At 35.3% G+C, this 140497-nt stretch overlaps 1 protein-coding gene across 1 annotated transcript; it reads left to right on the forward strand.

Annotated features, from left to right (window-relative positions):
* The first annotated feature begins 11847 nt into the window (after positions 1 to 11847).
* On the forward strand, positions 11848 to 113325 carry LOC129236197 (octopamine receptor beta-1R). The gene is made up of 7 exons (XM_054870440.1): positions 11848 to 12587; positions 35460 to 35657; positions 35820 to 35991; positions 86595 to 86731; positions 95610 to 95792; positions 96158 to 96311; positions 112571 to 113325. Exons 1-7 carry the CDS (start codon positions 11848 to 11850, stop codon positions 112733 to 112735), a joined length of 1749 nt encoding a protein of 582 aa, XP_054726415.1. The 3' UTR covers positions 112736 to 113325.
* Positions 113326 to 140497: the final 27172 nt, after the last annotated feature.

The following is a 140497-nucleotide window of genomic DNA, read 5'->3' on the forward strand; positions in this document are numbered from 1 at the left end:
AAATTGGATTATTTGTAGGTATGAGTATAAGAAGAAGTGAATTTAAAAAATTTAAAAAGTAATTTAATTAGTTTGATTTCTATTTAATGTTAAAAATTTTAGTATGAAGTTTAGGTGAAAAATCTTCAGTCCTTTTTAACATTTTTATAATTTCGTTTTTAATTTCTTAGTACAAAATATAGAACTCTCGATTGTATACACATTTTCAAACATCCCGAGGAAATGAGCAAAGATGCTTATTACTTGAAAGTGTTCGAGTACGTGCTCGGGTATATCGAGCTTTTGGGCATAATTTTCAATTATTTTAGCTTTAGTGCTGGTCTTTTTTAAGTCTTTTTAAGTTTTACAAATTATTTATACATTTGGCTAACGTCGTTAGGAATCTAAAAATATGCTGATAAATAAAATTTTAGTTTAGCTGCTCAAATTATACAAAAGTTTAGAAATTTCTAAAAAACATTTAAGTAATTGAACAATGAACGCGTTTCGATCGAGTATCGCGCTAATCGTATTGCTCAATACCCGGGTATCTGGAGCTTTAAGAAAATATTTTTTTTAAAAAGATTTTTTGGGGGAATTTTTTTTTGGTGAACATTTTCCTTTAATTTTAGAAAAACATCCTTTCTGATTTGTTTCTTATTTGTTTTCTAAATAGTTGAGACCACGCTCAGTAACCCCTGCAAGTTTCTTATCGGTATCTCCATAATTTGAGTTATGTTCAAATAAGCTGCTGCAATAAATGCTTATTTAAGATTCTACGAATTGCAGTGATGAAAATTGTAGGTTCTATAGTCTAACTTCGGGTCAAATTTGTACTCAAGAAGGTTTCTATCTGGGCTACCCGAGGGCTAGTTTTCAGCAAAAGGGGGAAAAAGCTGGAGTGTTCTGCAGTCACTCTTGGGCTGTTTTAGCTTTAAAATCCGGCGAAAAGTCTTGTGGAAAGATCGTTCATCCTCTTATAAAGAGAGTTCCTGTTAAACTCTTCACCCTTCTATTTGTGCAGCTTTTATGCCCTTTTCGCAAAGCCAAACGAGTGACGCCTTTATAGAACACTTCCTATCAAACAAATACGTATGCCGGCTGATGATCTCTCTGAGGCCGCATAAAAACTTTTGTTCATCCGTAAAATTTGTATTTTCATGGGTGTTGCCTGCGTACCAGGGCAAACATTTCTTACATCTTTCCTATTCATCTTATTTGATTTAAAGATGACCAGTACGCCTGCGAAATGCTTTTATGTGGAGGTCATCGTAGATTAATTGTGAGATAGATTTTGAAGACACGTCCTGTTTTCTAGTGCGGATTTTATGCTTCCTCAAGGAATTTCGAATTTGAGTCCCACTCGTCCGTACAGTGCAAACACGTTCGGTGCTGGTCTTGTTCTCCACTTGAGAATATTCTAGGAATCGATTAATGTTACCATATACAAATATTCAGGATAAACCCAGCAAAGCGAATATCTGAATAGTGCTTTTTCCGCACTTTTGCCATACAGACAGCGCGATGCGATTTTTTTCTCATCCCACTCCACGTGATTTACGTAAAAGTTTAAAACGAACTTGTTTGAATTTATTTAGGAATAATACATTTAAAAAAACAAATAAAATTTAAAATGGCAAATTTGTAACAAAGCTTATGGCAGCATACCCCACTGCAATAACAAAAATTATATTCTCATTTCCAGTTTCAATTTATATAGACTTAAAAAAACACCAGCTACTTAACTGAGCGCACATTGTTGAAGTGTTTACAAAGACCTTTTGTAGATTTGCAGACTCCCAGAGTCATGCCTATGGAGCTTCATTCCACACACTCTACATATGCTCGCCACAAAGTCCCCTTCGTACCAGCTGCTTTTTGCTATAAATCAACACGAATTACTTGTTTAGGTGGTTGCCAAAATCATGCTGGCCATTGCCACTGCCATTGCGATTAGCAGTAACCGTTGTCAAGGGCAATGACAAGAGCGTCCGTTTATTGATTTAAGGCATATTCTTTTTAGGCAACCATTGGCCGCAAGTATGCACCTAGGGTACGTTGGGATGCTGCCAACGGTCGGATTGAAAGCAAGGTGATTTAGCTGCATAGGTGCGTTTAGAAGCACAGGACGTGGATATGTACATATTACCTGTTCGTAGACTTGAATTTACTACACCACAACAGAAGAAATGTAGATACGTGAAGAAGGGTGGCACTAAGGAGGTTTTTTTCAATAAAAACGCTTCAGGTGCACTTTGCAAGTCTAAGGTGAAGGGCAGTTTAGTTTCAGTTAGTGCTTGCCAGTTTTATTTCTTACTTATACTTATACATTGGGGTTTTCATATATTAAAGTGGCGGATTCTGGCAATTTCTATTACGGGCGGAGTTTCTTCGTTTACTTAGCGCATGCCCGTTTGTAGGCATCGCTAAATATTTACCAATATACGTGTATTCCATTGCCTAATGAAATTTATGCTAAAATCAATATAGAAAGGTTTCACTTTCCGCCGCCATATTTTCAAACTTTAAAGGCCAATTCCCCCATAACCTTTAACTTAAGTCTTAATAAATATTAAATATTTCCAGTGAAACGTTTGTGTTGGCGTTGGCAACAGAGGAACTTATCGGTAAGCCAATAAACCAAATGGAATAAAATTACAAAATAAATATTATGTGAGAATTGTGGACTGTAAAATGATGTGTGGGAGTTTCGTAGCAGTGGGTGTTTTTAAACGATATACTTTAACATGAAGGTTGGCCTCCACATAAGCATTGGCGTTACAGGATTAATAAATAATGATGTGCTCTATCGGAAAAGGTAGTGAATAAATAATATGAATTTTGCGTTGGCGGGTCTTGGTGTGCATTTGCATTAATATGCCACTCGTTTTACCTGCAGCCGCTAGAGTGAATTTTTAAATTTGGTATTTTGTATAATTATTTCTAAGTTGAAAGCCCCCAACGGAAATCAATTAGCTCCATTATAGAAGCAGCAGACCTTAGGAGACGCTTAATATCCTCTCACGCATTAGCTGAGTGTGCTTCTGTGTGAGATGTTGGCAGTGCCTCTTGTTCTACAGCTTAAACCCCTTAACAGGCAGAAGAAACATTCAAGTGTATTTTTGCACTTAAAAAACATAAAAATCACTTGAAACTTTGAGATGGCATGGACAAAGAGCCTAAATGCTAATTAAATACGAAATAGTTAGGTATGACTTTAGATACTAAGCTTAAGTGAAACGAACACATTAGAAAAAAGAGAACTTGAAATCAAATAAGAAACCTGTATTGACTCATGGAAAAATGGTCCAAGTTATTAATATTCAACAAAGTCCTGCTGTCCAAGCAAATTCTGAAACCTGTATGGACATATGGAATACTACTTTGGGGTTGCTCAAGTTCCAGCAATGTAATATAGATTCAAAGATTTCAGAATAAAGTATTAAGATACGCCACAAATGCTCCCAGGAGGATTGTTTTTTAACCACTGCTGGGTGGTAAAATAAAAAAAAAAAACGTTGATTTGATTTCGACTCGTCCAATTTTTTCTAAAACTCTTTCTGCCATGGGAATTTAAGTCTCGATAGATATAAAGATGTGCTGCCCCATTCAAGCACTCTTGCGATGCACTTCAAACACTTCTTAAATACACTCCCTTTCACTTGTTTAAGACCAAATATTTAAATTTGGTTTTATAAGAAATTTTTCTTCAGAACCGTCAAAAAAAAAAAAATTATTTTGCCAATAACGTAATTAAGTTCTAAGAAAAGTGATTGCTAAAAATTTCTTTTCCCTCGATGGTAAATGTAAGCCCACTTTGCCTTAAGATAAAAATACGTTTTGGTTGCAAAATGTTTTGTTGTTTTTATATTGATATATAGTACCTATATCTATACTAATATTATAAAGAGGAAAACTTTGTTTGTTTGTTTGTTTGTTTGTTTGTTTGTTTGTAACGAATAGGCTCAAAAACTACTGGTCCGATTTTAAAAATTCTTTCACCATTCGAAAACTACATTATCCACGAGTAACATGGATTACATTTTATTTTGGAAAAAAATAGGGTTCCGTAAGATATTTGGATTTTTCGGACACAACCTGAAAAAAATCTTATATATAAAATAAAGTCAACTTTTTGTGTGTGTTCGCTAACCGGCCGTGTCTGCACCGAATTAAACCAAACTTACACACATTGTTAAGAAGGTATTGAAGATGGTTTCCGTATAGTTTGGATACCTATTGGTGGATAGGGCTCGAGATATAGGTCAAAACGTGGACCCGGGTAACCTTCGGATGTGTATGTACAATATGGGTATCAAATTTAAGCTGTTGGTGAATGCTTTAGTACAGAGTATTTTTCATGCCGCTCCGTTACTGCGGTCTCGAGATATAGGTCAAAACGTGGACCCGGGTAACCTTTGGTTGTGTATGTACAATATGGGTATCAAATGAAAGCTGTTGATAAGTGCTTTAATGCGGGATAATTTTCATACCTATTGATGACTAGGGTCTGGAAATATATGCCAAAACGTGGACCCGCCGTGTCTTTGCACCGAATTAAACCAAACTTACACACATTGTTAAGTAGGTATTGAAGATGGTTTCCGTATAGTTTGAATACCTATTGGTAGATAGGGTCTCGAGATATAGGTCAAAACGTGGACCCGGGTAACCTTCGGATGTGTATGTACAATATGGGTATCAAATGGAAGCTGTTGGTGAATGCTTTAGTTCAGAGTATTTCCATCTGCTCCGTGACTAGGGTCTCGAGATATAGGTCAAAACGTGGACCCTAGAATGTGTTTGTACAATATGGATATCAAATGAAAGCTGTTGATAAGTGCTTTAATACGGGGTAATTTTCATACCTATTGATGACTAGGGTCTCTAAATATATGCCAAAACGTGGACCCGCCATGTCTTTGCACCGAATTAAACCAAACTTATGCACATTGTTAAGTAAGTATTGAAAATGGGTTTCGTAAAATTTGGTTGTAATTCGGAGCAGTGGCAACGGGTACAGCGTTCTTTTGAGCCAGCCATAATGTCGCTTACTTTTTGAACGCTTGGGGCGGAACTGAACTGTCAAATTGACAGTGTGAGTTACAATGTGTCAATATTTCTTTCTGATTTGGATGCCATAAGGAAAAAACGTAAGTGCAACATGTAAAAATTGTTTGTGAATTTTTTTGGAGTGGATTTTGGAACAGACGATTGTTTATTCATATGCGTTGATTTGAAATTTAAAAACAATCTTCTTTTTTCCTGATTTTCAATTTATATTTTATATTTACTCAAAAACAAATAGAAAAACAAAAAATATTGTTTATGCCAAAGCGCTTGAATAAAGAATAAAGAAATAAATAATATGAAAACCATATATTTTCTGTTCTAAACCATATCTATTCTATTTTAGCGTGCCCAGCGAAGGGGGCCGGGTTTGCTAGTATTTTATATAAAGGGTGGTTAAATTTCAAGGGCCGATGTTGAATGTAAACCACACCTAAACGTCAAATTTTTCTCTGCATTTCATTTGACAGCTTCAGACTAACTTAATTTGAACATAATCGAGCAACGCGTTAAAGTTATTCAGGTTTATTATGAAAACGGGCGTTCAAATCAAAATGCATTTCGCGTACTTCGTGAAGAAAATCATCTTCAGTGATGAGGCACATTTTCACCTCAGTGGATTCGTCAATAAGCAGAATTTCCGCATTTGGGCGAATGATAATCCAAGAGTGGTTGCCGAAAAACCAATGCACCCACAAAGAGTGACTGTTTGGTGCGGTTTATGGGCCGGCGGCATCATTGGGCCGTATTTTTTCCAAAATGAGGCCGGTCAGGCAGTTACTGTGAATAGTGTTCGCTATCGCGAGATGATAACGAACTTTTTATGGCCCGAATTGGAAGAAATGGATGTGGACGATATGTGATTTCAAAAGGACGGTGCCACTTGGCACACAGATAACAAAAAAATGGCTCTTTTGCGCGAAAAATTTGACGGCCGAATAATCTCACGTCGCGGCCATGTCAATTGTGATTTGACACCGTTGGACTTCTTTCTTTGGGGTTATTGGAAAGAAAAGGTGTACGCCGATAAGCCAGCAACAATTCAATAGCTAATGGATGAGATAATTCGGCACATTAACGGCATAGAATCTCAATTAGGCCTCAGCGTCATCGAAAATTTGGACCATCGGATGGAGGTGTGCCGCCGAGGCCGCGGCAGCCATTTGGCCGATATTTTGTTCCATGCGTAATTAAGCCATACCAATATTATCATAATAAAGAGAAATGATAATAATTTCCTAAAAAAATTGTATTTTATTCAAAATCAACACCGGCCATTAAAACTTAACCACCCTTTATAAAGATGAACAGCGAGATTACATTACTTAATAATGGTTGTTTGAAGACCAAAGTCGTATGAACTAATGAAATTTTATCTTCAATTGATTTCTATTATCATACACTTTTCCTTTTACTCTCGCAAGTTATTATTGGAAAAGTTCCTATTATAGTTAATAAATTATACACAAAATTAATCACCCTATCTGAAGACTTTTAATTTTTGCAAACGTCGTACGTTAATCATGTGTGACACTTCTGGACTAGTCAGCTGCAGTATACAAACAGACAAGCAATGTAGTGCGTAAAGGTCAAATACAGAGTTTCATCACTTAAAATAATTTTTTTTTATTTAGTAGAACATTTAATAAAAAATGAACTTTCTTAAAATATCCTTGCAAGTCATCCCGATAAAAAATAGTTTTTTTTTATATGTAATACATCGCCAAGTCTCTAGGTATCAACGGAAAAAAGTGTTTGCAAGCAAATGAGCTTTTCTTTATCAATGTTGAAACAATACAAGGAGTGGCCATCTGAAATAAAATTGGGAGAATCACTTATGCTGTTACGTCACTGGGATTTTGTCAGCAGAATTGTGCCCGCTAATTTCACAGGCATTCTTACGCTCTTCCAATCAGTTTCTGTTCAGAAGATATCTTTCGTTCACAGGGCAACGATCTCACATGAAAAGTGGTTGTGTTGCCAACATAATATCAGCTTTCGCCGATGTCTGCGGTAAACAAATCGCTGTCGCCCTTTGACAGGGGTTACTTTAGAAAGTCAACTGATTCCTTAAAATTCGCTGGGAGTCGAGTAACGGGTTGGGGTTGGCAACATTCTGTACATAATGTATCCTTATGTTTTAATAATATTCAGCTTAGATTGCAAATAAACGACTATATTTTGCACACTCTGAACAGTCACAAACAAGAAATATACTATTCTTCTCCTGGACTTACCTTCGACAAGCTCTTCAAGACAAGTATACCGTCAAGAAGGGAGTGGCAAACACCAAGGCCATGGAGAAGGGGGGAATTAAATTTTTATACAGATGGCTCCAAACTAGACGATAAAGTTGGCTATGGAGTATTTTCGAAAGAATTAGGACTGGAACTATCCGCTCGACTACCAGACTACTGCAGCGTCTATCAGGCAGAGGTTCTAGCTACTTATAAAAGAAATGGCTACATACCTAAATTTGCATGCCGTAACAAAAACGACTATAAACATATTCTCGGATAGCCAAGCGGCTATTAAATCAATGAATGCGGCTATACTAAGATCAAAGGTTGCATAGGAATGCCGAGCAGCCCTAAATGATATTAGCGTCGTATTCAAGGTCAGCCTTATTTGGGTTCCGGGACACAGAGATATTGAGGGAAACTGTAAAGCTGATGAGCTAGCCAGAAAAGGTACTGCTCTTCAACTGCTCAGTGATAAAAGTACCATTGGAATACCTTTGGCCACGAGTAAAGTAAAAACCAACATTATCCAAGAGGCCAATAAGTCATGGGAAGAAGAAGATACATGCGTAACAGCCAGGCTCCTATGGCCGCAAATAAACAAGAAAAGAACAAAGGAATTGCTTAGGCTCTCAAGAGAAGGTATCTCGAAGGTCGTGGCTTGTGTCACCGGCCACTGGCTATTTGGAAGGCATTCCTTGAGACTAGGAGTATTCTCCCATGAATATTGTAGAAGCTGCAGGGATGAGGAGGGGGAAGAAACAGTAGAGCACTTGTTTTGCAATTGTTCAGCCTTAGTTAAAATCAGAGCAGGTTGTCAAAGTAAACACTTTTTCAATTCTCTTACAGAACTATCTGGCGCGGGGATTAGACCAATCCTGCGCTTTATAAGAGCCTCAAAATGGTTTCACGAAAGTAAATAAACAAGGCTCTCGTGTCGCACAGTGGTATCACAACGGGCCTGTGAGGTCTAAGTGAGTTGGTCATACGGACCGACTGCCACCACTACCTAACCTAACTTACAGAAATCGTAAAATTGTATCTTTGAAAAAGAAAATGTATTGTTCGGTCCATGCCACATTTTGAAGTCGGTATGTGATGCACTAGTTTGCATATATAATGAAGATTATAGTATCAAAAAACTCTATGCAGGGGTTTTCAATAGCGCAGATCAATACAGAATAAAACAAATCATTAAATCCACTTACGCAATTTTGAATGGAATTTAAAACTATTTAAATGTTCGTCCGGCTTCTTATATTGGCCAAAATCGGGGAAGTCCAATTTTCAATGACTATGTTACTGCACTGTCGTCTGAACAACGACTGATTGGACGAGTGTGTGAATACATGTGAATTGAGAGGGCAGAATTCTGCCGCCAAATTCTTGGTGACGTGGCAGCCGATGTTACTCTCACAATTTTCCTTCCCTCAAATTGACAGATTGCTTAATAGGTTTTGCGGTTCGATAAGAGAGGACCTTGCCACTAGCCAACATTTTCTTTGTTATGTTATTACATTCTTCTTAGGAACGTATGTGAAGCTTGATTTCTATCTGTCAATTCATTCTTTGTTTACAAGCCACTTAGTATCGGCGTGTCATAATATTTTCAACAATGGGAAAAATCTAGTATCATGCGGTGATTGAATTTTTATTTTTGGAAGGAAGCAGCTACAACACCAGAAATGGTAGAAAAAATACAGGATCTCGTATTGGAAAATCGTCAAGTGATTGAAAGAGATTTATTAGAAACCCTAGGCATTTTACTGGCAATTGAGAAGTGTAAGCATTATTTAGACGGAAGTATTGGGTTTTGGAAAGCTGTGCGCATAATGGGTGTCGCATTGGCTAACAATGGAATAAAAACACTTCCGAACGCGACTTTCTCAGCAACATTTCGAGTGTTGTCGAGAGGATAAAGTAGATTTTGCGCTTCGTTTCCTCACTATGGATGTGACTTGGGTCTCTCATCATGATCCTGAATCAAAACAAGAGGCTAACGAGTGGTGTGAAATGGGTTCTTCGACCCCGGAACGAGTTCGTGTCCAGATGGAAGTCATATATAAATTGGAATCTCGTTAGAACAAATGTGTTGATGTTCAGGATGATGAATAATAAAGTGTATTGTACTTGCCATTGTGATTTGGCATCAGTAACAGAATAATAAAAAACCGATTTGACATACACCGCCAAAATAACGTGGCCGCCTGTCACAGCCTATCAACATCAATTCTTTCCTATTAGAAAACGCTTTACTTAAAAATTGTCCACGTAGTTTCCATTGGACTTGGTTTCAATATTATATGGGTCAAGGCCAGTGAATTTGATTAGATGTTCTCACAAGCTACTCTCTCAGAATGAAATGTATCATCAAATTTTTGTTTTTAAGGGGGGAAGCTGGTCTAGGGCGCAAAAAATGGGCATATTTTATGAATTTATTTTGACTCAACAAAGGAATCAATCGAAAATCTGTGAAATAGGTTTAATAATATAGCTTTCATGGTACAAATACAAAATTTTTCGTCTGAATTAATTTCAAAATGGCCGCTGTCCAGCAGTTCTCCTAAGGCGCCTTTTTTTCTAGTGGGTCCATTGCCGAAGACGTAAACTCCTTAATTTTTGTCCTGGATCAAAAAATAAAATTTTTTTAGTTTCTATATAACAATAGAAAGAGACGTACGTAGGATTTTTTCGATATTTTGTTTTTTCGCGAAATGGTGCACGTTTGAACAAAAAGTTACAATTTTCACTATAAAGAACGACATAAAATTGTTGATTAAAAAAAAACTATGTAATATAAATAAAAAATCCTACGTACGTCTCCGGAGAAAGGTATTTCGAATGTATTGTCAAAATTTCGTAAGAATCGGTAAAGATTTGTTCGAGTTATGTCTTCGGCCAGTTTAAAAAAAGTGATTTCGAGAAAAACGTGTTTAAAGTTGTAAGTAGCGTTCGGGGCATACCTGCGAGGCACTGCCGTCGAATGAAAAATTTGGGCATTTAGACATTTTTGCTGGCATCCCTCATTTGGTATATTATTTCTAAGACCCTAAAGCACCTTTTAAGACAAAAAAAAATTTTTCGATTTTTTCAAAATTCTAGACCAGCTTCCCCCCTTAAGTTTCTTGGAAAACTCATCTGGCTTTGGTCCAATTACTCAGTTCACTGCATAATGTTATGCCATTGGTATTACACACAATCAGAAATACTCTACTCGGCCATATTTGGTACAAAGTGTGCTGTGTTGAAAATTTACTATTTGCTGATGCACACCGCTATGTGGTGAGTTTCTGTTAGGCTTAGAGCCAAAAATAATTGCTTTAATTTCAGCCGGGTTGCGGATATATTTAGCTCATGTCTATTTTATCAATTTCGTACGTGACTGTGAATTCGAGTGGAGTCCATTGTTGCATGAATACGCATAGGGTGTTTTTTCAAAACAAAAATTTTGTTCGAATTAATTGTTTTCTTATAATCTAATACATAATTTCATAGCATTTATTTTTTGAATATTATATCTGGCATATGTTCGCCAGGCCTACGAGTTACGTGGCCCATTCGTTTAGTCCAATTTTTGACTACTTTTTTCAATAAATCTGGCCGTATGGCGGCAATGGCGGCATTGGTGGCTTGAATATTGCAATAAATTGATTGTTAAGCGCACAGTGTGGGAAATTGTGCCGTCTTGTTGCAACCAGATGTCGTCGAGAATTAGCTGACTAAATTTTGGGAACAACATAGCGCTTGCCGTTCATTGTAATGACAGCTGCTTCTATATTTCGAAAGAAACAAAGGACTGATGATGCCGCACGTGTTTTATGAACTTCGCGCACAGATTTTAATTTTTGTTTTCAAAGTAAATTTCCACAATTTCGAAACGTTGTTCTGACGTTAAATGATTTATGATAAGTTGCCAAACTTTACTGAAAAGAAAGGTAAACACAGTTTGCCATTTTCAGCCATTAAACCATAGTTATCTAAATCGGTAGTTCTCATGCAGCTAAAAAAAACACCCGATATCATTTAGTATTTATTCGAGTGATATGTAGTTTGACAAATACATTTGGTAGTTAAATATTGCTTACTTAAAAATTTATAAAATTTCGCGTACTTAAAAAAGATAACATGATTCTTAATTGTAATAATATTTCTTTTCGTTGTAGTTACGCTTCAAATTGGATTACAACCACCGCTAAGCTGACTTATGAATAGCTAGAGCAACCGAAACAATCACAAACCAGGCAACAATAATAATTTTAAGTTAAAGCATCTCGGCTTAAAATAGCAAAATAGATTGTTACGTAACAACTGCTGAAGTAATCGCGCCTTTATTTTGTCGCAACGATGCATTGGCGCACAGGCCGACCGCCTTTGCTGCCGCTAGCCAAACGTACTCGGTTTCAAAAGAAATGGAAGTAAGGTTTCCCATAGACTCCTTTTAAATATCGCACATAAACAGGTATGTGTGCCGTCAATGCCAACCAAAACAAAAACAGCAAATACAAATACTAAAAGAGGCGAGAACCGGCCATCAATGTAATCAACGCCAACAGTCGTAATGCCACCATCATTAGCCACAACAGGCCCCATCAAGAACGCACAAATAAAAGAGAGCATAATAACCATGGCGACAGCAGCACTTACCGCAGCAACAGCTTCTAGTGCGGTAGTAGTTAGAACAGCAACTACAACAATAGTAGTACTCATTGCCGCATTGTTTGTGGCCTTCTCAGGGACTCTGGCAGCGGCGGCGCCTAGCAATACTAGCGTCTCACACCTTAGAGCGGTTACTGTTGGGGACTCTATCGGGGAAGCAGCCACAATGGCTGCGACGATTATGGAAAAACATACAATCCCAACAACAAAAAGTGTCAACAGTTCCTTGGGTGTAGCTGCCGCTCATCCGACATCCACGTCAGTTGTGAAGGCAAATCAACCAAAATACTTAAGTTTCGTGGGGAATGTGCTGCTTAATGGCGAAGGGGGCAATGGTAGTGGTAAGGGCACTGATAGCAGTGGCATTGGCGGTGCCCTTGGAAGTAGCAGTAGTGGCAGCAATTTAGTTCCTATCAAATCGGCAGCAGCTATCGCAGCTTCTGTTACGGCAAAAACATTCAATGATTCGTTAGCGTCTGCGGTGGTATCGACATCTGCGTCAACGTCACCATCAACATCTGAAATGTCATTGCACTTGGCATTTGTCATAATCAAATGTTTCATTATTGTTCTCATTATACTCGCCGCCATACTTGGCAACGTGCTGGTGATTGTGTCCGTTATGCGGCATAGGAAATTGCGGTAAGTGTTGCTGCGCAATAATAGTCATCGCAAAATGTTGAAAGTGAAAAGGAGCAATGGGTGTGAGCATAGATGAATGTATAAATGAGCAAACAAATACAAATACTTAAATGTGCATATATAAGTAGTTATGAATCATTAGGTTGCGTATGCGCCACGCCGGTTGTGCTTGCGATTTTGGTTAAGATTATGATTATTAAGTGATATTCGTGTGCTGGCATCGGTTTTTATGTTGCTACTTACATGGGTTTTTGCATACGTTGTGCTAAAATGTAAACAATCATACGTGTGCGCAGCGGGCGTTGAGTGGATTTGCGGTCGTGCATAAGTGGCATTGGAAATGTTGAAATAGAATCTCTCATTCTCAGACCGCCGCTGAATGTTTGTTACTTTCTTAGGCATTTATTATTACCTATGGGGACCGGAATAGTGCAGTGAATTTGTGAGCATCTACTATTAAGTTATGTTCAGGTTCAGTGCCCAGTATTAACGTGACATGTGAAATGATAGGTAACATCTTTTCTAACAGCGGAAAATATTCATATGAAAAAAATTCGCTTCAAACCATTTGTTTTTTTGAATTGGCATAAAACAGTAGGCTATTCTATTCGTAAGATATTATCAAGACGCACATTTAGGTAAGAGAGTTCAAAAGTTATTAATAATAAGTTAGTATCTGTTGTGTGTTCAATGGCCGGCACTTCGAACTAAAAGATCTTTTGTGTCCTACTACATTTTTTTAGTTAGTTAGTTTTTTTTAGGAGTAGTTAATGCTAGTTCTCTTGACTGACATAACTACCTCAAAAATGTATTACATCAAACTCTACTTAACCTAGATGTTCACTGCCTCAGGTTGGGAATTGTTTGGCAGCCAGTTTGTCCCGCCTTGCGTACAGATTTCAAAATATCAGCAACAGGAGCATTTTCGAGTTCATTCGGATCCATTTGTTCTCATTGAAAGATGTACAGCCTTGTTTTTACCAAGGCAATACAGTTGCCCGAGATATGCTCTGTGATTTCATCATCTTCGTGGTAGAGCCCACATTCTGCCTTATCCCAATATGAATTTTTGACAGATGGTAAATTAAGTAATAGTGCCCTGATAAAAAACCAACTTTTTTCTTTATGTCTGCGTTACCCCATGTTATGCAGGTGCCTATCGTAGGTAAAAGGTCTTATAAGCTTCTTGGCTTGACAGAGTTCATGTGCGACATCACAAGGGCTAATTATTTGAGTATTCTCCCAAATATTTACTCTGCACTTCGCTTCTGCCCAGTTGATACACAGTATGGTTCTGGGTCGTGAAAATCTACTGCTGACTCCGTACTTATGAGTCCATCAGCAATTTCATTACCTTTTATTCCAGAGTGACCCGGAACCCAGCAAAGTACAATTTTGTTTATTGCACTGAGTTTGTTTAGGTGCCTTAACATTCGTACACTACTTATAATTTCGATGTAGCATAGCTGTCCGAGTATACACCTAGGTGTGCATCCTTGATTTACTTTCGCACAGATTGAAATTGATTGAATTTCAACCTAATACACGCTGGGCTATTTGTTTATTGGTTCGAAGATTTTCATATTTGGATCAAAGATTTCCGCACCGACTCCAGTATTTGCTTTCGAAGGGTCTATGAATCATTCGACACTTCTGGGATCGAACCAAGGCCCTTCCAGTTCCCATTCATCGCAGTCTGAGATTATGATTTCAAAACTATGGATCAAAACACATTTTGGAGTCGTATGAGTAGATTACATTCTGATCCCGTATCTCTGCTATGATACTTGTGTGAACAAAGTTCGGAAGATCTTTCCCAAGTAAGATTTGCATTTTGAATGCACTTCTGGCTGTACATTTTTAGGGGAAAATATGCTATGGGTATTAGGGTGGTCCAAAAAAAAATTTGTATGCTGCCGCCCCCTAAAATAGTAAAGAATGAAAAATAAAAAGACCCGTATTTTTTTTTTTTAATCAGACCATATTTAATGGTGCCGCCGGGGCTTTGAAATATCCCATGTATTTTGCATGGGAAAAAAATACTTTTTCGTAGATTTCATGTAAAAACATGGAAAATGAATATATTTTAACCGGATAACTCAGTTTCTCTTCATAATTGGTCAGGGAATAACAACCAATTATGAAATAATTAATTTTAATTTTTTTCATAAAAGTAATATAAAATATTGTTTTTCGATTTTTTCTTAGATTTTCGTTTTATGGGGGCTTTTTGGGGTTCTATAAAAAATAGTTAATACAAAAAAATTAATTATTTCATAATTGGTTGTTATTCCCTGCCCAATTATGAAGAGAAACTGAGGTATCCGGTTAAAATATATTCATTTTCCAGGTTTTTACATGAAATCTACGAAAAAGTATTTTTTTCCCATGCAAAATACATGGGATATTTCAAAGCCACGGCGGCACCATTAAATATGGTCTGATTAAAAAAAAAAAAAATACGGGTCTTTTTATTTTTCATTCTTTACCATTATGGGGGGCGGCAGCATAAAAATTTTAATATAAATTATTTCCCATGCATTTTTGGACCACCCTAATGGGTATAGCTATCACTTCTATTGCAACAGTGGGACATCTGTTCACCAATCAGGTTTGCCTTTGGAAACTACCAAGTACTCGTTTATTGGTTACTTGGCATTCGGCCATCAAAAAAATGGGAGGCATAGGTGATGATCGGTCTAGTCAACATGGTATATATCAAATGAATCACATTGGAGTCTAGTCTTCATGCCGACTTTGGCAGGCTCACATGGTTCTAATGGTGTTTTCTATCACCATTTTGAGATGAGAGTTCCAGTTTAGACGGTTGTCTAATTTATATATATATCACTTCGTTGGAATAGCTTATAGTAATTGCTTCTACGCTTCTTGTACGAAGGTCCAAATTTAATTTGTTTGTGAAAGGAACAATGATTATCTTGCTAGGATTAATGGATAATTCTTAAGCCCGTTACCGGTCTGATCAGTCTGAGGATCAGCGCTTGGTTCATGATGTTGAAAATTGTACCTCGAAAAAGCTTGACAGAATTTCCATAATGATGACCCTTCAATGCCTAACAATAACTTTCATTTTTTTTGGATTTCCTTTTGATGAAAAACCTGTCTTATTCGGTAGCGTCAAGAAAAAGAGAAATAAGAAGAGAGGTGTACGAGAATGATGGATCGGTTTTCGTGCGCCACTATCTGATGCTTTAATCGGTGAGAAAATATAAATAAGTCTGCGGGCGATGGTGCTACAAATGGCAATCTGATCTGTTTGCTTATTAAAGCGCCTCACGCACGCACACTCAAAATTGGGGTAGAAGCTCGGCCCAACACCTTTGCTATTCATACATGCTTACATATTTAATATATTATGTGATAGGCATATAAATATTATTTATTGTTACATTTACCTTGGTAATAGATTTTCTCCTTTCATTAACTTTCTAATCCATCGGCGCTTAGAAAATGATTTCTACTCCCCTTTTGTTACAAATATCCCCTTAATATGTTTACATACTTACATACAAATGAACAATTCATATTTAATTAAGAAACTCAAGCTTTGAATACGTGCGATACTTTTAGAACTTCCTTGCACCTGACAGTAATAAAAATACCCACACGGCGACTCTTTTATACAGACGCCAGTTTAAATGGTTATGAAGGCACATGAACTCATTAACTTTCAAGAAAAGGTGTTCTTAATGTCAACATTAGCGGTAACTGTTGGCCTCTGGATGGCCTAAGGGATGATTTTAATGTAATTCCGAGATCCCTTAACGTGACATAATTTCTTAAATTAGGGATGAGTTGAATAAGCCTAAATATTTTTTAAGGCCGAAACTACTTTATATGTAGATTAACCATCATGCGCTGCTCTACCGTTTATGCACATTGTACACATACAAAATAATAGTGAGCAACGCAACAACAAATCAACTTATCAGCGTTGCCGTAATTGATCGATTACTTTTCCCCACAAGCATTTTGGTTATTTGGCTATTATAATTTTTGAAATTGTTACTTTTTGGTGAAATTTCATAAAAATGCACAGGTAAAATTTTCATTTCACAATTTGGCAGCAGTTTTGCGCCGTGGATGATTACTTACGTTTTGACAGTATTAAAAATTTCTTTATGTAATGTTTGACAGAAGTGAATATAAGTTATTTGTTTATTTATTTATTTATTTATTTAGTAAACTAAACATGAATTATTTCTTAGAGACTATACAAAATTAAACTTATTATTTTTTTATTTTTTTTAATGACTAAAATGTAACATTTCTTACAGTTTACTCAGAAAGAAAACTTAGAATCTGGTTAAACAATTAATTTAGTAACATTTTGAGGCGGTACTTTATGAAAGAAAAATCTAGGCCAATATGGTTTGAAAGCGTATTAAATTATCTCAAAGTTCTAGAAATCGAAGCATTGGAAGCATTATGATTTTATAAGCTTCGTTGAGTAATATTGAAAATAATTTTCTCGAATAGCGTTGAGAAGTCAATCGCCCCACTTATCAAATCGAAAACGAGAGGAAGAGAATAGAAAATAAATAATATCTAGTATTTTAAGATTTACGAGCAAGCACCGACTTTTAGACGATCAAATTGTATCAGTGAAACGCACAGAACGCGAAGCATAGCCGACAAAAACTTTCTGGAATCGTTCAAGCCTGCCAATAAGTTCTCCATATAAAGAAGACCTATAGGTTTTAGAATATATGAATGAAGTACGGAATATGACTTTGAAACGGTGTAATTTAAATATCTTTGAAAAGAGAATCTAGAGCAAATACCACACCAAGAACCATCAGTATGATAGGAAGCAAGCATAAGAGAACGAGATTTTGAATAAAAGGCATAAGAACACTTGCTTATATTTGAATTTAATTTTGTTTCGTGTACACCAATCAACAACGTTGTCTAAATCAGGTTGAAGATTTAGAGAGCCTGCTGTACTCGAAATCTCCGAGTATATCTTTAAATCATCAGCATACAAAAGAAAATTTGCGTTATTAAAACAACTGGAAATGCCATTAGCAAATATTGTAAAAAGTAGATGCCCCAGTGTACTCATCTGGGGTACACCAGAGGATGTAATAAAAGAAATAGATGACGCTCCTTCAACATCAGCAACACATTTTCCAGAGAAGAAGGAGGCTTTAATCCATTTTAAAACAGTGGAGTGAAATCCAATACTTTACGCTTTGGAAATTAAAACCGTGTGATTAACCTTGTAAAATGTTTTTGAAAAGTGCACACAGTGTCAATTTGAATTTTACTTAGAAGAGCTGATATACAAAATTCAGAAAACACTGCAGGATTTGAAACAGTTGAAACGATATTGGTCTGCAGAGATTGGTGCGGATCTCTCAAAATAAGTACAAATAATTTTGAAACCGTGAATAATTTGGATATTTGATTAGTAGTTTTTACTTTCCAGGCATCTATGAACACGGCATCCTCCGTTCAAGGGATTGTTGAACATTAACAAAAGTGGATAGGTAATTCCAGAACAGTTTTTAAAAAGATACGTCAGATTTTGTTGATACCTTCAGTTCCCGAACTCCATCTTCAACATTAGAAAGCGTTAGGGTTATATGTATATATATATATATATATACCGACGCGCCAACAAATTTGGCTACGACGGCCGCATTAAGGCGGTTTCTAAAAAAATCGATTTTTCACCAAAATTAAATTAAATTGTATATAAAAAAAATATTTATCGGTGTTAAAATTTGAGACCAATCGGTTTAGGCATTTTCGAGTAATGTTTGTCACCAACTTTTAAAACATCATTTTGAGAAAAACGCGTTTAAAGTTTGAAAAGTACTTCACCAGCATTCTGAAACGCCCTTTCGAAAGTAATCACCGGAACAATATTAAATTATCTGTGTGTATTCTTAAATATATTTACATTAAGGAAAAAAACTCGAATTTTTGAAAATTGTAACTGTATATAATCCCTTAAGGTTAGCGAAACAATATTAACTGAGGAATTTATGTTCATGACACTCATGAATCAAAACTGAGTCTACTTTTAACGTAGATTAGTTGCATTTAGAGAAGAATATGTTTGAGTTTCGTTATAATAAATAACGGAAGGAATACATAAGCATGATTTCCTGAATTCAGCATATCACCAGAAGGAACTAGGATTAAATTTTATGTACGATTCGAAAATATTTTTGCTTTAAATTCCTATTTAATGATTTTAGTTGTCTAGAGAAATGCAAATATATATCTTTATGAGTGATGGAACAAAACATAAACATTTTGAAATATTTGTTTCTTAAATTTTAAAGTTTTCTCCGCTCCCTAGTACGCTAAGGTACAGTCGTATTTATCATAGGTATACTTTTTTACAGAAACCATTTATCTTAAGCTTAATCATATCATAATAATTGCCAACTTCAATCCCCGTAGAAAAAGAATCCCAATCTAGAAAGTCATCTGATTATTATATCAAAATCAAAATTTTTAAAAAATTTACTTTTGAAAATGCAAATAATTATATTCAATAAAATTTTTCACAACTAAATCACGTCCCTTATTGGCAAGTTTTATTTATTTTTTTAAATTAAAGTTTAATAATTTTTCTTTTTATGGAAATATAGTTTAGTCTACTACAAAAACCATATAAGAGTAAACTTTGTAAGAATTTAAGAGAAATATGACGATATTTGCATAAGAATGTCACACTTTTCAATCCGAATGTTTAGCAAATTTTCAAGTATGCAGGGTTGTTGATCATTATATTTTAGTACTGTAGAGTGCAAAATCGCATACATTTTTTTAAATGTTTTTGCTGGTGGTCATTTTATATAGAAATGTTTTCCCAACTGGCGTCCGCAAAAGTCGAATACACGCCAGTTATTAATATTATTTATTATTATTGTCTCAGCTTAATTTAGGTTTTGATTTTATTAACAAACAAATTAAAGAATTATTATTAATAACAACGTTTTGAGTGTTACAGAAAACGAAAATTGTATATTTCCTTCAAAATTTTCTTATTCTTTTCGAGTGCGATCCCAAAAATTAGCAAGCTGACGTAACCGGGTTTGTTTGCGTAAGCACTGAGATTGTGTTGATGATATACGAAAAAAATTAACGCAGTCTCCCCGCATGCTACTTCGGTGCCGTCTGAACCATAGGTAATAAGATGCGAAATTCTTTCATTTTGAATGAGAGCACGCTCAGCAACTCATTTCACTGCTTGACAGCATTGACAACCCCTAACCTGATGAACAGCTGATTGTCGAAATGGCGGGCTGCCAGAAGTAAGGCACGATAAAATAACTGACAAAACCAGTTCGTTTTTGCGTTAAAGGGAAAATGTCTCGATTTAAATAATTATAATAATTTGAATTAAAATAAATTCAATTGAAACGTAATAATTTAAATTAAAGTGTGTTTTTAGAATTTTCCAAAGCCACTTATATCTTTTTCGGCTTCTACTTTTAATTCGTCTTACGTAAATATATGAATATTTTTTACATAGAGAAAATTTTATGGAAAACTGGGTGTTGGTTTATGTATAGTACATATGTATATTTGTACATATATATGTAAATATTTATATTTACACTTTAGTGAGTGTCACTAAGAGTGTAGATAAGGGAAATGAATTTGAGTTTGAGATATTTTGCAACCATACTTTTGTTAACTATTTTTAATTTATAAGAAATTAAGGCTAACTGCTTTAACATATTCTGTTCGTTGTTTCACAATTTCTTTTGTTACCCTCACTTTTTATGTTACCCTCACTTATGTTTTTCGTGTTCATTACTTCATTACTTTTGCATTTCAATTTTCAATAATTTCTTTTAGCTTTAACATTTAGCAACAGCTTTTTGCTTATTTGCGTATTTTATAGTGATTGTGCTTATTTTTTATTAACCTACACTTATATACGGGGTATACAGGGTGGGCCATATAGCGTTTGCTTTTTGAACCACCTACTTTTTCGAGAATGGTAACATAAATGACATGCAAATGTGTTCATAATTTACTTAAAGGTTTGATATTTACGAAATGGGACGCTATACGTTTGAGCAAAATTGGGAAAAATTGAAAACCTATTTCCAAAGTGGTGAGTCTTCTTCTTCTTTCCTGATTTTCACATCGGTGGAGCCCAAACAATCGAAAATGTGCTTAAGGTACTTGACCACCTTATAAGTTTCAAAAAATTAAATTTTTTTTTTTTACATTTTTTCAATCCTTATACTTTTAAAAATCATCACCTGAAACTGTTTTTTTAAATTCGAATTCTAACAAAGTGAAATCAGTGAAAATGTGCAGGCGCATCCTGCACTCATTACTTGCTGACTCAGCGGAAAGAAAATAGCAAGTTTTAACTTTAAACGCGTTTTTCCAGAAATTACTTTTTTTCGAATGGCGGACACTTTATCTCCGAAACTGCTTAGCCGATTTTAATGATTTTGGTCTTGTTTTATTTGTCAAGATGTTTTGTATGCCAATTTACCACATTTTGCAAAAAAAAGTTAATAAAGTATTGCTTTTTAAGCATAACATTGTGAAAAACAGGGGTGTTTTCTTAACTTTTTTTCAAACATCCGCCATTTTTTTATTATTTTTTTTTTTGTCAGTTTGTGGTAAATTCTCACGCAAGGAACCTTCCTTTTGAAAATTTTGTTTCTCTCTTTTGTTTTAGAATTACCATTTCTAAGATTAACTGTCCGCCGCAAGACATGATTTTCTTCAGGCCTCGACTTTGGCGCCTCCTGGATATATGTTAAAAAAAGAAATTTTAATAAATCAATTTTTTTTGTATTATATAAGCTCTAAATAAAAATTTAAAAAAAAATTTATTTTAATATATTATACAGAACATGAAAAAAAAATTATTGAATATGTTGTACTTTTTAGCTTTCCAAGGTGGTCAAGTACCTTAAAAATTGGGTTGATCGAATGGCCTACTGTAAAGTCAGTCGTGTCAGTCATTTGAACGATATTATTTTTCATTCATAAATGACAATTTTCAATCTTCAAAACAAAAAAATTTTGAAAAAATATTGATTAGTTTGTTTTTATAGCCGATTCAAAAAACAAATTTTACATGGCCCACCCTATATAAGCCTTCTAGGCAACTGCGCACTAGATAACAACGTGAATGGTGACGCAGAAATTGAAAATTTTAAATTTTTGCTTGAAAAATTCCCATTAGATTTTTCTTCCGGTGTGGCATTACTAACGAATGTTATAAAAATGCATATTTTGACAGCGCTCTCACGAGAAAAAGAGTTTCACATCTAGTCACCTTTGGGGTGAACGACGACTGATTGGACTAGTATGAAATGAGCGGGCAGAATTCGGCTATCTAGTACCCGGTGACGTGGTAGTACAAGTTACTATCACAATTTTGTTTTTCGCCATACCAGGTAATCATCCTCGCTTACAATAACCTACAACCAAACTCTGTGCATTATGCTTTTCCGCATTACAGCAAAACTTTTTAAGACTGACACTACAAATTTGCTGCTGAATGATTGTGAGCAGCATTATATTGACGTCCACTAACAAACCACTAGAGGAGCTATTAAGTTTTAATATGCAATTTTGTAGCAAGAGTGTAGTACGTCCAACATCTTTCGGGGGTCATTAAATACATTTGCTCCAACCCAACGCCAATTTGATGAGCTCAAACCTTTACTTTTAAACTTTTTTTTTGTTTTCAAAATCTAAATATTGGTTTCTTTGACATTTTGCAGAGCACAAACAAAATAAAATGGAAATAGTAAATAGAATTGAACCTGATTTCCCTTGATTAGGGTCACCTTTTGTTGAACATAAATATTAATTGAGCTCAATTTGTTTCCAAGCCCAACTGTTACCCTCAGTTTCAACTCAGATAAGGCAAAACCCATAAAATACAAAAATGAAAAACGAGATTATTTAGTAATTTGTTGCAGCAAGTTTTCGTGAAAGTTAAGCCATATTAATTTAAATTATGCACCTGCCCAAGGCTAATAAAAAATTTGCTTTTGACAAATTTCCTACAATTAAGTGCAGATAACTATGAGAAATAATCCCTCCCACATAAAAAAATTATGGCTCTAATGTGAAAATTTGTGCACATTAGCCTTAGTTTACACTTGACATGCCATTCAAAAAGGTGAACGCCACTTTAGAGCTCTTCTGTGGTTGAAGGAAATAGGATAAATGCTAATTGCCTTGCTTCAGTGAAGTCGTAAATTATTTAATATTGTACCATTACTTTCCCATTCATTTACTTATTAATGACCTTTTCTCCTACGTGCATTAGCATGTAGACACAAAAGTACACATGTCCATTTTCATATATGTGCGCTTGTACGCTCATTTAGCTTAATTTCCCATTTCTGCGTGCTGGTGTTTTTCTTGCTACACGGACTCGTATCACATAAGCGCAGAATGCTAAAGCAAAGCCTAAGAATATTATAAAAACAACCACTTAAGTAGGTATGGTGAGCATTAACGTGTAGCACAGCAAAATTAATGTACTAAACACATTTTTTTAGCTAACGGGATAAGCCATAAAAGTCGACATTTTGCTTGTTTTTGCCTTGATTTGCATACTACTGACCGTGGTCGAATTGTCTGTTTCAATGCCATGCAAAGAGCAATAATATTTTGGCTGCTAGCTCTTACTTTTCTGTCTGCCTCTAGCATTTGACTTATTTGCTTGTTTGCTTACTGTCGTGTTCTTCTGCGCTCGACATGCCTGCTGCCCGCCAATTCCCAATGACACATTCAATGTGTATTCAAATGTCGCAATGTCAAATGTCGCTAAGCAAGTTTAACGACTCGGCTTCTTTAACTCAGCCGCAACTCCCTTTTGGGGCTGTAGTGACTATTGTACTTAACACTACGGTTCGCATGCCCACTGCGCTCCTGCTACGGCGGCATGTGGTGCACCTACCCGAGGGTGTAATTAGTGCCTCTAAAAGTATGCTATCTTTTCATTTTCCTGTCAGCTTTGGAATAACTTTTCAGGTGTGCTAAGATTTGTACGCCCTCAAGCTAGGTATGTATGAATTAAAAACTAAGAAAAAGAACAACAGTAAGCCAACATCAACTAGCTGCAAGGCAAAGAGTGCTTAGTCGTAGCAAATAAAAACCAATTTACTTCTTTGCTTTTCTGCTTCATGGCGTTTATTCGTCCTTTTTATTTGCGTATGCATCTGCCTAATCTTTTTTTGTTATTGTTTGGCTTGATTTTCATATTAATTCACAACATTGACAAATTGCTTATGTACCTTCAGCTAGAAAAGATAATAAAATAATATAAAAATAAAATTGCTGAAAATAACGTGACAAAGCGTAGTCCCATAGCTATCCGCCGGTGCGTATAAGTAACCTAGTAGTAGGCCAGCAATCTTTAGCAGCACAGAGTATGGCAAAAGCTATATATTTAAGCCTGTAATTACGTAAACTTGTTTGAGTACGTGCCGAAAGAAAAAAAATCTAACCAGGTGTTGGCAATAACGAATATATGTGTGTGTATACCCACAACCACATGTACACAAATTTAGTAAATACGCAAATATGCGAGTATATACCTGCATATACATATTTACATATGTGTATTAGGGTGGTCCAAAAAAAAATTTGTATGCTGCCGCCCCCCAAAATAGTAAAGAATGAAAAATAAAAATACCCGTATTTTTTTTTTTTTTAATCAGACCATATTTAATGGTGTCGCCGGGGCTTTGAAATATCCCATGTATTTTGCATGGGAAAAAATACTTTTTCGTAGATTTCATGTAAAAACCTGGAAAATGAATATATTTTAACCGGATAGCTCAATTTCTCTTCATAATTGGTCAGGGAATAACAACCAATTATGAAATAATTAATTTTTTTTGTATTAACTATTTTTTATAGAACCCCAAAAAGCCCCCATAAAACGAAAATCTAAGAAAAAATCGAAAAACAATATTTTATATTACTTTTATGATATTTATGATATTGTTTTTATTATGATATTGTTTTTCGATTTTTTCTTAGATTTTCGTTTTATGGGGGCTTTTTGGGGTTCTATAAAAAATAGTTAATACAAAAAAAATTAATTATTTCATAATTGGTTGTTATTCCCTGACCAATTATGAAGAGAAACTGAGTTATCCGGTTAAAATATATTCATTTTCCAGGTTTTTACATGAAATCTACGAAAAAGTATTTTTTCCCATGCAAAATACATGGGATATTTCAAAGCCCCGGCGGCACCATTAAATATGGTCTGATTAAAAAAAAAAAATACGGGTCTTTTTATTTTTCATTCTTTACCATTATGGGGGGCGGCAGCATAAAAATTTTAATATAAAATTTTTCCCATGCATTTTTGGACCACCCTAATGTGTATTCTGACTAATATTACATAATTTATTGCTAATCTAAAAAAATACGGTAACAAATTTGAGCGAAGTTAGGATGGTTTTGTGTATTTTCCTTTAACGTAAATGATTCATTCTGTCAGTGTAGGACTTCTGAATTTTCAGGGAGAAAAATTGGTTCAAGTGCATTTCTCTGACCTCGATCGTATTTAAGTAAAATTTATTTATAGTATCTAGAAGTGTTCATAACCTATGGGAAAACGCCAAGGTTTAGAGCATAAATGGAGTTGGAGCATGAATTTTAGACGCACTGTTAATAAAGCACAAAATCGACAAGCGTTGGAAATATCAGAGGAAGATTTACTTGCCAAGTGAGGTTCGTCCAACTAGCGCCTGTTAGCGTGAAGATGAAACGACTGGCATGCTTTGTGTTTTGGATATTGCAAAGTTTTACCTCTTTGTTTCTTTTTTATTGCATTTTATTTATTTTTTATGAAAATAAAGTATATTCTACAACAAAAACCATATAATTTGAAACTTCAAACTTAGTACAAACTTTTAAAAAAATTTAACAAATTCCCCTCAAAATTGATAACTTTTTAATTAGAATTTCTTAAAAAAATTCTAGTATGCACTTTTGTAGTCATTCAATTTTAGTTAAGAAAATGCAAGTTCAAAGTAACTCATTTCTTAACTAATTGCGTTGATTTTAGCCAATTTTTTTGCTGGCGGTTTGTGCATCTTCTCTATACAAAACAAAGTTTAGCATTCGTATATATACATAAGTACTTAAATATTTGTGTGTATTCTTTCACATTTATATTATATATTCTCATTGTACTAGTCGCCATTTGGCTTGAGTATACTCGGATATAACGCCTGCTAAGAAGTGCATTTAATAAGAAAGAGCTGAAAGGGAAAAGAAGAGTGAAATTAAGGGCTGCGTAATTCAAAAATTGCGTTACAAATAGCAGTTATTTAATAGCGCACAAAAGTGACTGCACGTGCTGGCAATGACAGTAGCTTTGACAACAATAACAAAAAATGAGAAACAGCAATCAATAAATGACAGCTTCAGCCGGCTTAATGACTTCTTCAAACAATGCCTCAATTTGGCGTCAAATGAACATTCAAAAGTCGGCGGGAAGTGAAATATTAGATAATGGATGATTTGGAATGATATTTTTTGTTTTCCCTGTTAAATTCTACACGCTCTACAAGCTCGGATGCCATTTGCATGTTACGAAAATTTTCAATTTTCAATTCCCTTGGTGTGTTCGTCATCATCAGAATTATTGACGCTTATGTAGGTCAACAACTTTTCCTTCATCTCCATGCTTTTGTGTTTCCTTGATCCACTCCGTCTATTCGTGCTCACAAATCTGGTAATTGATTGGGCATTTGCACATTAAATGGTGTTTTATCAGCTTTCTAGCAGAACGGCATGGCACAAAATAAAGTAAGTAAATATACACATAAATGCTTAAATAAAATACGCCTGGGTAAATAAAGAAGATAGCTGTTCTAATATTGATTCTTTTTCGATTATTCCCTGAAGTTTTATTGAATATTTTCAATAAAAAATGGTCTCTGGTTCTAATCTGTTGGATATTTGATGCAAACTAATAAGCTAAAGCTTGTAACACTGATTTCATTAAATAAGCTAAGGAAGTAAAGTTAATATACCTGATTTGATAATAAATGTAGATTAGGCTCTTTCTGTCATTAACCACAGAGTCAGTGTATTAGACTTAACGTAATGTTGGACGATTGCAATGTTAGAGCTAATATAATAGCCAATGGCCACATCAAATGAATGGGCATTTGAAATGTACAATAGCTCCACGAAATATACATACACACGAAAAGGATCATTTTAGGTTTGACAGCGAAAAATACAGCTTCTGATGAAATTATAAATATTTGAGCCCCTAACAAAAGAGGTATACTGTAGGTCTCTGCATTTCTAGAAAAACATCGAAAAACAGCTTGAGCTACGTTTAGAAAAATCTTGGACATATTACTTTCTTGAATTAAATTATTGTTCTTTGGACAGCAAAACTTGTCACATAGATGGCACTAACGTCTTTAGAGGAATTAAAAAAGCACTAGCCAATGATGTTAATAACAAGACTTGTTGATAAAATTTTTTTTTAAACAAAGTTCATTCTACCACAAAAACCATATAAATTTCAAACTTTTTAACCAAAATCATTAGAATAATTTCGTATATTTAGATTTCGGTATAATAAAGTGCAAATTTGAAGAGGCTCAAAAGTCGCGATATTTTTTTTTGCTTGTGGCTTTTCGTATTTTCTCCGCTTAACGAATACCTGCCATTTTTGTTTAAAGAGAAGAAAACACACAACATCGCCCACAGGGATAAAAATCGATACAATTTTTGAGACCCTTTCAACTTTCCGTTTGTTATACAAAAATTTAATTGGTTATAAAATTAGTTACCCGAAATATTTCTAGAAATTTGTATGAAAATTTCGAATTTGTTTTTTTAATTTGTCCAAGGTTTGAAACTTGGCACTGTATTAATGTAAATAAGCACCATACACATGAACGCCAGCCTCTCCGCTAGCTAAGTCTTTGTCAATGAGTTAGTGAAAACATATTTGGCTTCATTACATGATTCCATTAGTCTTCGTTACAACGAAAAACAATAAATATTTAATAATAAATATTTACTGCGCATTTCTGACTACATTCTAGGAATGTCAATCCCGCGATCCCGGGATTTTGGTGTTTTTCAATTCCCAAAAATCGCGGGATTGTAGCTGCATATCTATTCGAAACCTGGTCACAAAGGCATTATGGGGAACGAAATAGTAGATGGGATAGCAAAAAGCTCTGTTAGACAACCATTTGAACAAGAGAACGACATACCAAACCGCTAAATACAATATACAATGAAATGGACGACTACATGAAAAAGCGAGTGGAAGCTAGGGGGACTAATCTGACCTCATGCAAAGCAGCAAAAGTTATGTGTAGAACTAACTACCAAAAACTGACTCAATTCGTACTTACGCTCTTGCGAAAGGACTGCAGAACTATCATAGGTATGCTAACAGGCCATAATCTATTGGGTGCACGTGCGTACAAGATAGGGATTGCTAACACGGACAAATGCAGGAAATGCAGGGAGGATGTTGAGGAAACTTTAGAACACCTTCTGTGCGTTTGTCCGGCATTATTAAAAACGCGTTAAAAATGCCTGGGAGCTCCATTGTTTGAGGGTCTGGAGGACATCTCAAAAGCGGATCTTCCAGCTCTGCTTAGATTCGCCAAAAGCGCTGACATCCTACATGATGTCCACTTTCGGTATTCATAGAAGTCGGTCTCCATCTGGTATCGCTAGGGATCAAAAGGTCTATGCGTGGCTTATTGCCAACCAGGCTAACCTAACCTAACCTAACCTAATTTCTTACAAAGTATGAGAAATGGAGGTGGAAAAATCTGTTTTTATAGCAAAATATGCAACAAAAATGGAAACGATTTGTTTTCGCATGCGTGTGCCGAGAGACTAGAAAATAAAACAATTTTTTTCCAACCACAAAATATATGCATTTTTTACATTTTCAGTTTGTTTCATCGATATTTTTTGACATACCTTAAGTTATTTTAACAGGTACATACATATTTATATGCACTTAAAATAAAAAAAGGTAATTTTAAAACCTCTTTATTTATTTATTTATTTTTTATATATATTTTTTATTATAATATATTGATGTAATTTTTTCCTGTTGTTCTATAGCTCGAAAATTTAGGGTATTTTCAGGATTTGTTTTTTACAATAAAAAAATGAAAAACGATATTTAAATTTGTTGGGCTTTGTATTTAACTTCTTTTACATACAAAAATGAAAAAAAAATTTGTTTTTAATTTCAATAATTTAAAAAATGGCGCTGAAGTTGACCCTTCCGAAAAATTGGACCTGGACGGTGTTGTCCATTTTGGCTCTTCCATTTATCTGAAACACAAAACCCAAAAAATTGTTAATCAAGATGACTGTAGCTATGCCCTGGTTGAAAATAAAAAAATTTCGACAAAAAAATTAGAAAAATTGAAATAATAATATGATTCGAGTACGGGCGGTAGTCATTGGATTTGTGAACAACACATTAAAATTTCAGGCGATTCGGTTTTATAGATTTTTTTTTTGACAACACCATGCCGAAAAAGGTCGTTTCGAGATAAATGAGTTTAAAGTTTCAGGTACGGGAGCGCGCGGACTACTCTCTACCTAGTTAATGGGCTGTAGAAGCTATAATATTGGGAATTTCCGCATGAAAATTTCATAGTATATTCTTAAGATACTATACTTTCGAAATATCGAAAAAAACAAAAAATCGATTTTTTGAAATTTCTATGGGGTCCCCTTAAGTTGTTGTGAAATAATGAATATAAAGTCTTTTCTCATTTGATCTTTCCAACGCAAAAAAGATTTGTTTCCTTTGCTACAGACAGCAAGTAGACATCGAATACTTTTAGAGTTGGATGGGTTCGTACCATATGATCTGACAAGTGTAGCCGCTGGATTTCAAATCTTATATCTCTGTTGTTGTTAATGGTGGTTCCCAAATAAACAAAGTCACTTACTTTTATTAAGTGATACAAAATTACTGTCAATAGTGACGTTCGTGCCAAGACGCTTACTGTTTGTTGAATGACAGAATGTACTTCGCCTTGCTCTCTTTCATCATCAGATCTATTCTATAAGTATATACATACGTCTTTATATAGTGTAGAAAAAGAAGAATTGAAGGCGCCTGCTTAGCTAATCGCATTATTACGTAATCTGAAGGCAAACGAGCACATGGAGCGTGTGTGCTTTAGAGAAAAAATGTTACTCTTAAGCCCAAAATTATCGGTGACGTTCATGATTTTCTCTTTTCTCTACAACTGCCATCAATGCCCTTTCGATTTTCATAACTTTTTCTCACGCTCGTTTCAGTAATCAATTTATTTCGAAAAGATGGAAGATTGGCTCAGGTTACCTAGAGTAATGGTAGGAGTGCTACCTTTGATAGCATATCGCTACTACTTAGCTCTTGGACATACCACTGATGTACGCTTATGTATGTGTATAGCGATCCGCTGGATGCAAGAAAGACGCCTGCTGTCCCCGCCATTAACCTATGGGCAGACTTTACATTCTGCCTTTTAGTAAAATCGTGCTGTGTGGATTGTTCTTAGCTTCGATAGTCCTCCTCGACCTTACCGGCTTATCGCTCTCAGATTTATTTACTTAGATACTTAACTCAGATATTTTCTATGCCCCCTCTACATCCCTCGAGGTATTGGTCCCTCGCTCCAACCGGAGTTAAAGGAAATCTATATATATAAAAAGAAGTTACATTTCCTTGGTAATCTTATAACTCAAGAACCGCCGAACCGATTGACACAAAAATTTTAGAGTTCTTTTCTATCTTTAAGGAAGTGGTTTGATTGAAATCGGTGCAGCCGTTCCTGAGTTATGACATTTTATGTGAGTAATGGTTTCCTCTCATATGAAATGCCTGTATGGGGAAAGCATTCAAGAAACTGGAAAAAAATTTTTAACTTTATTTATTTTAGCATAATTTATTTAGCGTAAAAAGCTCTTTCACCTTGCCTGTATATAGGTGACCACCACAATTAAATTAAAAAAAAAAATTAAAAAAATCAACTAATTCAACTGTTTAAACATTTTACGAGTTCTATAAAGAAAACTTAATATGAAAAATTTCTTGCGATATAAAAAAAACATTTTATGTGTGGTGGTGCAAAGCCCACTGGGAAATGCTGGTTATATATATACATAGGTATGTTTATAATATTTTTCTCGCAGTTTTTATGCTTGTACACTTGGTATGAAAAATGGATAGTCATGCATGCCACAGTGAAGTATCAGCAGGATAATAGCTTTGATGTCGCAGTTGCTACCTCCAAAGGTCCTTTTATGGGATGCTTGCTGGTATGCAACTTATCAAAGCATTGGAACCATTTTCAGCTATTAAACTCTCGGATTCAATCTTGAGCTTGGCGAGGCATATTTGGCTCTCGCCTTTTCTGGCTCTACGACGTGCTTGATCTTTCGTTGCAGACTGCGCTTTTTATACTATGCAGTTCCTTTTGGATTCCAGGGTACTGCGCTCTACATGTGCTTAAGAGAGTTTTACCAATTGATTTCAATTGACGAAAACGCTAAGCTCCTCAAAAAAAAAAAAAAAAAAAACAGAAAAGAGACCTCCTATGATTCCGTTGCGAATTTCTCAACAGACCTTGAACCGACTACGACAGAGAATATCTCTTAAAGCTTTTACCAGATATCTGTGCAAACAACATCTTAACATCTTTGGACAATGTAGCGTAGTAAGTAAATATGATATGTAACTGTTGCAGAGATTCAAAATTAAGGCAAATGTTTGTAAAACATTAAATTTTTGTGCATTTACACATTAAATTTGCCACAAGTAGCTTTTTATTATCAATTTAAGTGATGAGTTGTCAAAGAAGAACAGTGTTAAAGGAGTTTGAACAAATGGCAAAAAATACTCGCCCATTCGAACAAAGCCATACATACGACTGCTCGTATATACTTATTATATATCTACGCACATAAAGGCAAAATATGAAAGAGGCAGATACTAAAACAGCAAACATGACACAAAAAAATGTATAAAATGTTAAAAAAGGACATGAGCAATAAAGACAAGAAGGAAGAGAAATTTCTTATCATTTTCTCTTCTTCATTGCTAGTACAAGCAGTTCTTCCTATAGGGAATGGAACAAAATTCGAATGCAGCAGCAAACGCTTTTTCATAACAATGTGAAGGGAAGTTCTAATTGCTATTTAAAGTATTCGTTTTTCATTTAGTAAGAAAATAATTATGGCTAGGGCAAGCTAAAATATACACTAAAAATCAAATTTGAAATGCTTTTAATAAAATAAATATTTTCGCCAGCATGAATGTTTTTACCAGCTTCAACTTTTTTAACGCTTTCTTTTTTGTGATTATTTTTGTATAAACGCATAGCCCATTTTTTAACAGAAGCCGGATAAATACAAATTTTAAATTTTATACAATAATTTGAAAAATTCTACAATTTCATCACACAAACAGTTGAAAAATACTCGTGAATTTCGTACGGATGCTTGCGAGAGAATTGAAAAAATATTTTTGCAGTGAACTTTTTCACTTTTTCTTAAAAGAAAAAAAATGTTACCTTTGGCCACCTTTCTGTTCTTTTTTTCTGGAACTACATCTTATATAGAGGGGTGCGAGAGTTGGCCTTTAGTGAAAATGTTATGATGCCGCTCAGAGCTTTGGTATTCTTGAATCCATTCGGACGACATTGCCCAGCAAAAGTAGCCGCTGGATCTTTATTCGCTGCGCAATGTCTATGTTGTCGTAAGGCTCATATAGCTTAATGTTCGCCTGCAATACTCGCTGCTGAAAACGTGCAAAAGTCCAAAAATCTATCCCAGAATGATATCAATATCATCGGCATACGTCAACAATTGTACGCTCTTATAAAATATTGTGTCACAGCGATTAAGTTCTGCTGCTCGTACGATCCTTTCCAACATCAGGTTCAAGAAGTCACACGACAGCGAGTCACCCTGTCTGAATCCTTCTTTGGTATCAAACGGCTCGGAGAGGTCCTTGCCAATTCTGACGGCACTGATGGTATTGAGCAATGGCATTCTGCATAGTCGTATTAGTTTTGCATGGGTACCAAATTCAGACATCGCGGCATACAGGGAACTGTTTTTCGTACTGTCGAATGCTGCTTTGAAGTCGACGAAAAGATGGTGTGTGTCGATTCTCCTTTCATGGGTGTTTTCCAAGATTTGTTCGGTGGTAGACTTTCCAAATCTAAAGCCACACTGATAAGGTCCCATCCGTTTCTTGATGGTGGGCTGCAGCCTTTCACACAATACGCTTGCTAGAACCTTATAGGCGATATTTAGAAGACTAATCCCGCGGTAATTGGCACAGATTGCGTGATTACCCTTTTATAGATTGGGCAGAGCACACTTAAATTCCAATCGGCAGGCATGCGTTCGTCCGACCATATTTTGTATATGCATGCACGTCGGCCGCCGTGGCCGAATGGGTTGGTGCGTGACTACCATTCGAAATTCAGAGAGAGAACGTCGGTTCGAATCTCGGTGAAAGATAAAAAAAATTAAGAAAGCGGTCGCCCCTCGGCAGCCAATGGCAAACCTCAGAGTGTATTTCTGCCATGAAAAAGCTCCTCATAAAAAATATCTGCCGTTCGGAGTCGGCTTGAAACTGTAGATCGCTCCATTTGTGGAACAACATCAAGACGCACACCACAAATAGGAGGAGGAGCTCGGTCAAACACCCAGAAAGTGTGTACGCGCCAATTATATATGTATATGAACCTTAACAGCTCCTCGCCGACGTGTTTGAATAGCTCAGCCGGCGGTCTGTCGGCTCCTGTGGCTTTGTTGTTCTTTAGCCGCGCTATTGCTATCCTCATATCGTCATGGTCGGGTAGCGAACGACAATTTCGTCGTTGACGATTGGGGTATCAGGATCTTCTTATTCTCTGTGGCATGTACAGCTGTTACTATTTAACAGATTCGAGAAGTGTTCCCTCCATAATAGAAGTATGCTCTGGATGTCAGTCACTAGAACGCCACCTTTGTTCGTACAGCAAATCGCCCCTGTCTTGAAACCTTCTGAAAGCCGCGGAATTTTTCGGTAGAATTTTCGGGCGTTGTTCCTGTTGGCCAGCTTCTCAAGCTCCTCGCACTCATGTATTTCGGCCGCTCGTTTCTGTGCGGGCTTCTTCTTCGGCTTGTTGTTTATATAATATGCAAGATAAAAAAGTCTAAATGAAATAAGACTGGTCAAAATTTATTGTGCCGTAATAACAATGTATACATCAACAAAGTTTAATATATGCACAAGTACATATACGAATATACAAGGGCGAAGGAATTTTCATGCCTTACATTTAAATGTATCACCCACACTAGTGAATGGGGGCGAGGGTGTTATAACTTTGTTTACTTATCAGTTGTTTGTAATAACGAATCGATTACGCTTTGTTTTTCTATCTTCCCGTCCGTTATCGTAAGAAAGTCATTCATTATTGTACGGATGTGTGATAAAGTAAAACTTCCCATTGAAGTGGACTTCCCAGTCAAGTCATTCTTCATTAACGCTCATTGAAATAACCACTTTTATAGCATTGAAACCATTCTCAGCACATCAGTTCATCAACAAAGGACTCACTCCAAATTATGATGAATTTGCATACAAAGTGTCTCAGATGCAGAGTTTTATTTGTGGAAAAAATCTGCACTTCCTGTGAATGACATTTATATGGCGCAAATGTTGGCGCACAAAAATAGTCATTTGACGCAGTTCTTTAACTTACAAGCGGGCATTTCGGATCTGATATTTTGACAAGCATTTACCGTTGGCAGCATCCATTGTATGTATTTTGTATTTGTACCTACAATGAATTTTTTAGTCTGCTGTAAATATTTTAAAGTAATTGCAAAATAATATTAAAAAAAAAATCACATGCAATAAATATGCAAATGATAGGTTTAAAGTAGTATTAGACGCAAAATTTGATATTTATTTTACCTAAAACCCGAGTTTACTTCTCCCAAGGGTTTCGAGCTCAATACTCAATCATTCATGCAGTTAGAGTTTTTTAAAATTGAATTGCTCGACAAAAAAAAAAAAAAAAATCAACTGGAGCAAATTCAATGCCATTCGAACTAAGAAGGTTAGTGCTTTAAAATACACGAGAAATTGCAATGCTACATAACCTCAAATACTGACAAACTCGTTTTTTTGTTTTGTGCATCCTTGTGCTAAAATATCTCAGAAACCTAAGCCACCATGGAAGTACGTCGAAAACCTTTATAATACTGTTTGTACTCTACTTCAATTTTCAAAATTTCTTGCTTGTCCGTGTTATTTAATATGAATAAAATTAAAGATTTATAAGTTTCAGTTATTATAAAAATACATTTCATTAAATTTTTAATGTCGCATGCGTATTTGATCATAAAAAAAGTAAAAAAATTATGATAAATAATTTACAAGCATTTTATGCGAAAATTTACTTAACGATCATATGAAAATTCCAAAGAAGTAGATTTCGTATTCACATGGAATTAAAGCAGATTTATTTTTCATTACTCAGCAATTCTGAATATTTTTCCGTTAAGTCGCAAGTTTTTATTACTTTTTTACTGCTCGTTGAGCGTATTCATATTCCTTTGCAATGCGTTCGCATTTCTGGCGCTGCTCAATCAGTCTCACCATGTCACTCATATGACCCGCTGCTATCAAACAAGCAAGAAAATATTTCCGCTTGTGCGTATTGTAAACTGTGGATGTTATTAATATTTTTTCATGACTGACAATTTTTACATTTTTTCGCAGTTTTCATATAAAATATTTTATTGATTTATTCGTGTTATTCTTTATTGTTGCTTTTGCTTTTTTTTATCTCCCCAAACCAAAAGCATCATCACGAATTACTTTGTGGTTTCATTGGCTGTGGCCGATATGTTGGTCGCCCTTTGCGCGATGACATTCAACGCTTCTGTGGAGATTACCGGCAAATGGATGTTCGGTACAGTGATGTGTGATATATGGAATAGTTTCGATGTCTACTTTTCAACGGCGAGCATCATGCACCTGTGCTGCATATCAGTTGATAGGTAAGTGATAAAACTGGAAAATTGAATAGAAATGCGCCATCGGAAAAATGTAAAGCAAGTAATTTATTTGCAAATTTATGTGCTGATAGCTTCATTTTGTGATAATTGGAAGCACTTATTAAAAAGTTTATTTTGTTGTTGTTTATTTTTTTTTTACTGCAGATACTATGCAATTGTGCAACCGCTCGATTATCCGCTGATTATGACACATCGACGTGTATTCTTTATGCTGATGATGGTTTGGCTATTGCCTGCGCTACTTTCATTTTTGCCCATCTGCTCTGGGTGGTATACGACGGCGGAAAATTGGAAATATTTGAAAACCAATCCACATGTAAGTAGACTCATATATTACACATACATATATATGCACATAAATATCGAAGCACGACAGTGGGTATGCAAATCGTTTGGCAGTACAAATATATGTCCATATGATGTAAGAAGTGGTAGGGTGTTATATTGAACACTGTTTGTGTAAAGTGCATTCATAAAATGTGGCAAAAGGCAATATCAGAAGAAATCAGGAAAAAAATGTGAATATGAAATGTGCCATTAAAATGAAAAATGCAACAAAAGCTTGTCGGTGGTATAATGTTCCAGCTGCTTGATGCCAACCGCTGAACGTATGGGTTATAGAAGAAGCATTAAAGCAGCTGCTCCGTATGCAACCAGAACGTGGCATTTTGATTTATGAGCTTGATTTTTTTTGCAAACACTCTCAGCTCATCAAGTGCACATATGCAAATACAGCCGCGCATATAAGGAAAAATATACAAAATGGAAGTAGCTACATAAGTAAATAGGTATGTATGTAATATTATATAATGTTTGTGTGAAGCACTTAAAAGCGAGTATTGCTAGTCGAGACACTAAAAGGGGATTTTCCGTATTATTTATAACTTAGAGTGCTACTTTAAAGTTAAAAATGAAGTAAAAGCAAGCCAAATGAAGTCGAGGAAGAAAAAAATAGAAGATTCTTAACCCTGGAAAATTGAGTTGGTATCTTGCGGTTACTGTTTGGAAGTTTGCCAAAATAACACCTATTATTTCTAATCTCAAACGAGCTCATACCGATACTTAAAGCTACATTCGAAAGTACGTTATAATCTACACGTGAGGTAATTATAAAAATTCTTCGATATTTATTTAAAAATTAATGAAAAAACACAAAAGTTGCCTTAGTGCTAATATAAACAATATTAATGGAAGCCCTATCTGTGTGCCACATTTTTCTGGCAGAAGGATCACGCAGATGGTTGAGGACTTCGCTGAATTTGGTGTGTCGGTGCTATTACCGCGATTGCCCCCTTTCTCTTTCTGCAAAGTGTAACTGTGTCTTGTTTCTTTTGTTTTTTATTTTATTTATTTATTTTTTGTTTCGAGGACCATGCTTTACGTGGGATTCGAACCCACAACCTCTCTGATGGCAGGCTAGTGCACTAACGCTGCCGAGGCCGCCTAACACCGTATAATAAATAAAGCGTCCTAAAACTAAAATATACATATATATTAGTTAAAAAGAATACGACTCTATTAGCGAAATGATGTAACAAAGAAGAGAATTGATTTTTAGTTATTGTAAAATCTAACGGTATGGAATTCGAGATATCATTAAATTCGCGCAGAGTCCGTAAAATAGGTGCATTGGGCTCAAAATCTTGAAATGAAAAGCGTAAGAGCTCGGTAAAGTTCTCGGAGGAATAGGAAAGAAACGTACAATCAATTTCCCCTTGAATTAAATTAAACACAAAAGAAATTGACAGAATCATCATTCTACACTCAAGCGACTTTAATTCAATTAATAACAAGCGGGAGCTATAAGAGGGATATGGGACAGAAAATTTTAGAGATCTTAGGGCATATTTCACAAACATCTTTTGTACCCTTTCTATTCTTGTAATAGCAAATTGGTGATAAGGTACCCAAATAAATCAAGCTTATTCCAATTTAGATCGAACAAACGCGGTAAACAGTAACTTTATTGTTTACGGTTTTGAGAAGTTTGAGCTTGGAACAACTTCCGAAATTGTTGTCTTCTGAAATAGAAAACGAACGCGGGGCCGATTGTGCTCTTTGTCGTTCATTCCGCGCTCTCGCTTGCACTTCAAGCAAGGTAACGACGCATGAGCAAGATAACGACGATTGAGCAAGATAACGACGAATGAGCAAGAGAACGACACATTTTTTCATGCGTGCAGCCGGCTAAATCGAATTATAAGACATTATTACGTTTAAAACTATATTAAACATATCATTCATGAATAGCAAAACAATTTAAAATCAATTATATTATGAATCTTTAAGTAGTACATCTCTACTTAACTGACCAAACTAAATAAAAACGACTTCGGAGCTCAAAAGGACATAAGAATGAAATAGAGAGCTCTAAAGAAGACTAGAATAATGACATATTGGTTTTTAAAATTTAAATTCCAATTTCGGCAGTTTTTAGAGACATCAAACAATTTTTTTTTTCTTGGTGCCGAATTCCCCTCAATGTACCATACGCTTTATATACAGGAATTGTAATTTTTTTCGACATAGTTTGCAGTATATCTACCTATCATCAACACTGTAATATACCTTTTTCTGTCTTCTAATAATTTATATGGGTCGAGGCACTTACCACGCGATCGAGATATTCTACACTTCTAACTTCACTTCCCTCCCACTGAATCCACCTTGTGATACTTATTTACTTATGATCTATATATATACTGTATAGGTATAAAGGACAATGTCATATAAAACCAAGCTATAATATTTTGGCAGATTTATTTCAATTATTTACAAAAAAGTGAACATTTTCGAAATTATAATGTGAAAGCTTTGAAGCAAAATGTTCACACTCATTCTGAAGAATAGCTGCGTTGTTCTAATTTTCATTCCAAATAGGCGAAACTTTAAATAGGAAACACAATTCCGCGCTATTAATAAATGAAAATGTGAACTCTAGCGACGGATGCTGAGTATGGCTAGTATTTATTGGAGTCCCATATTATTTGAATTGCTTTTTAGTTTATTTAGCGAAAACATATTCGCTCAACTTTGTTGATGTCTAATTTCCAAAGCAAATAAAAAAACAACATATTGAAGGAGCCTTAAGTGTATCATAAGGACGAAGTTTCGATGGAAGTTTTATAGCAAATAGAAAGAGCCAAAGTGAGTCTAGCAGAAAGCAAAGTTGTGCTGCATAACGGCTCAGGGCTATGCATTTATGTACATACTATACATATTCATAAGTCATAAGCAGGAAAATGTGCGTGTGACTGTGTATGGTGACCGAAATGCAATGATTTAAATTAATCTTGCTATGCATATTTCACGCTGCTATCTTCGCAAATGTTGCAGTAAAAGCGGAACTTAGTGACTCTAATACATAAGACTAATATATATTTGCTCCGAAAATGTGTACCTATATATTATATATATATACATATGTGTATATACATTAGGGAGGTAAATGTTCTTTCGACTTCGTTCCAAGCAGATTCGTATTCTACATGAAACTGTATGAAAAAGAGCCCATCTAAAGTCAATTTCGAGCCTTCCAAATTTTCAAAGAAACTGTCGTTAATCTATACGAACTTTATATAAAGATTAAAATGGACCAAAGTATTATGAATTATATTTTCTTTCTAATACAAATTTATAATTGGGTCTTTTTTACTAAGAACAATATATTTTTGTTATTTAATTTTAGTTTAAAGAACCCCATGATGGCGCGACAAAGCAACTTATATATATTTATTTTTTTCATATTGTAATAAAGTTTAAACAATTTCTATCGATAAAGCTTAATATAAAAACCATCTGCCGTTCGGCGGCGGTATAAACTGTAATTGTATTTTAATATAGAGACACATCGAGCCGTAGACTCACCCTTTTGGGTATACAATCCTTTAAGGGGGGAAGCTGGTCTAGAATTTTGAAAAAATCGAAACATTTTTTTTGTCTTAAAAGGTGCTTTAGGGTCTTAGAAATAATATACCAAATGAGGGATGCCAGCAAAAATGTCTAAATGCCCAAATTTTTCATTCGACGGCAGTGCCTCGCAGGTATGCCCCGAACGCTACTTACAACTTTAAACGCGTTTTTCTTGAAATCACTTTTTTTAAACTGGCCGAAGACATAACTCTAAACAAATCTTTACCGATTCTTACGAAATTTTGACAATACATTCGAAATACCTTTCTCCGGAGACGTACGTAGGATTTTTTATTTATATTACATAGTTTTTTTTTAATCAACAATTTTATGTCGTTCTTTATAGTGAAAATTGTAACTTTTTGTTCAAACGTGCACCATTTCGCGAAAAAACAAAATATCGAAAAAATCCTACGTACGTCTCTTTCTGTTGTTATATAGAAACTAAAAAAATTTTATTTTTTGATCCAGGACAAAAATTAAGGAGTTTACGTCTTCGGCAATGGACCCACTAGAAAAGAAGGCGCCTTAGGAGAACTGCTGGACAGCGGCCATTTTGAAATTAATTCAGACGAAAAATTTTGTATTTGTACCATGAAAGCTATATTATTAAACCTATTTCACAGATTTTCGATTGATTCCTTTGTTGAGTCAAAATAAATTCATAAAATATGCCCATTTTTTGCGCTCTAGACCAGCTTCCCCCCTTAATGAATTGGAAGATCTCCGCTCTGTCGGAATCAAGAATCTTATAAAATTTTTGACAGGTACACACTGGTTTTAGGAGAGATAAGGACAAGTTCCCCATGCGGCACCATGGACAATCGCTTCAACCTAACCTACATAGAGACGCATATCACAAATTGAAGGAGAAGCCTAGCCAAACACTTAACAAAGTTTTCTGCATCAATTACATATATAGAGTGACCGACAAAATTCTAAAAAAATTTAATTGCTGCTAAATACAAATAGAGGTATCCTTTTGGCAATACGAGTTGTGCAATTTGTTAGTTTTGTGAGAAATTTAGATGCGTACGTTGTTTTTAGAAAGTGAAGTCCAAAAATGTCATGTGTATCTGCATCAAAATATCTATTTGAAGAAGTCGAAAACGGGCATAAATAAATGAGGGCAATGGTGTACTATGCCTCTAAAGCCGAACTTATTGTTGGTTAAAGTTGAAACAGTTTTAAGGAAAAGAGGTGTTAATGTATCCAAAGGTATGATTCGAGGATGCTTACGTACAGATGACCTCGAATTCTGAAGCACATTGAAATATCGCTGCCCTCCTTATCACACATTGAAGATAGACATGGGCTGAGGCAACTTCGGAATGGAAATGAAAAAACGTAATATTCACAGGTGAATCTTTCTTTTGGGCGATTAGTTGCATGCGTTGGTCTATGTATTCTGCTGATAATCGACAACTTCAACACACTGTTGCACATCGGGTTAAGATTCACGTTTAAGGCTGCTTCTCCGGAAGGTCGTTTATTTGTGTTTACCGCCAATTTGAATGCAATTTTGATGAATAAAATTTACCGAAAACGAGCAATGCCATCAGCTGCAAAGATATTTGAAAGAACTAGCCAACCTTGTAAAGAGTTTTCCATAAAGAGGTGTTATTTTGATATTCAAAGAAAAATGTTATTTTTTAATATAAATGATCGGATGTTTATTTCATTATAAAGAGGAAGGTATGCCGTTCGTTAATAATGGAAAATAACATCAGGCAAATGACCACCGCGACCACGGTTACAGGACAATACCCTGATGTTAACCCTATTGAAAATGTTTAGGTAAAAGGTAAACAAAAACACAAAGACAAACAAATATGAACGCTCAAAGAGTTATCAAAGCAAACTCGGCCGGTGTGGAACCGATTACGTCCACAACGTGCGCAGAAATTAACACAAAGTATGACTTAAGGATGACTGGCCACTCATTTTATTGAATATATTGCGCATTATAAATATTATAAGTCAATACAATTCAGTTTGCTTGCATCGAATTGATCAAAAATGTTCTAAGTTGTCGCGGTCACGCTTTTGTTAGACAGACTGTACGTTTAATCATTAAAATAAATAAACAATAAGCGTCATGTAATTTTTTATACGTAAATCAAAAACTTACAAAAAAAAACAAAAACAATTAAATTTTGTAATACAGGGTGGCTGATGAAAGCCGCTACCAAAAAAAAATTGAATAACTTTTTTTCTTTTTAAGTTATCTGTTCCATTTTTGTTTTAATTTGCAGATTGATCTTTAAAATTTATTAAAATGGATAACTGGGACACGCAAACAAGAATTTGGATAGTCCGCCGCTATCACGCACTGGAGTCCGTAGTTTTGGTACAGAGAGAGTACAGGCGGATGTTTGGCGGCGATCCCCCGAGCAGATGGACCATAATGAGACTGGTGAATAATTTTGCTGAGCAAGGAACAGTCGCAAGAAGTCCTTATCATCGAAACCCACCAGTTCGGACGGAGGAAACGATCGCTGCTGTAGCTGCTGCTATACAAAGCAATCCAAGGCTTTCAACAAGAAGCTTATCTGCTCAACTTGGTGTCAGCCGACAGTCTTTGCAAACAATAATGCACAAAGATTTAGACTTATTTCCTTACAAAATTCAAATGGTTAACAAACTGAATGCAGCAGACTTGCCGATTCGCTTGGAATTTCGCCAGAAGATCCTGCAAATGGTGGAAGAAGACCAAAACAAGTTAAAATGCCTTTTCATGTCTGATGAGGCCCATTTCGATTTAAACGGCAATGTGAACAAACAAAATTGTCGAATATGGAGTACTTCTAACCCACAGATACTCCGCGAGACGGAATTGCATCCTCTTCGCGTGACAGTGTGGTGTGCGGTTTCTTCACGCTGTATTGTCGCGCCTTATTTTTTTGAAGAAAATGGTCACACCGTTACGGTTACTGCAGACCGTTATTTGAAAATGCTGAAAGAATTTTTCTATCCAGAACTACGCCGAAAGAGAATTCCTTTCAACTCTGTGTGGTTTCAACAAGATGGGGCAACGTCTCACATAGCCCAGACTGTTATGACAGCGTTGCGACGAAAATTTCCCAATAAACTGATTTCAAGAAACTCCGAATTTCGTTGGCCCCTCAGGTCGCCTGACCTTACTGCACCTGACTTTTTCTTGTGGGGTTTATGTAAACAAGAAGTTTATAAAACAAAGCCAACAAATTTGGATGAACTAAAACAATCCATTCGGGCAACAATTGCGGCTATTCCTGTTGCAACTCTCAAAGCAGCAATGAACAACTTTTTACTAAGATGCCGCACTTGTGTCAACGAGCATGGAGGGCATTTAAATTCAATTATTTTTAAAACTACAATAGTTAAGCTACATTTAATAAAATTTAATGACCTTCAACTTGAAAAAAAAATAAATGAATTCCATACACTAAAAAAAAAGTTATTTGAGTTTCTTAATGTAGCAAAATTCATCAGCCACCTGTATTTCAAAAACTTTACCACTTTAATATTTCAAAAACCCTACCATTTATTAACTTCTGTACAATTATTTTGGTTTTAGATCGCTTTCACTTTCAACAGGAGTTCTATATTTTACACTTTCTATAATATCTTTCGAATCGGTCTATGAGTGACTGCAAGTTAAGCAGTTCAACCTAACACATCTTCATTGCCATAATTCCCTCTCAATATTTGAATGAAGTAAAGATAGCTTTTTAAAATTTGGAAGGCTCGATATTGACTTTTTTTTAATAAACTAGGTATGATGTCGAGAAAAAGTCATTCCATAGAAATTGGTCCACCGCAATATGCACACATACAAATGTACAACAAACTTGCAACTCTAATAAATAATGGCGTATGAGTACAGAATTGTATGCACATTTACTCGCTACATGCTTTCAACTTCTTACAGTAAGTTACTTAGTGCCAATTTGCTATGTTACCCCCAAATGCGATTTGTTGTCAACTTGCCATGCCGCAGCAGTGCCATACTTTGCATATTGCGTTATGAATATTGATGGATGTTGGTGCGTGCATTTACTTACATTATTCGTGAACGATATTATGGCTTTTAGCATGAAAAGTATTTATACGCACATGCATTATAATCTTTGCTTTTAAAAACCTCCATTTTAACATCGACATTTTAATGCTGCTCAACCGAAATGGCAATCACTTGCCTGGTTGCACAGGTAAGCTGCATTTAGCTATAGTATACAGGGTGATATTTTGTGCCTCACAACTAGAAAAATGACGTTTAGAAATGCAGGGTGTTCTATATATACTTGATACAAGAGAATTTTGAATAGTTGTAGCAGTAAATGCGTTTCAGAAACATCTGTGCAGTACTGTTTTAACCAGGAGCGGGACACAGCCACCCAACGCGCTGAAACCTTAAAAATATATTTGAAAATAACTCTTTGAATATCTAAACTCAGTGTGCGTACCGGTGCGGCACATCTTACTCTCATCGGAGAGCTAAAAAATCTTGACAGTTCTAAGGCATAAAAATCCACGAATCGTCCATGATCAACCTCTGCATGATGTTCAAGTCAATGTATGCTGTGGTGTACGCTTTACGAATATTATCGGTAACCTATATTGCTCCATAACTATCGAATTTTTGCACACATTATTTGAGGAAAAACAGTTGGAGTATTATTAGTTCCAGATAGATGGCACATGTCATAAGGCCGGGCAGACAATTCATGTACTCAATACAATATTGCCCTCACTCGACGTTTTGACAGCGGGGGACTTTTGCTTGTGAGATTTCCTGAAGGCAAAAGATAATAAGTCTCAAAGTTTTAATATTCGTTGGGAAATCGACGCCATAATCCTTGAATTGATGACCATCTTCTCGATATTATTTACGGTTTTTGACCCATCAAAGTGTGTTATATGAAATAAAATATTAAGCGTAGGAAAGCGAAATTAATGCCATTTTCACTACATTTCTTATAGTTTTCGTATGTCGCATGTAAATGGAATATCCTGTATTTCAAGCTTATTTCCAAAGTGAGTGCAGAATTTTCCAAATTGTGCATTTACTAAAAATAAGCCTTTACCGATATTGAGCGTTCAGTTCATGAGACACAGTTCCCGTCGTCGCATGAAGTATATTGATAAAAATGTTGCTGGTGTGAGCGAGAGAAAATGCTGCTGGAAACACCATTTGGTCAACCGTGAACGCTGCAGATTCATTATCACCGCCTTTTTGTGAATTGCAATTAATGCTACTTCGTTTCAGCATAACTGCGCTCTATGACTTGCAATCTCTGTCGTTTGCGCCTATAGTTTTTGTGCTCAAATTTAGTATGAGGTATCGTTGAAGATCGGCATAAAGCGGATAATCCAGAAATAAGGTAGGCCATTAAGGGGAATATCGTCCATACCACTGATGAAATATATCTACATATAATGTAAACAGGGTCTTGGAAATTTGGGTTGATTGGTTGCGCATATGCGAATGAGAATAAAAAAAAATAAAATAAAGGGAATGCATTTAAATAATGAGAATGCTTTCCGTTTACAGTTTTCTTTTTTATTTTTATTTAATTGTTTTTTTTTTTAACAGATACAAAGGTTAGACGTATTTTGGAGTGCTGGGTACTTTTTGACAAAATGTTGACCAAAAAACTCTCGCTACTGAATGCGATAACCCAGAGCAGAAGAGTCAATACTTAAAAAAGAAAGCTAAATTCGGTTTAATATGAGGGTTTTGCTCACTATTTTATTCACAGCCAGCTCACAAACTATTTCTTCATGGTGCATTTTTGGTCCAAGACATCACGTTTATTTATGGCCAGTCACAATATTCAACGGACTTGACCTCTGTGAATTTTTCGTGTTCCCTACACTGAAAATACGAATTTGAATCAATGATGATGGTGATGAGTAATGCATAAATAAATATTTTTTGAAAAAAAATTTTACTTTTTAACAAATTCTGTGCGAGTGTTGCCTTTTATATTTTGCGCCTAATAATGGTAACACAGTAATTATTGTTCTTCAAATTTTTCTCTTTCGAAGTCAATACTCTTTGTATTAACTTGAATTAATTTTTAAAGAACTTTTGCCCCTCAAAAGTAGATGCGAGAGAGCGATAATATTTTTTTTGACGATAATCATGCAATACTGAATGTCGTCTGTGCCACAAATGCGCAAAAATATCTCTTTCTCGCGATATGTCACACGATGAGTTTGCGTTATCTATTCTGCTACAACAACCATTTTCGGACGACTTTCACGAAATTCATGCTGGATGTATCGACGGCAAAAAATATATCTCTACTGATAGTGTGATTAAATTTACGCCACCTTGTTCATTTATGTACTTATATCATATAAAAATATTAGATTGATGGCAGCTCGAATATTTTTGTGGAATGGGCAAGAATTACTTTTTTAAGTACTTTTTTTTTGCCTTTGAATAAGTTGAAAAGATTTTTATTAGTCAGAAGAATTTTCAAAAATGCTACCTTTTATTGCTTCAAACACAATTAAAACTCACTGAGCGTTGAAAAGATATACGGAAGAAATATTCCTAACTTGATTTTAAATGAAAATAAACAGTAACACTAGCAACCTAAAGTCGATAGTTTTAGAGTTACAGAACGACAATTAACTGGATCCTTTTCAGGTCATTTTCGAGCCATTAAATCAATCTAGTATGAAAGTTTTCCATCAGAGAGAATTACGTGTTCTTTACGGTTAAACAATTTAATTGGCCATTTGGCAGATCTAAGAGACTGCAGATATACAGAGATTCGACTCTAATTGTGTGAGTGTAAGTGCTTAAATTCATAATAATAGCAATAATCAATTAATTAATTAATAACTCTTTTGCATACAATAAAACCATGTATTAACTCAATTTGTGAACCAATCTCAAATTTACTCCCTACTTCCACTTTTCACAACCATCTTTTACTCAACTTAATACTCTTTCGATGCTACTACGTTTAGTTCCTGCGCGTACAAATTTATTCTACAAGAACTGAGTAGCAAATGCTTTCACACGCCTGTCCATGCATACTTGAGATAAAATCAGCTGTTATTAGGCGATATATAAACACAAAGTTCTAAGGCATTGTAGTCCAGTTGGTTCACCCTGTGCGCCCACATTTATCTATATTTATTTGCTAAGTTTTATAGTTTTGCAATGGAAGTGAACTGTGGCAACGTTATAGTTTGATTCAATGTATGCAAATCTGATTTCCTAAAAAGTGGTTCTCATTTTCTTTTGTAATAGAATTTATCAATGAAAATTAGTTTGTGTGATGTAGTTTGAAAATTAATTTATATTGCATTAGAGAAAATTCTATAAAACTAAAAGAGTGCAGAGCTGCAATCAGATTAATGCACTTACCTTGAATTCCACTTATCAGGTGTCCTGTCGGCGATAATGTAGGTCTGTAAGTGCCTCTAAACTCAATTGCGCGTTACACACAAACAAACAAACAGACACACATTTGTAGACACAATATAATATAGTCCTTTGTGGTATTTATTTGTTTATATATATGTGAGCATGTATTTAGTATTATAAAGCACATAGCACTGACACTTATGCCAAGCTGTACATAGCTGAAATTGAACTGTCGTGGTTGTTGTTGCTGCAGTGCAAATTTATTGCCTCACACTACCGCGACTTGCGCTTTGGTAGATACTCGTACATGCATACCTACTTATATATCTGTTGTGCATACAATGTGCACACATCGTAATTGCAAATGGCATTGTGAAATTATAATTAGCTTAACCGACTTCCGCCCCGCGTCAAACTCGATATCGCATCCTGTTTGTTTGTGTCTGCTGTGAAGTTGTTTCTGTGTATGCGCTTGAACTGCCACGTGAAAACTTAGCACTAAATCGAACTAATTTAAAACTAGTGCAGAACTAGTTCATAAAAGAATGAGAAGGGGTCTTGCTTTTTCTTTCCCCTCCTTTCTTTTCCTGCCTTCTCCTAATGCTTTCAACATCTCTGCAGAATTTTGTAATCCATTCTGAACTGACTATATTGTCCACAGTTCACTGGAACAAATATATTACTCATTGTACTACGTAGTTTGTGCTATCATGATAGAAATTGAAGTCACTTCAAGAGGGCTAAGACTTAATAATATTTCTGACCAAAGGTGTAGGAATTTCAAGGAAACTATTTTAGATCGGGCGCCATGGGAGACAGGTAGCACATACATTAAACTCGACTCGGAAATATGGTACACAGATGGGTCGAAACTTGCGGATGTATCCTTGGGAGAGTCCCGGGAAGAGGCAGGCTAAATAGTTTATTCTTCCATCCAGAAGGAGGAAATAGGAATAGTTTTTTAAGCCTAGATATGAAGGATACAAAGAAGTGCCTGCCTTATTTGCAACCAGGATGATGAATTTCCAGAGCACTTTCAATGCGTAGATTAGAGATATGGAACGGAAGGCCTGAGGAGGTACTCAAATGCATAAGAAGTCTTAAATTTCGAGCTTGCGGGTAAGCGCAATAGAAAACAACAGAGGTGGCAGTACATTATGACCCACTAAGCATAATAATATTTTATTTTATTTTGAAAATGGGTGAAATCGGCTATCAACTATAACTGTAGGTTAGGTTAGGTTATGGTGGTAGTCGGTCTGCACGACCAACTCACTTAGACCTTACAGGTCCGTTGTGATACCACTGTGCTACACGGGAACCTCGTTTATCTTCCTTCGTGGAACCATTTCGTGGCTCTTATGAAGCGTAGTATTGATGTCAACCCCACGCCAGACAGTTCTGTAAGAGAATTAAAAAAGTAATTACCTCGACAACCTGCTCTGATTTTAGCTAGGGCTGGACAATTGCAGAGGAAGTGCTCAACTGTTTCTTCCTCTTCCTCATCTCTGCAACTTCTGCAATATTCATGGGAGAAGACTCCTAGCCTCGAGGAATGCCTGCCAAATAGCCAGTGACCGGTTAAGCAAGCCACGACCTTCGAGATATTGTCTCTTGAGAGACTAAGCAATTCCTTTGTTCTTTTCTTGTTTATTTGCGGCCATAGTAGCCTAGCTGTTAGACACGTATCTTCATTTCTCCATGACCTATTGACCTCTTGGATAAAGTGGTTTTTTATTATTAGTTTACTCGTGGCCATGGGTATTCCAATGGTACTTTTATCACTCAGCAGTTGGAGAGCGGTACCTTTTCTGGCTAGCTCATCTGCTTTGCAGTTTCCCTCAATATCTCTATGTCCCGGAACCCAAATAAGGCTGACCTTGAATACGTCACTAATATCATTTAGAGCTGCCCGGCATTCCTGTGCAACCTTCGATCTTAGTGATGCCGCATTCATTGATTTGATGGCCGCCTGGCTATCCGAGAATATATTTATGATCGTTTTTGTTAGGGCGTGCGTGTTTAGGTATGTAGCCACTTCTTTTATAGCTAATACCTCTGCCTGATAGACGCTGCAGTAGTCTGGTAGTCGAACGGATAGTTCCAGTCCTAATTCCTTCGAGAAGACTCCGTAGCCGACCTTATCGTCTAGCTTGGAGCCGTCTGTGTAAAAGTTTAATTCCATCCTTCTCCATGGCCTTCTTGTATGCCACTCCCTTCTTGACGGTATATTCGTCTTGAAGAGTCTTTCAAAGGTGAGTCTAGGGATAGAGTAGTCTATTTCTTGTTTATGACTATTCACAGAGTGCAAAATGGAAGCGTGGCCAAAGCACCGGTCTTTCCAAAGCGCCATACTTTTTAATCTGAGCGCCGAGGCGGCGGCCACGTGTTTTCCTACCAGATTTAGGGCAGGTAAGTTGATTAGCACTTCCAGCGCTTTGTTTGGAGTAGTCCTTAAGGCGCCAGAGATGCACAAAAAAGCTGTTCTTTGGACCTTACTCATGGTTTTAGCGTAAGTCGCCTTTTGAGCAGATGGCCACCATACAAGTATTCCGTACATTAAGATTGGCCTAACTACCGAAGTATAGAGCCAGTGCGTAATACGGGGTGTAAGTCCCCATTTGATACCGACCGCTTTTTTGCAAGTGTATAATGCAACGTTGGCCTTCTTTACTCTTTCCTCAATATTAGATTTCCACGTGAGTTTCCTGTCTAATATGAGTCCTAGGTACTTGACGTTCTCTTTCAAAGGAATCTCCACACCCTTAAAAGTTAGCGGGGAGATTATAGGGAGCCTGTGTTTCTTTGTAAAGAGAATTATTTGAGTTTTTGAGGGGTTTATATCGAGTCCCCTGCTCTCAGTCCAGCTTCTAAGCGTGGCCATGTTAGAGCGCATAATATCCATAAGGGTGTTAGGATATTTGCCCTTAACGGCGATTGCTACGTCATCTGCGTAAGCTGTGACGTGGCAACCCCCTCTTTCCAGGGTCAGTAACAGGGAGTTTACTGCCAAAGTCCAAAGAAGAGGGGAGAGGACTCCACCTTGCGGTGTGCCCCTGCAGACCTTCCTGCTTAGAGTAGTGCTTCCTAATTTAGCCGTTACCTTTCTTTTGATGAGTATATCTTCTATCAGGGCTACGACATGTGGTTCAACTCCAAAATCTTCTAATGAATCTACTATAGCGTTTGCATTTATGTTGTTGAAGGCGCCATCTATGTCTACGAAAGCAACCAATGCAAACTCTTTGTCTAATAAGCTTTTTTCCACCAACCCGACCAGTGAGTGTAAGGCGGTTTCTGTGGACTTCCCTTTAGTATAGGCATGTTGCGCCGAAGAGAGCCTATTTAAAGGCACGACTCCCCGTATGTATTCATCTATTATTCTCTCCAGGATCTTGAGAAGAAAAGACGTTAGACTAATGGGTCTGAAGTCTTTAGGGTTAGTGTGTGAGGACCTACCTGCCTTGGGTATGAAGGAGACTTTTGCCTCCCTCCATCCTAGCGGAATGTGGCCCATGTTAAGACAACTTCTAATGACAATTTTGATATACGGCAGTACAGTGTCCCGTGATTGCTGCAGTTCAGCGGGGTAGATACCGTCCGTTCCTGGCGATTTATAAGGACCAAAAGTATTAATAGCCCATTCGATTTTTGAGTGTGTGACTAAGAGATTTCCTAGGTCGGATTGCCTTTCATTATTGGCGGAATCGTTTTGTTCCACCGGCTTGTTTCCTGGAAAGTGTGTGTCTAGGAGAAGACCTAATGATTCCTCACTTGACGTAGTCCATGTATTTCCTTGACCTTGTAGGTAGCCTAGGTTGCATGGCGTCTTTGAGAGAATTTTTCTTAATCTGGCCGCTTCTGAAGTCTCTTCAATTTCTTTGCAATAATTTTGCCATGATTCACGCTGCGCAGTTCTAACTGCTTTTTTGTAGTTTTTCAGTTCAGCCTTATAGGCTTGCCAGTCCTCTGACCTTCTCGTGGCCTTGGCCAGATTAAATAGTGTTCTATGGGATTGTCGTAGCGAGGTTAGCTGCTTGGACCACCAAGGTGGTTTAGACTTCCCTCTGGGTCGGACAACCGGACAGCTGGCTGCTAACGAGCTATTCATTGCTTTAGTTACCTGATTAACCAGTTTATCCAACTCCCCACAAGTAGTGGGGTTTTTGGGGGTTTTCTTTGGCAGTAGAGCTCTTAATTTTTTATTGTAAACTCCCCAGTCAGTTTTCCGTATATTCCTGAACTGACTAACTTGGGGAGACTTAGTGTCGATTTCGAATTCTATATACCGATGGTCTGAGAACGAATTTTCGTTTGAGACTCGCCATCTTTTAATGTGATTAGAGAACATGTCGGAAGCCAGGGTGATGTCCAAAACTTCCTCTCTGTTCATAGTGACAAAAGTCGGCTCTGAGCCTATATTCAAAACACTAATTCTATTTTCTAAGATAAAGTCTAGTAGTGACTCACCTCTAGCGTTAGTGTCGCTGCTTCCCCACAGGATGTTGTGAGCATTTGCGTCGCAGGAGACAACCAAATGTTTGTTCTTCCGGGCTGCCTCCTGCACCAGAGTGCGGACTTCGTCCGGCGGAGCATCCCTGTCATAGGCCATATAGGCGGAGGCTAGCCAAAAGCCGGTTTTCCCGAGCTCGATGCTTGCCGCTACCATGTCGCCGCTACTAAGCTGTGGGAGCAAAAAGATATTTATATTGTTTTTAGCGAGGATGCAGCTACGGATCTTACCTCTGTGTTGTACGGCAATCAGTTTAAAGCCCTTCACTCCGAGTCCGCAGATTTTATTGCCGTATATCCACGGCTCTTGAATGAGGGCTATGTCAAGTCCACCGGCAGCCAAGCGGACGGAAAGATGCGCGGACGCAAGTTTGGAGTGGTGGAGATTAATTTGGATCAGCTTCATGAGAATCTGTCCGTTTCATCTCCACCATCGTGACCTCGACGTCCTCTTCCGAGGTCTCCCCACCCTCAATGTCAGCGAGGAGATCGTCTTCGTTAAACAGCGGCCCCACACCGGTCAGCCTCTCCGAGTCGGTTGAACATTGGCTGTTGGCCAACCCTTCAGCAGTATCGCTCCGCAAGCTGGCTTTGTCACTCTCCTCATCTGAGTTCAAAGCTGGCTCGTCGCTGCGATAGATTCGAATGGTTGCGTCAACGAACCCGAACCTCACGACATTATTTTTCTGCGCCAGTGGGCCGAGCGATTCTCCATTGAGGATGAGCATCACCTGTCGCCTACCTTCTACTGGCTCCTCTATTCTACCTACCTTCCAATTATGCGTTGGCAGGTCTCTGTTGCAGGATTTGAACATTTCCTCTATTTTGCTTGGCTCTGCCGGCTTGGCCGGAATCCAAACTCGAGCTCGAGGCCTGCTTGGAATTTCGTCCTTGCTGACCGCATCGAGTTTGGCACCCGGCCAAACCTCTCCTATCTTGTTTACGGCCAACCTGTAGAGTGTGGCTGACCTAGTGTCTTCGCAGGCGATGAGTTTAGCTCTACCTTGATACCAGCCTGCGTCATGACAAAGGGGAGGAGGTCCGGGGTGTTCCTCTAGGATTTGGAGGTACACTTCGGCGATAGCCTCCTCAATCCACCTCCATTTTTCCTTAGGAATCACTCCTTCCTCCTCTCCTTTGTCGATGACGGCCAGTATCTCACCGCCGCCTTTTACCACCTCACTAAAAGTTTGGTGTTTTTGGCCACCTACCTTCTGTCTTTTGGCGGCCCTTTCCATTGTCTGCTCTGCAGACCGTTGTCTTTTGGGAGTAGCATCCGCCGGTTTTCCCAAGTCGGATATTACTCCCTTTGCCCACTCTAGCGATTTAGCCTGGTCTTCGGTTAGCTGGTCTGTTGCTACCTCCCCTAGTCTAAATATAACCCTGCTGGCCGCCTTCTTCTCGTAATAATTTTGTTTTGAGGGGCGGACATGTTTAGCCGCCCCCCCCCCCCCGTTCTACGCTTATGAACTGCCTAGAGGTACTAGGCCCCTCTATGGCAACCTGCCGGTGGATCCTAGAAGCAGGTGCCGACCCCCGTCCTCTATAAGAGGTTGAGGTGGGATGGGGGTTATTTGTCCTGCGCAGCGTTGCCCTCGCAGCTTCTGCCATTGACTGATTTGAGGCCGGTTTACCCAAGCCTCCTCGCCCCCCGCTGCCTCCTGCAGTACTCGTGCTGGGACCAGCCCTATCGCTTAGGCCCCCTCTAGCTCCTAGTATTGGCGGTCTGACCACTGCCTTGCTCACGGCTGTAGCAGTAGTCGAAGCCACCTTTGTTGGTTTTTTGGGAGGACCGACCTCCTTGTGAAAAATGTTTTTCTTATTAGACGTATTCATTTTGGTCCCACGAGTGTCGGACAAGGGAGGTCCACCTGTGCAGAGGTCCGTGTGCACAGGTAAGGCTAGATAGAACCGGAGGTCGCCAGGTATCCGGAGCACTCCGTTCAAGACTGGGCTATTTTTGGTCTGGGTCCCCAGCCAGGCTGAACCTCGGCACGGGTCGTATAACACCTTGTTCCGACCCAGGGCAGAGCTTGGTCATCGTTCAAAAAGCAGCCCGAACCAAGGGAATGAAGTGCGTTCGCTCAATACTGGAAAGTATTCAAGTGACAACACTATCATCCATTGGTAAGGTCTGGTTAGTGATTCGACTAAGCCTCCGCACCACGGCAAGGTGTCTGCCATCGCGAAGGACTATATATAACTATAACTGTAACTACATTGTCAAAAACAAAAAAAATAAAAGAAATGTGATATCTCTGCTATAAAAAAGCAAAATTCCTCATATTTGGTACAAATGATGAACCCATTTTTCATAAATGCGTGCATTTCTATAACGACTTAAAAAAACTCAGCCAAACTTGGTGCTTTGGTACAGAGCGGTCCATATAGGGGTTGTGGTTTTAATCATATGCTATTTTAACAGACAGCTCTTTCCCGCTAGAAATCTTAACAGATAGGAAAGGTTTGGTGCGGATTTTGAAAAGGTGATAGAAACGCCATTTCTTTCAGAGTCCGAAGTTGTAGGCATGGCGCGCCATACCTTACAGTCTATACCACAATCGATCGTTTACGCCACGAGTTCAATAATCGTGCTATCAGTCGTTTCGGCGATATCAATTTGAAGCTGATATTTGACGCAGCGAGACTTTTTTGTGGGATACCGTGAAGAACTGGTGTAATGCGAATAACCGATTAACGATTCAGGCTCCTCAGTGAATATCGAGCAAGCCATACGTGAGATAGAGTCAGAAATCGTCACCAAGGTCTTGCAAAATTGGATTAATAGACTGAAGCCAGCTGAGACAGCCATATGAATGAAATCGTGTTCGATACATAATTGCAATGTTTGCTCTTGTGCATAAACCAAAAATATATCGAAAATATTGTTTTTTGTCCACTGTATGAACTACCCTTGCTCCGCACTTCTCTTAAATCCGACATAAATACTACAGGGTTGGCCATATTAAACTGACCCATTTGATTATTAAAAAAATATGGAAAAAGAAAAATTTTTTTGTGTTTCATTGTGAAAAACATTTAATTTAGTTCAAGGAGATTCGTTTACATCACTTTTTGAATATGATATCGCGCAAGTGGTCGCCCTTAGCTCGTATAGCGTAATGTGCCCGTTTTTCGGCGTTTTCCATAGTTTTGGCCAGCGTCTCGGCCGATATGGCGGCTATTTCCCGTCGGATATTGGCCTTAAGTGCGCCTAGTGTCTTTGGCTTGTTGACGTAAACCTTAGATTTCAAATTACAGTAAAAAGTTATAGGGTTACTCAATGGGTCAGTTTAATATGGCCAACCCTGTATATAAAAAATGTGTGTGGAATAAAAAGAAAATCTGGAAAAGCAATGGTCACGAAATGGGCAACAGTTGGACGACAGTTAGACAGTCGGGAAAAAGGCATTGAGCGTAATTTTGTAAATAATTTGAGTTGAAATGTTACTTTTGCACTATTGAATTTGTAAGCAATATTTTATTGTTAAAAGTGCTCACAGCAGATTTTCACAGCTTTGTGTGACTCATTGTTTAAAAATAATATAGTAATTTAGAAAGGCATAACATAAAGGGTCCTTCTAAATGGATGCCTAGATGTCATAAGGGAATAATTCCTTCCCGGTATTTCACAATAGAACAGCTCTGGTCGCAGTGCGTAATGGCCTTCTAATAATAATTCCTTCCCAGTACCTTTTTTATGTCATATTTATCAAGTAGACAGATATACAATTTTACATTTTCGAACAGCTCGTTAAAATTACTGAAATTTATTACGAAAATTATCGACCTTTAAGAGCAACATATCGCAAAATTCGTAATTTTTTTTTGAGGAAATAATAATCCGAATGAGTCGACAATTGAAGGGTTGGTGAAAAAATTTCAAGAAACTGGTTCTGGCGAGGTTAGAAAAGGGACAGCCAGTGCAAAAACTGAATGTTCTGTTGAGAATATTGCTGCTGCTGCTGTAGCGCAAAGTGTTGCTGAACAACCTTCAACATCGATAACTCCACGTTCTCAAGAATTAAGCACTCATGAACGACTGTTTGGCGCATTTTACCTGTGGGCATGCTTATAGTTGACAATTGAATAATGTGGTTTTGCACTTATAATTCTTAGGAGCCGTATTTTGAATAAAAATAGTGTAACCTAAAAGAAACTAAATGTTTACATGTTTTATTTTAAAACAACATCTAGGCCCGTCTTTCCTCAAATTCGTATTGGAGTAGGCATTTTTAGATGAACCTATATTTTCTATCGGAAAAGCAATTGTTCCATGTACCTATGTATAAGTAATACACTATAATGAACAATACCTCGGCCTACTAAGCAACTCACTTTTGTTTTGTTATATTGTATTATGCTACAATATTAATGCATAAAAGTACTTCATTTCATCTGAACTCATCTCCCACTCCCTTGTCAGAACTACTTTCTTGATAAAAATTTAATTTTTCTAAGTAGCGAGACTTCCTGTAATAAGGATAGGACGTTGGCAAGACGTCTTGAAAATAATAATTATACAGTTTAGTATATATATAGTTATTCTACAATAGTCGAAGATAGTCCTAGCGATAATCGCCCTTAAAATTTGCGTGTTGATACCACACGAAGTCCAAGAAAAAATAAATCACTCGTGAAAGGTAGCTAACAACCAAAATAGATAACGTATGGGAGACTGATTAAAATATTAAAAAATGTGTCTAAATTCAGTAAAAGGCATAGAAAAAGGAAAGAAAATTAATACTATTCAAAATAAATGATTACTTAGTACCACACGACGTATTAAAGCACAAAATATTATAATTAATTTTTTTAGCTTATAAATATTTTTATTTTACATCAAGTTTTTTTTTCGAATGTAAACACTTTTTTTTACTTTTTGTTTATACTTATCTAATAATAATTTATAAATTATCAAATGAAAATTGCTTGTTCTATTCATATCCTTTTTTATATAATATAGTAGCGCGTCTAAAAAAGAATAAGAATAGTTAGTAGAAAAAAATGTATACTATATGTATAAATATTCATGAGCCGCGTTACGGCTTACAATTATTGAATTCGAAAAACCACATTACCAGCGACCTACTGCGTTACTATAGGAAATCTTCGCAGTTTTTCTACTACGGTCACTGACACTGCCGTTACACGGAGTCACTATGTCAGACATCAGCGCATTGGTTACATTGCTTCATATATGCGCTTGTGTGTGTATGCATGTTTGTGCTCTAAAATGTTTTGCATATATTAGCATAAAGTAGAGCCATAAGTAGGTTTTTGTTGCAGCGGTAATGGCGGGTTCTTCATGCTACAACAATTTGCTTTTACTATTGTTGGTATTGTAATTTTTGTCGATATTGTGGGAAATAATAATAAATTGCATTACGCAAATATTACATATAGATATTGTATATATACACATTTGTGGTCACATAATTAAAGTACTTCATCTTTCTACAATATTAGCAATATATTTCACGCTAAATTTGTTCGCTATTTTTTTATAAAAATGTAGTTTCCTATATAAGAGGGATGACCAAGCTCCGGTAGTCCGAGCCGTTTTTCAAAATTTAAAATATTTCGAGAGCCATAATTAAAAGCGTATTTGAAAAGTATGCAGAAAGGTATTAGAAAAAATATTTCCAGAAATTATATTTATTAAGAACATATGAATAAAAGTACACATAATGTAATGAATTTAAATATTAAAAAATAATAATAATTTTTTAAAAGTTGGTGAAAAATTGATGACAGAGTTTCTCTGTAATTCTTTCAGATCCTTTAAAGTGGAATAAATTGATTCATACGTATGTTGTTCCGAATATGGAAATAATTCGACAACCAACCTTTTTTAAGGGGCTATGGGTAGTCAGAATTTTCAAAAAATTAAAATATAATATCTTAAAAATATTCTGTGAAAATTTAAAGTGAATCTGACAAATAATTTTCGAGTTATTCAACAATTAACAAAGGGAGCTCGGGCGCTCCGGAGCCGAAAGCAAAACTTTAAATGCGTTTTTCTCAAAGCTGGTTGAGCTGGTGATCGCTGTAACTTAAAAACTGCTTGGTAGATTTCAATAAAATTTATACTGCTTTTGAAAAACATAAAAAACTTGTGCCTGATTGAAGGTTTTTTTTTTTTAAATCTACATTTGTTTTTAAACAGTCAATTGTCGGTTTTAATCTGAAAAATATTTCCTGAGGCCACCATACTGTTAATTTTGAAAAAAAGCTTCGATCAGGCACAAGATTATCTATAAATAAAACTAATTTCTCATGCCCGATTGAGCTTAGATGAATCTCCAAGGACTTGTGATTATCACCGCAAGGGACTTCTGGAAAAACGGGCTCCACACAAACAGCGATAATTTTTACAAGCATTCATTTTTTTTTTTTTTTTGAAAGTTTGCTAAAGTCAAGTCGAAAAATGATGTATTAATGCCATGTTTTTATTTTTGAAAAATAAAGCAATTGACTAGCAAAAAAAAATTACTGAAAATCACCATTTTTTCGGGCCTCTGACTACACTTAGCCCCTTAATTCAGGATACTTCGATTATATTTCAATGGTAGAGTTTGATCTTCTTGCATCTCTATTAATTTTAATTCTCCAAATGCTTTTTGGATCATAATTCCTATATATTGGTAATAGAAAAATGTTAATTTAAAATGCATTCAGAAAAAAAAATTAAGGGAAAAAAGAAAGCGAACTCGGGTACATTTATTGAGAGCCACAAATAATCCTTCTAAGAGCCGCATATGGGTCGCGAACCGCAGGTTGGCCCCCCTATTATATAACAAAAAACAACAAAAACATTTAAATTAAAGTTCCGAACTTTGTCCAAAATTCACAAAAATTTAACTAATTTCATTTCGTTTCATTTATTATGTCTGTAGTTGCAATACCTCAACAAACTAGAGGTACCAAATGACTTAAAGATAAGAATTAAATGTCATTTGATTACAACTATAATAAAATAAAAACGGAAATCTTGGATTGATTTAATATGTTACCAATTAATTAACGGAGAGTAAAATCGCAAAACTCTTTGGGGAATATTGAGGTTAAGCTGCTCATGTAGATCCGAATAATCAATGATATCACAAGCAATGTCACAGATAATCAAAAGTGAGGATTATACGTCTTGAGAAAGGTAATTTTAAGTTTATTAGCTTACAAAAGGCGCCACAATAAGGACATGGACTTTGCAAAGCAAACTCGACAAAGCTGCGTTGAACTTTTTCGAGCTTCTGTGAATATATAAAGATACATAAATATATATATAAGGTATAATTGGTATAATTGGCACTTACACCCTTTTTGGGTGTTTGGCCGAACTCCAACTCCTACTTGTGGTGGGCGTCTTGCGACAAATGGAGGGACCTACAGCTTCAAGCTGACTCCGAACAGCAGATATTTTATGAGGAGCTTTTTCATGGCAGAAATACACGCGCAGGCTTGCCATTGCCTGCGAAGAGCGACCGCTATTAGAAAAAATGCTCTCTATCTTTTCGTGTTTCAGTCGCCGAAATTCGTATCTACGCACTTCCGAGTGGTAGTCGTGCACCAACACATTCGGCCACGGCGGCTGTTTATTCGTGTGGGAATAAACAGTATAAATTTGATTTGGGATCTTCGACCGATTACAAAAGGTTCTTAGAAGTTGAAAAATGTTTTTTTCCACTGAAAGTTGAAATCAGTCCGCTTTTGTGGCAATATTCTTATACTGGTGTTAGTGTGGCGACATTAAAGGCGTTCTATAAAAAAAACGTATGTAGCATTTGCTTCGTGTATTTGGTTTCTTAATTGAAGATTTTTTTTCTTTCTAATAATTAGGGTAGATGAGTTTGTTTTGGTTCTGCCACATGCCAACGCAGACCCGGAAAGAACTTTTTTCGTCATCACCGATGTATGTACGAGTACGTACAAAAAACAAAACAAGCTCAGTCATGAAAATTTGACCTCCATTTGTGTCATGGGCTCCAAATTGCAAAACGGAAATGAAGACTGCTGCACTTTTCAGTGTAAAGAGTCACATTATAAAAAATGCTTGCGTCAGAGTTGTATCTCAGTTAGATACAAATGCTGGGCTTGTTTTATACAGAATTGAATTCTATTATGAGTATAAAAATCTTTTACATAAATATGTGCAAATATATAAGAAATATGCGTTATATACACACATGGTCATTTAAATCGATACTCTCCACGATCACACGGAACACGCAAGTTTTTTATATACAATATATTAACAGATTTTCAATTAAATGTTGACTTTATTTCATAGATTAATATAAAAAATATCAATAATAATTCAGGGTTATTTTAAAACTTCAACTTGTGACAATAGGACCAAAAGGAAATATTCGTGTAGTCATTAAAATAGGTACTAAATAGAAATAGATACGATACAAACAGAACTTAGTAATTTTATTAAAATAGTGTTCATTTATCTAAGTTTAATCAATAACCACTGTGTCCACCATGATTGTGAATGATTTTTTAACCGATTTCGCATATAATTGATAATCTTATGGCAGGTTTCTGTAGAGTGGAATACCATAGTTCATTGAGTTTTCGCCACAAATCCTTATTATTTTTGAATGTTTCCCTCCCGATTCGCTTTTTTAAATCTCCGCAAAGGCTTTAAATAAGGTTTAGGTCAAGTGAACATTCACGTACTAACAGTGAGGGACATTATCTTACATAAAAAGCCACCGAAGAGGCATATTCTCCTCAGGAAATGATATCATCACTTTTTGAATATGTCCTTTTCAATAAAGTTGTTATTAGATGGATAGATCCTACTTCATACCAAGGGAACATCCCCAAATCATTATGTTTCCGCCACCGTGCTTGACTGTTTTTTTTGCGAACCGCGGTGAGAACTCTTGTTCTTTGGGACGTCTGACATTTTTGCCACCCATCATGTCCAAATACCTATACCATTTTTCCTACCCTCTGGTCCACACCGTGACTTTTGCTCTTGGGCGAAACTTTTCATATTCCATAAATTTGATAGTTTCAACAGAAGAACTTTACGAGGCATTCTGCTTGGCAGTTCTCGCTGATACTACGTTGTTGATTTCAGCTGCAATGACCCTTGCTGACCCAAAAGGATCTCTATTGGCAAGAGTAATAATTAAATTATCAGTAGTACAAATCGTTATCTTTTTGCCACCACGTCGTTATTTGAATTTTTTGGGCTTATGGGCATTTATAATAAAATTTTTAGACCGTCTAAGTAGCTCAGCGATAAATGTATATGTTTTTTTTCTTTTCTAAGATTGATACCAATCCGCCGCTCCTCAACTGTGCAATGTTGCGACCGATCCACCTTTGAAAGAAATTCATGTTAATTGTTTGTTATTAAAAGAAGTATCTAATTCGCTACGTACGTTATTCAATATTTTCAACTTAATTAGTCAAAATGCAGGAGTTATTCGCATGTACCTAATCTAGTGGCCACGCAAAACTAAATAAAAATAAATAAATAATTGGTGCGTACACTTCTGTTAGGTGTTTGGCCGAGCTCCTCCTCCTATTTGTGGTGTGCGTCTTGGTGTTGTTCCACAAATGGAGGGACCTACAGTTTCAAGCCGACTCCGAACGGCAGATATTTTTATGAGGAGCTTTTTCATGGCAGAAATACACTCGAAGGTTTGCCATTGCCTGCCGAGGGGTGACCGCTATTAGAAAAATATTTTTATTAATTTTGCTTTCACCGAGATTCGAACCAACGACCTCTCAATGAATTCCGAATGGTGATCACGCACCAACCCATTCGGCTACGGCGGCCGCCAAACTATACTTTATGAAAATAACCGAATCTGTGCAACGATAATGCAACTTAACAAAACAGGTCTTTTAAATTCACAACGAAGGAGTGATGCCATTTGTAAAAAAAAATAAATTATTTCCGAGCGGCACAAGGAAATCGATAGATAAACACAGCGTACCTATTTTAGTGACTATACGTGTATGATCTACTCTTATTTTTATTACAAATATGATATATATGAATTATTTGAATAAAACGTTTGTATGTAGCTCTTAAAATAATGTAAAAGTCTTCTCATTTTTGTACTCAAAAATCTCGAAATTTTTTTTTAAATATGTGCATAGCTTTAGTACTCTTATATGTAGTAAAATTATCAAGAGCAATATTTTTTAATCAAATAAGTATAAGAACGAAATGGGTCAGACACGAAATGTAGGTAATTTTGCAGAGGACAAAATATATGAGCGTAAGAAAAAGTATAAGAAATAGTATTTTTATTTGGATGCGTGAGGATATTTGCGAAAAAAACATATAACAATACTGGTCAGTATACAAGTTTAATAGTTTTATAAATCTTTACATATTGTCATTTTCATAAAATTCATGAGTATAAATTGCAATTAGTTGATGTGTGTTCAATATTATATATTAGGGCGGGTCGATTTAAAAATCGCTCATTGCTCTGTGAAAATCGTATTCTAGGGATCAAAATAAGAAACTTTGCCGAAGTAATCATACCTCTAAAACGAATTCTGATGATATATAAATATATATGTGAATGAACTTGCATTTATGGTAGTTATCCATAGGATTTGATTGGTTTTTTGCTTTTTAACTCGTGCCCAGTTTTGGATATGACCGATGCGTATGAATGAAATAGAAAGTGAATGCAGCAAGTAGTTATTATTACGCATTATTAAATCATCATCATTTAGCTGTATAATCCGGGATGGGTTTTAGCCTTCTCTACGATATTCTTCCAGGCGTTTCTGTCTCTTGCTAGCTATTTCCAGTTGGCTAGTACGAGCGTTTGTAGGCCTTCTTCTATGCAATCTATTAGTCGTTTACGCGGGCGTCCATCGTGTGATAAAACCAATAGAAACTGTTCTATTTCTAATAGAAGTAGAATACAAGTAGAAGCTTGAAAAAGAATCTGTAGGAGTGCATTTCGACAGAAGGTCTAAAAAAAAATAAAATAGAGTTGCCATGTAACTAAAATATACAAATATTTCAACAGTTATCATAGGTTTGCGCTGCATTATTAGTTTTTGAGCACGCTTGTTTTCCATTCATAGAGCATGTCCAATTCCTCTTTGCCTTTGCGTTTTTATGAATTTGACAATGTCCTCGCTATGCATAAATTGGAGTCACAAATCGAATTCGAATCGGTTCGAATTATGTAATCACTTCGTTCGTTTAGCTTGGTGCCATATATCGTACTGAGTATCTTTCTCTCAAAAGCTCTGACATATTATTCTTCGGTTGCTGTCGGTTGCAGTGCTTTATATATACACAGTTTGGAAATAGGTTCATATAGCCCAAGTATGTTTTATTTGCACAAATTATGCGGTCCTGAATGCACTTTCTAGCGCGTTTCTGATTACAACTCCCAAATACCTGAATTTATCAACACCTTCAACAGTGGATTGACTTAGTGTTATGTTTTGTGTTTCAATGCTTCTAGAAAACAAGCTTGCTCAAAGTCTATGAACAGCATATGAACGTCCATATCGTATTCATAGCATTCCCGTACATTCTGTTTGAGGGCAAACACTTGGAATATTACGGATCTTGCAGGTCCGAGGCCGCATTGGTACTCGCCCAAGACCTGCTCCGCTACCGTGCTAATTCTCTTTGGTAGTATTCCGGGAAGTACTTTGTAGCATACGTACATTATTAAATAAATATATATTATATAATATAATATATGTAATAGTTTTCCGCACTGAACAATCGTTAATTTAACATCAAGAAGACCAAAAAGGTCCTTTGAGTATTTTATTGAATATTGTATTCGTTGCGTAATCAGATATACTTATATTTACATATATATATATATAATATATATGTATTATCCCCATATATATAACCCCCACTAAATATTCTGTAATATAATATATGTTAAATTCAAGAGGCATTATTGAGAAGCTTAAAACTGTTGTCGTTACTTAAAAAACAATTTATTACTTCTAAGTTTTAAATTTAAATTAATTTTCAGGCTGTCATGAGTGGCAAAAGGATTACAAGACTTACAAGTTTTCACTCGCTTAAACTCGCTTATGAAAACATTTGCACGCATCACGTGTGTGTAAGAGTGATTTCCCCCCTTGCCCTATGTAACGCCGCTTAGTGAAATTAAATTTTAATTAATTCAACATTACATATATGTCCCGTATGCTCTCGTGGCAAAATAACGATAAAGCATAACCACAATGAAATTATCGCGAAAGCAATTAATCGGGGTTATGTTTAATTACATAATAATTGTATAATGAAAATTTGAAATAACTCATACGCCATGTCGCACACTACGTATATAAGGGTGTTAACAGCCTATGCACACACCAACTTAGTGTGGTTTATCGAACTGTTTGCTTTGAGTGTGAACAATTTGTCAATCGCACCCATTTTATCAGCAGCTGTTGAGTGGATGATATCGCGATTTATATAAGCACACATACATATGTATCTAGAGCTTTAGTTAGCTTGGTAAACTCTGTAGTTATGCTCCTTGCACAGTGGGCGAAACGATCAATCTAGCGGAATTAAAATTAATATATCAAATATTTTTCTTCCTTTGGCCAATGCCCGGCTAGTCAGACCACTCTGCGTTATATTTCCATTCAAATCTGTCTTTACAATATTTCGGGTTTGTTAATATACAACTGCATTTATTTGCTCGTGGATATGCAGTCGCATATTTGAAAAAGATTTATTATTTAATTTTTATTTTAAATTCATAAGCAGTAGTGCGATTCATTAACGCTTTTTAATGAAATTCACGTTGTTATCTTTCCTTAACCACAATTTTAATGATTTTGCTATGCAGCAGTCCATTTCATAACCATAATCGATAAAACAAAATCAGCTGTTTGGTTAACATGTCGATTATGGTAAACTAAACGACAACAATTTTGGTGCGGTTAATTTAAACGAGAAAGCAAGAATTAGTAGTTTGCATTAAAATTTTTAAATTACATCAACAAAAACGAGAAAACGGAAATATGTCGTGTGAGTATTTGGCTTATAGCGTGGAGTAATATCAATAAAAATATTATTAAAAATCACATTTCAATGCTAATCGTTCTGAAAGTACGTTATAGTTCAAGTTATATTTTACTTATTTACGTAAGTCCTATGTAAGAATAGTTCACTTACAGACTGTTGCAAATTCTGTACTTAAACTACGACAATTAATTTAATACTAAAATTATTTTTCCATAATTTAGAAGTAGAATTAATTTTACAGTTTAAATGTATGTAACTGTTTCAATTTAATTCTAAAATTCATTTAAGAATATTATAAAATTAGACTTATATAAAAATAAATCAAAGGCTAAAGAATTTCAGTTCTTTTAAGGTTCTTAAAAGAGAGCAATAGAATAGTTCGACTTCAGTTTATTGATTTTAAGTTGGTTAGCTTACATCTGGCCCTATACGATGGGATTGGGTCCACAGAATTCAGAGATCGAGGGCGAAGCGAGAAAATACACTTTGGATATGCCAAGTCTTCCAAGTCTTATAATTTTTTAATTCAAAATAAGGGCTCCAAATAAAGACCGCATATTCAAGTTTGGATCGAACTAGGGGTGTATACAAGAGCTTCAACGTATGTATATTGATCACTAAAATCAGATCTAAAATAGCGAATGAAAGCTAGCATAGCATAGATAGTAAAGATTTGAAAATGGAACAATTAATGTGACTTAGGAATAAAAACTTCAAATAAAAAATAACACCTGGGTACGAATAGAGTAGAAGACCGCTCAGAAAACACAACACATACATGAGTTATATAATACTTTTTGATCAAACATAAAATTTATTTATGGAGTGCTCTTTTTATTTTTGCCCTGAAATTATGATAAATAATTATTAGGGTTTGAGTTTCAAATTTTCCACCAAAAACAATTGTCCTTGCTGAGGAGCCTGAGCGCTCGTTGGGTAAAAACGTGGAAAGATATATCGCAAACGTTAAGTATGGAGACTCTTAATGCTTTTACTTCTGAGTCCTTTACTGTGTTCATACCTTCGTTTTTCGATAATCTTAAGAATAAAAAACATTCGAATTTTCTGGGCTCTGCTGTTAAATCGAGCACACACGATTTGTATGCCAACTTAGCGCTTAAAATTATGAAATGTTTTAGAGGTGGTGGTCTTACCTACACTATTAACTTAATTTTTCGTGCAAGAGGAAGTCTTTTTAACCCAAATGCGATACCTTGTCCTGTTGTCTCAACTATAGGAAAATGATTTTAATGAATTTTCGAAAATTCTCTTTTGAGTTTAAATAATAATATTTTGTGCGTACTGAGGTTTTAGTTACTCTTGCATTTTATAATAAAATTTTCGAACCTGCATCCTTTGAATTAAAAATTAAGAAAAATGTGCCATCATACACTTATTTTAAATTGTTTCGACTGAGAACATATCAATGTTCTTCTAGTTATAAGCACGAATTCTATACATATAATTATCTTTTTAATATAAAGAACATAAGAACCCTAACTACTATAACTACACAATTTGGGTGCTATTATTTTGATCCATATTAAAACTCATTATTTGAAGATTAGTTTATGAGTTTCATTTTTTTTTTTTTGCAGATCGAAAGGCTTCAAATGAAACACCTCACCTATTCTCACTTAATCTCACCACACTTCAATTCTACTTATACATACAGACATATAAATATACATATACATAGAGTGATTTTCATAATATATTGCTACATCACAGGAACTTTTAGACAAGTTTTGGCTGCATCTTTTGCATCTCACTTATTTTTAATAGTTTTTTATGAAAATTTAGTTCGTTCTACTATAAAAACCATTTAATCCAAACTTAAAACTTTGCGCAAGTTAAAAAAAAAATTCACCAAATTTCCATCAATATTTCAAGATTTGAGAAAAATCTTTAGAGAAGAGAAAAATTTCGAGTATAGGATTTTTTAACTCATTCAAAACATTAACTAGGTACAACAATCTTGCAGTTGCTAAAAAATTGTGTTAATTTTTTATATTTTTTTTTCGCGGACAGTATTGGGTGTTTTCTTCCTCCGAGTATTCAAAATTGTTTAAGATGTGTTTTTAGCAACTACAAACTTGCACTCTATTGTACTAAAACATAATAAGCTATAAAACTGCATGCCAAAAATCTTTCTAGAAAATCTAATTAAAAACCGTGGAATTGGAATGAAAAGTTTGTGGAATTTTGATAATGTTTGTTGTTATGAAAAAGTAATAAGCATTTAAGAAAGAAAATATTAGTCAAAATTGTTCAAAGTGCTATCATCAGTCAAAATGATATTGGTATTCGAACATTCAAAAATTAGCCACACCAATTTTGCCCACTGTGCGTCCTTGAGTTTACAATTAAAACTTTGACGGCTTAACAATTTTGTAGCAAGAAAAATTAAGTCGCTTGTCGTTTGCACAATGTCTTAGTACGCACCATCTAAACGGTCTAAGGTTAATGGTTAGCAGAAATGGAAAATAGTCGTCGCGCTAAGTGGTAATTTAACTCCTAACAAAATTAGAGGCAACATTAAGTATCATTTTAACTAGTCCGTTGTGTAGCGCAACAAAAAGTTTCACGCTTTCAACTTTATTTTGTATTTTCTTTTATATTTCTTCTTTAGCACTTATTTCTTGTTTTTTTTTTTTAACATGGCATTCAAAATACAACCAAAGCATTCCAAGTACATAAATAGAAATAAGAGCATTAAATAGTTGAAATACTTGGAATTACAAAGTTGTGGATATCATAAGAAAGTAGTTGAGAGCGAAACTTTGCAAATTTCAAAACAAAAATGCAAACTGGAATAAAAATATGAAAAAGTGACGAATTAAAATAGAAAAAAGTGTAGCTACCTAAGTTATGACGACTTTCGCTTAAGTGCTTCCTTCCTTCTACCTTTGTCGCATTCTTCCTGTGAGCACGAAATTTTCGACTGCACTTCAACACAATGCTCTGATGGTGCTATTCAACATCTACACCAACTAAATTTCCCTCACTCTTTAAATGTGCCGCTATTTTCCACTTACCCATTACCGTCGCATGCAAAACGATTTCGGTACCGTTTTTTCAATTCAATTTACTGCACAAATACAATAACGACGTAAAGAATTGCTGAAGGAACTTATAATGGGAAAAAGATATAGTATGAAGAAAATAAGTCAAACAAGCTGAAGGCAGGCGACAATTGACAACGCACAAATATTACTACAACTACAAATACAACTACAATTGCAGCGCAAAACTACATGAACATCAAGAAGAATGACTGACATTTAACAATACAGGTATTAGGTGAAGTAAAAAGTTCTCAAACTTTTTTCACTTTATTCCGATGCAGAAATTAACTAACGACTGAACATCAATTTTTAAGACCGAACTGAAACCTAGCCGAACATTTTCCGGGGCCAATGTAATAAAGCGATTTCCAATAAGAGGTGTTATTGTGATATTCAAAGAAAAATGATATTTCTTAATATAAATGATCGGATGTTTATTATTTATTGTGGAAAATAACATCAGGCAAATGACCACCATGACCACGCTTACAGGACAATATCCTTTTCATGAAATTATCCATATCCTCGATAGCCTCACGAATTCCATATTTGAGGTCTTGAATCGACTCAGGGCAGTTGGCGTAGACCTTCTGTTTCACGTGGCCCAAAGAAAAAAGTCACAAGGTGTTAAATCACAAGATCTCGGTGGCTAATTGTGATCACCTCTTCGAGAGCTAACACGGTCCGAAAACTTTTCCGGTAAAAAATCAATGGTTTCGTTGCTTGTGTGGCACGTAGCGCCGTCTTGTTGAAAATAAACGTTGTCCAGATCAATACCATCCAATCCTGGCCATAAAAATCGTTAATCATATCTCGATAGCGCAATCCATTCACCTGTTATTGGAAAACCCTACATAGGTTAGGTTAAGGTGGTAAGTGGTCTATACGAACAACTCACTAACAGGTCTGTTGTGATAGCGCTGTGCGACACGGGAACCTCATTTATTTTTCTTCGTGAAACCATTTTCAGAATCTTATGAAAGCTGTTACGCATGTGTCTTCATCTCTCCATGATCTATTGGCCTCTTGAATAATGTTGTTTTTAATTATTAGTTTGCTCGTGGCCGTACGTTTCCCAATGATACTTTTATCATAAAGCAGTTGAGGAATAGCACCTTTTCTGGATAGCTCATTGGCTTTACAATTTCCCTCAATATCTCTGTGTTCCGACATTCCCGTGCAACCTTCGATCTTAGTATAGCCGCATTCATTGATTTAATGGCCGTCTGACTATACGACAATATATTTATAGCAGTTTTTTTACGGCATAAGTAGTTAGATACAAAGTCACTTCTTTTATAGCTTCACACTTCTGCCTGATAAGTTCTGCAGTAGTCTGGTAGTTGAACGGATAGTCCCAGTCTTAATACCTTCGTTATCACTTAGCTTAGAACCATCTCTACAGAAATTGAATGCCCTCTGTCTCCATGGCCTTGGTGTTTGCCACTTTAATCTTGAAGGTATGCTTGTCTTGAATAATGTGTCAAAGGTGAGTCTTGGAATTGAATGGTACATTTCTTGTTTTTGATTTTGTAATAAATAAGCAAACAAATAAAGTCCCATATTTATTTTCATTAATAAAAAAGCAAAAAAGGTACACAAGTCTATTCAAAATAATAGTAGCGCGACGAATTATCAAGTTTTAACTACTTTTAATGACTTTTTTTTTTACTACTTTTTTTACTACTTTTCGAATAACTTTTTTACTAAATAAAAAAATCAATGATGAAATGATGGAAATCATTTTTTGAGCCTTTATGTATCAGCTGTCCGGCTCACAAGTGTCAAATATGATGAATATGTTGAATCTGCCCATAGGGTGATTAAATTTATATTTGAGTTTTATTCTTTATATTTTTATAAAAGCCTAACGCATTCTACAACAAAAACTTTCTATATTAAGGTGCCAAACTTTATAAAAAGTTCACAAAAATTATATGATATGCCTAACTATTTTTATCATGAATAACTCAACATTTTACATTCTGCAGCTACAGTTGAATTGCCAATTGTTTTCACTTATTTTTGAACTTTTAACAAATAATAAGTTTTTTATTGAAAGCATTGTATATATATTTTTTTACCAAAGTTTGCAAGTTTTGAAACTTATAAAAAATCAAATTAAATAAAAGTAAAGTTATAAAAAATAAATAATGTAGTAATATTCCGCGCTGCTATTATTATATGTACATATTTGTAAAACTCAACATAAAAATTAGTTCCTACTTGTAAGCGAAAATCATTAGGTTTAACTGAAATTTTTATCAACCTCAAAACTAGTTTAAACTTCAAATTATTATTTAATAAACTTCGCTAGTATTAGCTTGAACTATCTTTTTATTTACACGGCCCAATATGAAGGAAAGTAAACGAATGTGGTTTGTACTATGATATGAACTTTGATTAATATAAAAATAATTACATACCAAAAGTTGTTGAACTTCATTATAATTTTAATATTGTAGTTCTTCAAAGACGGAATAGACACTTACATACTTACTTAAAAGGCTAACTGCACTTACAGTTCAATTTTTTGCGTTGCATTGAGCAGAACATTGTTGCTTTACTATTGTTATTGATGACAGAAATTCTGCGCTTACTAAGGAAACTATGTATTTAGGATCCTTTAATGTCGTTATATCGTGCACCAGCCACTTGGAATTTTACCTTGATGACTTGGCAAGACAGTTGATCTAGAAAACTTTTTAACTATAGCGAAATGTGCTGGAATATTTCATCAATTGATTGCTGATAGTTTGCCAAAATATCATGGATTATTTGATGCAAAAAAACCATGCAAAGCGGATACCATGCTATTCAATAATACTTCAGTACAGTTGAATCCCTTAAAAAATAACTCTCCAAAAATGGAACTATGCAATAAACGCAACCGCCTTGTAGAGATGGAGAGAGAGAGAGAGGAATAATGTATTATATGAACTTAAAGAAAACTACTTTTTGTTTGCATTTTTAGAGTGATTCAAGTTTCTAATGATTTAAAAAGAGTTATTTGTTTTTATTTCATCATAAAGTGTCCGTTCCAATCAAAATATGTAGTTTGCACTGATTTGTTTAATGCAATAGGTCTTTTAAATTAAAAATGTACTCATATACATTTTTCATGAAATTAATTTATTTTGAATACACACTGTGCTAAAAAACTATAGCGTAGGGGCTTAATTTTAGTAACTTTTTTATGAAAAAATGTGCATTCTCGCCGAGCTCCTCCTCCTATTTGTGGTGTGCGTCTTTTTGTTGCAGTAATGGAGAGGCAGTTTTATAGCCTATTAAATTTCGATGTGATAAGGTGAAAGTTTGTAGCGGCTCAAAAGTAACGTTGGCCTTAGACAATTTTTTTCTTGCTGGAGGTCTTGCGCATTGTGTCCATATAACGAATGCTCTATATTTTTTTATAGTGAAGAAAAACCCAACACTGTTAACAAACAAATTAAAAAAAAAAAACACGCAATTTGTGAGCTACTTAATATGTTAACTTTAATATCACAAAATTTTAAAAAGTGCATACACAAAACTGCATTCGTTTTTCAAACAGTTCTGATTAAAAAGTTTGAAATTTGCTGATTTTTTGTTTGTTTTTTGTTTGCATAAAGTTTAAAACTTTGGATTTTTGGAGTAGAATAAATTATATTTTGTTAAATAGAAAATGTTTTAACTAAACGAAAAACAAATAAATTGAAAAATTAGGCCAATGAGTCCCTGTGACATAGATTTTTAATACAATTTATGCATAGTATACTTTTTTATCCATAAAAAGTGATCTCAAGTAAATGAAATTGGAGTTTGAGAGAATCATTCTGTTTGTATCTACTCACTTTGATACAATAAAAATTAGTACTACTTTTCAACTGCATTCAACCTTCTTCAAACCTTAAAATAGCTCGTACCCGTGGAACACCCTATATTTCAAACAATTTCCAACGCTTGTTCGAATTTTGCATTGCATTGTAATTTAAATACAAGTTTTATTGCCAACGGAAATTGGCGGTGTCGCTGAAGGCGTACCTTTGTTGTTCCTAAGTATGAAGTACTGGTAAATGGCAAACTCAAGTGCAGTAAAAATGAGACTGCCATGGTATGGTAATGCTATTGTATTGACTACGAAATAATGCTAGTTGAGCTTTGAAGGAATGGATTCTATCGACTTATACATGCAATAAATTACTTGAATTACGTTTTATGTATCGCGAGAGCTCTAAAACTGTTTGCGAGCCGTAATTTAAATCTGGAAATACAATATTTTGATCTTCTATTCAATTTCTTGCATTCTTTAAATAAACTAAAATCAATATAAATTCTAAAAACTGCTGTGGTGAAAGATGATTCGTGGTATGTGTACCAAATATTAAATTATTAAAGGGCATTCATTGTATTTTTACATATTTTTGTAATACATTTTAATATCGGCTGAACTTCATACCACCTAAAACTGATTTAAGGGAAAATTTTCAAAAGCCTTTATGAGTCTCAATCTGCCCTCTTATTCCAGCTTTTGTTTGTGATTAAATGAAGCCCGCTCATCATTGGATATCTTTTATTTGTATGGAAAAGCAATGCTGCTAACAATTAATGCAAATCTTTATGGCAAACAACCTTTTTCGTTTTGTTTTCCGACGCGTGTGCAAACAAAGCTGATGGCTTGTCGGCTCGGGAACACGCAGCATACAATTTTTCTTCCGCGAAACATGAAAACGCAAAGTTAATACCACAAACTTCTAACGACGCACAGTGCGGCCGATTCCCAAAAAGCTGGCCAAAAGTCGAAAAAAAAAGTTTCTAAATAGAGTTTTTTGGTCTTTGGGTTGGCTACAGTAATGCCTTGAGTAGTGAAAACCGTTCATAGCAACGTCGTGTACCCTAAGTATCCTCTGTATTTTCAGTCGCAACGTGGCCTTCGTTTGAGCATCGTATTACTGTCGATGAATAGTGAAAGTTGTACACATTTGAAAGATTTTGTAATGGAGTAAATTGAACAAAACCAAATGGAATCATCTTCGGAAGGTTAGTAAAATACGAGAAATCTTTAGTACATATCAATACCTCGACACAAAATTTTTAGCTGCAGCAATACGTAGATACATTTTTTGCAATTTTTTTTATAAAATTTGAGTTTTCAAACTGTATAGTAATACAACGCCGTCATATGCTGCTTTGAAACCTATTAAAGGTTACTCAAAAAAGTAATGGTTACTGAATAAAACAAGATTCAGCTGCTACCTTGCGACCCCGAAAACATATAAATTTACATGCATCTTGATTATGTTCTTGAATATACGCTATTTCACGTGAGGGGGTGGCCAATAGGGGTAGAAGGGGGTGGATTTTCAAAATTTTAAGATCAAATTCGTAATCAGCGACCCCGACAACCCCCGAGTAAGAAATTTGGAATCAATTACTTAATTTTTTGAGTTTTGGCAAGCTTTTCGGGAATCGGCCGCACTGTGCGATGGGATTGTGATTTGTTATTGGTAGCTAGACGCACTTGACATTGCAGCCGTTTGAATTATTGGCAAGTTCACGGGAATCATTGGGATGCATGGAATCTAACATCCGGTCCTTTGTGCTTTTCCTTGATAATTATCGCCTGGATGATGGTGCTTATGCACTGTTTCACAGTCACTCTCGTCCCCTTGCATAGTCAAGGCTGATTGTAGTTGATTAACCTGAATTGAGGCTCTCATAATTTTCTTTGTTTTTAAGCTACCCGTATCGACACAACTTTCGATTACTCAGAATTGCCGGCTTTTCCTTTGTATTTTTCCTAATCAAAACAAATCATAATCAGCCAATTCATTCTAGCTACTATGGGAACCAGCTGTAGTTCGTCACAGCAGTTTTTGTGGCACCAGCGCACTGAAATTTACATAAATTTAGAACTTTTTTATTTTTCAGCTTTTGTTTGAGGTTAAGCCATTATCGAGTATTCAAGAAACCAAAGCATGTTTAGACTTGTTCGGTTTTTACTTTGAGGTTTTCTGAATTTTATTTATTTCTATACCACCGCATTGAGGCGAAAAAAATAGTCGGCCAAGGTATTCCGGAGTTCCTGTGATGCTAACGCACGGCAATTAATTTATATGGGCATAAATATTTATTTCTATTCCTTTATATTTATTCTATTCCTTTACAAGAAATATAATTACAAATAATTAACAAGTGTAAATAAATATATTATAGAACTAAAATATCTAACTACTACGGCTATCGATACATTAGAGCGTGCCATTTTTTTTTTAATTTTTTTTTTTTGTAAATACTTGTATAACCGACTTTGTTTCGGTGACTGTTGACTTTTACTAGCAATGCTGAACGCAAAAGTCTATTGAAGTATAGCTCTAGAAAAGATTTCGAGCCTCCTTATTTTTAATTTTGGTTATTAATTCCTAATCATTGTTTTTTATTTCCTTTCATTATTTATTCTTTCCATTATGTACTTTTGTGGTTTGTGGGCGCGAAAAATTAATTTTTGATGTTTATATTGAAATACATGTTGCCGGCCGTTGCTCAATGATTACCCCGGATATTTTTGCGTTCTTTCTATCAATGAAATATAATATTTGAGTAGGTGCCTTGGTGTTTCATTCCCTATTTGGCACAATATGCAGATGTCACATGAATAAACTCCCAGTGCAGTTTGGTGAAGTTCAGTCTATAATGTTCTGTCAGACTTCCCGCAATATTCCTCAGGTTGATCTTAGATATGTTAAGCTCATGTAATCCTTAAATTGCTTTCGCTATAAAAGCTTAGAAGTGCTTTGGGAGGTTCACACCTGATAAATTGACTCAGTGCAGATTCCTATGCGCTTCTCTTTTCTCTCCAGAGATGCCACGTGTGCTAGACTACATACTACTGTGGGCAAAAAGTAAGGTGCATTTATTTGTCAAACTTCGCGGAATTAAAATTTTGCTCTAGTTATTTTTTCATGAGTTGGCAGCACTGTTAATAACATCTGGGCCAACTTTCATGTGAATGTCATTATCAGTAATATATTTACGCTTGTGTTTACCAAGCGACCAAGAGTGCATTTTTCGATTTTTACAATGTCTGATTTGATTGAGCAGAGAAGTGCCATCAAATTTTGTTTGCGAAATGAAATTTCGGCTGCGGAAACGTTTAGCATGTTACAGAAGGCATTTGGTGATTCGGCCATGTCGCAGAAAAATGTTTATAAGTGGTACAAAGACTTCAAAGAGGGTCGAGAACGTGTTGATGACTTGGAGCGCTCCGGACGACCATCGACGTCAACAGATGACCAACACGTCAATAAAGTGAAGGAGTTAGTGCTCAAAAATCGTCGGTTGACTGTTAAAGACCTTACTGATATGATCGAAATATCAGAAGGATCTGTGAAAACCATTTGGAAAGACCATTTGGGCCTACGTCAAATCTCGTTTGGTATCGAAAACTCTCAATTTCTTGGAAAAAAGTCGTCGCGTCTATGTGTGTGAAACAATGCTTTCAGACTATCAGGACAAGCTCAAATGCATCATTACGGGAGATGAGACTTGGATTTATGCTTACGACCCTGAAACAACCGACCAATCAAGCGAATATCGTGCTAAAGGCGAGGCCAGACCGAAAAGAGCACGTCAAAGTCGTTCAAAAGTAAATGTCATGATGACACTTTTTTTCGATTTTCGTGGTGTGGTGCACTATGAATTCCTTCCACCTGGCCAAATTGTTAATAAGGAATATTATTTGAGCGTTATGCGTCGTTTACGTGAAGCAATTCGTGTAAAAAGACCAGAATTATGGGCCAACAACTCTTGGTTTTTGCATCACGATAATGCACCGTCTCACACTGCACTCGTTCTTCGTGACCATTTCGCCAAAAATTCCACGCATATCGTTCCGCAACCACCGTATTCGCCTGATTTGGCTCCGTGTGACTTCTGGCTATTCCCAAAACTCAAGAGACCATTCCGGGGAACGCGTTTCGAGGAAAATCGAAGAAATTGCTGATGGCTATACCGGAAATGGACTATTTGGCATGTTTCGGGGATTGGAAAAATCGTTGGCATAAGTGTATTTCATCGAGAGGGGATTATTTTGAAGGGGATGAAATTGATTTACAAGAATAAATAAAGATTTTTAATTTTACAACCAAATTCACCTTACTTTTTGCCCACAATTATATATATACAAACGGCTTTCAATGAAGTCATTATTAAGTTATCTGTATGCATATTAGGGCAGATACATTTTTTCAACATCGTTCCTAGCAAATTCGGATTGTACGTAAAATTATAAGAAATAATTAAAACTCAACATTCTTTAATTAATACGAAGTTAATATGAATGATTATATTTATATAAGCACTATGAATTTTATTTTCTTTCTCAATACAACCTTATATTTTGGGGTTTTTTGGTAAGAAAAATTAATTTTTAATATGTATTTCTTATTTAATAAATCACAAGATGGTTGTTTGGTTTAAGTGGTGATTCTCTAAGAATCCAATTAGCTCTTCCGCAACATTTTGTTGCTACATCCTCGCTACCAACAAGTTATATGGGGCATTCCCACACGGCAATATCCAGTCTGTGCGATTGAGAAACCTTATAAGGTTGTTTACGTCTATACCAGCCAAATCAAATTAAAATTTGCAGAAAAAAAAATTCTTTTTAAGATCCTTTTTTCCAATCATTAATTTTTTTTACAATTAATAACGTATTCACAATTATTTTGGCTTTAGATACTTTTAAGATTCAATACGTGGTGTATTTCCTCTACTTTCTTATCTTTACTATCGCATAAATAGTCAGCTTCTTTTAAAATTTGAAGGGCTCGAAAGTGACTTCAGAGCTTTGCTCTAATGGAATTTGTTTCTTATAATTTTATGTAGAATCCGAATTTGCTAGGAGCAACGTCGAAAAAAAGTTTTATACAAATTTATGCACCCTAATGTATTCCATAACATTATCGGATATCGACTATGACTAACAAATGACAAAGTTCCAAACTTTTGGGAGGATTTGCAAACATTATTAAAGCCACTATACATGGAATTATGTGCACTTATTGATATGAGTACACACTCATATATACGATTGCATACTTAGCTCATATGTTTAAAAACATATAAATTCAAATAATTGGGAAGTAGTATTATGCTAAGTGTGTCTTCCATAAACGCATGTTTCCCGACATCAAAGAGCCAAACATGCCAACTTATGCACACGAGCATCTGCTCATAAACTCATACATACGTGTACCTACATACGAGGTGTGATGACTACGTTCTGGGAATTTGTGAATAAAATACATACAAACTGAGTTACGAGGAAAACTTGGCTATCGGGTCAGGATCCATTGTCGATAATAATTAACTTCCTGTATACGGCTATGCTGAGTTCTGAGTTCCCTTAAGGTGCGACTCCCTCTTGGGGAATAAGAAAATGTCGCATAGGCAATAGTGGAGCTATGGAGTGTGTGTGGCAAAGTTTCAATGCATTTTTTCATCAAAAACTCTCAAAGGTGAGAAATAGGCTGGCATGTGCTTGTGAGTAAGACTCAGCTGTTCGCAGGGAGTTCGGACGGCATACGTGAGATTCTTACTACCAGATGCTCCAAAATTGAACTCTGAAGTTACTATTTGCTCAGCAGGTACAGATTCACGATGAATGATGCCACGGATATCGAAAACCCCGATTAGCATTGCCTGTAGTCGCAGCTTGGACACCTTTTGGCTGACCGCTCCGCTCATATTTATTATGTTGTTGACAGGACCTGCAGTTCGCGCTCACGCCGTGTGTGTAGTTCATCTACTGAAAAACGAAACCCTCAGGCAGTGGTACTAAGCACGCTTTCTATTAAGTGTTTTTGTATATTTATTTCATTCTGCAATTCTTTGTTAGAATCAAAAAATGCGCTATATTTGGAGCATTTCCTTATAATTCGATTTAATAAAATATATAAATTCACTTTTTCTCATTTATCTGACATTTATGTAACGTTTTTATATAGTTTAACCGATTTTGTATCATTAGTGCCCTGGGATGCATCTTAAGACAGTCTTAAGAACAGCACAAATTCTTTAATGAGGCTTGGATATTTTTTCAGCAAGCTTGCGAACTCTTTCAACGATCTCTAACTCTCTTTCCAAGTCTTTACAGAAGATTATCATAGTGTCGATATCACTGCAATCTCCCGCAGCGAATCGTTCTCAAGACTAAAATATCGCTTAGTCGTTTTCAAAGCGAACCGATTCCGTGTCAAGAGAGCCAAGTATGTATTTTGGACATGGTCTTAAGTTTGTTTGAAAATTGGTTTAAGATATTTGTAGGTCCCAGTATTATATTATAATAAGTACTTATCCAAGGTTGGAATGTATATCGGGCGAGATTTTCAGAGTTTACTTACATTCGCATACTTATTATAAGATTTCTGCAACAGGTACCACCAAGGACCAATAAGTCTACGTGATGGTTTTCAGCCAGCCAGGTCAACCTAACCTAACCTGACAATGCTGAAAATTTTTGTATGAAGTTGTTTAATGCCTTCGATTAGTTTTATTATTATATTATTATTATTATGAAGAGATTTAGCACTGCCACCTAAAATATCTATTGTGCCCCCTTCATGGTTTCAGAGTATTTCTCTGAGCCCAACTTCCTCAATATATTTTAATATTTGTTCTATTTTATTGAGTTTTATTTCCTCCTACTGTAAAATATGTTTACCCATGTGTTTATCCCATTAACGCATCCGCGCTGAGTTCGATGCCAGCACATGTTTGGCGGTTTCAACTTCCTCTCTACAGAACCTAAATGAGCCTTTGGTGCATTTTAGCTGGTTAGTAAGATGATAATGCAATCTACAATTCCCTCTGATGCTTCAAAATCTAGAATTTCTGTGATAATTTTAAAATTATTCTTATTTAATTCTATACAATCCTGAAATCGATTTTAAGTAAAGGCTCCCTATCATTAATTTTCATTGCGTAAGCCCAGTAGATTGGCCCAATATGATCTTTTTTGCTTTTCCTCTACTTCTTGAATAAGAAAATAGGAGTTACCATTTTCTAGGCCACAATATGCTTCTGAGCTCATAAATTGGGAGCCCACTAATTTATCTGCTATTTCGTTCCTAGTATTTCCTATGTGCTTGCAATCCATAGGATAAGTACCTGGTTGTCCGGAATAAATATTCAGTTTATCAGGATATTTTAGCACCAGTTCTGATTTTTGTTTTAATAATTTTATAAATTTTTATTTTTTAAGATCAAATATACTTAAAAATGTTTTTCTTTTGGAAACAATTTTTCTTTATTATTTGTAAAAAATACTTATACAAAACTTATTTTGCTTTAATCGCTGATAGATTCATGTTAGGATTCCATTACCTTTTCGAGTTATATACAAATATGTACAGCTAATTAGTGAAAAATACCGCGCATGAAACGGGCGTAATATACGGGTATACGCTGACGCTTCGATTGACTTTTAAGTGACGCAATTAATTGGTAAAAAACTGTTTTCTACAAAAATGTTGTAGTTTTTTGAATTAAGAATATTCATTATCTCTCATTTAGATCATGGAAATACCTCATTTCAGCAAAGAGTCATTTTTCGGTATGTTCAATTACTGAAAATATAAATGGTTTATGAATTGAAGATGAATCACTGAGTCAAACTGATGCAATGAATGGTTTGCGCATTAAACACAAACAAAACTTCAATTTGAACTAAAAAATTCTTCTTTCCAATAATATCAACGTCGTGGTATTACCAGTTCCCGTGTTAAGTATAACTAAATTCGGAACTAAATTGCCACACCTCGTACTGGAGTTTTGCGCGCAACCAGAAAACCCAACAACTCGTTTAAACCTTTCGAATATACATAAGTTAAAAGCAAAGTTAGACTTGTCGTACCCGTAGGGCTTCGCAGAGTTTTGGCAACTTTCTCTGAACTATTTTCATGGAGGGTAAAGAGTGTTATGTGTTAATACCACATTTCTCACTGTCAAGTGAGGCAGACTCACTGGTCGCACGTTTTCGTTTTCAATTTTTATCTCGCCATTTAATGGAATGATTAAATTGATGGCAAAAACTTTATCAAACGCCAACAACTCGGTGCCGAAAGATACAACAAGAGCAGAGAAGGAAACCGAAATAAACACGAAATGTAAGCAAAAACTTTTGCTGTAAACAAAAACAAAACAAAAGCCTCTCCAGGTTTTTTTCATTCGAAACTGAGAAAAAATGGTAATGGAACGATGGTCTGAAAATTTGTGAAGTACTACAATTAAATTTCAGCTCTTTCAGGCTTTTCTGATGCTTGCCTACAGTGTTGTTATTCAGTCTGTTATGTTCGTTGGCATTACTTATTATTATTCTGGCCCTTTATTTAAGGTTTAACGAATACCTCAGCTCCTGCTATTCTGCTCATTTGACTCGAGGATCGTCCTGGCAGCAGCAGGTGAGTAAATATACAATACCTTAGCGTTTACTATAATTGCCATTTAAGGTCACTCAAACGCTACGAATTATCTACTCTTCTCAACCGAGTTAAAATTAATAACCCTGAATGCATTCCTTTTTTTTAATGAATGCGAAAGGTGAACTACAATAAAGTTGAGGCGAAGCGATAAGTGATAAAGGAATTTGTTGAATATCCTCAAATTTAAACTGTTTAAAATGAAAACCGAGTAAATGGACTTAAAATATGGTAGATTTCTATACAAACTTAAGTGCGTCTTCATGCCAAGTACTCCAAGTATTTTAGACATGGTCTTAAATTTTTCTGAAAACTGATTTATTTTCTTCTGGCTTCAGTGTTGTACTAAATATTTCTTATCCTTTCAAATCAAACCAAAATTTAGAAGTTTCAATTTCATTCAAATAGTTCTTCCATGCCAATATGTTTTTAAGGATACCTCGCAAGCAATGCCAAACTTCTAATTGCTTAACTTCGAAAATCTAAGAATCATTAAACTCTCTGCAACGCGGATGAATTTCCGCTCGACCGTTTCCGTTCCGTTTTTCTTGTTTCTCTCCATTACTAATATTTATTTTACTATTTCGTTCGCTGGCACAAAAATACAAGGCTTCCCAAGTGTGAGTGTATTTATTTTTTAGATTCAAACACACATGTTTTCTTATATATTAATTTATTTTCATTCTACAGACTAATACTATTAGTTAAAAGTTACAAAAATATTAAGTTTAAATTTTAAAATATTAACATTAAATATAATTGGTTCATTGGTTAAAATAATTGGTTCATTCCTTGACTAATTGGTTTGGTTAGTTGAATGAACACATAATCGAATATTTCAATGACTATGGAGCGAGTTAGGAGCTTGACAGAGATTTGCCAACTCATTGCGGTTAAGGCTGCCATTGATAACATTGTGAACTAAAACTAGTACGATATAGATTCTGCTCCCACACAGTTACTGTAGGCCTAGCATGTCCGTCTGCCGATTAAATAGGAAGGACCATTAGGCCAATCAATCTTATTCAAAGCGAATTTGGTAAATACTTTTTCAGCTCTTTCGATTTTTTGGAATGAGCCCCGATGTGTGGGCTTCATATTGCCGAGCAATTTTCGAGTCGACTTCCTACCAAGGCAATATAATGCGATATGGTAGACGAGCTTTGAAGTTACTGGTGGCCTACCAGGATTAGAGATTGACCACTTGACATCAAAAATATATAATACCCAGATCTTCACCCAGATTTCGTAAAAGCGATTTAGTGTCCAGTGATTTAAGTTGTTATTAAATAAATAAACGTTTGATTTCCCGGTAAATGTTGTCATAATATATTTTTTTAAATTGGTATTTAAACAAAGCTCTTCATAAAAATATCTGCTGTTCGGAGTCGGCTTGAAACTGTAGGTCCATCCATTTGTGGAATAACATCAAGACGCACACCACAAATAAGAGGAGGAGCTCGGAGCAATAATAAATATATATGTATAATATTTATATATCTTTATATATTCACAGAAGCTCGAAAAAGTTCAACGCAGCTTTGTCAAGTTTGCTTTGCAAAGTCTTCATTTTAATGAGCCGTGCCCTTATTGTGGCGCCTTTTGTAAGCTAATAAACTTAAAATTACCTTTCTCAAGACGTATAATCCTCACTATTGTTTATCTGTGACATTGTTTGTTATATCATTGATTATTCGGATCTACAGGAGCAGCTTAACCTCAATATTCCCCGAAGAGTTTTGCGCTTTTACTCTCCGTTAATTAATTGGTAACATTTTAAATCAATCCAAGATTTCCGTTTTTTTTTAGTTGTAATTATATGACATTTAATTCTTATCTTTAAGTCATTTGGTACCTCTTGTTTGTAGAGGTATTGAAACTACAGACATAATAAATGAAATGAAATGAAATTAGTTAAATTTTTGTGAATTTTGGACAAAGTTGGGAACTTTAATTTAAATTTTTTTTTTTTTCTGTTATGTAGTAGGGGGCCAACCTGCGGCTCGCGACCATATGCGGCCTTTAGAAGGATTATTTGTGGCTCTCAATAAATTTACCCGAGTTCGTATTTCTTCACTTCATTTTGTTTTTCTGAATGCATTTTAAATTAACATTTTTCTATTTCCAATATATATATATATATAATGCTTAACAACAGATCTGTAGTTGCAGACATCATTTTGGTTACCCGATTTGTAGATAGGCTCAATCGAGCAGAGTTTCGACCAATCAATAAAAATCTCATTGCCTTCACATTTCTGGAATACAGAATCTGGAGTCTCGACTATTTCGCACAATGTTATACTTTCTAGCTCAGTCACATAAACTCTATTCAGACAGTTTAGAGGTAATTGGTGTGAAATCATTCTTCTGAGAATTTCCCTTGCAACAAATTCATTGTTGTATTGACTAGGTGTCAAACCTTGAAACCAAATGTTGTCAATGTCATCCATGCGCGGTTCCGTGCCAGGTGACCCAAGTATTTCGACCATGGTAATCAATTTTTCTGAAGAGTGATTTATTTGCCAGCTCGAATATACTAAACAGTAAACTGACTAAAATGGAGAAACACATTTTTTGATTTTGAGAATTATTCAATGTTGAAAATTTGGTATGGAGAAGTCATATATGTATATCCCCGGTTCTTTTTAACATCTTTATAATTTTATTTTTATAATTTTTTAGGGTAAAACAGAAGTTCAACAAAGTTTTTTGTGTAAAAATTTTCGGGAAATTTTTTTGTCATTTCAAATTTTAGACTTCTTCCTTACTTTTCAAAGCGAACTAGTGCAAAATACCGTGTATCTATCCCGTATTGCCATATATCCGGCCAAGGACTATCATTTGTATGCATACAGCTTATGCTGCTACAACAACCGTTCAATACATGTATGGAGTATGTTTTGCAGACAGGCCCAATAGCTGCAAGGGTCGTTCAATTGAAACTGCAGCGATATTTTCAATTGATTCAAAACAGCGATTAACTTTTTCATTTGGGCCTATGGGCCGGAAGTATACGCAATTTTTCACAACGCAATCTTCATAGAGGATTTTATCAATTCTTTTTAAGATTTTCGCTCAAAATCGGATTCATATTTGTAAATACTAGATTTTCTACTCAACATTTGTTAAAAGAGTATAAAAAACTATAGTAAAAAGAAACTTGAATTGGAAAGCTAATAGAATTCATTTAACATCTAAATGCCTCGACTGCTTCATTTCTAAAACACCAATAAATGAGTAAATCTTTCCCGGAATAGTTCAATAAGATGTGCGAATGCTGTCATTTCTATATTTTCCGAATATTTGAATAATGTTAGTGCATGAGAAAATTATATTATTCTCAACTTTATCCCGATTTGCAAAGAAAATCTTACATATGGATTATAGAACGATCTGAGATATATGTAAACATGGGGATTATAAATTTCTCACTGAGTGAAGATCTGCAAAATGCAAAATGATGCTAGATCTCAACTTGAGAATTCAAAGTTTCTGAAGGGTGAATAAACAATTATTTGGTGCTGATTAAGCCATAGCTGTTTTCATTTGGCTTCTTAGCAGTAACACACGAATGCATATGAAAATAATGTTTTTTACGTTAAACCGAATGAGACACTAAATTTCCATGTTTCATCATTCAAAGTCTACAATAATTTATAAAGGGGGGTTCAGTTTCAAGGCCCGATGTTTATTTTGAATAAAATACATTTTTTTTAGGAAATTATTATCATTTCTCTTTATTATGATAATATTGGTATGGCTCAATTACGTTTAGAACAAAATATCGGCCAAATGGTCGCCGCGGCTTCGGCAGCACACCTCCAAAAACCACCAAATGCAAATAGTTCATTATCTAAAGTGTGGATAAGTTTCAAGGGCCGGTACTGATTTTGAATAAAATACAATTGTGTTAAGAAATTATTGTCATTTCTCTTAAGTATGATAATACTAGTATGGTTCAATTACGTAAAGAGCAAAGTATCGGCCAAATGACCGCCGCGGCCTCGGTGGCACACCCCCATCCGAAGCTCCAAATTTTCGATGACGCTGAGGCATAATTGGGGTTCTATGTCGTTAATGTGCCGAACTATCTCATACTTTAGTTTTTGAATTGTTGCTGGCTTATCGACGTACACCTTTTCTTTCAAATACCGCCAAAGAAAGAAGCCCAACAGTGTCGCTGACGTTTGGGTGTGGTTCACATTCAACATCGGCCCTTGAAATTTAACCAGCCTTTATAAATAGTTTTTTATATTAAACTCTATGACGAAAAAGTACCGCGAAAGGCGTAGTGCACCACGCGTACCTTCCATCGGGCCAGACAGTCAATAAAGAATATTATTTATCCGTTTTGAAGCGTTTGAGAGTATCTGTACGTCGCAAACGGCCAGAAATGTGGGCAAACAATTCTTGGATTTTGCATGATGATAACGCGCCATCACACCGAGCCCAAATTGTGCTGGACTATTTGACCAACCACCAAGTAAATACCATCGTGCAAGCACCGTGTTGACCTGATATGGCCCAGGGTGACTTCTTTTTGTTTCCCAATTTGAACTTATCACGTCGTGGAAGGAGATTTCAGTCGGTAGAGGAATGGGTGAGAATGCGACGAAAAAGCTGAAGGTCATCCCTTCTTCGGCCTCCCAGGGCTGGATGGAGTACTGGGTTAAACGTTGGCACATGTGTGTTGCTTCAGACGGGTCATATTTTGAAGGAGATAAAATAAATTTGCCGGAAATTTAACTATGTTTGGTTTCATTTAAACATTCCCGGTACTTTCTGATCATAGAGTAGAATACTAAGAGATATTCTTATTATTTTTATATTTATATCAAAGCACATTGAACAGGAGTAGCAGTAGAGCAAAAAACAACAAGTGTATTTTAATTTTGCTTTTGGTCCCTAAAATGTCAGAATCTGTGAACAAAGACTGATAGTTTAAAGCAATTTAAATAAATTTCGGCATTTTAGAGACCAAATTAATAGATAAAATGAAATCAGCTGCTCTACTGAATCGACAAGTGGAATGTGCGTTGATTTAATAGGTCTATGAATAAGTTCGTGCGGTTTTTTTTCGAAATTTGAATTTCGGATCATTCCCATGGCTTTTAAACATTTGGAAATGGTTGATTGATCAACTCCCAAAGTTTTTGCAACCTCTTCTTGCGTTTGAGCCGGATCTTGATCGAGCAATTCCTCCAATTCGGTATCCATGAACTTTGGCGGCGCACCCTCGCGTTCTTCGTCTTCCAAGCCAAAATCACCACTTTTAAAGCGTGCAAACCACTTCTGGCACGTTCGCTCAGCTAGAGCATGCTCACCATAAACTTCCACCAAGATACGATGACTTTCGGCTGCTTTTTTCTTCATATTAAAATAATGAAGAAGAATTCCCCGCAAAAACACATTATTTGGCACGAAATTCGACATTTTCAAGTGTGGTAAAAATATTGTTGTTTACGTTTCAAATAAAAAACTTATACTGACGTTTGTGCCTTACGACAGTAGCTCTCCAATGAATGTTTGGAAATGTGGATCGATGGAATAATAATCAAGTTACGCCATCTGTTGTAAAACCGCACGAACTTATCGATAGACCTATTATATATTTATATTTTTCTCGTTTTTTTTTATTAAATTTCCACAATTCGATTCAAAACTTTGAAAATTATATTTGAAACTTCATTTACAATTATTTTGAAACTAAAATTTGTTGAAAACTAAAATCACCAAAGAAAGACAAATAACTAGTGGAGAGATGAAATTCACGCCACCTATGGATTAAACGCTCGCTCTCTCTCTGAGTTTTAGTATTCACTTCGACTATTTTCAAAAAAAAAATCTAAAAGAAAATAAAACATAAAAAAAACAGAAAAAACAGAAGGCAATTTAGTCTACTGGGCGAAAATTGTAACTGCAAACAACAAAAAATATAAAAGTAAATAAAACACACAAAACAGCGCCGTTGAAGAAATTAAATAATCTGTCCATTTTAACAAATCAGCTCGCATTAATTCATTCAAACGCGTTCAAATAGAGAATGGAGGCATGAACAACAGAAGGGAGAAAGCGCGCAAGTGGTGTCACATTTAAGAAAACTTGTTAACCCAAAATCACAACCAACCACAAGTTCAGCGCTTAATGCAACTCAAACTTTACGGAACATCTTGAAAGTAATTAAAATCGACTGTCCACGCTTGCAATGGTCAGAGTGTTTTCACAACATGCTGTGTCAGCCAATACCAACTGGGAAAATTTTACGCATTTTTTTATAGCACTGCGAATGTTTTTCTGCTTTTTCTTCATTCACTTTCAATTACCTACTAATATTTGTTTAGGAGGTTTTGATTTTTATTCTTAAGATGGGTGGTTAGTGTGGGTAAGTGTTGATAGGGAACTTTTAATTAAGTGTCCTCCATTTGAATTACCATTTTAATTGTTTAAGGGGGTCGTGGTTAAAACTTTGATTAGAGTTTTTTGCTTTTTTTGCATTTTTATACATTTTCTTTTTGCCGTGTTTTTAGTGTGTTTTGTGGGAATGATTTCTTTTAAATCCGATTTTTCTTACTTCCTTTGCAGATTTGTGAATTCAAAGTTAATAAAGCGTACGCTATTGTTAGTTCATCAATGAGCTTCTGGATACCCGGTTTCGTTATGGTTTTTATGTATTACCGCATTTATCAAGAGGCTGTTCGCCAGGAACGACTCGTTTACAGGTAAGAAGAATACAATAAATGATTTACTTATAACAGATTACGTGAGCGATTGTACAAGGTGGCGCAAACACAGCTGCAGTATATAAACGGACAAGTAATGGAGAGCGTAAAAGTCAAAATAAAGGTTTCCATTACTCAAAATAATTTTTTTTTTATAATTAAATATTAAAAAAGTTATTCAAACGCAAAATTGAATGATTAATGATAAGTGATTAATTTTGCGCCACATTCTATTACGATTGTAAACAAGAATAGCCGACCACTCCTGACGAGACTCGTGCTATTAAGCTTATTTTTTAATTTTTTCTTAATCAGCCGTGTGTGTCGGAAATTACGAAATTTAAGTTTCAGGTTTGAAAATGAAATTCAGACGGGAAATTCATTTCTAAGGAAGAATACTTCATTTTCAAAATATATTTATCATTTATAGCTGCACCCTTTTTTTCTTAATTTTATATGTATCTCTCTCCTATCTAAATTATATAATATATGCATGTATGTCTCCTTTACAGATGTTAGGTGTCTATTATAAATAATTGCTAGAGATAAAAGTTTCTTCCAATAACTATTACAAAGAACACAAGTTCGGACTTCATTTTTTGAACTATTTCCTCTAAATATTGACCGTCACATCGAATAGACTCTTGGAATCTGATACTCTGATATTCCATACTCCGTGACACTCACTGAAGAATTGTTGTCGGGATGCCACTAAAATCGCGAACGATATTTTCTTTTAATGCGGAGATGGTTGCTAGGCTTGTTTCATGGACTTTACTTTTAAGACAAATCTTAAAAATCACTGGAAAGGCTTATTAGTTTGTTAGGAAAGAAATGCACAGAACCGCCATGGTCTCTCTGGCCATGTGCGTTTACTGAAGGAAAGATGTTCTTTCATTATTGGATGAAAAAAATCGTCCAGCTTGCGCCGATAATAGACACAGTCCACAGAAAATGCTTGACAATTTAAAAAAAAAAATATGCTCCAATTATTACACTGCTTTACAATACATACCCAGTCGTCAAGTTGGGACTGTGAAATAGTTGTTGACGTCTTGATAGTGGGCCCTGTCATTTAGGTGTCCAATTTAAACAAAAAATGGACTTCGTTACCCTAAAGTTTGTGCTTACCGTACGAAATCGCTTCAACATTTTCTTACAGAAATTTTCATGCTAATTGTGTTCGTTAAGCTAAAGCGCTTGCACGATTAGAATTTTGAAGACTGAAGTCTAAGATCGCATGCACAATAGTTTATGGAAGTTCACGGTTTGCCGCTCACTTACGCACGGACTAACGCAGATTGTCGAATTCAAGCGTGTCAGGCAATAATGTTTTTGTTGTGCCACAAAACGTGAGCAACAGAGGGTGTTAAGTTTGTTCATGTTCCAAAAGACAAAATAAAGGGAAAGGTTGGGTAGATCCGTGCGGCACTTCAATGAAACCAGGCGAACATGTTTGCTGCATCGCCAACGATGTGTGCTGCAAACATCGAGATCGGAAGGGGGCGAAGTTCTCTAGTGGCCCTCTTTCGATGCCTATTGAAATTTGGATGGCTAGAATGAGCCCAAGATGGTCCATCCCTTAGTTGACGCTTCGTCGAAAACAATAATTTTTTAGTAATTTTTTTATATATCCTATAGTGTTTTTTTCAAAGGATTTTGATTTAGAACAAGTACTGATTGTGTCTTAAGGAGCGACTTCGGAAACTGGATAAATTCAAACCCAACATCAGTTAAATACTTTCTTGCGGGCATGTTAAAAAGTTAGAAGACCCAGTGAAAACAATTCATTGGGCTGGGGATGTTGTGGCACAGGAAATATCCAAAATTCGATACCATTCATAAAATAACATCAATTATTCTATTCGCATCGACCCTTTTTCAATTTTTTACTACCTTTTCTGAAAGACTTCTCTAAACGCGATTTTTTGGGTGGTGGCTCATCTTCCATTCGGCACTTTGTTGCTTCACCATCTCCAGATACAAAGTTGTGAAGGAAGTTCTCGTCTTTTCTCGCCTCTTTAATGACGTCTTTCGAATGTTGAATTCTGAGCAATTTTTGATCTTCAGTTAACCTTTCGTAAGCCCAAATGATCAGTTAAAATGCGATAAATCGATGATTCCATGAATTTCAAAGATGATTTTGGTCCATTTTTAATAAAGTTACGAACAATTTCGATTTCGACTTTTTACAAATATTATCATATTACATACAATAATTGTATATGCATATACTTACAATACATACCTATACTCTTTAACATTTCTTTCTCTGTTTGCACAAGCTATTTCACATGGTACACCCTTTTAAGACATGCAATTACCGTGTATTGTGTTTTACTTACAGTTTCCTCACCGGAACAACTTTCATTGGATTTACGTAATGCAAAGAATATCCATCATTTTTATCAAGTTCAATGATATTTAATATTATGTTCCAATACTAATATTTTCCGCTTTGTTTATACAAAGTTGCGCAGCTCCTCGTGCTACAATTCTCTTATATTATATTTTTCTGACCGCATAGTTTTCATTCAATATATGTATATGTACATAAATTAACTACACATGCATTTGAATATTCCAGGTCTATGACTGTGACCTTTCTACATGGCGCCCACAGTCACACCAAAAACTTACTTTTTCATAGAACTGAACGCTCGACCTTTACTTTTTTGAATCGTAAAGCTAACGTTAAGTGAAGTAAAAATGCTGACCATTTTCCGCTGGATGTCTTTAGTGGGCTGTTAGTAGTAGAAATTACGCTCCAAAAAATCTTTAACTACTTTGTGTTTGGTGATGCAAATCTATGTTCGGGGACTCAAGCCACAGGTCGTGCAGTGGATATACAACGCTGAAAGTGCAATCAGGTTAAATGAGATTGGCCTCTGGCCTGGCAATCTCTCAAGGGACATGGTAGCATTTTCGGGCAATTAACACCGTATTTCTTCGAAATTCGAACAGATCTCTCTATCCGCAAACTAGAGTTTGAGTGTCGTCCTAGGGTAATCTCTCCAAATAGACAGGATTGGATCGAGGAGAAAATCTGCACCGAAGCTTGCACCTCTATCTTCACTGACAGTTCCAAGATGGAATCGGGAGTCGAAGCAAGGGTTTTCTCTAAATCAGCAATTTATCTATCTATAAATCCCATCAATCTTCTCCATTACATCAGCAGCTCTGGCTGGCTGTAGATATCTGCCTGTTGGAGGTCTCATAATGGTATCAAAAACGGGGCTTTAGTGCTGCCTTTTGTTTGGTGAAGCGGTATGTATGTGTATTAGAGCATTCAACAAAATAGGTAGGTTAGGTTAGAACACACTCAGGGTCATAGCATATTGTGATGACGATTTTGCAAGTGGCTTCATTACGCCATCTTTCATTTGCTGTCTTACAATTTCCTAAAAGATAAGTAGTTTACATGTTTGCAAGGGTATATCTATATCATTGTCAATATGGTGCTGATTTTCCCTAGTCCATCGGCTTTGCAGGTGAAATAACTCAGCCATCTCGTTAAGAGATATGCGGCATTTCATAGCTACTTTGGAGGTTGTCGACTGCTTTGTGAGGGATTTTATCGCCGCTTGGCTATCAGTGAAAATGTAGATATCATCTCCAGGTATCGCATCATACTGTACCAGTGTCACGGCGTTCATTATTGTCATCAGTTCAGCCTGAAAGACACTACAGTAGTCGGGAAGCCGAAAACTGAAGAAGATCTCCAGATGTTCAGAATATACACCTCCGCCCACCCTGCCCTCGAGCTTCGAGCCATCTGTGTATACATGGACAGACTCGCACTGGACAAAGGAGGTAAGGAACAGAAAGTTCGATTCAATTTTCAGTACCACTGAAGTGAAAAGTCGGAACAGGCGGCTATTTATGGGATCAATACAGGATCGAATGTACTAGCAACGAGGTGGTTCCAATCACTATGTACGGTAATATGGATTATATTGCCCACGAACTGAAGATTATATCATTAGTAAACTCGAAGAAGTCCCATGAAAAAGCTCCTCATAAAAATATCTGCCGTTCGGAGTCGGCTTGAAACTGTAGGTCCTTCCATTTGTGGAACAACATCAAGACGCACACCACAAATAGGAGGAGGAGCTCGGCCAAACACCTAAAAAGGGTGTATGCGTCAATTATATATATATATATATATATATGATGCTTTCCATTTCAATTCAACCGGGCTATTCGGGTCATGTTCTTCGATTTCGATGTAACTCAAATATGTTGCTCTCTAGTCAAAATAATGAGACATATTTTTTTGTTCGCCCGAAAAAAATTTTTTTCAAGAGTTATCAATTTTGTTTTTCGGCTCTAAATCGATTTTTTTGAGCAATTTTTGATCTTCAGTTAACCTTTCGTAAGCCCAAATGATCAGTTAAAATGCGATAAATCGATGATTCCATGAATTTCAAAGATGATTTTGGTCCATTTTTAATAAAGTTACGAACAATTTCGATTTCGATTTTATACAAATATTATCATATTACATACAATAATTGTATATGCATATACTTACAATACATACCTATACTCTTTAACATTTCTTTCTCTGTTTGCACAAGCTATTTCACATGGTACACCCTTTTAAGACATGCAATTACCGTGTATTGTGTTTTACTTACAGTTTCCTCACCGGAACAACTTTCATTGGATTTACGTAATGCAAAGAATATCCATCATTTTTATCAAGTTCAATGATATTTAATATTATGTTCCAATACTAATATTTTCCGCTTTGTTTATACAAAGTTGCGCAGCTCCTCGTGCTACAATTCTCTTATATTATATTTTTCTGACCGCATAGTTTTCATTCAATATATATGTACATTAATTAACTACACATGCATTTGAATATTCCAGGTCTATGACTGTGACCTTTCTACATGGCGCCCACAGTCACACCAAAAACTTACTTTTTCATAGAACTGAACGCTCGACCTTTACTTTTTTGAATCGTAAAGCTAACGTTAAGTGAAGTAAAAATGCTGACCATTTTCCGCTGGATGTCTTTAGTGGGCTGTTAGTAGTAGAAATTACGCTCCAAAAAATTTTTAACTACTTTGTGTTTGGTGATGCAAATCTATGTTCGGGGACTCAAGCCACAGGTCGTGCAGTGGATATACAACGCTGAAAGTGCAATCAGGTTAAAGGAGATTGGCCGAAAAAAATTTTTTTCAAGAGTTATCGGCAATTTTGTTTTTCGGCTCTAAATCGATTTTTTTTAATTATATAAGAAAAAAATTTTTTTAAATGCCCATAACTTAGTCAAAAATGAACCGGTTTTAATAATTCTGAGCTCAAAATGATCGTCATTACTTACACGAACGACTTAATGTAGAAACAATAGCAAAAAAGTAACAATAGCAAAATTTTTTATTTAGCAAAAAAGAAAAAAATTGAAATTTTTTCGAAATTCAATATTTCAAAAAGTGTATTTTTTTTATAACTTTTTCCAAATCAAGAAGACACCTCAAACTTCAATTGAGCTGAATGCCCAGTAGCTAAAATGAGTTGTTTTTGAGTAACGAATTTTTGAGTAAAAAACCTGTTTCGCACTTTTTGTTTTTTGGAAAATAAAAATTTTCAATTACTTTTTTGCAAATGTGTCTACGTGAAGTCGCTCGTGTAAGTAATGACGATCATTTCGCTTCCAAAATCATTAAAATCGGTTCATTTTTGACTAAGTTATGAGCGTTTAAAAAAGAAAAAAATTCTTATATAATGAAAAAAAATCGATTTTGAGCCGAAAAACAAAATTGCCGATAACTCTTGAAAAAAATGTTTTTCGGGCGAACAAAAAAATACGTGTCTCATTATTTTGACCAGAGAGCAACATATTTGAGTTACATCGAAATCGAAGAACATGACCCGAATAGCCCGGTTGAATTGAAATGGAAAGCATCATACATATATATATAACCTCAAAGTGTTGTCTCCCAAATTAGCATCTGCACATCTCTGCTGAAACATAACGATGCCGATCTTTTTGAAATGGATGATAACTTGCGTTGAAAATGGGTCACATTTCAGAACAATAGCTGAAAAGAATCGTGGTCGAATTGCATTGAGCTGCCCTAAAGGATGGCCGAGTCCGGATCAACGGCCAAGAATGTTTTGCTATATGTTTGGTATGGTTAGAATCATCCATTGGACCTAGAGTTTGGACCTGAGGTTCTATAGTATTCTCCGCATAGTAAAGAGCTGGCACTAAGCGATTGACTACTTTAAAAATATAAATTTTTTTCAAAATTTTTCTTAATTCTTCAAAATATGCCAATGAAACCCAGCTTGTCAAGTGGAATTGTTAAACGACCTTCAAAATGGAACCAATTTATAGATAACCTGCACCTATTTTATTTCAATTCAAAAACCTCAGCTATGTTAATTTCATTCTGGAAAAAATACAAAAAAATTGTTTTTACTTGACCAATGTCAATCAGCTCCATTATGATTCGAGTTTAGAAAGAAAGCTCATAGTTGTGTGACGAGGTCAGGAGAGAGTGAGTCTACCATATCCATAGGATATACAGGGTTGCCCATATTCGACGGACCCAACGGATTTCGATGACTCTTTGGGCCCATTCCAATCGACGAGGCTTGTCCGCAGGCAACAATCTTTGCGTCAATTGAATCTTATCCGGGAATAAATGCAAATCGATGCGGATAACGCGTTGTAAACTGGTCCGAACAATGCCCAACTGCTGAGAACGGCGATTTCGGGATGTCCTTGGCGACGCCTTAGTCGGTTTTGATTAGGCCGCACTTTTCACATTATTTAATTTTTTATACGCACGTTGAGTTTTCACAATTCACTTCTTTTGTTGAATGTAAATTTCAACAATTTGGGAGCGCTTGTGTGGCGTGTACTGTTCCATTGTAAAAATCTGTTTGGACTGACGCTTCCAACGCGGTATGTCATTAAGCGATCTTACGTCTCTGTCAAAAGATACAGGATTCCCAGATGGGTCCGTCGAATATTGGCAACCCTGTACAAGGTAGCCCAAAGTTAATCATCCAATTTTGTTTTTGAATAACTTTTTTTCTATTAAAAAATGATTTTGAGTCATAGAAATCTTTATATTGTGACCTTTACGCGCTCTATTGCTAGTTTGTTTGTATACAACAGCTGTCTAGTTCACAAATATCAAATATGATTGACGTAAAACGCCATTTTCAAAAATTATAAATCTAATCTTATCAAAAATTTGGCATATATTATATATACCTATAAGTATTTAAAATATATTCTTCTATTATTTATTTATTTATTTTCTAAATATGAATATAATTTTTTGGATTCAAAATTTATTTTCCCCCCCGAATAACTTGTAACTCATACTCAAATTTATTGGTAATATGGCGCCCACACCAGTCAAGCATGTTTCCGTGTTGGCATTCCAGTGAGATTGACTGAATTCGATGCTCATTGCTGATACGAAACTAAAATATCATATGTTAAAGGCGGTCGACCACAAATAGAATAGAGAGGTCTATATTTTTACTGGCGCCGAAAGGCAGATATTTATTTCAAAGTTTGGAGTTTTGCCATCTTTCTAAATATCAAGAAATGTTTTCAAGTTACTTTCGTCAAAATTCGAAATGTTTTCCAGACATCTTATAACATTGATAATACTTTACTTCAATCTTTTCATGAATTCAAAGATTTAGGTGTAATCTTTGACTCATATTATTCATTTAATGGCCACATTAACTTTGTTATATCCACTTCTTACTCAATCTTAGGTTTTATACGTCGTAATAGCGCGAAGTTCACAGACTCTTACACTCTCAAATTACTTTTTACTTCATTTGTTCCCTCTGGACCAAAATGCAACTTTTATTTGGAAGCCTTTCCACCAATTTGCCATTGAGTGAATTGAATGTGTACAGAAAGTGTTCCTTAAATAATGCACTCAGGTCGTTAAAATTCTAAAATCCTATCCCTTCCTATAATTCCTGTTTGAATTAATTTGACTTCAAGTCTCTAAAGGGTGAAAAGTCTATAAACTCACTGCCTTTTGTTTTTAGTCCCTTTCATATCCCTACCAGATCTCTGCGCAACACTTACCTATTTCATCTTAAATTGTTTATCACGAATTATGCCTGTAATACTCCTATAGCCCGCGCTCAAAGATAATTTAATGAGATCTTAAGTTCTATTCCGCTTGACTTTTCGGTGTCAAAGAATAAACTCTATCAATTCCTTAACGCTCTTTTTTTTTTTGATTTATTTATTGAACTATCTGTATTAAATAAAGCTCATATCAGCTCTAAATGGTCTGTAAAAACTATAATTATGTTTTTGACTTGAAATAAAGGAAACAAAAGGGAAACGAAAACACTACATTTGTATTCTCTATCTGCGCTTATTTAAATTTTTCGGATTTTTAAGCATTCCTAGTATTTTGGAAGTACAAGAATATTTGACTACAATTTGGACAGTTCTATACTCTTAATTAAAGAACAAAAGGTGAAAATTCCTTAATACAAATGGGCCGTATATTTATCTTAGTACAATAATAAAAAGTTTGAAAATTTCGTGCGTCCTATATAAAATGTAGTGTTTAAGCTTTTTGATGTAGTCTCTATTTCATTTGCTCATACTCCGCCTGTACATTTACAGTGATCATTTTTAGTTGCCTTTGTTTACTTAACTATAGGAGTGCTTATATGTACATACATACTTTTGCTTACTTCATTTTGTTGATTTCATTTTTTACACTACTGAGTCTTACTCTGTGCATCTACATACATATGTAACCCCCAAGAAATACAGTTGTTGGCCATGCGTAATTGAATTCCTCTGCTATCGGAATTCCCTTTCTATTAATATTTTTTTATTACCACTTTCTGCTTTCAGATCCAAAGTCGCTGCCCTGCTGCTGGACAAACATTTGCAGATTAGCCAAATACCCAAACCGCGTCCTAGCATTCAAGTCGAACAGTCCACCATAACAACAATGCGTAGAGAGCGTAAAGCCGCACGCACGCTTGGAATTATAATGAGCGCGTTTCTACTATGCTGGGCGCCTTTCTTCCTATGGTAAGTGAAACAAAAAGATTATATACGTATAATTATATAATGTAATATATTATATGTATATAAGCATGCTTTATATATTTATACAACAACACAGCAAAGCCATTTTACATACATATACATATATAAAAATACTTTCTACCCTTAATGCTGAATATTTACTTCAACTTTAAATACTCTACTTAATACGCGCCCATTCACCCACTTCTCATCATCATAGCCTTCGTCATTTCGCCTTCTTCCGGCTTTAGTAACATACATCCGTTTTAAAGTATTAGTAGCTCGTCCATCTACTAGTTATTAATAAATAAATTTTGATTTAGTATAAATTTTTTTGTTGCGATTTTTCTCTATTTTCCCATTTTCAGGTATTTAACGTCCACACTTTGCAATAACTGTACCACACCACGCATTGTTGTTGGTCTACTCTTTTGGATTGGCTACTTTAATTCAGCCTTGAATCCCATCATTTACGCTTACTTCAATCGTGATTTTCGCGGCGCTTTTAAGAAAACATTGAAGGTAAGTTGAGAATTTTATATATGTTTTTTTAGTTTGCAGTGTAATTATTTGCCGCTTGCTGCTTGTCAGGACAAATGCACTTTTTGATTTAAATACAAGAAACAAGGTTTATAATTAACACCGCCGAATCTTCTAAAAACTTTACTCAAACTTTACTTAAAACTCACTACTATCATTAGAACTCCCACTTCTTTCACACATATGTATATAGGGTGGTCCATATATCTTATGTTATATTCACAGTTGCAGCTCTTTCCCACTGGAAGATTTGACAGAAAGCCAATATCATATCTACGTGGAACGAAATTTATCGCTTTACGATTGAACAGAGTTGGGAAATTTCCAAAATCAATGTTGTGTAGACCCAACAGTACGTTTATTGAAAATAAGTGAAAATTATGTATTCTAACGAAGCGCATTTTCCTCTCAGAATCGGAAACTCGTAAGTGGCCATCGACAAGCCAATGAATCCTCAAAGAGTAACAGTTTGGTGTAAATTTTGAAGCGACGGCATCAATTACTTTTTTTTAATGCTGCTGGAAACGCTATTTCGGTCAACACCGAGCCCTACAAAGGCATGATAAACGTGTTTTTGAGACAGGAAATTTAAGACATGGCGTACCATGCCGCAATAAGCTCGGTAACCGTGTTATCAGCCGTCTCAATTGGCCAACACGGAGCTGAGATTTGACGCCGTTAGATTTTTTTGTGGAATACTGTGAAGCACCAATGTTATGCGAATATCAAGCAAGTTGCCCATGGGCTAGAGCAAGAAATTATCAGCAAGGTCCTGGAAAACTCAGTTAATATGCTGCTAAGGGGAAGCCAGCTGAGGTTGCTACATTAATGAAATCGTGTGCCATAAATAATGGGAATGTTTGCTCTTTTGAATAAACCAATAATATACTGAAACAAATTTATTTTTCTTTAGTTTTTGAATTTTGGGAAATAAACTAATCTATGCACCACCCTGTATATATATTCTTTCTATGCCTTTTCTTTGCTGTGTACTTTCATACAACCAGATCTGAACATATTTAGTAATCAAAATTTTAAATGTCTCCGTCTACAGATGCATTAAATATCAATAAATCTCAATGCCTGCTAAAATTTAATAGAGAGAACACAAGAACATTAAAATAAAAAAAAATAAATAATTGGCGCGTACACTTCTGTTAGGTGTTTGGCCGAGCTCCTCCTCCTATTTGTGGTGTGCGGGTTGATGTTGTTCCACAAATGGATACAAGAACATTGATATGTGTAATAACTGGTCATTGTCTAATAGGTAACCATGCAAGAAGACTGGGAGTTCCGTACTATGATTATTGTACAAACTGCTACAATACAGAAGAAGAGGAAACTATTAAACTCCTCCTTTGTGGGTGTGAAACATTAGCTAGAAGAAGACTTCACACGCTTGGTAACAGATGTAGCGGGCATAGCGCATCTTAAATTAACGGAGTTAAACTCTGTTATAAAAGCCAAAGAATGGTTTGAAAAGGATCCCATAGTGTAGGGAAAAAGTTCTAGTGGTATCACAATGGACCTAAGACAGGTCTAAGTGTGCCATTTTTGGCAGCCACCAGACCTACCTACCTGCCTACCTATTTTTTGAGGATTCAGCCATTTCCCTCGCCAAAATGTCAATTGATATATATATATATACTATCAAAAGATATTACACATTTTTATACCGCCGGTACAAGGACTTCATTTCGGACAAGATAGGTTCACCATATAGAAGAACACTTCTTACCACGCTTGTGTACAGCCTGTATTGCTGTCTGGGGCCTTTTGAGTTCCTCGTGAGCCAAGATAGCGCGGCTGCCACTTTTTCAGCTTTCTCTACGGCATACTCAATATGCGGCTTAATCTTTAGACTAGCATTAAACATAATACCCAGATATTTGCGATCAGTTTTTGAGACGATTTCATGCCACTTTTCTGCTGCTTATTAAAATTGCCTCTGTTTTATATTGCATTAACTCGAGGCCCACTTCCGCCAGTCAGGTCTGGATTTGTGAATCTGCTTCGGGTGTTACTTCTAAAGTATCCAGAACAAAATATTTGACTCTTTGCAAATTCTCGTATAAGTAATACCAGAACACGTAGTATGCTCATCTTTGAAAAAGGTAAAATTGAGCAATGAGCTTTGAAAAAAGTATCTTAAAGCCACTTGATTCAATTAATTTTGAGTGCTTCTAGATATGAAGAAGTACTCCTTTGAGAGCCACTTCTTCAATGATCTTTAATATAGTGCTGCTATTTCAGAGCCTATTTTACTATTTTATGAAAGTCTCGCACTTGGGGTGGCGCAATATCCACGAGAAACTCAACAAATAAGCAGAAATCGTTAACAAAAATATGATACACAAAAATGTATTATAACAGTATTTCCATAAATATCCTATCTACACACCAAAAACAATAAATTTATTAATACACTAAAAAATACGTTTCCACATTTTAGCAAAATAATTGGTTTCACATAATTGGAATAGATATTTTATTTATAAAGAAATATATATATATTTATATGACATTAAATGTATAAAATTGCATTTTCTTGTACGCTTCAATAAGTATCGTCAAGTAATGAAATTTCAAATCGACAAATGGTGCGTATTGAATACGAATGAGCTTTTACATACATACATATATACTTGAACGCTCAGTAGGCAATGCTTGCGATTGAAAATATTGTAAATATTGATTTTTAAACCAGTGCACCACTTAACGGCATTCTTCTAGTCATGCAAGGAATAACAATATAGTGTGAAAGCATTTGAATACATAAATTGTAGGCCTTACAGTTGGAATGCAATGCTTTTCCTTGAAATAGTAGTAGCGCTTAGTTTTTAATTTCATTGCTTTAATTTTGTATAAACTATTAGACAATTTTTAGATAGTAATAGTATATTAATATTTTTTGCTTGTTTTTAGAACAACAAAAGTGTTTGGAACAAAACTGAAATTCTTTACACTCTTTTCTCTATACTATGATACAATAACAAACATTTTGACCTCACCACGGAATGACAAATTTTCCTACTACATTCACATATAAATATGTACATACATATAGCATTCCGCACTCTATTCTCTACTGTTTTTGCTTTAATTTGTGCTCATTGATCTGTACTTTTTCTACAACTCTGAAGTTTCTAACCACTGACCAATACTAGCCACACAGGCATAAAATCAAGCTGCCACCCAGTAGATATTTTGTTTGATCGAAAAAATTCTGTAAATTTGAGCAAAGGAATTTCTTCAAATTACTCTACTAACGATTATTTTCTTAAAAAGTCGCTGGACACGAAAACAAGTTTCATTTATTTTCCCAAAGACGCGTTTTCGAGATGTAGGCAAAATCTGTTTTCTAGGTCTTTTTGCAGTTATTTCCAAACAAAAAACTCCAGAAAAGTATAAAAGCGAACGTATAAAGTAAATAAGCGAACGTAAAAAAGTAAAAAGTTGAAATTATACTAAAAAAATCATTTTTGAGGTAATTCAATTACTATTAGGGAGGTTGAATTAGTTTTATAGGTTTTTTTCGAAGATTTGGGGCTTTATTGTGAAAAAACGGTACAAAATATTTTATTCGAAGTATTGGCCATCGCTAGCTACAACTTTCGCTCATCTTTCGGGCAATTTCCGGATGCCGTTTCTCCAAATTCTGGCCGCTGCTTGGCTATCCATGACTCAACCCATATTTTGGTAGCCTCGTACGAGGAGAACCGCTGGTCCGCCAAATCGAGACTCATATGCCGGAACAAATGATAATCGGAGGGAGCTATGTCTGGACTATACGGCGGGTGGGGTAACACTTCCCAGCCAAGCGTTCCAAGGTATTTTTTGACAGGTTGAGCAACATGCGGCCGAGCGTTGTCATGTTGCAAAATAACCTTGTCGTGCCTTTTTACCGTTTCCGGCCGTTTTTCTTTCAATGCCCGGCTTAAACGCATCAATTGCAGTCGGTAACGATCCCCCGTGATTGTTTCGCCCGGTTGGAGCAGCTCAAAATATACGACGCCGACCTGATCACACCAAATGCAGAGCATGATTTTCTTGCCGTGAATATTCTGCTTGGCCGTCGACGTTGATGCGTGGCCGGGCAAACCCCATGATTTTTTGCGTTTTGGGTTATCGTAGTGAATCCATTTTTCGTCGCCAGTCACCACCCGATGCAAAAAACCCTTCCGATTTTGTCGCTCGATCAGCAATTCGCACGTAAAAAATCGCCGTTCGACGTCGCGCAGCTTCAACTCGTACGGGACGCAATGTCCTTGCTTTTGGATCATTCCCATCGCTTTTAGACGCTTGCAAACGGTTGATTTATCAACGCCCAATGATTCAGCAAGCTTTTCTTGGGTTTGGCACGAGTCCTCGTTTAGCAATTCCCCCAATTCCGCGTCCTCGAACTTTTTGGGCTGGCCAAGACGCTCCTTGTCTTCGGTGTGAAAATCACCACTTTTGAATCGTCGAAACCAGTACTCACATGTTGAAATCGACGGAGTATGGTCTGGGTAGGCCTCCTGCATCAATTCACGGGCTTGGGCTGTATTTTTTTCAAATTGAAGCAGAAAAGCAAAGCTTCCCGCAAATTGCGTTTCGACGGCACGAAAGTTGACATACTCGGAGCACGAAAACACTGCGTTGTTTATACTTCAGCGAAATGACAGATACTGATAAACAAAGCCTAGGGATGAGGCTTTGTCATGAATATATATTCAGTATTGCCAACGCGATAAAGTGATAAATAGCGCCATATGTGTGTCACCTTTGAAACTAATTCAACCTTTTTTGAATTATGTATGTATATAGTACTCGTACGTAATTATCGAGGTGTGTTCAAGCAAAAAGGCGAATTATCAAATTTTGCAAATTTTTCGTTTATGTTGGTACACTCGTCTTGAAGATATGTTCAGTGTTTTAGCAATATAGCTTATTTAGCTTGTTTATGAGAGGTATAAAAAGGAAAAGTATCATATTTTGCGTGTTCGGCGATTTTCTGGCTAATAAGCGTGCGCTTCCCTGCTTCATAAAGTATGCTAGTGCACTGCTTAGTGAAAGTACGCAGTCGTATACGTATGAAAAAAAGAAAAAAATGTTGGCTCAAGTGTGTATGAAATGCACAGCTCTGCTCTTTTTCTTTTTAATTGTATTATAAAGCAAATTATAAGCCAACAGAAGAATTTCGCTCCTTATGTTGGCGACAGACGGAAAACAAATCAAAGCAATCGCTACACGCCTGGGGATTTGTTGTCGATTTTATTTCCATGCTGTTCGTTGCTGAGTGAACATGGAATGCAGGAAAAAAATTGTTGTCATGTATGGTATTTATTTGTAATTGAAAAGAAAGGGGAGAGGAATATTTGTTCCCACTTAACGCCTTTGTCTACTTTTTTATATTTTTTATTTATATTATTTTTATTTTTATAGGTATATATTATCTACTTATAAAAATTTCAATGGTTTTAATTTAATATTTCTGTCTTTATATTCATCGCTCTTATTTTTCCACAATGATGGCTGGCCTTTAAATAAATCTTTAAAATCCTCAGTAAAAAATTTAATTAATTTATTTATGAGAAATATAATTATGAATAATGTTTTAACGGCAATTGAATAAATACATTCTGTCAAAAAAATATCGGGCAGTCAACCGTAGGTGTGCTCTGCGATTTTCACTATGGATAAAAATATCGAACAAATAATCGTTGTGTAATCGTGTTGCAGAAAGCCTATGGCGAGTGGGCTTTATCAACGTATCTACGAGTGGTATAATACTTTTGCAGAGGGCCGAGAGTTCGTAGAAGATTTGCTCCGATCTGATCGCCCATCAACTTCTTCAACGGATGAAAACATCGACAAAGTCAAGGAAATTGTGCTGGGAAACCATCATTTAAGTTTGAAGGAGGTACCTCGTGACCTTAGCGTGTCCCACGATTCAATTCGTAACATGTTACACCACCAATTGCGCATGAAACGCGTGACTGCTCGATTCGTTGAATTTTTTAAAGGAAATTTTTTAAAAGATATTCAACGAGAGAGGTGGCTGAAGACATGCTTGAGCAAATGAATTTGAACCCAATGTTTATCCAGCACATCAGAACAAGTGATGAGACGGGGGTGCATGAGTTTGACATGCAAAAAAGTCAAAGCTATCCACATGAGCCGAAACGCAAAAAAACATGTAAAAGTCAGTCAAAAGTGAAAGGCATTACTCGTTTTCTTTGATTATCATAGTGTTGTGCACTCGGAGTTCATTCCAAAGGGTTCTACGGTAAATAAAGAATATTATTTTGAAGTTATTCGACGTTTGAGGGAGAACGTGCATAGGAAACGGCCCAATTTGTGGGAAGAAAACTCATGGATCTTGCACCATGATAACTCACCGTCTCACAACACTTTTCTGACCAAAAACTCGACAAATCGACAAATATCATCAAACAGCCACCGTTTTCTCCGGATTTAGCTCCTGTGACTTTTTCCTTTTCCCAAAACTTAAATTGCCACTCCGCGTAAGCCGCTTTGAGTCGATAGAGGCCAATAAGGAGAATTCGCTGCAGGAGCAGGTGTTTCGATGACTCGACTAATCGGTGGCATATGTGTATTGCTTCGAATGGAGCCTATTTTGAAGGCGACAAAATAAATTTTGATGATTGAACACATATTTTGCGTCTAATTGAACAATTCCCAGTACCTTTTTAACAGAATATATAGCAGATAAGACTATCGGCCTACGTCAATAAATGTTTTACTTAATCTTATAATTTGTTCGCTCCCAAAACACTTCAAAATTTCAGAAGAAATGAGAAAGATCATCAACTTCGTCAAACACGCGCAAACGATTGCAAATCGACGAAAATTTTTGTATACAAGTACATCTTAACTTTTATTTAACTAATGAATTTTTTTAAACTCTGAACATTTTTAAATTTCGAAGCTTAGCAGGCTTGGCCTGGCAACAAAATATCGAAACGGATTCAGACATCGTGTTAGAAGGTAAAACTGGGTATATCAATCTAAAAACCGTTAAGGCATGACACAAAGTGGCACAGAATTAATCATCCAATTTCGCTTTTACATAATTTACTAAAGAAAAAAAAATAATTTGGAGTAATGGAAATCTTTAGTTTAACCTTTACGCGATCCATTGCTTGTCTGTTTGTGTGGTGTAGTTGTCTAGTCCACAAGTGTAAAATATGATTGACGTCCGACACCGTTAGTAAAAATTAGAAGTCTTCCGATTGGATGATTAATTTTGAGCTACCTATCATAATAGAGATATGCACTGTTTGAATAGATGTGTCGGCTTCGTTGTAAACCAGCTGAGGCTGAATTGACATTGCAGTACTTAATTGATGAGTGATTTTTTTTTAAGAAAGTCGTAAGTACCAAATTTAATTGAATTTTGATCATTTTGCTTCTCTTTTACTTGGACGAGAGATTTAGTTTTGTACCGAAAAGCAAGTGATCATTATCATTAAGCGCTTTCAATTCGCGATGCGTTAGCGAGTAGCGAATAGATGAAGCCAAAAATTATACGTACATTTGTCTGGAAGCAATTCAAGAGTATTAGTAAGACCACGTTTATACAACTACACATGACAAGGGTGAATGAACAAAAATCCTTAAGTACTAGTAGGTTTATTTAAAAAAATATGACTTAGAATCAAGCATGTGGATAATTAGTGCTAGAGGTGATATGGTAATTTTAAATAACAACAGGTTTGACACAGAAAATAAAACTTGTTCGATGTATAATTTAGGCCAGCTTGAAAATATAGCACATTTCCTGGTGCGCTGCCCAATATTAAGAGAATATAGCTTCTGCTCAAATATGAAGGAGACGGTATCAATAAAACGGTTCGCGGATGACATATGGCAAAAATAAATTTTTTGTTTTTTGGTAGGACTGTTATAAGCTTACATGGCAAATTTCAGCGTGATATGTCACATAGTTTGTTTTCTGTTTGTTTTCTTTCCAACAAAATTTCGGCTTCAGACGCCTTAAAAATGTTGCAGACAACCTATGGGGACTCTGCTCTATCGCGTGCACGTGTTTTCCAGTGGTACAAATCGTTCAAAGAGGGCCGTACATCGGTTGAAAACTTGCCTCATCAACGTCGTCCAGCAACATCAGTAAACGACGAAAACATCGGAAAAGTAAAGGAAATTGTGCTTGAAAATCGCACAAATCGCAAAATCGGTTAACGCTGAATATTATTTAGACGTTCTAAAGCGTTTGCGAGAGAACATTCGTCTTAAAAGGAAGGAATTGTGGGACAACAAGTCATGGTTCTTGCATCACGATAATGCACCTGCTCACACATCACGTCTTGTTCGCGATTATTTGCACAAAAATAATGTTAATATCGTTCCGCAAGCACCGTATTCGCCTGATATGGCTCCATGTGACTTTTTCCTGTTTCCCAAGCTCAAGTTGCCGCTCCGTGGGAAACATTTTGAGACAATTGAAGTCATAAAAGAGAATTCGAAGAACACACTCGAGCTTGACTTGTTTACAGTAGCACAGAAAACAAACTATGTGACATATCACGCTGAAATTTGCCATGTAAGCTTATAACAGTCCTACCAAAAAACAAAAAATTTATTTTTGCCATATGTCATCCGCGGACCGTTTTATTGATACCGTCTCCTTCATATTTGAGCAGAAGCTACAAACCCCTTTTTTCGGAAAATTTGCTCTGAATGATCCACAACTGATTGAGATTCTCAATGAGGAAAATGATCATCGGGACAAACTTTTGCGTTTTATTAAATATACCTTCAGTTACAGAGATTACTTAATTAAAGTTAAACAGGTTTTATAAACCGAAAACCAAATAATTGTTCAACACGATAAATAAATCGACAGACGATTCATGCCGTTGTCGTTAAATTACTGTAAATATTTATTTATTTTCTTATTACTAGAGTAGGCAATTATCAAAATTTTGTATATTTTACTTTTATTTGCAATAAATAATACTACTACAAGTACACATTCGTTGCTTCAACTCGTTACTTGTGATGCTCGTGTTCTGTCAACACCGTTTGTGTTCTCGCTCTTCCCAATGTTGTTGTTGACTGCAGACTAAAAACTAAAACAATAGCAAAGAACGGAGTTGAGAATTCGCAAAGTTGAAGCAGCAAACTGTGGTCGAATGAAACTTTCTTGCAAGTGAGTTGGCAGCATTTAAAATAAAGAGTTATGCCAGTTTCATGAGGTATAGGGCCTCTCCTTTTCGCCAAGCGTTAGCAAGTGGCGAATAGATGAAGCAACTGGTATAAATGAACATATTTTGGCAACGCTGGAATAAACCTGCCTAAAATTGCATTTGTTTGTAAAATACTGAGCTACGCCAGTTTTATGAAGTATAACCATACTTGCTAGCGGCCAATCTTGTTCGATAACTTTGCTGTTACTTTCACAGGCAAATTTTTCATCAAGCGAGCAGAGCAGTGGCGAATCTAAACCATCTATTATAACTTATACGAACAATGGTAATATGAAGATAATTCTTCAACCGAAGCAACATGTCAGTATGAATGCAAAATGTTATTCGGTTTGAAAAAGTTAATTTTAGATATGTTGGTCGAGTAAGCGTTCTTTCATACTCATTACGTGGAGCATAAATTGCTGAAGTCGGATATTAAAGGTCGATGGTGACGTAAAACATTTAGATAATAATGATACATTTGTAATATTTATTGCTATATATTATATAAAATTCCATTTCATCCGTTTATTTCGCAGTTGTATAAATAGTCTTTCAAAAGAGGCGCCTAGATGTTGTTACAAAATAAAACTTGTAAAAAATTATTTCTTTTGGGTTTCACTATTTTTATTCAAAATGCGGCAGTTAACAAGTATGAGTGAAAAATGAAATGATTAAATGATAATGAATCAAATGATTAAATGTCCACCATGAGCAAGTTTCCAGGCTGTCATACGAGAATTAAAATTTTCTAGGACTCGTTCACACATTATCGCAATCTCGATCCAATTGTTGTGTTGGTTTAAACCCCACAAAAAGAGTTAGAGAGTGAGATCGCATGATTTAGGTTTCCAGTTTATGACACAATTATGTGAAATGCAAATCTTTGTTTAAAATGAGTCAAACATTGGATTGTTGAGAACGTCGAGATATCGATGTTGGAAATTTTTCAGCAACACTTTACGCCATAGCAGCAGCAATATTTTCAACAGAACGTCCAGGTTTTGTTCTGCTGGTCATTTTTCTTTTCTCGACAATCTCGATCTATAAATTTTTTCACCAACCTTTGCATTGTCGACTTATTCGGCCGATTCTTTTCACCACAAAAAATCACGAATTTTGCAATTTTTTACGCGATTTTTTGTTCTTAAAGATCTACCATTTCTATAATAAGTTTTAATAATTTTAACGCGTTCTATCATGTCAAATTCTACATCTATCTATCTGTCAAAGAAGAGACAAAAAAGGTACCGTCAAGGAATTATTCGCTACTGACATCTAGGCGTCACTTTTGGAAGGCCCTTTTGTATTAAATTCTGTAAGAAATTTTCTTACAAAAATGCAAAAAAAATATGTATTTAGCTTGAGGTATTATTCGCTCTTTTGAAAAGTATTTAGTCGAAGCCCGAACCGAACATGGCTACTTCCTTGCATTTTTATTTATCAAATTGAAAATGTACTTGAAATTTCATTGCTTGCGCACTACTTAGAATAAAATCCTTAATAATAATGCAACAAAACCTTAATAAAAATACATATACATACATACATATATAACATTTAAAAAAAATATCTTAAACAAAAAATATCAAAAGTCTAAACTCATCAAAATTTTCTAACACGCAGCTGGCATTCACATTTCTGATACGTTGTCTCACACCATCCAAATGCTAAACACAACAACTAAACTTTTCAAATGAATGGATGGGTATGCAAACAATTTAAAACATCTTTCATACCTACAAATACGTGTTTAATTTCAAACAAAAATATTTAATACTCTTCAATACTACTCGTTCTTTTATTTTTACTCTCACCTTAGTCTTAAAACCCTAAACCACCTTTACATAAGCATATCAAATTTTCTTGTAACTGTATATTTCCTATATACTTGAATGTACATACATACATATGTGTGTCTGCCGTAATGCTGTTTGCTTTGCATTGATTGTCGTTTTTTGCTTTTTGTATTTTAAGCACATTCGTTAACAGTTATGTGTCAATAAGTATAAGGGGAGATACCTAACGTACACTTGCGCTCACATAATTATGCAAACATTTTTTTCCAAAAATTTTTTTTATTGTATGTTTCATATGAAACAATTTCGTGTGAAACAAAATTCTCAAAACTTAACACGATGTTTGAGCTCTTTCGGACCTGCAGTAAAATTGAAGGGGCTATAACACTGTGTGTTTTCTAAAGATTCTGTAATTTTCTAAAGATTTTGATTAAAAAGTTGAAAATGTTGGTAAAAATTTTTAGAAATTTGTATTGTATATTTTTGTGAATTTTGTACAATGTTTGGAAGATTTATAAAATTTTTGATATACAGGGTGGCGCACGAATCGTGCTACAAAAACAAAACGTAATAACTTTTTTTCTAATCAATGTATTTAACTTTTTGTTTTTTTATTGTATAGATAATTCAATTTTATTTTATGTAACTAATTAGTTTTGAAAATAATAGAACGCAAATGACCTCCATGCTCATTCACGCATATGCGACACCTGATGAGAAAATTGTTCATTGCGCACTGAAGGGTTGAAGTCGGGATCGCCTCAATTATTGTTGTGATGGACTGCTTCAATTCAGTCAAATTACTTGGTTTTGCTTTATACACCTCTTGTTTGAGATAACCCCATAAAAAAAAATCTGGTGCAGTGAGGTCAGGTGACCTTGGGGGCCAGCGGAAAGTGGAATTTCTGGATATCAATTTATTTCTAAATTTTCGTTGGAGCTCCTCCATAACCGGTCTGGCTATATGTGCAGTTGCTCCATCTTGCTGGAACTAAATGCTGTTAAAAGGGATACGTCTTCGTCGCAGTTCTGGATAAAAAAACTCCTTCAACATGTTTAAATAACGGTCCCCATTTACAGTCGCTGTTACACCGTTTTCTTCGAAGAAGTATGGCCCGACAATGCACCTTGATGAAACTGCGCACCACACTGTGACTCGTTCTGGGTGCAGTTCCATCTCATGGAGTATTTGCGGATTTGATTGACTCCGTATACGGCAATTTTGCTTGTTTACATTGCCGTTTAGATCAAAATGGGCCTCATCAGACATAAACAAGCAATTTATGAAGTTAACTGCTAATTCCAATTTGCGCCGACAAGTTACGAGTCGAAACTCTTGGATTTGCCTGAATTGACGATGCTACAGCCGCGATTGTGGCTTCGACCCGAACATGGGGATCTCGATGGTACGGTCTGCGTGCGATGCTTCCAGATTCAGCAAACATGTTCACCAGCCTCATAATGGTCCATCTGCTCGGGGGAGTGCCGCCAAACTCCCGCCTAAATTCCCTTTGGACGGAAATGATGGACTGCAAAGCATGGTACCGCTGCACTATCCAAATCCTCTTTTCGGTATCCCAAGCCTCCATTTTTTGTAAATCTAAATACTAATCTGCAAAATAAAAAAAAAAAAAGCCGATTACTCACACAGAAAAAAAGTTATTACGTTTTGTTTTTGTAGCACGATTCGTGCGCCACCCTGTACAATGAACTATGTGAGAGGGGCTTAAGTATGTAAGCACAAGTGTATTTGGATGCACAAAAGTTTTCTATATCTTGTCATTATGACCGCCTCCGTTTAAAAAATGTAGTATTTATTGTTAGTATCATACTTTGTTATACTCGGCCAAAATCGCGTAAGCGGTTACGGCGTCAATTAGGAAGAAGTATTTATTTACAAAAATGTATTTTTGATGGTTATGTATAAAATATAATATCCGATTTTTCGATTAGATTTTGGCATGATGTCTACTCTAAAGACTAGTACTAACTTTTCAGACGTAAAAAATTTCGCCAGCAAGATGCGCTTGGCTTGCTGTGAAATGTTGCTAGCAACTTTGATTGTTAAATGAGAGGACGCGTGAAATTTATGAGCAACGCCCAGAAGCAATTGGCAAATTTTGAACAAAAAAAAAAAAAATAAAGAATATCTACTTACACTCCTTGCAAAGACGTTTCGCTTAAAAATGCCATATTTTCGGAGTATTCGAACTCAGACAATTCAATCGCAAATGACCTGCCAGTGTTCACTCAATTTTAAATGCATTTTAAATAGGTTTGAAAACGTGAACTGAGTATTACTTTGTTGTGAGATACATATGAAAATTCACGCATATTTCAAGGCAATGCGCTTTGTATGCATTTTGACAGCCATTTCACGTGAAACGCGGACTTAGCACTATGCTTAACTCACAAGTAGTGCGTTAAAATTTCTTTTTTCAGCTCAGTAATGATTTTTGGGTTATTTTATTTCAGACACTAAAGCAACAAAATCTTAGTACGTAAACTTGCATGAACCTCACATCGTCGCTGCCAGCTCACATCGTCGCTGCATTTTCGAACTATCTGCACAAACTCTTACAATTACAGTAGTAAATTTTCGCTTCTTGCCTTAACCTCAAGATTTACACAAATAACAACGAACGAAATGAGCGTACATGAATTGAAATGGCGCTAAGCTTAAAGTAGGCGGTCTAGGACATCCAATACCCAGCACTCAAAATTTAAGAAACTTTCGAAATACTTTCGGTTTCTCTTTTCGATATCTAAGATTATTCTCACATCATTCTTAGATCGAAAGCTATACTAGTAGTTTGATTAGTTTATAAAGTTATTAAAATTGACTTTTAAAATTTTTTCGTCGCGATATATTTTTTTTATGAATTGTTCAAGATACAAAAGTTCTAGAAAAACTAAAATTAAACCGCACGTTTTAAGTTACAGTAATAATTTTATCCACATGTGAGAACATTTGATAAATAATACTTACAGCGGTACAGCCATTTTGGAGGTACAGCCAAGCCAATTACAAAAATTGGTATCTCTTCTTCTATCATCGGTAGACGTTTTTTAACTTATTATTTATCTATTTTTTATAAAGAGATCTGACTCTAATCAAATTTTCTGTATAAAATTTTGGAAGAACATTTTAACTCTCTCATAGTCCTTTTTTATATGAAACTCATAAAACTTCTCATAAAAAAGAGTCAATAATACCCATTCAAGTGGAAGATAGGTACGAAAATACGAGTGCACTACACGCACGCTGAATTTCATAATGGGCCACTTAAGATAGGAGTTAAATATATTTGAATTCCATTAATAACATTGCCTTATTTCAAGTAAAATAAGTTCTAAAAAATTAAAAAAGTTTTTCCACTGGAACTCGACTACTATGCATGGTTCTTAACGTTTGGGATGAGTCTTGTAGATACCCTAAACAGCAATCATCATATTATTCTAATGTAACGTTTGAAAACAATCTAAGAAATAACAATTTTCTCTCTTGGAGAACGAATTCTTATTTTTAATGCGGATACTGTAGCCTGCATCAAATCGTTTTTAGCGCTTGTCTTTTGGGTAACTGCTTTGGTTTGAAACTATTTTCTATTATACATAAATGAAATTTAAATGTTTGCTGGCTATATTCAAGCAAATATAAACTTATTTAGGTATGTACATATAAATGTGTGTTACTTTCATAAGTTTTCAAGTCAAACTTTTTATCTTTCGATTTTATGCTTAATTCCAACAATATTTAAGGAAAACGACGCATTTCTGTATTTTATTCTGCTCTGCATATCCTTTCACGGTTTACTTTAATATTTATATGAGTGTTGTCTACATGCAAGTGTGTATATAACATATGTATGTGCTTACGTGTTTGTTTAGACTGCTGCAATAAAATATAATTCTTGTGTACATTTAATATTCGATGTTGATTTATTACACATAATAAAATTCTAAATATTTACTTACAAGTATCCGATGAAATTTCTATAAATACCCTGCAGGGAAATCCGCTGGTACGAATTTTTTGCGCCCCTAGTAAGTCAAAAACAATGACCAGCTCGCATTCTTTAAATTTTCCATATAAGCATAGAGAAATGTTTGCAGCGATACATTAGAAAATGTAAATTGCCACCGCTGCTTTTCTTGACGTGCTATTTGACAAAGGTCCTTCAAACGACGCGCCTAGATATTATGCCTCTTCGTTTCGCCAAGCATTAGGAAGTGACGAATAGATGAAGCAATTAGTATAAATAACCATATCTTGGCAGCGCTGGAAAAGAGCTACCAAAATTTCGGCCCAGAGATAGCAAGAAGAGAAGTGACGAATTGAAGGCGCCTATTGCATTAAAATAAAACATGTAAAACTTGAGATTCTTTCCAATTTCACTATTCCTATTCAAAATAAGGCTATTAACAAGTATTTGTTAAAAATCTCATCATTTATGTAAATGTTCACCAAGATCAAGTCTACAAGTCAAATTCGGCAAGCAGTCGATTCATGAGATACCCATGTTGAAGGTTGTTCAGCAAGACTTTATGCTACAGTAGCAGCAGCAACAACAGAAAGTCCAGTTTTTGGTCCTCCAGTCCTTTTTCCTTTCTCGACAAAATCAGTTTCTTCAAATTTTTTCACCAACCTTTGCATTCTCGATTTATTCGGACAATTATTTGCACCAAAAAAAATCACAAATTTTGCGATATGTTGCTCTTAAAGATGCACCATTTTCATAATAATTTTCAACAATTTTAACACGTGGTACCGTCTAAGTGTCCATGGTTAAAATTGTACATCTTTACCGTCTAGCAGTTATTCACTACTGGCAAGGAGGCGTCACTTTTGAAATACCCTTTATATGATGGTGATGTGAAAAGAGTCACTACATGACATCATCGTTGTCATGTGGGCTAATTGCATTTCTTTGCATTCCTTTTGTGGCTTTGACGCGTTCAAACACTAAAGAGCGCAATCTCTACTGGTAACATCAGTACGAACTGGTTCACTATGGACAAAATGGTATTAGTTACTCGTACCTCTACATCAATATTTTGACTCATAAGTTTAGGATTTCCCTGCAGGGATACTACGCTTTGTATGTGTGTACCTTTACTTGTAAGACACCAACACAAGTGTGGTAACCTACTGGCACACAATCGCCAGTCCTGCCATAGCTCTCTTTAAATAATGTCACTTGGTACTCTAATACTTTGTTGTTTTTTGCAGTCCTGCTGTCCATACGACCTCATAAATTGTCAAGTCAGCGCGGGCGCTGACCTACCGCCATACATCAATTCGACCGCCTCCTCTGAAATACATATGAACATTATACGTACACGTCAATACGCCACATCGTCATCGAATCAGCTGCAAACGCTCTATCAAAATTAAACAAAAGAGAAATATTCAAGCACAAATATTAGCAGTAGCAAACATTCCTGTTCATGGTGATATAGAGGCGATGAAGGAACAAATCCAATAAAATGAAATAAAAAGTACGAACCTGTACATGCGAGGGATGAAAGCCAGCAACCCAGTCAACTCAGCCAAACAAAAATAGCAACCAAAGGAGCTCGAAAAATAAACAATAATAAATATTATATACTTGTAAATGTATGTGCTAGTATGTATGTATGTATGTAGTTTATTAGAAATAAGTACCTAGGTAAGCCTGTAACTGTTATTCTATTAGAGCTTAGCTAATAGGAAGTTATAAATTAATTAAGTAGATACTTGTGTAAGTCATAAACAAAGCAAACAAAGGAAGCAAAAACAAAAGTAGCTTAAGTAAATTTGAAATGAGTATTGGAGCACACAGTGAGCTCACAAGAATACGAGACAGCAGTTTAAGCTACAAACCATCGCGACAATCCCACAGAATTGATAAAGCCTTGAAATATAAGTAATATATAAAATACCTGCAAAAATTCTCGTATATAAATATGTATGTACATAGGTACAGAAAAAGTAGTGCACGCACATATGTATATAATATAAATAAATGTGTACGTATTTCTGAAAATTTATTAAACTTAGCTGTAAAAAGTCGTCTCTTGCATATATTTGAATATAATTTTTCCAAAGAAATGTGATTTTACTGTACTCTTATAAAAAAAGTAATTTAAGCTGTTGCAAAATTAAATTTGTATATCCAATCACAAGTAGATGGTATAACTTCCCTTTTATTCATTTAAATGTAATGAAAGTGCATCAGCGAAGAATTCATCTTCCTATTATCTTGAAGCAAGGTGTTGCTACTAGTTGATATCCTTCGCAATACCTTAGTAATTTCTTATTTATTTATTTATTACTATTGATTGGCTGTTTGTGCACTGTGACCTAAATAGGTCTATTGTGCAGCCATGTAGCCTACCCGAACAGTTTCAGGCTATAAATAAATCCTAAAACTGCTGTAGGCTTTATTTCTACCAGGAGGTTTGGATCTATAGCCCCATTTCCCAGGTAATTTAGTCTGCGTCGTGCCACTACTGGGCAGTCGCTTAGAACGTGTTATGCTGTTTCTTGTGCCACTTTGCAGAGTCTACATTAATCGTTTTCTATCACACCTATCCTTTTCATGTGATAATTAAGTTTTCAGTGTCCTCTTAGTAGTTCAGTGTACAGTTTTATGTCATTTCTGCTTAGGTTAAGGATTGCTTCTGCCTTTATCCGTTCTGGATATATGTATGAGTATTTTCGATTTGCCGCATGCGCTCCAGTAAGGAAGCCTCGTTGTTCCTGCTCACGCAGAAAGGCTCTTTTGAAGCTGTTATTTACCCTGCAAAAAGGTTCAGGACCTATGAAGGAAGTATTTGCCCTCTTTTTCGCTAAATTGTCCCCAATTTCATTCCTTTCGTGCCGCTCATGTCCCGGAACCCACATTAAGGCAACAAAGTTTCATGATGCTAGGGTGTTGAGGATTTTAAAATATTCCCAGACCAACGTTGATTAGAATGAGCAGCTATCCAGCGATTTTAGAGTTGCTTGACTGTTAATATTGGCACCGCGCGCGCCTCTCCGTAGACATTCTCTAGCACACAGCTCTAAGGCGTAGACCTCCGCCTAGAAAATGGAAGTGGTTTTACCCATTGCAATTGCTTTTTTGAAATTTTGTCCGACAATTCTAGCCCCGGCACTACCGACTTCCATTTTGGACCCATCAGTAAGCCACACCTGTGCGCTCTGTTTTAAGAATATTTCATTGTTTCTACACGCTGTAGTAATTTCTTAATTTCCTTGTGACGATTTGGTTCCTGTAAAATAATTTTACTTTTTTATTGTTCTCTCCTTCTTTCGTGTTCGATTCTAAAATAAGTTAAAATGCCACACTCAGGTAAGACAAGACAAATTTTCTCCCTTACCAAGATTTGTCAGGGGTAGGTACATACTCGTATTTAATTTGACATATCCTTTTGATCAGAGAAATCTCAACGTGTTGACGTCGTCAATTATGACGTGATCACAAAATGCCTACGTAGTTTCGAAATTCGTGACAGTTCTACGTTGACGGTTTTTTATCTCTAAACAATTTATGTTATTAAATTTCTCAATAAGTCTCGATCACCTCCACACCGCTATCAATACGAGTGACTAATACGCGGCCGGCAAGGGTCAGAATAGCCGCCGTAGCTGAATAGGTTGGCGTGCGACCACCATTCGAAAGTAAGTTCGATTCTCCTTGCATGAAACAGTAAAATGATAGGACGAGTTTTTTCTTATACCGGTCGCCCCTCCGCAGACAATGGCAAATCTCCGAGTGTGTTTCTGCCATAAAAAAGCTCATTTTAAAAAATCATTTGCAATTCGGACTAGCCTTTATACTGTAGGTCCCTCCAGTTGTGGAGCAACCTCAAGAGGCACACCACAAAAAAAAAAATTATGAGATTAATTGCCACCTCTGCTAGAAATCGCAGAGTACTCACAGCGAGGGAAGTGCCCCACTTTTATGGTTACGACCAACATTAAATACGGGATTAAAGCCACAATTAAACAAACAAAAACAACGTAAATTCGATATTGTTATGTTTTTATAACGACTGACGCGTGATCTTCCAAATTAATGAAAATTAATGAAAAGTTCTCTTCTGCCAATAAAACTGCTGTTTTAATATCTTTTTATATATCGTCCTTTTATTTAACTATCTTTTCAAAATAACTATCTAGGAAAACGTTGAAATTATAATACTATTAGCATTTCTGCCGAATTCGTGACGTTAGTTCCGTTCACGACGGAAGTTCGCTCGTAATAAATAACAGGTCTATTAACTCAAACTTGTTTATTCAACATATCAGTTGCTATTTCGCTGCAGTTTGGGTTTTATATATTTATTTTACAAGTATATGTTTTATATTATACTACACGCGCGAATCAATTTGTTATTGGCGTGTAATCGTATACTTAAAAGTAAGCTGATTCATATAGCTGGACAGTGTTTTGTATTTTTGTTTTTGAGTGAGCAAAATCAACACTTTTTACGGAGTTGACTGTAACATTAAAAATTGCACCTTACCTGCCAGTCCTTGCCTTCATATCTGTGATATACTGTCCTTATAGGATTTTTTTTTTTAACTAAACTTTGTTTTAAATTCTGTCTATACCTATAGTTCATAGAAGACCTGTCCAAATATTTGAATTCATTTAAAAAGTGGCATCGATTTCAGTATTAAAGTTATATTAAATATAAATAAATATTCTTTTTATATACATATGTTAATATGCTGTGAACTATTCTTTCTAGTGGGTGGCTCTTAGATAAGCTGGTTCGGTGTTTACCTTTTCAGCCTTAAAAAGACACGCAATGCCGACATGGGAGTAGAGGTCAGTACATTGGGGTATGATTGAAGACGAGCTCGGTATTTGTTGGTTAATTTTATCTTTTTTTTATTATTAAAGATATTTTTAAATCCTACTGAATTTGTACATACGTCACGTACAACGGAGCGTTTAGCAGGAAACTTTTTATAAGAAACTTAGACATTTTTTGTTGCTTACCAATTGGTATTAGACGAAAACTTGCCATAAAACTTATATCGCAAAGAATCCACTATCCCGAACTATGTTAGTCTACAGTCAAATGAATACTCAATCGACTCACAAAATTGATATTCTATTTACTTGCGGCCACGGTAGCCGAATGGGTTTGTGCGTGACTACCATTCGGAATTCTGAGAGAACGTAGATTCGAATCTCGATGAAACACTAATAGCGGTCGCCCATAGGCAAATGGCAACCTCCGAGTGTTTTTGTGCCATAAAAAAGCTCCACATATAAAAAAAATATCTGCCATTCGGAGTCGGCATGAAACTGTAGGCTCCTCTATTTGTGGAACAACATCAAACTGCGCCCCACAAATAGGTAGAGGAGCACGGCCAAACACCCAAAAAGGGTGTATGCGCCAATTATATGCATATACAATATACATATGTATATATGTACTCAGACATTAGAAATCGTGCGGGTGTGGAGACTAGTTGGACCGATGAACAATATTATGTGAATGGTGTATTCTCCATATGTCGGAATGTTGAATTGTTAGATAGCGAATATATTTTAGGCATTTAGTTGATTAGTAGTTGTGTTAGTAAGAGTTTATTTTTTATCCCGTGTATGAGGTATTTTTTACCCTGACTGACCGGTGCCATGGAAAACAAGAGATCTCGGAGTTCGCTTGGATCGGTTCCTGAAAACGCCCCTCGGTAGTTTGGTGTTGTTGTGGTTTAATACAAGCGCCGGTAGCGCCATTTTGGCTCGATGGAGAGTTGCATTGAAACCACACTACCAATTGGTATACAAAATTCTTTTACCGTTTGGAAATGCGTTTGGATGCTGTACCTAAATGCAATTATCTACCCTCTACAAGACTGTTTTTCGTCAAGGCTACCCGTATCTGGAGCTCAATTCTAGCTGCAATTCGTATTAATTTTTTTATGAACTCATACACAATATTACAAAATACGCCATCTTTTTATATCCTAGTCTAGTATCCATACACATTGTATTGTCATTCTTTCCATCTTTTATCTTATTTTTATTATATTGTAATCTTTGTTGTACTGTAAAAATTCATACACCTCTAGTTCATGAGCTTATTGTACCAATAAATTGTTAATTAAATAAAAAAATGAATATATGAAACAAAAATAAAAAAAATGACCTGGAGTAGTTATAGCTGTTAGAAAAAATGAGGCTATTATTTTTATGTTCTTTGGTAGATATTGAGTTCAGGACACACTACTGAATCTGAGCATTTTCTACTGATCATTCCTTGCAATGCAAATGAAAATTATTAATTTGTACACTAATTTTTGTGGTTCCTCAAAAAAAAATATATTATTCACTAACATACTAGTCTTTGTATAAAATTTTGTTCATTTCTGCAGAAAAAAAATATTTATGATAATTATTTAAAAGCCTTTATCAAACGAATCTGAGTCATATTTTGGAATATTTCGTGGTACCGTGGCCTTTCTACCAAGCAGGGAATACACTTTTTATACTCGGTCGTCTATTAGTTTTTCTAGCATGTTCTTCGAAAAATATGCACCTCATGAATCTCTTTCGCAAATCGCATGGACTTGTTGTTGTATCAAAGCTCATTAGCTCTCTTTCAGAACGGAATGAACTCAACTTTGGGAACCACACTAAAAGTTTTAGTTATCAGTGAAAGCTGTAATAAAATAAAATAAAATGAAATAAAACAAAATAAAATAAAATAAAATAAAATAAAATAAAATAAAATAAAATAAAATAAAATAAAATAAAATAAAATAAAATAAAATAAAATAAAATAAAATAAAATAAAATAAAATAAAATAAAATAAAATAAAATAAAATAAAATAAAATAAAATAAAATAAAATAAAATAAAATAAAATAAAATAAAATAAAATAAAATAAAATAAAATAAAATAAAATAAAATAAAATAAAATAAAATAAAAAAATAAAATAAAATAAAATAAAATAAAATAAAATAAAATACAAAGAAAAAACATTATAATAACAATAGTTTTCCAGGATTCCTTCAGGCGCGGAGGAAGTTTTTGCACAAATATGGAGCATTATTATTTGAGCTATATGTGGCAAAATTTTAGTGCAGAAAATTTTTTATTCAATTTTTAACACAAACATATATTTTTGTAACAAACGAATTAAGTATTTCCATTGTTTGGAAATAATAAAAGCTAAAAACAACTCCATGATGATTTTTCGAAATTTACAATGTTTTTCGAGTTATAATTTTGTTTTTTTTTTTTGGTCCTGTTTAAACATCGTCCATTCTTTAATCAAAACCATATAAATCCAACCATCAAACTTTATAAAATTTTAGGAAAATTCAACAAATTTTCACCAACATTTTAAACTTCTTAATCTGAGTTTTCGGCAAATTTTCGAGTATGCATTTTTAAAGAGCATTGAAATTTGGGGGAATAAGGTGCACATTTTAGGCGGTGAAAAAATCGCATGGATTTTTAATACAATACAATAATATTTTTTCTGCTTACAAGAAAATACGCACGACCGTTTCCAAAAATAAATTACAAATAATCAACTCGATTTTTTATAAATTGCGCTTGTTATATGAAAAAAGTCGCAAGCGTAGTCACCAAATAAATTTTTTAAATCAACAGGATTTTTTAGCCGCCTAAAACTATCACTTTGATGGAATGGGTTGCACATCTTTATATAGTAATTTTTTATTAAACAGAATAAAACGTTTCAATGACGTTTATAGAAATGCATACTCGAAGATTTTCTAAAACTCAGATTAAAAAGTTTAAAATGTACAATAGAAGAAAATTTGTTGTATCTTTCTAAATTTTTTAAAGATTGGGAAGGCCTAACTTACATAATTTTAGTTAAATAATAAACAATATTGCCAAAAATATATATTTATAACAAAAAAAATATTAAAAGAAAATCATAGCGCACTTACGGTATATATGTAGATAGCAACTTCCTTCTTTGGTGTGCAGCTGCAGCGGTGGTCAATTGAGCTTTCAATTCGGAACGATCATTGATCAATACCCAGGTCTTCTCTGACATCCATGTTCTGTGTCCGCGGTGATGCCTCATGTCTCACGAAAGATTGAAGACCGAAAGAAGAAAATCAGTTTTCTTTTCAGTTTTGCTCGCTGCTACACATTAAAAAAAATCTATAAGCTAGAAATATAGTTCTTCTACAATTTTATCTTTTGATGCTTTCCATTTCAATTCAACCGGGCTATTCGGGTCATGTTCTTCGATTTCGATGTAACTGAAATATGTTGCTTTCTGGTCAAAATAATGAGACACGTATTTTTTTGTTCGGCCGAAAAAATTTTTTTTCAAGCTTTATCGGCAATTTTGTTTTTCGGCTCAAACTCGATTATTTTTAATTATATAAGAAAAAATTTTTTTTAAATGCCCATAACTTAGTCAAAAATGAACCGATTTTAATAATTCTGGGTTCAAAATGATCGTAATTACTTGCACGAGCGACTTCATGTAGAAACAATTGCAAAAAGGTAGTTGAAATTTTTTTATTTAGCAAAAAAGAAAAAAAATTGAAATTTTTTCGAAATTCAATATTTCAAAAAGTGTATTTTTGTTTTTTTATAACTTTTTCCAAATCAAAAGAACATCTCAAACTTTAATTGAGCTGAATGCCTAGTAGCTAAAATGAGTTGTTTTTGAGTAATGAATTTTTGAGTAAAAACCCTGTTTCGCACTTTTTGTTTTTTGCAAAATAAAACATTTTCAACTACTTTTTTGCAATTGTTTCTGCACGAAGTCGCTCGTGTAAGTAATTACGATTATTTTGAACCCATAATCATTTTTTTTGACTAAGTTATGAGTAATTAAAAAAAAATTTCTTATATAGATTCTTTCCATTTCAATTCAAAAGGCCTATTCGGGACATGGTCTTCGATTTCGATGTAACTCAAATATGTTGCTCTCTGGTCAAAATAATGAGACACGTATTTTTTTTTCGCCCGAAAAAAATTTTTTTCAAGCTTTATCGGCAATTTTGTTTTTCGGCTCAAAATCGATTTTTTTTAATAATATAAGAAAATTTTGTTTTTAAATGCTCATAACTTAGTCAAAAATGAACCGATTTTAATAATTTTGGGTTCAAAAGGATCGTCATTACTTACACGAGCGATTTCATGTAGAAACAGTTGCAAAAAAGTAGTTGCAAATTTGTTGAATTGAAATGGAAAGCATCTTTTTACCTAACACAATATTTCATTGAAAACTTGTTTTGGGTATACAAAGTTTGATATTGCACAGCATTTGAACTTTTCTTTGTATTCTGCATTCTAAAATAGTGCAGTAGTTGTACAAAGTGGCGCAATATTAATCATCCATTACGTTCAATTATCAACGTATCCTTTTATATACTGTATTATTAGCTGCAATTGTTGCAACGCTTCGAACCAATGTGTAAGGACCGTAAAAAAAACGTAAAAACAAAATTTGTTTTTAAATAACCGTTTTACTAAACGAAAAAAAAATATTTTGAGTGATGGAAATCTTTATTTTGACTTATACGTGCTCCATTGCTAGTCTGTTTGTATACCGCAACTGCCTAATTCACAAGCGTCAAATATGAATGATGTACGACGCCATTTGCTAAAATTATAAATCTTCCGATAGGGTGATTCATTTTGCGCCACCTTGTAGGTATCCACCGGACTACACAGTTTCATAACGGTTATATTGCAACTTTGACCTCTTATTGATGCCCAAAAACCTCTTATTGTAATCTTTTGAATTTGTTAATTTTCTGGCGGATCTAATTTTTAAACACAGCTTGAACTTCTTTCAAATAAACTAAGCTACTTATTGCGTGAAGGGTATACAAAAATCATAGCAAAATGCGTTCACATTCAAAATGATTGAATGAAAAATAAAACACATATGTACATATATCGTACATGCATGTTAAACATATCTTTGTTGTAAGAGAATGAAACCAAGTCATGAATAAATAAAAAATTCCACATCGGAAAAACTAGAAAAATGTTAGGGACATAATGGAATATAAAGGAATAAGCAAATAAGAAAATATTTATATAGAAAAGTATAAAAGAAAACAAATACAAATTGTTGGCAAAAATATGAAATAATACATTCAAATATATATATGCACGTGTGTGTGAAAATGGCCACAATTGGTACAATGTAAATACATACATCAAGTTTTATACTCGCATACACGCTGTCGTATACAGGTACTGAAGAAAGTGTGTTAACATCCATTATACTTACATACGCATGTGTGCGTGCATTTTTGAGCACAATTGTGTGCGAATGTGTTGTATTTTACAGTAAATAAGTATTATTTCTATATTCCTTAAGTATTTTTAGACTTTAATAATTTATTTAACAGCTAATATATATGTTTCATGTTCTCAGCAGATTATTTCACGGCTATGTTGGTTTGAGTTTTAAAGAAACATTCAAGTATTAGAAAAAAGTTCAAATAAAAAAAAAACATAAAAATCATTATTATACATTAAATATGTATGTACATTTGTATCGGGGTTTTTTTTAGCTGCTTGAGAACTATCCATATCGATTACTATGGTTTGACAACTGATAATGGCAAACAAATGGTAATGACCAGACCAACACTTCCAAATTATAGAATTTCAAGTTGCTTGCCTTATGGTGGCTTGGCTTTGAAAACTTGTATGACCAAATGGACGCTTTGTGCGCTGAAGGCACTTGAATTTTTCTTTGACTACTGCTCTGAGTTACTACCAGTGACGAAACGTCTTTATCTTCATCTTCGGCTTCGCTTCCACTCTGTCTGCAAAATAAAATTCACAAATGAACCCAAATCAAATTAAATGACATACAGAGGTGTTCAATTCCTAATGCCAAAAGCGCTGCAAATAGAACATTGAGCTATTTGAAACTTTGCCGTATTTCAAGCGCTTCAAGCAAAGCTGCCGTTTAGTCTCATTCCATATATTTCAGTATTGTTCTATTCATTTTTGACAGTTATCGAAGCCAACCATGCAAAACCAGCCTGCATTGGGTTTGTACCTTTATTTAAAAAAAATCTTTTCACGAAGTTCATAGAGCGAAGTGTTGAAGAAGACGCCGAAATGCCGATTCGTTGTCATTTTTCACTTTTTGGCCTATGTCCTTCGACTACGTGAAAAATTCTACTTTACGTGGCTTACATGCCAATAAAATACAGTTCGTGCAATAACTGAAGCCAAATGACCATCGTTTGAGTCGCATTTTTACTGATTATGCTCATTTAGAATTATTATTCAGATTTATTGGAAAAAGTAGTAAAGAATTAGACTAATCGAATGGGCTTTGTAACTCATAGCCGTGGCGAACATATGCAGGATATCATAAAGGGTGGTTAAGTTTCAAGGGCCGGTGTTGATTTTGAATAAAATACAATTTTTTACAACACTACTATCATTTCTCTTTATTATGATAATATTAGTATGACTCAATTACGCACGGAACAAAATATCGGCCAAATGGCCTCCGCGTCCTCGGCGGCAAACCTCCATCCGATGGTCCAAATTTTCGATGATGCTGAGGCGTAATTGAGGTTCTATGCCATTAATGTGCGGAACTATCTCATTCTTTAGCTCTTGAATTGCTGCTGGCTTATCGACGTACACTTTTTCCTTCAAATAACTCCAAACAAAGGAGTCCAACAGTGCCAAATCACATGATCTTGCCGGCCAATTGACATCGCCGCGACGTGGGATTATTCGGCCATTAAATTTTTCGCGCAAAAGAGCCATTGTTTCGTTAGCTGTGTGACAAGCAACACCGTCCTGTTGAAACCACATATTGTTCACATCCATATCTTCCAATTCGGGCCATAAAAAGTTCGTTATCATCTCGCGATAGCGAACACTATTCACAGTAACTGCCTGACCGGACTCATTTTGGAAAAAATACGGCCCAGTGATGCCGCCGGCCCATATACCGCTCCAAAAAGTCACTCTTTGTGGGTGCATTAGCTTTTCGGCAATCTCTCTTGGATTATCATTCGCCCAAATGCAGCAATTCTGCTTATTGACGAATCCACTGAGGTGACAATGTGCCTAACTTTAACGCATTGTTCGATTATCTATCTTTCCATGGTTCAAATTGAGTTAGTCTAAAATTGAAAAATGTCAAATGAAATGCAAAAAAAACTTAACGTTTAGGTATGGTTTACATTCAACATCCGCCCTTGAAATTTAACCAGCCTTTTTTTTTAAATTAATGCCATGAAATTATCTACAATTTTTTTTTCTAACACCATTTTTTTCCATTGTCATTTTAAATTCTCAAGCTCTTAAAAAACACCCGATACAAATTGAATTTTCTAAGAAGTTGAACAAAAGCATTGCTAATGAAAATATTGAATTATGTATATAAAATGATACGCTTTGATGAGTGTGTATTTATTAGGAAAATATATGTACGTGTAATTAGGTGAATATTGATTGATACAGACATTGATTGCTTCCAATGATAGTAATTATACTACAATAATTAATGTTGCTTAGCAGTGTGTATCTAAATAAAAAGAAAGAAAAAAACTATGAGTACAAAAGTTATTATGCCAGTGAGAAGTAATTGATAGGAAATATAGGTACATACTTGTGTACACAATGATTAATTGGACTATGCGGAGACTCAAAATACAAGGTGGCGTCAAATTAATCATCCAATTATGTTCACAACTTTTTTACTAAATAAAAACAAAAATGAGTTTGAGTGACGGAAATCTTTATTTTGGCCTTTGCGCGCTCCATTACTTGTATGTTTGTAAATTGCAAATGTCTAGTCACAAGTGTCCAATATGATTGATATACAACGCCATTTATAAAAATTATGAATTCTCCAATAATTGAATTATTTTTTGCCACCTTGTATATGTATGTTTTATTTTCGGTCTCATTTCATTAAGTGATTTCTTTTTTTACAACTTCTTTGGACCTCAGTAGTACATTAAGCCAAACTGGTATGGCCTATTTAATTCAATTAACTTACATTTAACACATTTTAATTAGTTATTTTTATTGAATTTTAATGAAGTACAAACTTATAAATATTTTCTTTATTCAACGTAAAATTATTATTTACTTTATTACAGTAAAAAATTATTAAAATTTTTATATTTTGTTAAAAAAGTATAGCTTTTTATTAAACTTGCTGTCATAAAAAGTGAATAATAAGTACATACAAGGATTGCCTTTTATATGTACTTTGCGCCCAATAAGGAAAACACATTCAATCGGTAATCAGGGCCTTGGGATCGATGATGGTGCACTTGAAACTGGTTGGGGAATGCCTAACTTCACTTTCGACCGCATTCGAATAAAGGGTGTTTTTTTTAGAGGTTAGGTTTTCAAGTTGGCACTACTTTTTTCGTAGATGGTCTTTTTGACAGCTGTCACTTGATTTATGCTCAGTTTGGTTTGCCATTTCATAATGAATAGACTTACACCTGAACAACGTTTGCAAATCGTGCAATTTTGGGCCCAAAACGAGATGGCCACCGATCCCGATTTTCACAAGAAAATTTTGTTCAGCGATGAAGCTCACTTTTGGTTGAATGGGTATCTCAATAAGCAAAATTGTCGCATTTGGAGTGAACATAATCCACAAGCAATTGCTGAGACGCCGTTACATCCTCAAAAAGTCACTGTTTGGTGTGCTCTATGGGCAGAGGGAATCATTGGTCCATATTTCTTTAAAAATGAAGCCGGCCATAATGTTACAGTCAATGGAGAGCGCTATAGAGCCATGATTAATGACTTTTTCGTGCCTGAATTGGGCGATGTTGATGTGGACGACCTTTGGTTCCAACAAGACGGCGCTACATGCCATACAGCCAACGCAACAATCGATTTATTGAAGGAATCTTTTGGTGAGCGCATTATCTCGCGCCGTGGACCTGTGGCGTGGCCTCCAAGATCGTGCGATATAACACCGCTGGACTATTTCTTGTGGGGCTATGTTAAGTCGGTTGTCTACGCAGATAAGCCCGAGACGATTGACGTCTTGGAAGAGAATATTCGGCGCGTTATTGCTGACATACGGCCCCAATTGCTGCAAAAAGTGGTCGAAAATTGGGCCTCTCAGCTGGAATTTATTCGAGCCAGCCACGGCGGCCACTTGCCCGAAATCATTTTTAAAACATAATGGCAAACCCTTATCTTTATAATAAAGCTAAATTCTTGGCCATAACATTAAATTATATACGTTTTATTTCATCTTGAAAACCTAACCTCAAAAAAAACACCCTTTACTTTAAAACTAGCCTCCTTTGGATACCTGGTCACTGCGACTTTGCAGGAAACAGCAGATGAGCTGCCCAGAGAGTGGACCTACGAGCTAACTTCCCCGCGAAATAAGAGGATTTGAATCCCGTTGACTACCTCCGGTCCGCTTCTGGAAGGTGGGCCCCGCATTAACCCGACTTGCACCGGGCAAGTACTCAAACTTGTAGGGTCGCGAAATCTTTCTGGCCCTGAGTGGATCGGTGGCGCTCGAAACACCTCCTGAGGTTAGAAAATGACAGCTCTCGAATTTCATGGGTGCCTTTACAGGACATTGGCCACGATGTATCATGCTGTGAAACTCGGCATCACTTCGCATCTTTTATGCTTCAGGAAACATATATGAGGGATGAGATGAAATCATTTTAGAACCTTCTCCTCAGCTGGCCTGCTTTCGCGGAGCTAAGATTTAAATATCTTAGATCTCATCTGTTTGCTACGCTTGCTGATATAAATGGCAGTGATATTAAAAACTTCTTGAACTTCATCAGCAGTACAAAGTGTCATCAACAAATACACATCCATCCACTGAGTCATACATAATGTACACGTGTGATTCTAACGTTGGATCTACTGCTACCTCTTCAAATGATCATCTTCTTCATCTTCATCTTTTTCTTCTTCATGATCATGATCTTCAAACATATGCTAACTCCTCCAAAAAATGTCTGCAAGAATTGTATCCGGTACTTTTTTCTCTTTACTTTCCCTCTACTGTACTGCTTTTGTAATTGGAATAATTTAGAGTTACATACATTTATGGACCTATATATACCTTGTGTACAATAAAGAATACGCATTTTTTCATATTTCAAGGGGATATTTGTTTTTACTTTTTTTTTCTTTGTATTGTATTTTCTAGGACGCAAAGATTCTTTCGACAAAGATTTTGTCTGAGGAGCTCATAGTGAAATTTTATTTCAAAAAATTTTCTAGAACACTTTAACCCTCTAGCGTCCTTCACAAGTCCATTTTATTAGGACTTTCCAAAAAAGGGAACAAAACGATCCTTTCGGGAAAGAACTAACGAGTTTAAATTTTCCACAAAATTATTCCCCATACAATTTTACTACATATATGCACCTTAACAGCATAGTCACTCCGGTATGTACATATTTTGACTCCTTTATTGTTTTATTCTAAAAACACTTAGGCAAAATATTGTAAATTTAAAATAACCATTGCAAAGAAATTAGACCAGAAAACGTCAAACGATTTTGAGGTTTAATTGTCTTCAATTCAGAGTTTGAATTATTGCACCCCCAAAAATGCTGCTGAAGATTTTCCTTCTCTAATAAATTAAATATTTAGTTCAAATCGTAGCAGTTTTTTTTGTTTTTGTTGTGTGAAGTGCCTGCTAAAGCACTGATTAATTAATTTAGCCAGAATATCATTGATATGAAAGGCAAAATTATATACTTATTTATAAAGATATCTCTAAAATTAGTCAAATACAAGATTTTGATAACTTGCATAAGATCTTTTCGCTTAGCATTTCAAATTGTGGTGCAACGCTTATCATTGAGTGACATTTTACTAATCAGTATCCAATTGAGTGACCTTCAGCCCCAAATTTTGCGCAACTTCGATAATTTGCTTAAATCTTAAAGAAAAGACATTGATGCAATCGGGCCCTGTAAGGCCAACAGAACAAACTAATACTTCTGTCTCAAATAAGCAGGAAAGTATTGACTTGCTCCGTTAATATTTAACTGCTTTTAAAAAATATGCAGCTCGAAGACATGAAAAGAGAAAAAAAATTGAGCACTGAGTAAGCAAATGTATGAAAAACAAAATAATTTTTTTTTATGCTTGTTTGAAGTCTCAATCTGCTTTATTGAGACAGCCTATGGATTTTTGTTGGGTTCCTTTAAAAAATTTTATTAAAAGAACTTAAAAAAAATGTATGTAAATATCCGAATTTGCAAACAAGCAAAAAAAAACTATTCAGAAAGTGTACAATACTGTATAGTTTATGAGGCAGGTGGATGGTGATGTAAGAACTAACTGTTGTTGTGGTTGCCGAACGAGTTAAATAAACACACTGAAATAAAATACAATCAAGTTACAGGTACAAAAAAAAACATAAAATGCGAAAACATTGCGAAAACAAGTCCAACCAACACAAATAAACTTTTGATAAAAATAATTGATAAAAAAGTATTTTAATGGAACGTACAATGAAAGAAAAACCGCAAACAAAACCAATGGTCCCTTGTGTATTATTGGCAAACAAATTTGAGCGAAAACACGAATGACGCTTTGTAAATGAATAATGCATATACTTTTATATATAGACGATTGTATACAGGCACTTATTTATGTATAAATGCACACACGTCAGCAAAGTAATATATGTCCCTTAATGTGCGGGAACTTGCGAAATAAAAGGAAGCTGATAACAAGTAAGGAAGCGCTAAGTTCGATTCGGAGTGAAATTCATATACCCGCGCGTATTTCAATAAAACTTAACTTAGTCAAGCTGTTCATTTTGGGAATCAACCAAAGTCAGAGGCAATAAGAGTTATAGCTTTAATTATATTAATAGTTTAGCCTTAACACATAAAAAGTGGGCGATATTTGTATCAGATCTCAATAATAATGTAGGTGTTTGGAAGAGGAGCTTCCTATATGTGTAGCCATAAATGGCGTGCACAAAGCTTGAAACAGTCTTGGCAAGTCAATATCGGAATACACACATTTTCCCAAAAGTGAACGCAACCTTGCCCATTTTTGAAGTATAGTTATAACGACGCGGTTATTGACCGATTTCACCCATTTTCAATACCAAGCTTCCTTGGTTAATGAGTACCAAGTTTCAATGAAATATATTAATTTTTGCTTCAGCTTTTGTGCGCACGAACGTGTAGAAGACGGGCATGACTAAATCGACATATCTTATTATTTGGTCATGTTGGTATGTACTGACATATATATAGCTCATAATGGACCCATTTCGGGATCTAAGTGGCATCGCTATCTCTATGTGCGACGCGGCTGCCAAACCTGACCTAACCACATATAAAGCGTTTTTCAGTAAGAGCGCTTCAAACACAAACGGTTTGACTTTTTTAACTAATTTTTTTTTTTTTATTATCGAGTTTGAACATATACATTTAAGTATGAAATTCGATTTCTTTTACATGACCACCGTGTGCACGTTTTACGAAGTCCAATCGTTGAACCCAATTTTCGACCACTCTTTTGCATAAATCGGCCGAAATTCCAGCAATTTCGCGTTCAATATTGGCTCTGAGCTCACAAATCCTCGCCGGCTTGTTACTGTAGACCAATGACTTCACATAACCCCAAAGAAAATAGTCTAGAGGCGTCAAATCACACGAGCGCGGCGGCCATTCGACGAGTCCATTTCTGGAAATAATGCGCTCATCGAACTTACTCTTCAACAAATCAATTGTAGCGTGTGCTGTGTGGCTTGTGGCCCCGTCCTGTTGAAACCACATGTCGTCTAAGTCCATTCCATTTATCATGTCGCCGTATCGATTTCCATTCACAGTAACGTGGCGATCGTTCTCGTCAACGAAAAAATATGGGCCAATTACGCCGCCGGCATGTAAACCGCACCAAACAGTGATTTTTTCGGGATGCAACGGTGCCTCATGAATCACGTGTGGATTGCTTTCTGCCCAGTAACGCATATTTTACTTGTTGACACTGAAGATGATTTTTTGGAATTATTTGGATTTAAAGTAGCAGCAACAGAACGATTATTTTCATAAAAAACTTGCACGATTTGCAATCATTGCTCAAGTGTGTAGCATTCCATGATGAAATGTATACTAATGAAGTTTACAAATGACAAGCGAAAAATAAAAAATATTGCGTCGTTCGTCCTCCCTATCGGAAAATAGTTGAAGCGCACCTATTGAAAAACGCCTTATATACACTCAGCGTTAAAATTAAGTGTACGCCTCATATTAACGAGTTTTGACTATCTAAAAAATAAGATAATAGGTTGTAGCCTAGACAGACGGTGGCGTTAAACACAATCACTTACTTAATCTGGAATTATCTCAGGAATTAAGTGCAACTAATGCGGATCGACAACTCGACTTAATTCTTATAATTTAAGCGGACTTGGGGAATTTTCGATGGCAACATTGTCGAAAAATGAGAGTTAATATTCATTGTGTATGAAAAATAATGAAGCTTTCAAAGAGAAGAACAAGAAAGACTGGATGCAGTGCTAAATGCACTAAGACGTTCGAAATTTATTTAATTGTTTTGATATTTCGAAGCAGATTGAGAAATTGCAGTTTAAGATTTTTTTAAATAAATAATTATTTCTTAGTATCAGGGCAGCTAATACCCGTATTTGTTACCTGCGGTTCATATTTTACTGACACAACTATCCAAGAAGCCAATAAGCTGTTCACTAACCCGCGTAGTGACCGTCTAACACATTACAATTTTAATCAAAATTATTAACGCCGCCGTCTCTCCAAGCTATTAGGTTAGATTCTAGCAGCATGGGGAAATTGTCCTGATATCTTTAAAACCAATGTAAACTTTTCACAAATTTTAGAAAATCCCTGATTTCCATGGTGCTGATATCTACCAATCCATTATCAGAAACGTAGTAGTATATATAAGTAAAAACGCAAAATGCACAACTTTAATTGAAATGAAAATTTATGGTTAAGTATTTCATTGGTTGCTCAAAAGAGATCCAAAGGCGTCCAGCCAGTACGGGTTCCAGAGATATCTAAAAGTTCTTCAAAGCGCTTGGCACTTGAACAAAGTGTCCTGAACGAAATCCGTATAATTATCATCGTTGGAGCTTCTACTGAAATCGTTAAGAGGGGATTTGAACCTGGCAGCCTTGTGAAGAACGTAAATTCTCTGTTCTTCATTCATCGCAATGCGTTGAATGAAAGCAAATAATATGGCCTAGAAATGATCCAATTTAAATGACTTATAAACCGAAATTTTTAATAAAAATTATACGATCCAAAACTTCATTCATAATGGTGAAATGCGATTCCTTAATTAAATACAAGGTAGCAAATAACTGCTATCTTTTACAAAGCGATACCTGAGAATATTTGCAGAAATTTGGGTGAAGGCGATTTTTATCACTGACAGGAGCGTAAACGAGTCAGAAAGACTAGAAATTGATTAGAAAATTTTAAAGCGTCTCATGTTAAAGAATATTTCGAAAATTGAAAACTCTCAGATATATCCTCAGTAAAGATTATGAAAAGTAATTGGCCCAAAATACTACGCTGAGGAACGGCAGAAAATGTCACGAAAGAATAAAAACAAAGATATCAACGGCAACCACACAATTACGACATGAAAGGTACGACTTTATCTATTAAAAAAAATTGAAGTGAAACCTAAAACTACGCCATTTGAAGATTATAACTGAGTGATTGACTTTATCAAAAGCCTGAGAAAAGCCCATAGAGACTGCACTGACTTGGAGCCTGTCATTGAAAGAAGACGCACAAAATTCTATGAATACAACAAGATTAGTGACGGCTGACCTACCAGCCTTGAAACCATGCTCGGTCTTTGATATGTAACGCATTCCGGCAGAATACAACCTTTATTTAATATGATTGAGGTGGCGCAAAATAAATCCCCATATCAGAAGATTTCTAATTTTTGCAAATGGCCTCGTACGTCAATCATATTTGACACTTGTGAACTGGATAGCTACAGTATACAAGCAGATAGAGAAAATGAAGACTTCCGTTACTCAAAATTATTATTATTTTTATTTAGTAAAAAAGTTATTCAAAAAGAAGATTGGCGATTAATTTTATGCCACTTGTATATATATAAAATACATACATATACTCAAACAATTTTGATGACGTAGACTGTTTGGGAATAGTCCTTTAATTAGAAACATTTTATTACCAGCCATGAATATAGGAGTGATGGATGTGACTTTCGACGCACCCGTAAAATCCCCAAATACTGACGGGTTATTAAAAATTAATAAAATAAGTTGCAGAGAAGGGTACATATCTTGAAGAAATAAGATGAAAGATAAGAGCAAAGAGCTTTTCATACCCTGAGTTCCATCACAAACAGTATAGATATTTAGCGAAAAATTGCCAAAAAAATATACAGCGATGGTAAGAATTCTTGAAAGTCCAAAAAGTTTGATACAGTTTTATTTGAGAGCTTTTTTTTAATTACAATAAACTTAAAAAATCCATTCTTTAACATAAAATAAAAGGGTTATGGGGGAAAAGCGAAAAAACAGCATTGACAAAAGTTTGCATACAGTAAAAAATAGCTTAGTTTAGTGTGAAAATTTTACTTGATCCTAGATATTGTCGCTTAGTATTTAGTGGTTCACCGTTAGCATCAATAACTTCATGAAGCTGACATGGTATCCAAGCAGCTCTGCAGATGTTATATGATTTTCCGAGAAACCGAGTTTTGATTTTTTTGCATTTTTCTAAAGATCAACATTTCTTTAATTTTGTGTCAAAACTTCAAGCTAATCACAGGGAGACTTGTGATATATAGAATTTAAACTAAAAGAATTTAGTAAGGGGAGCTTGAAACTAGTGAGGCTTTAAGCAGATTTTACTGGTTTTTTCCCAGAAACCGAGTGTTTTTTTTTTTTTTGTTTGCTAAAATTTAACACTTGTCCAAATTTCAAGAAAATTAGAGGAAAACTTGTGGAACGGAAAGGTTTGATACAGCAAAAATTTACTATAGGAAGGATGAAGTGTTTAATTACCTTGGTGTACAGCAAAGCAGCCAATCCTTAACAATCGTTATCTTGTTTATAGATCCAACTCGTACCAAGCTTCGAATCATCCACCGAAGGTTTCGAATTATATTCCAATTAAGGTTTGCATAACGATCCATGTTACCTGAATGCTATGAACGCTATTCTGGAGCTGCCACAATAGCTCCCAAACCACTACGTTGACGCTACCAATGCCTGACAGTTGACACTAAATTCTACGAATTAAGTGCAGTACAGGCCGTTTGTATCAGCATTCTGTTAGTTGGCTAAATGACAGTCCAGAGTATTGTTTACAAGCGCGCGGAAGCATTTTGCCGAGAGTAAACGCGAAAAAAAGAAAATCAGTAATGGATTTCAAACGTAATAGTGTGATTGCATTATACTTCTTTGTGAGCTCGAGCCCTTTAAAGCACAATGATACTGGTAGCATCGTGAAACGTCATGGAGGTAGTCTTCAGAAGACTTCAACGTCACTTGAAATGGTTCAAAAAGTGAAGAAGCGACTTGAGCGAAATCCCCGATGAAGTGTCAATCAAATGGCGAAAGAACTGAAAACATCTGACTGTAGCATCCGCCGCAAACTGAAAAATGATTTCAAAGGCAAGCCCTATAAGATCCAAAAGGGGCATGGTCTTACACCAAAGCAGCAACAAGTGAAACTTGAGAGAGCGAAGGAGTTGCTTCGCTTGGGCGAAAGCGATCAATTTCCGAACAGTGTGTTTTCGGACGAGACAATTTTTCAAATTGAGCAATTCGTAAACTTCCAAAACGATAGGATTTATTTGACCGACCGTTCAAACAAGAATTTGAGTTATCGATTGGCCACCAGGAGGCAGCACCCGCCATAGGTAATGGCTTGGACCGCTGTAACCGCAGATGGGCGTTCTCCAATCGTTTTCGTCGAGCCTGGCGTCAAGGTAAATGGGAAATATTATCGGGAAAATATTCTTGAGGTTACTTTGAAGCCGTGGGCAGAAAAACACTTCGGTGGCAGACCATGAACGTTTCAACAGGAATCGGCAGCGTCTCACAAAACTCGAGTGTGTGTGAACCCAAATGGACTAAAAAACAATGTATGTACAACAATGAACTTCATAACGTCCACTCAATGGCTCTCAAATTCACCAGACGCGAATCCAATGGATTATTCTCTTAGGATCATTTTGCAGAGCAAGCTCCCAGTCTCGAGGCACTGAAAAACCATTCTCCGCGAGTGGGCGAAAATATCTGCAAGTCACATTCGGGCAGCTTGCGATTAGTTTCTGGACCATCTCAAGGCCATAGTCAAGGCAAAAGGTAATGATATCGAGCAAAAGAAAACTGATTCTTAATTTGGTAATATTTTCACACATTTTTTACTTTGAATTGAATAAAAGTAATTTTCCAATTTAAATGTATGGCCTTTTACATTGGTTACACTTCGGGAACCCGGACCCTGTCCTTGATTCTCCAAATTTTTACCCTTCCATCGCAGTCAAATATATTTAACTTTTGACGAATCTGTAAATAAAACTTTTGCCAAAAATCTATACCCTTTTCTTTATGTTCTTTAACGAACTCTTAGCGAAGTGTATGGTTTTTGTTTTTTGTCAGAAATTAGAGGCTTTTTGGATCTACTGTGGAAATTGCCGTACTTGCTACATATTCATCTAATTCCAAGCATTAACTTTTGGATTTTTGCCCACTTATTTGAAAATTAAACTCATGTCGCTCCGAAATAGTTTCCTCGGCCGCCCACTGCGCGGTTTATCTTCAGGAGAACCTATATTTCGAATGCCTTTTTTACAATGGTCTGTACTGTAGGTCGACTCAAGTTTAAAGTTTTTGAAATTTCACCATATGACTTTTCTAGCTGTATAACCGAATTTCTTACGCCAACTGAATTTCTTTTCGTGGAACCATTTTTGATGCATAATTGTCCAAATCACGATTGAATTCAATATTAGTAAAGCAGCAAACAGAATAAAAGGAAAGATAGAAACGGTAATTTACCTTATCACAACACACCATACCAATGTTCGAGCTTCGACCTTCGTTCTGTGGCATATATGTATAGACCGCCGCGCCGATTTTGCGTTTTTCCCCAATAACTTTGTTAATTTGTGTTAAAGAATACATTTTTTTAGTTTATTTTGATTAGAAAAAGGTTTCAAGAAAATCATGCGACAATTAAATAAAGTTCCATGCGAACTTGGACACTTCTATCTTTTCTACTCCTTCATAGAGTTACATGTTTTTACTACTTCAATTTCACTCAGTAAAAAATGCAATGTGACAGATTAAAATGACTGAATAATTTGCCAAACAAAATACTTTGCGGCAGACGCACCACATGTTACAGCCAAAAACAAAATAAGCATCTGCATGTAATAAAAGTATACGCTTTATACGACCACGCCCTTCAAGCTTCCACTTGCCTTCCCTTCAAGCCAGCCCACTTGTGGCCCACATACATACATACTTGTATGTATGTGTGGACATGGTATGCAAATATACTTATAAATGTATGGTACATGGAGGTGTGTATTTACATATATCTGGCATACGCATAAAAACAGAAGCACCTGAAAAAATGTTAACGACTGATTAAATTAAAATTTTAAATTTAATTTGATGCGCATGAAAATGCTAAAAATATGACAAGTAAATAATAAAACAAAAATATTTATACATTAATCGTCTGCTTTACTGGAAGCATGCAAATACTAATTTTCGGATACAAAAAACTCAGAATTATTGAATGCCTTATGTGTTTCTTTTTTTTGTGGGTTTTTGGTTGGCTACAATACTTGTGTAATAAAACATGGCAAAACCCCCAGGCAATGAAATGACTAACAATTGAATGGAAAGTAAAACCCATTTATTCCATATTGTCCGAAAAATTTGTGGTATATAAAAAAGAATTATTTGAATTGCAAATTAAAAAGACAAAAGTACTTCAGGCAGTAATTGACTTTTTGGAATATTTACGACAATATTAAATGAAAAAACTAGGACTAAACAAAAAACGTAATGAATACTGGATAAGAAGGTATTTCTATTGCATATTTCGTATAGAAAACTAATTAAAAAAGCCATAATATTTTATTCGTGAAAAGTTGCATTGGAATTTTGCACACTATTTATGAGCCGTAATGGTTTTGAGAATCAGCTTTTTTCACGAATCAGCTGTGAGATTCCTACAAAAAATGCATTGTTAAATTCTACTGTATAAGTCTGAGGACAGAAATTTTATTTGAAGCCGTTTTAATCCTGATATTTTTGATAAATTAATTGCTCTTTAGGGAAAAATGTTAAAACTTTACTCACTTTTGGAAAACAAAAAAATCCGACTCTCTGAACTGGTAATGTCATCGGCAAAGTTAGTCTGCGGGTATCCCCTGTTATAATTATAAATCTTCGTTGTGTTAAGCAACCATTTTTGATAAGTGATTAGTGTACTTGATTAGTAAATAATTATTCTACTTATATCTATAGGCTAAAGTACTGGCTTTCAGATCATCTTATAAAAAACCCTTGATTACGGAAGAGATTCCGGTGGTCTAAAATTAAAAAAAAATCGAATATTTTTTTTGCTATTTCGAAAGTACAGGCTTTTAAGAATATACTATTAAATTATCGTTTTAGCAGGTAGAGTCAAATTCGTCACGCGCTGGATCAATGGTCTCATTTAAATGGTCAAAACTTTAAGTTCAATTATCTCAAAACTATTTTTTTTCGGCCTGGTGTTGTAAAAAAAACACTATTCAACCGAATGTTGTTCACAAGATCAATGGCTATCGCCCGTACTAGAATCCTTTATTATTATTGCAATTATTTCGTATTTCTTTGATTATAAGACTAAAAAAACAATTTTTAGAGTGCCAAATTCAAAACCGCGCCATTTTATAATTTTTTTTTTTTTGTATTTTAGTACGGGGAATAGCTACAGTCATAGTTGGTTGGTTGCTTAAAGTTGTGATTATTCCAGAATGCAACTAGCGCTTCCACTATAGTCATACTTTTTAATAATTTTTTTGGTTTTTGTGTTTCAGACAAATAGAAGAACCAAAATGCCCAACACAGTCCAGGTCCACTTTTTCGGGAGGGTTAACTTCAGCGCCATTTTTTAAATTATTAAGATTAAAGAGAATTTTCTTTGTTCATTTTTGTATGTAAAAGAAGCTAAATGAAACGCCTAAATAATTCTTGTAAATACCCTACATTTTCGAACTATACACCACCGGTATCCCTTAAGTCTGAAAATTAGCGTCAGTATGTAAACTTTTGTAGTTATTCGATAGCATTTTCTGCCACAATTTTCAGTGCTATTAAATTGGCCGCTACTGAGTTTTTGTCAAAGTACGCAATAGTAACGTAATAAAACAGTTTTGATGTTCACCATTATTTTTGCGCAAATGGCCTAGAACCAAAATTGCACGTAACTGTTGCTGTTACAGTGTCAACACCATATGCACCATTCATATTTCAACGGCCTGCCTTGCATTTTTGCCTTTATCAAAGAAAACCTGTAAATATAGCGAATTTTCTTTTTGTTGACTTCCATTGTTAACAACCTGTAACTCACAACTGAATGGAACAAACAAAAAAAAGCAAACGAATTTTTTAGTGTGAAATGTCAATTTGACAACGAGCATAAACTTTTACTGACATCTACCATTTCTTTTACCACAAACTGAGATAAGAGTAATACCTTTCAAAAGGTAAAATCGTACGAAAATATAGAATATAGTATTATGTCAAAGCTGAATATTATATCAAAAAAGTGTAACCAAACAAATTAAACCCTTGTGACGCATGTATAATTTTCGCTGAACCTCATATCATTTGAAATGAAAGTATCTAAAAATATGAAAACATTTAAAAGTATCTTAAAATCAGCTTCTTTTTCAAAAGCGACGCCTAGATGTCAATGGTGAATAATTCCTAGACGCTAACGATAAAACGAGTTAAAATTATTGAAACTTATTATGAAAATTGTCGATCTTTAAGAACAACATATCGCAAAATGTGTGATCTTTTTGGTGGAAATTATCGTCCGAATGAGTCGAAAATTCAAAGCTTGGGCAAAAAATTTTAAGAAACTGTATCTGTTGAAGATAGAAAAAGGACTGGCTGACCAAAACCTGGACGTTCTGTTGAGAATATTGCTGCTGCTGATGTAGCGCAAAGTGTTACTAAAAACCTTCACCATCGAATCGATATCTCGGCGTTCTCAACAATGAGGCACTCATGGAATCGACTGTTTGGCGGATTCTACCTGTAGACGTGAACATTTAAATTATGTCTTTTTCACATATAACTGTTGGGATTGTTGTTGAATAAAAATTGTGAAACCTAAAAAAATATACATTTTTACACGTTTTATTTTAAAACAACATCTAGGCACGTCTTTTGGAAGATCCTTTATATGTGGAAAGGCATAATTAACTTTTAGAAAACTAAAATAAAAAACAGTAATTTATTAAACCCTTTTAGTAATTTTCTTCTTCCCTAATTTTTTATTTAAACACTTTGATCTTAAGTATATTCAACATTTAAAAAAGAAATGTTTTGATTCTTTCTTCTAATTTATATCAGAACTTAATTTTAAAAAATTTAGCTAATATATAATATTTTTGCAGTGCGAAATTTCCTTTCCATTAAATAAAAAAAAAATATATTTATAAGGAATTCCGGTTTAGATTCTGAAATTTGGTTCATCTATTTATAAGAGATTGACGTTTTCTCTTCATATTCGTCAATAGGTAGTTTTCCTATAATAAACCAAAAGAAAGCGAAGCGTTTCCTAGTCAGACAGCGAAGCCTTTTACTCAACGTTGCTGTTTCACTTCATTGTTGTGAGGCTAAAATAATGCAGAAGTTTATAGTTGCCACTGATTGCGCACCGTTCGATTTTCCTTTTCATTGCATTATTTTAAGACAGTTGCAAATAGTTACAATTAATATTTTTAAAGGATTAAGAATTGACATTTCAGTAGCAGAGAGAAATGTCGAAATCACTTCTACCTTGTTGAATATGCCTTGGACTCAAGTTCGGCGCAGCTTAATTGCTTGCCAAAATAAATAGCCCAAAATGTTCCACATATGCACGGAACATATATGTATGTATACCAATACCATCATACAGAAATTGTAAATCATTCCATTTCTTTGAACATCATCGATATTAAATTGACGTCGTCCAATTGTCTAGTCAAATTTTCTCAGTCACGTTTGGGACTACTAGGTAATACTTGTAGCAATCACGCAAGATACTCATAGCAGTTGAAAATAGAAGCAATAAAATCAATGAATGAACTTCTGCGTAAATACTCGTAGCTGAATGAATAAACGCAATTTGATAGCCAATAAAATGTGAGAACGATTTGTTGATTTGTCTGCTGGCCATTTACTCAAGCGCACATTTATTGCCAGTGACCTTTATTGATATTCATTTCATTAATAAAAGCACATAGAGAGGGGAGAGCGTTGCATTAACGTGTGATATATTGATAATCAACGTGCTAAGGTATTTACATTATGGCACGACTGCTGGCGATAGTGGCCACTGACAATTAGATAACAGGGTGACAAATCTGCCAATCATTTAATGTATGGCACTCCATTAAATATTCGATCGATTAATGCGCAAAGCTACTTATATGAATAAAGGATGGTCCGTAAAGAGTTTTTTAATTAAAGAAAATATAAACAAAAATCAAGGCAGAAAAATCAATCAGGCAGTTTTTTTAATAAAAAAAAATTTACAAAAAAATCGATACACGACTCTGTTTTTATATTGAGAAATTATGGTATATATCATGGAAAATGTTTTAAAAATACAGCGGAATTTTCTTTTTATACTTTCAATTTATTATAAAAAAAATAAATAATTGGCGCGTACACTTCTGTTAGGTGTTTGGCCGAGCTCCTCCTCCTATTTGTGGTGTGCGTCTTGATGTTGTTCCACAAATGGAGGGACCTACAGTTTCAAGCCGACTACGAACGGCAGATATTTTTATGAGGAGCTTTTTCATGGCAGAAATACACTCCTGCCGAGAGGCGACCGCTATTAGAAAAATGTTTTTATTAATTTTGCTTTCACCGAGATTCGAACCAACCAATGGCGCACCAACCCATTCGGCTACGGCTATTTATTATACCTTTTCTTTATACGTCCAATTTATTATACCAACTAAAATTTAATAAATTGCACACCAAAATTGCACACCAAAATTTTTTCTAGAAATTCTAATTGAAATAGGGATGAAAAGTTTGTGGAGGTTTTCTAATTTTTGTATAAAGTTTGAAGCTTATATTTCTACGGGTTTTAAATGATGATGAACTATACTTTTAATATAAGAATACTAAAAATATATGCAAATAAATAAGCAATGAACTATAATAATAAAATAATAATATAAATAAATATAATAAAAAAATAATCACTACTCATAAAACTACTATAGTTTTGTCGCGAGCTGTATGTGTATAAGCATTTACACTGATGTATAGATGCTCATACGGCATATACTCGTACTCTTCAAAAGTATCTTAGTTCAAAATTTGTAATTTTTGACATGCAATAATCAAATATTTACCAAGAAAATTTAAAGCCAATATTCAGTTGCTTCAGTTGCTATGATGATTAGAATGAGCATCTGTGCGAGTATTGTGTTACTATGCGTCGTACTTACTATAGCGTCGTACGTCAAACATATTTGACACTTGAGTACTAGACAGCTGCAGTATACAAACAGACAAGCAATGGAGCGCGTAAAAGTCAAAACAAAGATTCCCATCACTCAAAAGCATTTTTTGGTTTGTTGAGTAAAAAAATTCGTTCAAAAACAAGTAAGACGATTAATTTTGTGCTACCTTGTATATACAGCCGTGCTGGTGCATAATATTTAATGCACTTTTGATCCGTGATATTTTTAATGATTTGCTTAATTAATTTTTTCATGATATTAAACAAGGCCAGTATAGCCTTCTACGCCTGTAAATCTATGTTCGGTAAAAAATTGGGACTCAAACCACAGGTCATGCTGTGGATGTACAACTTAGTGGCTTTGATATGGTTGCCTAGTTTGGTTGGTAGCTCTTCAGAAGGGCTACAACGTCACTAAATTAGA

The sequence above is a fragment of the Anastrepha obliqua genome, chromosome 1 (assembly GCF_027943255.1).
Source record: "Anastrepha obliqua isolate idAnaObli1 chromosome 1, idAnaObli1_1.0, whole genome shotgun sequence".
Lineage (NCBI taxonomy): Eukaryota > Metazoa > Arthropoda > Insecta > Diptera > Tephritidae > Anastrepha > Anastrepha obliqua.

Excerpts from the sequence above, each read along its gene's own strand:
- LOC129236197 (XM_054870440.1), top strand. The coding sequence starts at position 11,848 with ATGCCACCATCATTAGCCACAACAGGCCCCATCAAGAACGCACAAATA. Across the intron at positions 35,992-86,594 it reads ATTTGAAAACCAATCCACAT|ATTTGTGAATTCAAAGTTAA; the intron begins GTAAGTAGACTC and ends CTTCCTTTGCAG. Across the intron at positions 86,732-95,609 it reads CAGGAACGACTCGTTTACAG|ATCCAAAGTCGCTGCCCTGC; the intron begins GTAAGAAGAATA and ends TTCTGCTTTCAG.